Source organism: Lates calcarifer, linkage group LG9 (assembly GCF_001640805.2).
Source record: "Lates calcarifer isolate ASB-BC8 linkage group LG9, TLL_Latcal_v3, whole genome shotgun sequence".
In the NCBI taxonomy this organism is placed as follows: Eukaryota; Metazoa; Chordata; class Actinopteri; family Centropomidae; genus Lates; species Lates calcarifer.
The window spans coordinates 7,653,349-7,762,282 of NC_066841.1; the positions used below are offsets into that span (position 1 = coordinate 7,653,349).

General features: G+C 39.4%; 1 protein-coding gene and 1 long non-coding RNA gene across 2 annotated transcripts; one reads left to right on the top strand and one right to left on the bottom strand.

Annotated features, from left to right (window-relative positions):
• Positions 1-4,382: 4,382 nt before the first annotated feature.
• Positions 4,383-73,107, bottom strand: LOC108879285 (matrix metalloproteinase-17). The gene is made up of 11 exons (XM_018670523.2): positions 72,876-73,107; positions 72,522-72,772; positions 36,685-36,817; positions 35,498-35,633; positions 23,815-24,101; positions 16,879-17,055; positions 16,027-16,129; positions 13,886-13,968; positions 13,084-13,236; positions 12,671-12,928; positions 4,383-6,923 (listed from the first exon to the last, which is right to left on the bottom strand). The coding sequence occupies exons 2-11, from the start codon at positions 72,654-72,656 to the stop codon at positions 6,598-6,600; spliced, it is 1,791 nt and encodes a 596-aa protein (XP_018526039.1). The 5' UTR covers positions 72,657-72,772; positions 72,876-73,107; the 3' UTR covers positions 4,383-6,597.
• A 16,810-nt stretch (positions 73,108-89,917) lies between these two features.
• LOC108879286 (uncharacterized) lies at positions 89,918-91,714 on the top strand. Its single transcript, XR_001960319.2, has 3 exons — positions 89,918-90,017; positions 90,927-91,125; positions 91,361-91,714. It is a non-coding gene; the product is annotated as an uncharacterized LOC108879286 (long non-coding RNA).
• Positions 91,715-108,934: the final 17,220 nt, after the last annotated feature.

A 108,934-nucleotide genomic window follows, 5' to 3' on the forward strand; every position in this document is an offset into this window, starting at 1 on the left:
GCTACCACATTGTCAAATATCGAGAAACATTTTTTCACACTTTGGCACACAGTTAAGGGACCAGTAAAATTTCTTTGAAACATCCCACTCTCTGCACACTTTCAGTCTCACTGGTAATCTGATCTCAAACGGCCACTGTTGCTGCACCCTAGCAGTTAGAAAGTTCAATGACAGTCAGCTATTGTATGATACTGGTGCAGTATTGTCCAGCAGTACTGCTTCATGCTGTCATGAATGATTCATGGTAGCTTGCCTGAGACAAGAATCAGGCTACACTGGCAGCACTGTGCAAGTCTGCGTAATGATGCACCGCTGTCAACAGGCTAAGGCTGCTGCTCTGCATGTGTTGATGTATATAAAAAAATATTGATACAATTTATACTCTACTGCTTCTCAGCAGTAGAGTAAGTGTTTGAATGTGTCTGAAAGTTTGACTATACAGGACAGTTGGTGTATTTTGCTGTAAGCAGTCCACCAGCCACTGTCGCAGGTGTCCACTCTGCAGGGGTTTGCTCTGCTTTTGAATATTTTAGCTGCTCTGTGGTTCCTACAGAATGATCGATTGGTTCTTCCTGGCCCACATTAAGTCTCTGCTGGTGACAGTTAGTGCAAAGACCTTGAGGTGCTTACTCTGGTTAGAGAAGAGACTCCATAGCCAGCAGTGTCCTAATATACTTGCAAACTGCATACGACCTTAATGTAAGTTGACTGCTAAATTACTATACTATTGTAACACAGACTGTATTAAACATCTACACCTTCTGTAGCTCTAATTAAACTGACATTCATATACACTAACACACATGTATCCACACTTACTACACCCATACACACACTCATACACACACACACACACACACACACACAGGGGTACAACAACTCATCACGTCCAAGCAAGGGCATAACGACCTGTTTTATCGGTGCACACTGTGTGTGTGTGTAATGCATTTTAACAGTGGTCAACCACACTAATGATAACTCAAGGACAACTATGCATGTGAAAAAAAACATGACTTTAGTTATAGATAGAAAATAATACTATAGTAATGCTAAAATGTATTATGTTATAATATATCAATATATTCATATTGAATGAAATGATGAAAGTCATTATGTGTACATGTACATTTACTGTTCAACATGACATTGTATTACTCTCTGGAAAACTAGTCCACAAGAAATATTTAGCGTTAACATTGTCTTTTATTACATTTGAATGACGGTCAGTACAATTCTTTACAACCAGGAGTAACAAGTGTGTGTGAATATGTGTATGCACGCATATTTGTAAGGATAGTGTAGACTTCTTTATCCTTTCTTACCTTTCTTTCATTTCTACTTTTTTTTTTTTTTAGCTTACTACATATGTCTTAAAAAAACATGTATCTTTATAGCTATATTTTTGTGTTTCTCCTCATTTAAAACCACTTTACCTCATACCTCATGCATTGTAAACCATGTTTAATATGAGAGAACACACCTCCTTGATTGAGGGCTTGAAGGCAGCAGTCTCCTCCAAGGTCACCCTTCACTTAGCCAACACTGAGTATTGTGGCATTGTGCCCTGCTTTATCTCTTCAGCTGCCTAACATCAAGGCATATACTATCCACTTGGTGAAAAAGTTGCACAGCTGAATGGTTGACAGCTTTTTCATGTAGATGGATAGCTACAAATATTGCCATGAAGGTCATTGCTTTTTCAAACCCATCTCTGCACTGAAATGAACTTTTAAGACTTGATCAGCATAATAGTTTTGTCTGCATACTGCATTGCTATGCTTAAGTGCGTGATCCCCACGAATAGGTCATGCCAGATAATTAAACTGAGAAGCTCAGGGAAATTCAATACACTCTATTACAACTGAGGGAGCCTTGGACTCAGGGGAGACTTTGGTATTCATAGACTGGATGTAAAGCTTTTCTAAAGCATCAAGTGGCTCCAACTCCCCCTGGAAACACAAGTCATTAAATGCACCACTGTTGACTTCAGTTGTCTTACATCCCAGAGCAGCACAATATAATAGTAGCTGCTTGAAATGACACCCTGATAAATGCTGTCACAACTGATGATCATTCTCCACAACCCATGACCAACTGTATTCTCTGTGTCTAAGCTAACAGGTAGCTTTTATTTCTTTTAAACCAGTCTCAATATCCAGCTACTTCAGGATGAAGTTGGGGCTTTGGTCAGATCAGTTTAGGATCTTTTATCTCACCATGATTATGACCAATTTAATGTATGTTCAATCTACAAAGAGCTTAATGGAGAGCTGGAGATATGATCAGAAAAAAAATGCTGTCATCTATTATAATGTCAAACAAGCAACTGGCATGTACATGCTTACACAGCTTTAATTTATTTACAGACCACGCAGTACACCTTGTTTGCTGTGAGTGCATTAATGAGTCACATTCAACTCGCTGCTGTTTTATCTTGACTGGATGAAGGGCCTTAGGGGCCTTTTACAGTTATTGCCTGATAAAATGTGTCAGTTTGTTCACCAGATGAGGGCCAGACTGACGGTCCAGGGAGATCAGGAGTGTGTGTCCTCTCATCCACTGCCCTGTATTTCTTTCTTCTTTTTTCTTTTTTTTTAAACCCTGTATCTCACCTTGCCTGTTTGTCACAATAATGTCAACCCGAGTATTCTCTCTGCTCTTCTTGTCGGCAAAACCGTGGCAGAATAATGATGAAATTACTGATATTAGGTGTTAAGACAAAAACAAAACTTTGTGGATTGAGCACCCACATTTTCATACATCGCTTGTCCCCTGTGTCTACTTTTGCTGCACCAGTCCACACACTTTCCACCAAGGTGAAGTCTGTCACCTTGTCACACCAGGTGTCAAGAGTGGAGGCAGTGGTTCTTCTGAAACTTTGGACTGTATAGAAACTAACCGGCACACCTCTTTCCTTCCTGCCGTACCCTCCACCCCCCACCCTGACTTTGTGTGGCCAAGAGTCAAATTCAATATGACCTTTTGTGGAATGTGACAGAGGAGAGCTGCCAGAGCCCGGTCTGACAAGTCTGCCGAATGATTCTCTCACCATTCAAGCTTGAAACAGCTCCTTCTGCTGACCCTCCCCTCTACCTCACCGCCATGCATCAACTGGGAACTGGGCTCTTGACAGCATCACTTTTCCACAGTGCGGCGACTCTGTGGGAACAGTTGTACTTTGGTGCACGGACACACACAATTACATATACAAACTGTTTAACAGAGGACTCCACAGGTCAGCTCTTCTGCACAGGCTGTTGGTACTGCATTTTGTCTCACTGTAGTGGGCAAAGTTTGTGAGGCTGTTAACCAAGAGTCCTCCTAAGTAAGATAAAAACTGTTGTTGAGTGTTCACTGTTTGAACACTCATTGATTCTAACATATATATATATATATTTTAAAAATCTACCAGTTATTTACTTTCCTACAGATGTTAGCCATAGCAGTCCAAATGTCTTTACGTCTGTTTGTGTGCTTATTCGTCTTTCATTTCTTTTTCTGTATGCCCCTCTGCTAAAACCCAAACTTCATCATCAGAGCTGTATCAGTGGTTTTATTGAAGGTTCCATCCAGATGTTCACTGCAAAACATGATGATTATGACTCATTTCCACAAAACAGTACCAGCATAAAAGGGAGAAATGTAATTTCTGATATAGTGTCTGTATGTGTTATGTGTATGTTTTTGTACAGCTATTAATTGGGATTATACTATAGGCTGCTCAAACATGAAAGAGTCACAGTACAGGGGCCTCAGGGAGACAGAGAAGAGAGAAGAACAGAACAGAGAAGTCTTAATTTTAATGCAAACCTTGCTGGCTGGAAATTTTTCCGACAGTTGTGAGACAGCCACGCCAATCAAGACCATGCTAGGTTGTGATGTATTAATTAAATACAGTAAATGCAGAAGTGCTGATAAAAATAAAAGGATTTTTGAAAAAGTAATAACTTTAAATTGAACAGTTCTATTAAAAAATACAATTTGCATAATGCTCATTATACTTCCTTTATCAAATAACTAAAGTACATACACACTGTTATCAGTGTGGTGTGTTTCAAACAGCAGCTCAAATAGGATCAGTCAGACTATCTGCTGAATAGTGACCCGACCCGTCGCATTCATGCCGGGGAGCAGGTGCTCTCCTGGTGGCCACTGCACCACACCAGTTAATTAACACCACTCAAGTGTATCAAGAGGAGGGAAGAAAAATTGCTGCTCTTAGTGGTGTCACACCTCGACCTGCACGGCATGACAACAGGGAGATGCTGGGAGAATAACAATGAATTCATTTCGAAGTAACATGATAATAAATTATAAGAATATATATATATACTCCTATGCCAGCAAATCTGTTCAAAAGGCCACTCAGAGTGTGAGTGTGTGGTGGTGATTGACGTGATGTGGTTTGCGTGACAGTGACCATTACGAGAGAAAACATGCGTAAGAACATCAGAGAGATGGAGAGCATCTCCCAGTTGGTGTCTGCAAGCTGTCGTGTTACCTTCATCTGTCTTCAAGCCCTGACTCCTTCTCACTGACACTAAATAATTACACACTCGGCCCACACAGCTGCGAGACTTACTCAAAATGATCTGTCTCAATACAAATTCGTGTGACCACCTTTAGTCGATAAAGTCATTCAGATTCTTTTATTTTTCTACAAAAATATTTTACATTAAAAAACACAGCTTGAAATATACACAGTCCACTTGGTTTCACGGTAACCATGGAACATCTCAACTCAAATATATCTGTGTCTATATTTAAACTGTAGGTAAATATATCAGCAAGAATAAATCAGGTTGCTGTATTCGTGAGGCCTGCGAAGGACGTCACCAGTAGGAACTTGTATTGATGAATAAAAGGCTCAGTGAACTATAATCTGATCAAAGCAATATGGAATCACAATCTATCCATATTTATTACAAAAACACAAGAAAACCAATTCTGCCTCTGATAATGGCAGGAAATGCTTCTGTACCAGGTGGGGTGGAAATGATGAATTCATGGAGATATATGAGCCGCAGTTCCTCAGAAAAGCGTGGGAGTACAGGTAAGGTATTTAAGCGAGGATAATGACATTAAGCAACATTAAGAAAATCTGCTGGGAAATCATTTTGTTTGTTTCACTTCCCACTTCCCAGTGTGCCCTTTTCTCTAGGTAGCTGTACTGGATGTAGTTCACTTGTCTACCTGTTTGCAGCCATGGATGCCATTCATCTACCTGTCGACATCCCAGCATGCCATTCATGTGTCTTCCTCTCAAAATCCCATGGGGCCATTCATCTGTAAACCTAACTATCTATCCACACTACATCCCTGGATACTTTTCACCTGTCTGCTCTGATACATACCAGGATGTCAGTCACCTGTCTGACTGCAGTATCTATATTTCCAAATGTCACTCTTTGCCTTGGTTTAAGCCTTTCAGGCAGCTCTTCCTGTCAGACTGAGTTTATGTCCTCTCTCTTTCTTTTGGATTGGTGGACCCCAAACGTGGCCATAACGGTAATCATAACTGTAGCCAACCAATTTCATTGGAGGAGAATGCTGGGAGGCAGTAAGCAGCTTGACAGGAAGTTCTGCTTGCCAGGCACTATTTAAAGCAATAGTTTGATATTTTGGGGATTACTCTTATTTATGCTCTTGCCCAAAAGCTATATGAAATATGTGTCAAAAAGTAAGACCCAGTGGCTGGTTAACTTGGCTTACCATAGAGCCTGGAAACAGGGAGAAACAGCCTGGGTCTGTCTGAAGGTAACAAAATCTGCCAACCAGCACATAACTACCCGTAAAACCAAAATAACAGCATGCCATCTTACACTTCTGTTTTTGCACAGATTAAACAAGATAAAATGTGATAATTAGTCAGCTTTTGATGTGCTGATAGGTGGAATGAGTTATTGTATCTTCTGACAGGGTGGTTTCCCCCTTGTTTACGGTCTTTATGCTAAGCTAAGCTAGCAAGCTCCAAGCTGTTGCTTCGTATTTAGCATACAGACATGAGAGTTGTAGCGATCTTCTCATCTGAGTCTCAGAACTTTTTTCCCCCAAAACAGGGAACTATTCCTTTAAGGTAAAAACATACCTTTTTACCAATCTCTTATCTGCTTACATCCCACAATGCCATTCATTATTGCTGTAAACTTGTTGTACATGAAAAAAGTAATTATCATCTGTGGTGTTAGAATACTGTTGTGTCTTCTGTGAACACATTTTTCATCAGTCTCACTCGTCAGTTAGCTTTCCTTGCAGAGGCAGTTTAGTCATTCAAGCAACTAAAGAATAGAACTTGTGATTCTGTGTAACTCAATTTGTAAAGTACGGTACTAGCATTGTCACTGTCAGTGGATTGACGTCTACTAGGGATACCCTAGTATAATAACATGATAAATGTATGCACTACCCATACTGCAAGGCGCTTTAGATGACCATCAAATGGCATGTGAAATAAATAACAGCAAATTAATAGCAAAAACATACCAATTGATACTTGTATAAACAAAATTTTTCAGTTTGTATTTAGCATCCACTGGCCCTCCCCTAGTGAGTCTCTCTCTCTCACCCAGCTCAGGAACTTTGTCCCATGCTTTGGCATCATAGCAGTTCAGAGCGGAGGGCCAGCGAGAGCGTCCAGAGTGGCGGCAGCAGCCAGAGGGGAGATGGGGAGGGGCGGGCGCCCAAAGGCGAGGCGGTGTCAGAGGTGCAGGAGCACACCTCGTATCCATTCTCTGCGTGGTCCGGGTGACGGTGCACGTTGACTCTCGTCTCCGTGCTCTTGGGCTCCGCATCCGGAGAGTCCGACTGCATCTCGGTGCACAGCAGCCAGTCCTTGGCAATGAGGCGGGGGTATCCGGCCTCCGCCTCCATGTCGCTGCCTGGCACTCGCCAGTACTCCTTCCCCTTAAAGAAGTAGGACGAGCCTACACGAGAGAAGGGATGATAGAGGGTTGTTATTAGTGTGTGCTATGAGATAGAGACAGAACAACATGGATCAGAAAACAATATATTACTAGAGTGTATACCTCAGCCATACTCTACCTCTTATAATAGAAAAATAAAAGGAAAAAGGAAGGAGAGGGAAATAGTCTGATAACCTAGATGATTTATTTGTCATATCCATTTCTTTGACTGGACCCACACCAAAATTAAATGGGTTCTTCTGTAGCTCATGTCCCATCCCTCCACCAGGTTTGGTGTGAATCGGTTTAGTACTTAATCCTGCTGACAAATACACAATTGAATGAGCGAACTAACAAAGAAACACAAGTGAAAACATAACCTCCTTGGCAAACGTATTAACACTAAACCTCACATTACTTGGAAAGTCGATCTTTGGTGTTAAAATACAGGCAACAGAAACACATGAGGCAGGCTTATTTGTTTGAGAGAGACAAATGTATAACTAGCTATATGGATGCTCTTTTGCTCCTTCCTTTAACCTAGTTTCTGCTCTCCCTCCAGCATTGTTCGTATGCCAATTCTCTCCTCTCCTCATCTTCCCCATTCCACCTTTTAAAACTGTGACTTCTCTGCACCGTCTGTCTCTCCTTCACACTCTTCTCACTCACTCTTCACCATTAGTTGTCACCACATCGTCTTCACCTCTCTCTCTTTCTTTTCACAATTTTCTCGTCATCCCAGCCTTTTGGAAGCAGCCTTAAAGCATATTATGCTCTGATGTGACTCCAGTTCCCTGGTCCAGAGGTGGACATATATGTGAATTTATGTGTTGTTTACATACAGTATATGCATGCATTTTTGTGTGTCTTTCCGTGGAAATGGGGATTTTGTTGGGAATGTCCCCCCCTTTTTTTGCATTTGGCTCGTTCCTACTCACACACACATCAAAGCTTGGAGCAGGACCTGTGAAGCTGGCGAAAGCTCAGACACAACACGGACCTCTAAACACCTAAGAGGGGAAAAAAGGCTCCACACATTCATCTGGGAGTTGCCGCAGGAGGGGAGAGAGGTGATGTTGCTTGCTCCCATTGTGAGCTGCCTGAAATAAGGACTGAGTACCTCCTGCTAATTAGTTGTTTTTGTGCCAGTTTCCAACATCTACAAGTGCTCTATCAAAGCTTAATCTGGACAACTGGTGGAAGCATTTCTTAAAGGGAATTTGGTGGTAAAGGCTGCTGAGACAATGCAAAAAAAAGTAAACATTATTAATCCCTATGGGAAAATCATGCCCTCAACATTTCATAATTACTTAGGAACAGCGAACATGCTAATATAATAAATTGTGTCATTTTCTTAAACAAAATGATTACAATATATGATATTATCTCTTTAATTGTTCAATCATAAAATTGGTTGAATATATTACCTCTTAAAGTTAAGATTTATGTCACAGTATATCTCTTTTTAATACTTTCAGCCCAAGGCCGGAATTTTTTTTTTTTTTTTTTTTTTTTTGCAATTTTCTATATATAAAAGCCTTCAAAAGTTTTGATAGGGTAAGAGTCAAAACAATGACTACTCCCTAAGTAGTACTAAATCATCATAACCAATTAATAGCATCAACAACTATTTGTATGAGAGCTGCTGCCACCACTATGACCCATTACATTCTCTTTCCTTATTAAGAAGAATGTGCACATCACTTGGATGACCATATCAGCATGGATCGTTCACTGTGTTGAACCCCAAAAATTGCCCCCAACGTACCATTGCAGTATGAGTGTGTGTGATACAGTGTTGTATATGTGTATAGAGGCGCTGTGTGAATGGATGAATCGGTCTCGTAGTGTAAAACGCTTTGAGTGGTGGTTAAGACTAGAAAAGTGCTATATAAATGTAGTCGTTTACAAAGGGTTTACAACTAAGCGGGATCGCTCATCTCACTGTGAAGGACCAGAGCTTTTGATATGTTGATTGCCAGTGAGATACAGCATTGGATTTAAGGGCTAGCCTCAGTTTAACGCTGGAAACTAACCTTGGCATTCCACTGGGGCTGCACTGGATTTATTAAGAACAAAAGAAAAAAAAAATCGTTTAGATATTTAAATATATAATTAAAATATATATATATATAGTTAAATATTGTACACCTGAGGAAGGAGCAAACATAGACCTTTTGGCCTGTTTGAAAGGGTTGGTTTACACAAAACCCAATAAAATATGGGACTAAATGGATTTTTCTCAAAGCACTGAAAAAAAATGTCCATGCTGTGAAAATGGCCTTCATTACATTTATTATTCCTGACTTTCAGAGACCAGGATAACAGCATCCTTATTGATTTATTTCCTATTTTGGGACTCATTAAGTCTTATACTATTGTCTTCCACGTCCTCCTATGCTGCACAGTGATTAGTTATGAAACAGACTCTTGCTTGCATCCTGTTTAGTCAGAGAGTCTAAATCTTTGAGAGCTTATTAATTAACTTTTCAAGTTCAACTGAGAGAAGCATCAAAACAAATAAGCTGCAGACAAGAAATGTACAGATTATGTTTATAATCAAAATACACTTAAAAGGAAAACGTGTCCACACAGAGACAAGATGCATCAAACTGTGTTAACTGGCAAACATAGCAAAAACAGAACTATTTGGTGAAAGTCTGACAGAATTTACACCACCTTAACAAACATTCAACCTCTTGTGCAAAGCCGTGTTGATAGAGTATAGCTTTAAGTAGTACATTTTGATGAATTTATCTTATTATCACAATTTATTTTCCAGTGCATACCAATAATGGCTCCTCATAATTGGTAATGTCATGCTAATGCCACACATAATTACACAGGGCCAGCTGTGAGCTCTCTCACACACATAACATTTTCACGCTCACATACAGTGCCTGCGTGGGTTTTTATAGAAGGTACTAGACATTTTATAGAACGTAAAAACAGCAGAATGTTTTACGGGCACAGATGCACATAGTCTCTAAAGATTACTGACATGGCAGATTCAGGCGTGACATGCTCCTGTAATGATCACATTACCTCACCTCCACCTATAAAGCCTCGTCACATTCAGAGAACAGGGAGGTGTAAAAAAAACAGAGGGGGAGGTTAGGACACAGGTTTGGGGTGGGGGGGACATACACATTGACACACACACACGCACACACATACTAATTTGGTAATATAAGATAAATATGCATTCGAACTAAGCATTACATTGGTGTATCAACTGTTCATTAAAATTGTTGTGCGTAAATATCACCTTGGGCTTTCTTAAATTAAGGGCCCAATTATTATTGACTAAACTATTTCTCTCAGTTGGACACTGTGGCAAATGTCTGATAGGATTATGTGCCCATGGAGGAAATTACAAAACTTAACCAGTAATGAAAGGTAACCAGTCTTCAAAAAAAACAAAACAACAACAAACACCCCCCCACCCCCCCAAGATGCATTCATTGCTTCCATTGCTTCAGCTCTGCTGAGTGTTGTTAATTAGAAACACTCAATAAAAGAAGGTGAAACATGGGTCACAGCTCTGAGATCTGAAATTAATATCCTGCTGATTCACTCTGTGTCTGACAGAGTTGTTTACAGATGCACAAAATGTATCATTTATGTTGCATAGACTCTAAAAAAAAAAAAAAAAACACACAATATCGTTTGCTATGGAAAGTTTGTACTTACTGTGTATAACTATAAGGTAGAACTGCACTGATTGCCGATCAAAGATCATAATTGACTAATTTACATTTGAAAAAGGTCATCTGTGACTAGTGATGTCTTTTTCAGGTTACCGTCAGTTGCTGTTTAGTGGTCGACCATATGTCATAAGAAGCATAAGCCAATTTGAGGCCGTTAGCAGGGAACAAGACTTGTGTCGTCCATCTGGCACTGACACTTCTTCCCCGATGTGTTTCAGAAATTACATACAGACTATAATTATAATCTGGAACCTGTTTAATTATATATGAACAGAAGGCAGTGCCCATGCTGCCACACTGAATCGCCACCAAACGTCTACTTTATCAGGCTGAAATGTTTTGAAAGCAAAGTCATTCGCTGTCTCTAGTTGGCCCCATTTCTAACACATCATTCATTTTGAATCGACATTGTCATTTGTGCATGTGAAAGTTCCATGTCAAACTGCAGGTATAATCTTAAAGCAGTATTTTCCAATTTTGGGAACAAGCTATAAAAGCAACATTAACATATCATCTTATTAATCAAAACAATGAGCTGAAAGAGGCTAAAAAGCTCTATAGAGCTGAGGGGAACTGCAGAGTTGGGTGATAATTATTTTTAAGTTTTTCATTACACGCAAAATCTTTCACATTACAGGTTTACAAGTAATTATTTTATCCATTATTAATATAAAAATATTGAATGGTGCAGCTTTAAATCTGGCAAATACATTTACTCAGATAATAGGTACGAGTCAAATCAAGGCAAGAAAAGTAAAAATAAACCAATAAAGAACATAAACTCAAACATGAAAATGAAATAAGTTACTGGTCTGAATGGCTCACAATAGTACCCATTCATATATGTGCATGGATCAGTTAATGCAATGTGGTGCATATGGTGTGTGTGTGTCTACTGGCATGTGTATGAGAGAGAAAGCCACTGCGAAAGGGTGGAGAATGGCTGAGAAGGTTGATAGCTGTGGGGAAAGTAACTGATGCTGAGACAGATAGTGTGAATCTGTATGTCACAGAGCAGTCTGTAATATGCATGGCTGCATCACCAGGAGTAAAAAAAATGGCAGTTTCTTTCACTGCCTTTTTTCTTGCTCTGGTGTCATTCAGGTCTTTTACAGAGGACAACTGAAAACAGACTGACTGCTGGACTGTTCAAATGACAAACTTCAGTTCTTTCTTAGAGCAAGGCAGACCGGATCAGGATCGACTGTGAGACATTGATTGTGCTGAGGTTAATGTGGGAGGAACATTCTGTGTTGGACCTCCTTGATTAGATTAGTGATCTTGTTGTGTTGTCTAGAGTGTTCTCTGCTCCCCATCAATCTGACCGACCCAGCTGAGCTCACAGTGGCAGCATGGATTGATAAGGGGAGACTGGCTTGTGGATTCATAACATCCAACACAGCTCTCCACCATGTTTGCAGTGTAAAGGTCAAGGCTGTTGTGGGCAAAGCTGAGATGCCAGTCTTACAACTTCTTTCTGGTTGACTGACTCAGTGTCTGTAATCTAAAAAGTATGCTGCCTGGAAATTTGACCCAACAGGTCCCTAAAGGCAAACATACTGCTGTACATTTCATTTTCCAGAACCACAGCTCACTTTTTATGGGTCATGGATTAGTTATTGTGTATGAATGCCATATGCCATACATATTTGCCAAGAGCCTATATATATGTGTGTGGCTGTGAGTTTTTGTTTTTGTGTGGCTACACAGCATGTATGAGTTAATGCAGTTAGTTTATAATGTTTATTTGCATGATAAAATACTTTATTGATGCTGTTATTTGTTAAACACAACAGTTTGTTTGAGTATGTGTTTCAGATAAAAGCTGCCTCCAACTCCAAGTTAATATCACCTGCATGACGCAATTTTTCCTGAGTTTTCACAGTTCCCGTAAGAACCACATAAGACTTTATAAATCTGTCTTCACATTTTTACAACATTTCCAGTGATGAGGAAATTTCAGTTTATGGCTCGGTTTAGATTTTGGTTTGGTTTAAAACTAATGTCTAATGTCTAAGTGAAGAAGAATGAAGGAGGTTTGCTTTTAAGGCTACTCACCATCAGACCACCTCATGGCATCATCCAGGTGTGGTGGCAGCCCCTTCCAAAGTGTGCTGTCTTTAGGGTAGCCCAAGTCCATACGCCTCTGGTGGTCATCATAGCGCCAGTAGTGGCTGTCCTTGAAGAAGTAGGTTTTGTCATTGTGGAGCCAAACAAAGGCTGCATCTATGCCTTCCAATGGTAGGCCAAAGTCACTGATTGGACGAGGGTAACCCTCTTCCACGTTGTTGTCTTTAAATACCCAGTACTTTAGACCTGAGGGGTAAACACAGATATAATAATTAAAGGGAAAAATAAAGCCTTTATAGTTTGGAATACATCCACCTATTATATTTCTAAATATAAAAATATGTCATGCCTAGTCAGTCAACTAAATCCACACAAACTTGGAATCAGATGGAGATATTTACCTTTAAAAAACACAATTTTGTGGTCCCCTGGTCTCTCATAAACAGCATCCACACTGTCCAGATTGGGAGGAAGGCCCCTCCAGAAACGATGGATCTGAGCCGGGCGAAGAGACACCAGGTGCTTCTCTCGAGTTAGTCTCCAGAAGTACTTCCCTGTGACAAACAGGAACAAGTCAGAACATGAAACTTCTTCACACTGTCATTTAAAAATTCTATTACAAGAAAAGCCATGTTTGCTGTGTTTGCAATAATAATATCACAAGTCCTAACTCTCCCTCACAACTGGCCTTTAGAAAAACTAAAGCTCAAAGTAATTTATAATTCATATTTAAAATTTACTTGTGAACAAGAGTATTTGGCAATAAGGTAGTTGGACTTGTGCTTAAGAGGAGGAGATACATTTTCAATCTTACTTTATTTAACAACTTTTGGTAACTGAAAGCTCTCTTGCTTTGTAAATATACCAGCCAGACTGGCCAATGAGCCAAAAAGCGCCATTTCAAACTTAGCAGATAATATATATAGCACAAGACAGCCTGGCAACTGAAGGAACATTTTGTTTAGACTGCAGAATATGCAATGGTGTGTGAGGCCGTGATATGAGCCCTAGGAGCCACACATGACTTGGTTTTCTATTGATCGCTGGAGCAACCACTCTGTCCTGTGCCCAGCCCCTGTCCTTTACTCTTTCACTTTATCTCTTCTCCATTCGCCTCTTTTTCTTCCCTCTCTCTCACTGTCACTCTCTATCTGTCTGTCCGTCCATCTCCTTTTTTCACTTTCTCCTTTCAGGCTTGAATACCTTTGAAAAAGAAGGCCTCCCCTCGTATTTGGGCCACAGCATCAAAGTGACTGGTGCATCTGTCTGGGGCATCTCGCGCCAGCCTGAGGGAGGAAAGTTGGAGGAAGGAGGAAAGAAAAGTTGAAGAGAGCAGAACAGAGAAAGAGGAAGGCAGAAACTTTTTATTGGTTCAAAAACCAAGGAAGATATTAAATTCAAATTCATATTCTGAGCATGGAGTGTGTGAGGATAAATACATATATACAATACATACCTCACTTACACTGCTCACCAAAAACCCCCTGTAGTTAATTCCATTTGCATACCAAAAAAACAACAACTATGTGATAATTGCACTCACCTACTGAGAGAGTCTGAATGTGTGGATGCATGTGCATGTGTTTCCTTCAATTAAATAGACTAAATGTTAGGTGAAATGCTCTCAAGCTGACAGAGTGAGGTCCCCCAGCGCATTTATCCCCAGGGCTAATAAGTGATTTAAAGCACTGACGTGGTCGGCCTGCCAATGATGAAGCCATTAGCACCACAGGGCTACCACTGTGAGTGGGAGGCTGCCAGCCCTTGTATTATCAACAAAGATCTCCATTCAGAGCTCAATTAACACGACACCGCTGCCTAGTGGTCAGTATTATGCGACCTTTGTCGAGCATAATCCAGCTTTTCCACACACCATGAGTAGGAAAAAATGAGTAGTGAGGGTGCTGAAAAGCTGCTGTATACTCCTTGCATTTTGGTGAGAGTGTATGCATGGAGGTCAGTGAGCAATGGGCGTTGTTGTTGATGTAGTCTGAAGCACAGTTTGATCACTCACGTGCAAAGCAACTAGTCATTGCTTATGTTAAATCCATGAGATTAGCACCATGGTAATTTGATAAAAACTACAAAGGAGTGGTTGTTTACTGTTTAAATAATTATGTGTAATTATGTGTGGCATAGACAAGGGATGATAGTTTTTCTTTTTTTTGTCCTGTGAGTTTAACAATATTTAGATATATATTTGATATGAGCCTCTAGTAAGATAATTCTTGGTGGCTGCTACTGTGAGGAATTGTGTGAAATAGCAAATGAAAGACTCCTGAATTGAGGCCATCCCTCAAAAACTTCACTTGTGGTTCATGGGCTGGGTTGGGTCTGTTGGACTTTCATCTGGTGGGAGATATCCTCGCAACTACTTAAAAGACTGTAACAAATTTTGTTTTGATATTCATTGTCCTCTGAGGATAAAGCCTAATGATTCTGACATCTTTATCTTTCCTGTAGTGCCACCCTTATGTCAGATTGTCAGTGGGACCATTTTTTATTGGTCCACAGAGGATGAACCCTGTGGTTATCAGTCTTCAATCACCTCTCTGGTGCTAAAATATCCACCTATATATATCCACTCATCATATTTATGCTGTCTTGACTATTTTTGATCATTCTGACTATTACATTATCTCCTCTAATGCCCACCTGAGGCTGAATGATAAGCCCAGATGTTCATGAAATTTTTAGTCGTGGTGGCCAGAGGATACAACCTAGTTATTGTGGTAATCCATCTGCTTTTAGCCCCAGCATGTTGCCATGACACTGAACACACACATGCTCACGAACTGTGTATGTGTGTGTGTGTGTGTGTGTGTGTGTGTGTGTGGAACCCTATAAAGACAATCTTTATATTAGATTTTAGAAAGATTGTAGAGTACTTCAACTGATTTGATATCACAGAAATTATGATATGATTAATATATATATATTCAAAATTATGAAAGCAATTTACAAATTTTTGATCATTATATCCACTTCTATGTCATTACTGGCTGAACAATACACACTTGAAAATCAGTTCAAATGAACACATTTGGAACATGATGGGTTTTGTTGATGAAGGGGTACTTAAGTAAGTGACAGGGCTATAGGAGTATGTTTAGCAAAAAAGGTTGGGAACTACTATGCTAAAGGCTCCACACAGCAGAATTGGGTCCATTAGATGGTCTTTATCTTTGCCTGTCTGTGGTCATCTATAGCGGACATTTATTGTAGCCTCTGCGCTAATATCTCTGCAAAGGCAAGCGGGCAGAGACAACTGAGGGAGTCACGTAATTTCATGTGTTTGACTACCAGAGCAGTTGCACAAAAGGGACACCAAATCTTTTACTTACAAGAGAGTTGATCTGTTTTCAGGGAGGTCCAGAAGCACGGGAGGCTCAGCTGTCTGGGAAGGGTTGCCTGGTCGATTGGTGTGGGATACTGAGTCTCTGACACCTGTGTTTAAAGATCAAATGATCAATCAAAAGACAAGACAGTTAATTGTATAATTCATTTATCAAGAAAACATAGTGTGCAATTTTAAGACATAAACCTGTGCTATAACAAACTTGTGTTGGGATTTTTGGGGTATTTTTTTCTGTGTTTTTTGATCATTCCAATTAGACATTCTGCTGATTTAGATTTTTTTTAGCTCAGTTATGGCGAGATAATATATCTCATTTGGCCTGGAAACACCCTGGGATCCCCCAAGAGGAGCTGGCAAACATAGCTGGGGAAAGGGATGTCTGGACTGCCTTGCTTAGCCTGCTGCCACTGTGACTGACTCTGGATGAAGGGCAGAAAATGGATGGACAGATGGAGCTCAATTGCCTCCTCTTTGGCATTATAATCTGCATTCCTCTTATGGTACAACAGTATAGCAGTTTTGTCTTGTTGTCTATGTTTAATTTAGTTCAATTCATCTCCCTCCCTCGCAGTCCTGTCCCTGAGCATTCTTCCCTGCACTCCATTCTTGCCTTCATGATCATTAGTCTCTCCCCCGCACACTGCTACTCTCTATACCAGGCAATGGTGTGATAAGGTCATATGCCATAAAGAGGTCCAATTAACTCAGTCTGTGTTTTCATTAATCAATAACCTTGCTCTGAAGAGCTCATCAATTGCTCTCTCTCTCTGTCCCACACACACACACACACACACACACACACACACCACACAGAGCAGAGGATGGATGTCCCTCATACCGTAGAGCTGCCAGACGCGGACCTTGTCTTCATAGGGTAGGTCGTATTTCAGAGGGTCTCCTACAGGACCCTGGTAGTACGGTCTCATGATGGACTCCATGGCTGAGGTGTGGACCAGGCCGATGGCATGACCGAACTCATGGACCGCAACTGCGAACAGGTCCATGCCATGAGAGTCTGACGAATATTGAAAGAGAGAGAAGTCATCATCATGATATCTAAAACTATGTCTTTGTTTGAGGAAATAGATACATGGAAATAACTCAAAATGGATCATGAATGCGGTTACTCTTAACTCAAGGTTAACCTGTATTTTTAAAAGGACCACTAGAGATTTGTTGCCTTTTGTTGGGGATTTATCACATTTTTAATATATGGCAGTTTGTATTAACAATGTTTTTTTTTTCCTGTTTGTACAATCAATGTGGCATTAGTTGATATCTAATAGAAGCTAAGTGCCAGTGTCTTTAAAAATAAACACAAATTAATAAAAAGTTCTGTTATATTCTTGTGTTTGTCATGTGTCTATTCGTGTAAAAACATAATTTCTAAACTGGAAACTTGGAACTAGAATGAAACATGAAGAAACACACCCTCCACATTAAACTGGAGCAGTCAATTCAATCAAAGAAGCAGCTACAAAATGTTGCACACAGCATATTTTTCTTCCCTAACTGACCAGCTTGGTAGAAAATCACTTCATTCAAAATGTTAGACACAGCTCCACTTCCCTCACTCTTAACATTTCAAAATGAACTCACGTCCTTTTGGGCAGGAAGAGGAAACAACAAGGTTTTCACTTCTAAATATTAATATTATTTAACACTTTTAGTTGAACTCTTACTCTCTGACCTTCATCTTTGAGAGAGATCACCCTGCAGCTTAAAGTTTGTGACTTGTGTAGAAACAGCACGACCCCCGTTCACATGTTTATCCCTTTTATGAGTGAACTCTATAAACTGTAAGTTAAGAGGCATGTTGCACAGCTCTGGTGGCTTTGAGTGCTGTTAGGTGTGTGGTGTAGTGAGATAACTGTGGTAATACAGCCCAATTCCCCCGGCTGCCAATCAAAACTTGAGCACGGAAAGACACCTAAAGAGGCTGCAGGCTATTAAAGCACATTCCCATCGATGTCTTCTAAAACCGAAAAGGAAAAGCCTCCTTGTCTGGCTCTGCAAAGCAAGACAAAACCTTGGGCTTGGAGATTTATATTTGCAAAAAAAATGCGAGCGCTGGCGTGTCAAGCCAAGCTAGCTTAGAGCTCCTTGGTGGCTGGGCTCAAGTCCGCATTCAGTTAACCTCATGTTGGCCCCGACTTGGGAAAATCTCAGTGCTGTGCTCTGTCAAAAGACAAAGGACAATTGGATACAAGCACTTGTGCTTACAACACCTGGGATACTCAGAAGCCAAATGCCAAGTCTAATCTACAGGAGCACACGGTGCAGGGAAGAAAGGTGGATCAAAGGAGGGATCGAGGGGGAGAGAACAAGGATTCAGAACAAAGTAGGCACCATGTCATTGTATTTACAGTCCATCTGAGGCAGACAGAAAAAAATCCTAATGCCTGCGGACAAAGTCAGAGCTGAGAGATTTGGGTGGATGAACGAGATTCATAGAGTTAGACACCCATGGCAGAATGATAGAGAGCAGGAAGGAGAGAAAGAGAGGAAGACACAAAGAAAGCTTTAGTGTCAACAGACAGAGGCAAAATGATATCACTGTATTGTAGAGGGCATGATCAGTGACATATATACAACCAAAAGAACTGTTTTCAGGGTATCATAAGATATTGTATTAAAAAAAATCTCATTATTTGAAACACAGTAAATATAAAACATCAAGAGGTACTTCTACCTTGGATATAGCATGTATCCAGAATGCTACAAACATAGCCTGTGGCATTTGGTTAAAAGTTTAATAAGGACGATATACCATATGGTAAATGGAAAGGAGCAGGGGCACAACTACCCAGGAGCTATTCTTTTCATTTCATGTGAATTTCTGTAGTATTGTGACCTTGCATTACCTTGTGCTGTGGTGACTCTGGAATCAGTATTTTTAATCAGAATATTTGAGGTTTGTAATTGTTTAAAGCAGGTAAAACCATGGTGACAGTGCCGGGATGAAACAAAACATTCACGTCATTTCTTTCTGGAGCATGTGGGTGAAATTAACAGAGGATGATGATCCAGCAATTCCAGCAGCTCCCCCATTTGCGTGTTTATATCGCAGGCCTGGAAATATGCTGGATTGTATAATTAATAAGATGAAACAAAAAATTATATGAGTAAAGCTGTTTGCAAACACAGTCACAGGAAAGTGAAATACTGTGCACTCCCAATTTTGCAGTGACACAAGATGGAAGCTTCAAATGACAGCCAATATTTTGGAAGTCACTGAATCTACGACAAACGTTGATTTTGAGAGTTTAACATAGTGCAAATGGCCAAGGATAAACATTACAGGGTCTTAACTTTTATGGAAGAACTGTGCAAGCAAAAGAACATATGTATTGATTGAACATAATCTTGTGAGACTGAAATCATTTCATGAACTGCCTAAAAATCAATTCTGGTGATAACTGCACTCAAAGCTGACCTACATATTTTGTGCCTGCTTTTTCTTTTTTTTCTTTTTCCTTTTTGCTTTTACCCAAAGTGTGAAGATGCCATTACCCATATATACTAGATTTTTGAAAAATATAGTGAAGCCTTACTCACAGTTATGTGAAGCTGATCATGTCATTAATTCCTGAAGAGGAATGAACCTTTTTTCATGCAGAAATATGTGGGGAAAAAGGGTGTCCAGAGAAATAAAAAGTAGACTTCTGCACTTTTATCAAAGTTTACCGAACTCCATCTAGGCTGCCAAGTGCTAAAACTGAAATCAGATTCTTAAACCCCTGTCCTTTGGTTATGAAGGTATGGTACCTTAAAGCAACACTATTTAACTTTTGCTGAGCAACAGCAACCTTTGCTCCTGTTGGGCTCAGAGTATGAGCGGTTAAGCGTACTGGAAGCAGTGTACCCCTAGAAGCTAACAGAAACTGAACTGAAACATGGCAGAGCAGTTCATATTCCTCATGATCCCCAGCTCCTAGAGCTGGAAGTGCTGTTGCTGTAACAAACATGCCAAACTCTTGATATTTTAAAAGTTAATTTGCTAAATATCGGAGATGACTCCAGTTTTTAATGACCAACTCCAAGTCCAAGTCTTTTTAACTGATCTACAGTTCAGCATTACTCCTGAGCTTGGTGGGCCTTATTCAAGCAGTTTGAGTCACTTACCATCACTCAGTTATGCACTTCTTAGTGTAGAACATATTCAATCAATCCATGTTACTTAATGCAAGAACAGACCTTCAGGACATGGAGTAGGAGTGACAGGGGCGTCATCCCTCCTATTACAAGTAACTTTCCTTTTTCACCTGGTCCATATGTGTTTGGAGACAACGTCCCTCTCTGTGATTTTGGCCTGCCCAAGGCAAAGTAGATACAAAGAGCTATTATGTCATGTCAAAAATTAATTGAAAGGAATGGAAGTCTGCATAAGCTCCTTTTGTGAATATTTAGTGTGTTAAATTGGGCAAGTTGGCAGCTCTAGAAAAATTATCCTTCAAGCTATTGAGTGGGCTGGATGGCTGCTATACAAAACAGGAGATGCGGGACTGTCACATCAATGGTCCAAATTTAATTAATACATTTTCAGTTTGTGACAATGAAAAACAATCAACACACAGGCACATCTGGCTCAAAACAATCAACGAGCAAACACAGAGGAAGAAGAAAAGAATGCAGCCTGTTGTTTTTCCTGACCAACAGACTCTGGAAACATGCCTGTAAGGTACACTATGTTCTGATAAAGAAAAATGTTGCAGCCAATAAAAAATGAAGACAAAATAATGCTTCTTTAGTGAAAAACACTTTTCGAGGATTTTTTAGAATTCAGTATGAATCACTTTTGCCTCTTGTTACAGTATTACAAAAGTAACCAGAATTAAAACTAAGACTGCATTATTAGTGCTGTGAAATGACATAAATGTCAGGCTGAAACATTTAAAATACCACATTGCTTTGTAGTTACACAGTTAATTGCTTTTATCCCCAGCTATTATCCTTTCCAGAGCATTAGAAGAAAAGAGAAGATTTGAAATTACTAAGGACCTTACTGGCCTAGAGCTAAGTCCCAAATTGCTTAAGGCATATGAGTAGACAGTCTCAAACTACAGGAGTGTGAGAGAGATCGCAAGGGCAAAGTCAAAACTTTCAAGGAGAGGATCGATATCTTGTTTTTATAGCGTAGGAACAATGTTGTCTCTACTATGCTATCTATATCTAAAAATCACATAAACCCTAATTCTGTGCTAAAAGAATGTTACAAAATCAAAGTCAGGAGTAAAGGAGTGTAGGGTTGTTTTTATCGCCATTGACTGGCCATGAGAAACACACAGGGATCTGGTGCCTTTACAGAGAACAGCCAAAGAGAAAAAGGCAGATGCCTGATTTACAACTGAAAAAGTCTGATGTGATTTTTTTTTTTTGGTGCACATCCCACCCTTCATCGGGATGAGTGAAAGAAGTAGCCTTGAAAGCAGAAACATCTAAAAGTGAGATGATTTACTGCCAGCATCTTTTCACTCTCGCTCAAAGTGCTGTGTTTTTTACACTATGGCTGTCTTCCAACAGACTGTCACCGCTGTTGAGTAATTTATGACTAGAAACATGTTTTGTTTGTTTGATTTGTCTCATCATCTGTCTGTGTTGGAAATCAGATTGTTTGAAGAGAGACATTGATTGACATCAAAAGAATAAGAGAACACCTTTGACCCCAACCTCCTTCATTGCTCTGCTTCCAATAACCAAACTTCCATCTATGTAGATGGCTACTACAACATCATGCTATCATGTCCTGCCACTGCTGCAACCCGCTGGGAGGTCTAATTGAAGCAGATTGAGCTGCTGTAACATATGGTCCACAGCTTTAATAGTGCAAAAGCAAAGAATGGAAATTAATACAGGTCCTGGCTACATCCTAGACTCACCAGCTGGTACATTCAGTATCATCCACACCCCTGCTACAGCTAAGCTTTAAGTACCATTTCTAGGGAGTAAGACTGCATGGTGAGCCTGTGAGGCCAGAGGAGCCTATCTCTCAGTGATTTTAGTCACAATCATGTCAGGAGTATGTGGCATGAAGAATCTTGTCTTTATTTGGCTAAAATCAAATGATCATTGTACCATTTGCAGATATGAGCACATTTTTCTTAACATGGAATTATTTAAATGTTTTGGGAAATACACTAAATAGCGTTCTTGCTTAGTGTTAGATGAGAAGATTGACACCAAACACATGTCTGTGTGCCAAATATGAGGCTAAAGACAATAGCCAGCCAACTTAGCTTAGCATAAAAACTGGAAACAGAAGCAACATCTAGCTTAGTTCTGTCCGAAGATAATATATTCTACCTACCAGCACATCTTTGTTTAACCCATACAAAAAGCCTGCTTTTGTTGCCTTTGGCTGTTGGCCAGGCTATACGTTCCCTCTGTCTCCAGTCTTTGTGCTAAGCTAAGTTAGTAAGCTGCTGGTGATAGCTTTATATTTACCTTACAGACATGAGAGTGGTATGAATCCTACATCCTGCTCATACTGCTCTCTCTAAGAAAACTAATAAACTTTCTTTAATTAAAAATAGCAGTGCTACAGTCTAGAGTGTAGAGATGTTACTATAGAGTAAAATTATTCCATCACTGAATTAAAAAAATGACTTTATTAGATATTAGCAGCGAAATAAACGTGTGATTCATTAATAAGCAAAAACAACATTTTAATGTTGCATCTAATTTTAATAATTTTAATAGTTTAATGTGAACCATACATAAATATTTTACAAGATATGAACATTTTGTGTAAGAGTCTGTGGCTAACTAGTGACCAAAAAAGAATATTTCTCTCTAAAATGTAGAGGGATGGGAGTAAAAAGTAGTATTAAATGAAAATATTCAAGTTGAGTACAAGTACTCAAACTGCACTTCAGTACAATACTTGACTAGATGAACTTTCCACCAATGTTCCAAGTTGCAGACTGATATTTCTGCACAAAACAGTATGTACACAACTTTTATCGATTGCCATTGGAGTCGCTTTAGTTGACATCACAGATTATAGTGTTGCTTTGAGATCTTGTTGAAGCATATTCCTTTCAGCTTTTCATTGCCATAGATCAAAGGAAACACTCTGCTATCAGATACAAATAAAAATACTTCAATCTCTCTAAATACTGTGCTTTAACCAATCATTCATCTGTTAAAAAATTTAAAAGACTCAATTGTTGTGAAAACTCTATGGCATAAGATAGCAATCAAGTGGGATCAATATCGTAAAATTCAATATCTTTTCTTAATTGCTAAAAAAAAACAAGACTTCATGTGTATCAGTGGCATATTAGTTTGGAGTGTTTGTTTGTGGCAGTTGGAAGAAATGAAAGGGCGCCTTTTATGCCACCTAATAAGCTTGTGATAATTACCATTGCTTTAGTCACCACTCTGAGCCCTGTATCTGAGGCCATTGTATGTTATATTGATAGTTCTAACACATTAAATATTAATTACAGAATCTGGAACATGAACAAAGGGTGGAAGCACAGCTTAGCTCCAAAACAAAGTCAGCGTTCTAGTTTTGGATATAGAAACCTTGGCAAGCAAGCGAAACAGTGTTCTGACTCGTTTTCATTTTCTAGACACTGACTGTTTAAATCTCCTCCTTTTATAGTACTCTGGGAGTCTTTGAGAAATGTTTTGGTAAGATGTTTCCCAGAATATCACTCCATATCCTTTCTCCCTCGCCATCCTTCTAACTTCGACTTATCTTTCACTAACGCATGAATATTCAAGTGCTTGCATACAGCACCTGACATTTACAAGTCAAGCTTCTCACCTGGTGATCTGAAGGTCCATGCCTCATCATCATCAAAGTGCGTGTCCCCTGCAGTGAACCTCTCTCCGGGGAAAAATGCGTGCGCCACGGTGCCTCCCGGCCCGTCAAAGGGATATCCATCATTGTGGTCGGCCTTAGTGAAGTCGATTTGAATGTCTGCGTCGCTGCCGGCCACCTCGTGAAAGTTGAGTGGTGCAATGTCGCTCCAGACCTTCAAGGCGTAGTACATCAGGGCTCGAACGGTGTCCCTGCCCAGTAAGGCCGAATCCTTGGGGAACGTCCTCACTCTGAGAGAAGAAAAGGGAAAGCAAAGGATTATCAGGTGGCAGATTTCAGTCTCAGGTGTGTTGTGTTTACCTCTCCTTACAAGTATTATTACATGTATCCTGAGTAAAATTCATAGAGATATCCTCTGTACCTAAACACTTAAAGTAATATACCAATCCCAATCCTTTTTAGTTACATTATAAAACCCAAGTTTTACTGGAAAAATAAAATATAATAAATAAAAGCATCCAGAATTCTTCCATGTGATCTTCAAACTGCCAGTGTTAACCAAGCCACCAAAGAACTTGTCTCCTTTCATATCTCACCTTTCAGGATTTCTAGAAACATTTTTTGATTATTCTGTTGAAGCTCTGGGCTCCTTGTGGTACAGTACAGTATAAAAAGGGACAGAGTTAAAAAAAAATAGCCATTTTTTGCTGCCAATAAAAGTAAATCTACTTTTACTTCAGAGATTTCTATATTTCATCTATCATCAGTAGAAAGTGAAGTATTAGATGTCCAAAAGAAAGGGATCAATCCATTCTAATATATCAAAGTTAATATGCACTAACCTGACTGAACCATTTTATCAACTTATCAAGTGACAAAACATCTACTTTATATGCAGCTGATGTATAATGGACAACAATGCTCTATGTAATTCATTGAGCTCCAGTCAAAAGATAAATAAATACAGATAACCTATCAAACAATGTTATGAGCTGTGTTTAGACCTCATAGGAGGTTTGCTCACCCTTTTCCATCCTGATAACCTGCTGACGTTTTTAAAGATATCAAAGTGTCTCACTGATAACTTCACTGTGAAGTTTCAGACCTTTCATCCCCACATGAGCCAGAGCAGCAGCTGCTTCTCCGATTCAGCCTGTAGCTCAGGGTGACTGGACCTTTACTGTCAAAGTCAAACTTCTGAGCACCTGCCAGAGGAGCTCACACCAGCGAGATCTCTTTAATCTTTTTAATCGCTTCTCAAGGAACACTTGTACTGGTAAGCAAGTTCTGTCCTGTTTTAATTCTGTTTCAGTTTTTGCCCTTGCTGCTTATTATTCACCCACTTTTCATTGGTCATTTATATTATTTGTTTTGTATTTTGTTACAGTACATGTTCAATTCAATACCACCACACAGATAAACAGATAGATAACTCATATCTTTATACTCGCTCTGCTTTTCCTTCATCTATTCCCCTCTCTCAACCTTTGTTTCCTTTCTTCTTCCTGTTATTCTTCTCTCCTTCACAGAATTTGGGTTTACCCTTTCTCCTCTTTAGTTAATCCCTTTTTTATTTCCCTATTTCACCCTGTAAAGCACAAGGTGTGTGTGTGTGTGTACAGCATATGACTGATTTTCTTTCAGGCACCAGAAGAGCTGAAAAGGTTTTTGCTTTTGCAGGCTTTCGTGTTCTTGTCCCTTTTCTGTGTTAAAACCACCTCTACCTCAGAGACGATGGATCCAAATATAGCATTATTTTTGAATTTTATGCAAAACCCTCTAATCATACAGAGCCATTATTGGATCTTACGCTTATTGCCATGACTGTTCCTATTCTGTACAAATGAAAGCATTTAAGAATAGTCTAATGAAGAACCTTTCATGTTAATGAACGTATAGAAAACAGTAATGGAGTTGTGCATGTCCAGCCCTGTACTATAAAAACTAAAGTCACCTCACATCAGTTCTTTCCAGTAGAATCCTTTCAAGGTTATCTCCCTAACATCCATAGTTTAAGCCTACATTAACTGATATTTTCACCAGCTCGTCATTGCACTCAACACTTGAGCTGCCTGTCATTCCGCTGTTATGTCTCTGACACACCCAGTGATGCGAATGAGTTGATTAGAGCAGCTAATTAATTGATTAATTAGCAAATATGTCTATGTCAACATGTTGTCACAAAACACATGGGCGGTATTAGCAACATTAGCTGAAAGTAATAAGGAGGCAGAAGTTTGAAAATGGGTTTTTTCTCATTAATATGCAAATGTATGCTACAACTCACCTTAATGTCTAATCAGATCACCTATACTAAGGGGTGACCTGTGGTGTACAGTAAATATGAATTTTCCTTGTGTTGATTCGCTCACAAAAATGTGCCTCTGCATTCCACTTATTCATACTGTCTGAGCGCATGACCCTCACTGCTAACCACAGTTAGCCAAGGTCACTGCGAATGGTTCAACCTCCACAGACAATTCACCTGCTTATTAGTTCTAATTCAGACAGATGAGGGTGGGCGACTGTGTATATCTGTGTATCTGTGTATTTGTGTATTTGTGTGTGTGTGTGTGAGAGAGAATGTTGATGAGAGAGAAAGATGGAGAGGCAGAGTGCATGGTTTTGTCAGTGTGTAAGTATGTACGTCTATCCAAATGTGTATGTCAGCCTCTGTGTGTGTGTGTGTGTGTGTGTGTGTCAGCCTGTGAGTGTGCGTGTGAGTATGTAATTGTAGGTAAGTCCGCCAAGGTCAGACCATTCCTGCCCTGCATCTCATATGAACTCAACAGTCCCAGGGAACTGCTGGTGTTTACACAGGGAGAGTATAAGTGCATGAAAAATGAAGCAGGTGTCATTTTGCTGTGGTGCCTCCTTTAAATCTGATTAACTTCACAGACTGTGGCAGGGATCCTGTCAGTTTGTCAATCTTGCACCTTGATTTTAACAACCTTATTGATTATGTTTTAATCAAGAGACCACCTGCAGTCTCACCTCATGTTTATTAAACAGCTCGTCCTCATCAAGTCCACGCTAGTATGTTTCTTTTAAATAATCTTCTTGTTCTCCTGTCATTTTTTTCTCCACATAGACTATGAAGAAAAATTGTGTCCATGACAATATCAGAGATAATTTAATTCTGTTATTTTGTTGACAGAGATGAATTGAAAGAAATGAAACATGTAAAATATACTGGGCATTGGTTCAATATTATATCTAATAAAAAAAAACCTCAGTTGGCCAGTTGTTCAGTAAAATTAGTAATTTTTTTATTTATGTATTCTTATTTTAATTATTGAGTGTCTGGGTCAAAACATTTTTAATTGTACAATAAAACATTTTGAAGAGGTAAAAATAAAAGTTATTCCCAGAGTTTTTGCATTTTTAAGTATTCCACAGGTGAACTGAGCAGATATATTTACCTTATATTAACCTGAATTTATTATTTTACTTGAGATAGCTGTGAACAAGACATACAGCAAATACAACACTAACTAATTTATCTCAACAATTTCTACAAGATAATAAATTCTTGTGTCAATAAATCAATTCCAGTTTTACATACAGTACATACAGCTAAACTTTTCAATGTCTAATAAAGTGAAACCTATGAGGTCGGTCTGTCCACTGCTACACTCGTGTGCTCCTCTCACTGCAACATTTTTTAAATGCAACCTTTTAAAAATCAAGCGAGTAAATAGCTTGATATTTTGAAAAAATTATTAGCTTTCTTTTCTGACTGAGTCTCCTTGGCTGCCTAAGAACTTTACAGTGATGAAAAGACTCCAGGAAGTTTTTTTTTGTATAGAATAAACAATCAAGATATAATGTGTCAGCTTTAGAGGTGCTGGAGGGCTGAGTTTCTTTTGATCTGTTTCCCTTTGCTGCCAGTTCTTATGCTAAGCTAAGCTAACTGTCTGCTGGTTCTCGCTTCATATTTAGCCTAAAGACACAAAAGTGATTCTATTGATTCATTTAACTTGCAGCAAGAAAACTGAATTACCAAATTTCCAAAAGGTTAAACTATTCTTTTTAGCCACCAATGGCGTGCTTACCCTTTTGCTGCATGCCTGTTGCCACACTGTTCACTAGAAAGCTATGCTAACACTTACACCCTAGCACCAACCTGTAAACAGTTTGTGCTCCAATGGGTGGAGTAATTATCATCAATCCCCACTACCTGCTGTGCTGAGCTTGTTACCATGTGGGTAATGACCAGATCAAAGCCTTAATGCCAAACATCAATGCTGTATATATTTGATGGTCATATAATAATCAATTTCAAGCTAATTGGCTCATTGAATATTTATTAATAATATTATATTTTCCCTGCAACAAATTTTGGCTTCAACTTTTATTCATGGAACTATTGTCACCTCAGTGGGAACAAAGAAAGAAAGATGTGTTGATGATGGTTGTGGTCAAGTTTCTGAATGCAGTCACAGGTCATATTGTTGCATGGTTTTCTCAGCTCAGCTCAAAAAGAGTAAATTTGGCTGCATGATCACAGCGTAAATGTTCATTTTCTAGAAATTTCATGACTGTGACCGATGAGCAGTTGGAGAGTGATAAGCACAAGAGCCAGCAGAGTTTGGAGGGGGAAAAAAGTGCAGATCTAAGTGTTTTTGGCTGCAGCATAAAGCAGGAGTCATCAGCGGTTCAGTGGCTGAGAGGCTGTTTAGCAGCAACAGAGCTCCTGAGTTTGCATCATTGACTCACAAATAAATATATGAGAACAGAGCGTACTGTCAGACGTTTGCACATCAATCAAATATAATACCTACATAAAGAACTGCTTACATCAAAGAATGCCCTGACACCAGTGAGCAGGCAGACCTGGACAGACTGTGAATCTGTCTCCATGGTGCTTAACAGACAGAAGATGGAAGGAGAGGAAATGGCATGGATAAGAAAGAGAGGAGAGAGAAAGGAGCATTGTTACAGGCTGATGGAACTGGGAATGTAGAAGAGATGAAATATACCATGTTAAAGTGCTATCATTCTACATTTTTTAAAATGAAAACCTGACTATTTACTGTGCTTAATTGTCCATTGTCAAAAATCTTTTTTGGATATTTTTAGTGAAGCTATTTTTATTTTTTACTCTTTTTCCTTAAGTAGCTGAATACTCTTGAGAGAACAAGTTGATATGAGTTTTGTCATTTTAGTAACACACTATATTCTGGATTTAATATCACTTTAAGGAATAAATGTATCGATCCACATAAAAAGATTTTTTTCATAAATGCTGTGCCAACTGGGCTAATCAGAATGTAGATAATAACTTGCTTTTATTTTGCTTTTAAAGCAGGGTATGCTTGTTGCTGAGAATTTGGATTTGTTAAGGTTTTGGTCTCTCTTAATTTCCCCTGTCTGAAAAGGAAATCTTCATTCACTAGTTTGTGAGGAAAGAAAAGCTACTGAATGGACATTAACACAGCTTTTGGAGACAGCTCAAATGTGTTTGCCTTTAAATCAATAAGAGGAGGAGGAAGATTTCTGCAATGACTTTTTATGTGTGATGCATTATTTGGGCAAATTAACATCTGACCACCTTCACACAGAGTGGACCTACAAGAAAGTCCATGCTGCTGAAAGCAATGGTTCATGGAAGGGCAGGAAGAATGGTACATTAAGTCTTACATGCCCTTGTATTATAATAGTAAACAGTGAACTCTCTCAATAGGCTGCATTTCTATTGGACTTGAACAGAGTGAGATGAATTTCCCAAGAGTCCAGATAATGCCAGGAAAATAACTAAATTACCGCAAGTTAATGTGATAAACCTTCTAGTTATCATGTTAATCAAATGGCTGTGGGGAGTTGGGATCTTTTTCACAGCTGTAGAGAGGCTGTGCACTTATATAAAGTTTTACATCTTATCTGACAAGTGTAAAACGTCCTAATGTGAAATAACCTGTGTGAAACCATTACTTTGTGAGGTCTTTTGCCAAACTTAGTCATAAATATGTAATAAGGAGGTAATTAGTTTTGCCATTACAGACTCCATTACGCAATATTGTCTAATGGTAATCCTGGTCGGTGAAAACCGTCCAATTACAATATATTGCTTTTTTATATTGGGATACTGCTTCAATACACACATATAAGGCCATGTCTATGGAGGTGTGTTCCATCTCAAGTAACTTTTAGCTGGCATAAAAGTATTTGAGCACAACTCAGTGCCTCTCTACTTCATCTTTTGCAGATGAATTTAAATGTTCTGTGAGTCATCAGCAGCACAGGGACCCTGAAGCTGAATAAAGGTGCAATTGACAATAGAAGGTGTGAGATATTTGCTGATGCTTTTGAGTGTTTAAGTGGTGATTTTCCACCTCAGAAATAAGTTAAGCACAATAAATTACAGTAAAATACCTATTGTAAAGATGTGAGCAAGCAACCATACAATACCTGGATAAAAAAAATGCTTTCATTAAATTATACCCAAACACTCCTCGGGCAGCAAGTATATATCGAATATCAATGCTTTCTATGTTACTTTATTGATAAACCACACCATATGGAAACCTCTCAAAATGTGACTGAATATGAAATCGACAAATAATCCACAAATGTGTATAATAAAAGCACAATAAATTCACCATCTGTTTCTTGGCAGGAGTTCCAGGCTGAAAAATTCTACAAAAGACACAAAGTTCACACACTTCAGTTTCCAGTAATTCTTGGCCGCTTTGCGCTGTACAAATGCGAGAGCTGTGAGTAGAAAGGTGGCTTCACTGCACTGAAAAGACAGGCTGCCTTACTTCATAGAGCTGAGTGGGGCCAAGCTGAAGGCAGCATAAGGCATAATGATTGGCAGTAGAGCAGGTTGGCAGTAGTAGGATGGAGGGAGGGATGGAGGGAGGGAGAAAGAGAACGAGTGATGAGAAAAAAAGAAAAATGTTCCAGTCATAAAACAGCAAGTCCTCACAGCAGTGCGCTTGCTGGTCCCCCTGAAGCAGATGTTGACTCCGTACAGTCAACAGTTTGTGTGCGGTGTGATGCTGGACTGCTGCCACCTGGTTTTCCAGGTCGGCTCCCACCTTATGAGAGCCCCCATGCAATCACATCCTGACCCCAAAAGAATTTTCTCTATCTCTGGCTGAAAGCCTCCAGTGGGTGGATGTGAGGGATTATTTCAACAAGGCAGTGCCACAGGGACAAAGTCACCAGGTAATTTGTTATCAATAAGCCAAACCCATCCTGCCCTCAGGGACAAGTGATTCATCCCTCTGAACTCATCCCTCTTGCAAGTCTGAGTTGTTACTTCTGCAGCTGAAAACCAGTGTGGAGCAGAAAAGTCTCCCCAATCCCTTTGCTGAAGAAGCTTACTCTTCCCAGTTAATCCTGGCTGGATCAACCTGCCCAGTACCCCTGGGAATTAGGTTTATATTAGATGTTTCTGCACCTAACGATTTCTGTTCAAGGATAAGATTCAGTGCTAATGGAGAAAGTAATGTGCTATTTATGTAACCAAGTGCAAAGTTAGGATGTGAAGGCCAGGGTGACTTTTGTGTTGTTGGCCTATCACAAATAGTATTTATTTATTTTACTGTAACCACAATCTTTCCCAAACTGTAATGTTCTAGTTGCTTCACCTTAACGCCATAGTTTCTTCACCATTAGCGCAATTTTCCCAACCAATCTCAACCTTAACCATACTGTATCTGCCACTTACTTATAACAAGACTAAGAGGCTGCAACTATGTTAGCAGTAAAGTGTTGGACACATTCCAAATTTGACTTTCGCCATAAATGTCTGAAACTACTTTCATGGCAATCCATTCAATAGTTGTTGAGGTACAAATGATGATATCATTGTGGCATTAGAGGAACTGTCATGGGACCTCCAAAATCAGCAGGCTTCACCCTATTGGTGTCTATACAAAATTTCATCACAATCCATCTAATGCTTATCCGACCAACGGAATGACATAAGTACGTCCTACATTTTGCAGATTTGTCCAACATCAGTGTTCTATTTAGTGATAGGTTTGGGAGGAAACACTCATCTTTCCTGATGAATAACAATGATAACTTTAGTAACAACAGACTTCATAGCACATTTGTAGTTGGGGCGTGGTTTTCTTGCTGGGTCTGGTAAAAACAGAAGCTACTTTCAGGGTTTTGGTCACTCAGAATGTTTCTACTACACTGATTTTCATTTCTTTGGATTAGTAAAGGAAAAAAAAGAGCCATATATCTTTTTAAGTCTTTCGTTAAGTCTGTCTTTTAGAAAAGAGCACAACTCAACATTATACAACTCATATTCATCCTGCTGCCTCATCATCTTCACCGTCTTTTCTCAGTCTGAGCTCTGCTTTATTATCTGTTCTGCGCTTACAATAACTACTGCAGCCCCCCTCACTCCCTCTTGCTCCCACAGCCTTCTCATCAGCTGAGAGTTCCTGCTTATCGACCTGTTTTTCTTCAATTCTCCAGTGCCCTGACGTCCTGCTTTCCCTTTGCATCTCGCTTCATTTTGCTTTCCTTCTGTCCTACCTTGGATCTATTAGCCTCCTCAGTTCATCATTCTTGTTGCTTTGGCCCATCTGGCCTGTGTGTCCCACTCTCCTTAGCTCCAGGTTGGTCTGGCTGAAATAAAAAGTCTTTCCTTGGGTATATAAACACTTGTTTGACCAGTCCTTGTCTACCAAACTGATTACTGCTACCTTTGATTTGGTAGCAGTTACATTACATTAGTACATATAGGTATATATTGCAACTTACTGATGAAGACTGTAGCAAGCACAGAATGCTCATCTGGGCTGTCTCCCAAATGGAGACCCTTTCAGCAACAAACTGGCAAACTCAACTTACTTAGCTTTTGATCTTGTTCTAAAGCTTCATGACACAGGTTTTTATGTCTGACAAGAGGTCATTTCATCTGTGTAAACCAGACAAAAACACCCCTTACCCATACAAGCAGCTTGTCACGTTTTTAGTTTGCAATACCAGCACCTTCTTCAATCCAGCTGAAACACTGTGAATATACTTGCAAACCAAACTTCACATCACATATTCTGAAAGCATAGCCAAGATTTTCACAGCCTACCTGTCTGTTGCAGTGTTCCTGCTGTCAGATACACACAGCAGCTCGTGGCAAAGCAACACCTCACTAAACTGAGATGCCGTGCTGACCTGTCAGTTGTAAACACTCTGCTCCTCATCTGAGTTAAAGTAATTTATCCACTTAAAGTAGTGAAAAGTGGCTCAACACTAGAGCATGTGTTAAGACAATGATAATAAAACTAAATCAGAAAGATGACAGTATGGTCATGCTGAGCAGAGCTGTGGTGTCCAATAACACAGATCAACTCTGCTGTAGGTCTGTTGTTTTTTTTTTTTTTTATGCCATTTTCGTGTTAGTGTAATTAAATGCAATGCATTTTACAGCTGTTAGTTGTCCTGAGGTATAGTCAATGGATGGGCAAGTGAGCAACTGAGCAACAGGCAAGACTTGTACAGGCATTTGTAGCTAAAATACTTCATATTTGAGCATGTTATCATGCTAAAATTTGCTAATTAGCACTAAACACAACATACAGTGGAGACGGATGGGAATGTCATTAGTTTGGCAGATATTAAACTGTAAACCAAAGTATTAGACAAATTAAAATTTTGACCTGTTGATGGGGCTTGATGGAAGGTGAAGGGACCAACAAACTTATGACAATTCATCTTGAGTGGAATGTGAATGTTGGAGCCATATTTTATGGTAATCTACTCAACACAGGAAAAAAAGGACATGATTCTATTTTCTGGCCACAAACAGCAGTGTGTCTCAAACAAACAGCGACTCAAAGTTTCAGGGTGTGCAGTAAGGCACTTACTAGTGGTGACTGTATTGTACAGTACATCATTTCAACTGGTAATAAGATAATAATTGGTCAAACACTCCATCAGACATATTAGTTCAAGTGTGACTCATCTCATCAGCAACAATACGGCTGGCTGAAATCTGGGAGGGGTCACTGCCCAAGAATGGGCAAAGAGAGCAGTGAGGAGATTTTATCACAAGTTGTAGGCTGTCATGACTTTAGTCTGAGAAGCACTGACCCTTTACAAACATCTCTCACCAGCTGGGAGAGAGAGAGAACACGGAGAGGAATACAAGCTATCGTGTGAGGGGACAGTGTGGGTATATTTTTTATTGTATTATGTACATATGCTCTTTGTGGACGTGCATATGTTTGTATCTACTGCATTAATGTGTCGGCCGCTGTTTTCAGCAGGGTACACACAAAATAGACAAACTAGCCAACACAGCAGCTTAGATCATCAGCTTGTTGAATCACTCCTGATAGCGCGTGAATCAGCATAGGGCAACCATATGTTTCACTGCCTCCTCCACTGCTGTCAAGCACTAAGCTGTATCCCTGACAGATGGTCGAGCTGCACTTAACATGACCATATTATTTTATCCTGTACTGTATAAACTGCAGAATGACTGTGATGAATCCTTTGCTCTACAGGAATCATACAGATGACTTTGGTCTCTGAGTACATGAACCAAGAGATGCAATTACTGTATGTGTGTAAAAACCTCTCTGTTCCATCCATTACTCTTACTCTATACAGCAACAGGAATTTCTTTCTTTGTATAATCTCTGAGCGGAGGGAAGCTCTTGCTGTTTCGCTGCATGCCGCTGGTCTCTCTAACCAGCATGCCACTTAAACACAAAGCTCTTCCTCTGAGCCAAAATTGATCCAGAAACCAAAAGATGTCTGCCTTGAGCAAGAGTTGCCTAATATAATCTATCAAGGGGTGCATACAATGGAGAAAACATTTTTACAGTGCAATGGTTCGAAATGGTCTGCTTTAGACTGTGATAACCTGGGCTCATTAGAAACAGATTGAACCATTGTAGTATAGTATGTATTTATAAAATAGCATGTAGGTTATTGTATCCTGAATTGTAGTGTTTTGTTCCCTCCAGCCTTTAAGTAAGAAGGACGAATTGGACACACTTTCAGCAGTGATACACTGCTTATACACTCTGGGAGTCAAAAAAAAAAGCATGATCTCTCAAAACTTTCAAGAAATATTTCCCTTTGAAATGTTGTAGAAGTACAGAATAGCATCAAATGGGATTACTCAAGTAAAGTACAAATACCTCAAAACTCTGCTCCACTGTACAAGGGTTTACATTTTTAAGCAAACAAATGACTGTTTCCATCAAGGCTATGACTCTGACACAGATGGTGAGCTGATATTTTTGCTATGAGCTGATGTTCTAATCTGTGTTTCTATAGTGTATCATGAATACTAAGTTGTCCATATGTAAGAGAGAAGGGTGTTAACCTTCAGAGTGCTGTGAAGGTAAATTATTAAATCATTTCCTTAGTTTCTATTGACAGGAAATTGAAGTACCTTTACACATTAAGTAATTAAGTACAATACTCGACTACTGACTGACAGCTTATAATGTGGTTGCCAGGCAACAGCAAGATGCCTCTCACTGCCAAAAAACACACCTATGTGATTGAGATAATATCTCATTCTGACTCGATTGACTCAGTGGTCTCAGCTATGTGCACCCTTCAGCAGTCAGCATTACTATGGATGTAAATGGTGAATGATTTTGGTTCAGTGTGGTTCAATGCGTTTGACAATGACAAATATGATTCTGGATATTCAGATCATTTGATCATTCTTTCCTCATGATGTCTAATTGTCCCCTACCTCCAGGATAGATGCCTCTTATTCCATTTGTTCTGAGGGTTCAAGCTTCGTTTCCTGCGGCCCATTGTCCCCTCAGCCTCAGACACATCTGGCAGAGAACATCTGGGTGTTTTCATTAGACCTAGTGTGTCTTGGTCTAAAGAGGAGAGGAAGAGAGGAGAGGTAAATGTGACATAAACTAATGGATATATTAGACTTAGACTTAGACTTAGACAGATTAAGTAGAACTAATATTACTATAACACAATGATTACAATTTTTTTCAACTTTATTTCTAAGACAGCTGGAAAATGCAGTTAAAGTGGAGGTATGAAGTGGAAAGCATCCCATCTACCACCACAGTTCACAACTGGTTTGAAAATAGCTGCCTCATGAGCTGTAACTCATATTGTATGTCCTCATATGCATACATATGTGCATGTACAGTAGGTTATGAGAGGCCATTTGGCCCATAAATCATACATGCTTCCCAAGATACCCTCTTACATGCACAATCACACTCTCACACACCACCATTCAGGCTGTAAATTATACTTACATACACACACCGCTGCACTGTTTTAAAATCAATCACACACCATATCATCCTTTGTCTCCTCTATGGTCGTGTATGTGAGACAGATTAGTGAGAAAGAATGATATTGTTTGTGGAGGATGATTGCGGTGTGAATGTGTGAGTGAGATTTTCAATACCTATGTGTGAGAAATGATGGGTGTACTATGTGAGAAAAATACTAGAAGGAATACTCAATCAATATACTGTAATTATATATTATACATACCACTATTATCAGTCACATAGTGTGCAGCACTATCATTCTACCATGTATATGACAGCAAGTATGATTAATGCTTACAATGTGTCTAACGGTGTGCAGACATCTTTGCAATCTAATGCATTCCAATACAAAAGAAGTGAAATAAGTATGACCTTTCTCATGTTCAGTGGTTGTTGTGTCAGATTGATATTGCTTCAACTCAGTGGCAGGTTCTAAAGCTATACTTTGTATTTTTGTTGGCTGGATTGCATTATATTGCATTGTATTGTAAGGTATGTCTTGTATTTTTTTCTGCAAATCTTAACATTAAAATACAACTCTCTCTCTCACAATCACATACTCAAGTCAAGCATTAAACACACACGCAGGGCTTCCATCAAGTCACATTACCAGCTCTGTCACACATACCCAAGACTCCGGTCTCCTTCAGCCCTCCAAACTTCTGCATGGCTTTGATGGCCTTGGTCAGAGCCTCCTTGGTCTGAAGCTGACCAGTCACTGGGTCAGGGGGCGGGAGGTAGCCAAACCTGCTCAGCCAGTCCTGGAGGGGAAACAGTAGACACAGAGTTCAAGAGTCATCCCAGGCATTTCAAAGACTCCAAGTATCTGCTGCTGCTGAGAAGGTCTGACACCTGTTCCTGTTTACTGTCTGATTTAAGCTATAGGTCATTTTGTTATTTACACCCGTGCTTTCCCTACTGTGATATGCTAAAACGTCTCCAGTGAAGAATGGCTATTCGTCTGTTTCAGCCCAATATTACAGTTGGGTTGGTTTTGCTTGATGTAGCAACTTGCATGTTGGTCAACTTGCAATCTGTGGAATTTTATATTTTGAATGACTGTCCCCAGTATTAGCGCATACAAAAATGATATTTGCAAATTGTAAGTGTTTAAGAGTCTGTCCTTTGCTTGCTTATATCAAAATTGAGGATATTTATTTACAGAAGCTGCTTCAATTTAATAGTGAAAACTATTAGTTTCCTGAAAGATTCATTTTCATCTCCAGTCAATTATCATCTGTTCCAGTTACAGCCAAATCCACTCCCTTTATTCTCATAATTGATTCTGGCTGTATCTGTTTATAGTGGCCTTTCGCTCTTGCTGTTTCTCTTTTTTGCTGTCTCTTGTTCTGTCTGTCCTCTATCCATCTCAGCTCCACACCTCCATGATCTGATAGCCAGTCTGCAGTCTTTTTTAATGGGTCTTTGATCAGCGCTCATCAGAGTTGAGTGGCACAGATCGATAGCAAGGCAACCATTCTCTACTGACAACACTGGAAAAATTTCATTAACTAAATAATTGACTTTAGTTCTTACAAAGCTGTCTGTTGACTGATATTTGCCCCCTCATCCTTGGCTTTGCTTAACAAACAGGGAAAATCTAACAAGAAAAATCTTCTAATTTTTGTTTTTGCTCTATTTATCTGAATCACAATGCATGGAAACACATTGACCAATGTGTTTCCTGTGAATTACATTTCTGATGTCTACAAAATAACAACTCAGTGTTTATCCACACTACCTTATATTTTAATGTCCTGATAAATGTCAGGAGGACGGGCCACTTCTCTTTCACTAATAAAACTGAAGTAACAGTCTGTGTGATGATGTGCTTTTAGTATCTGCACTCCTGCCAGGTGGGTTAAACCCAGCTTAGATATAAAAGGTGTATGAGGGCAGGTTTATGATTGGGATGTTTTGTAAGTGTTTTACCACATATCAGGTGGTTAAAAGGTTAGAAAGATGAGGGGAAAAAAGAAAATTAATGATGGAAAAATGCAGCAGCTGTAGAAAAACCGGAAGATAAAAAGAAAAAAGCTGATTCAAAATTCTGAACAGCATCAAAGCATCAAAGGTTTGACCTGATGGAGTTGACATGTGGTACACTGTATACGGTCTGGGACAAAAGCACCGGGATCCAGGGGCAGGGTATGCTGAGAAGGAGGATCTAGCTAAGCACTTTCAGGTTCAAAAGCCACCCAGCCCACATTTCAGTGACAGAATGACATGTCAGCGTACTGAACGCTCTGGAAGAATGTGCAAAAACAAAATCATACTGTATCAGGCAATATTGATCCCTGTTGTTAAATTTCCATGTCAGTTTTTGAGTCAGTCACAGTACAGGGTCAGCTACAGAATAACAGCCCTGTAGCTGCTATAGATTCAGCTTCTTGCTCACAGACCAGCTTGCTAATACTTGAACTTAGTCCCTTTGATGATTTCACTTCACCACCCCGCTACTGCTAAACAGAACATATTTTGATGTATGTATATCTGGATGTAGTCCAGAAAAGAAAGATCTGAGTGTTACATCAGCTAATACCAGAGTCTGCATACCAGGAGAAATGTCTCTACGCTTTACACAAATGAAGAGAGAGAGAGAGAGAGAGAAAAAAGAAATATCGCAAATATAGCCACACTAGGCTTGTATGCATTAGTGGATACCTTGACTACAACTGAGCATCTTCTGCACATAGGTTGATGTTGCAATCGATAAGAAAGCATCAATCCAGTGTGTCTAGCAGTGCTGTCTTTGTTGGATGTCAAACAACAAAAGGCAAGGCAATATAGCGCATTTCAAACACACTGGCAACCCAGTGTGCTTTACATAAGGCACGGAAATGCATTAGTACATTTACAGAAGAGGAAACTAATCAGATAAAGTAAGTAGAAATTAAATCAGATGAAACAAGATTACTGCTGCTTATGAATAAACAAATCAATACATTAAAGATAGCCATAAAACTTCAGGTCATATGTTGCTATTAGGTTTTGTAAAATCTTTATGTGAAAACAACAGAGAAGCATACACTGATCAGCTACAACATTACAACCACCTGCCTAATACTGTGTAGGTGCTCTCATGCTGCCAAAACAGCTCTGACCCTTGACCCTGACCCTTCTGTCAGACTGGAATTTGGGGAGTTTGGAGGCCAGGTTAATGCCTTTGTCATGTTCCATTGTTCTACAGTGTTAAAGTGTGTGGTGCATGTCAAGGTAGCATCCAGATGAATGCCAGGGCACAAGGTTTCCCAACAGAACACTGTGCTGTAACGACATAATGAATGTTATTCATTTCACCAGTCTGTGGTTTTAGAGTTGTGGCTGATCAGCATATATAGTATACAGTATGTAACAAGCCACATTTCATCAGTCAGCAGCATGTGTAAACCACTGTGAGTTTCTTAAGATCAAGTGTTTGGCACTGTAAGCAACTGCTGATGCTCAGATGCCTCGCAACTTAATGCTCAGTAGTAAAATGTATTAACTAAAGGCCACATTAGATTACGCTAAGCTCTCAAAGAAAAAGGAAAAAAAAGGTAGTGTGAAAGAGGGCAAACACTGTGCTTTTATGCAGAGAAAGAAAATGCTGTATATGATGAAAGAACTGAAGCTGCCCGTGTGAGTTTATTCTCTTTAAATCTGTGATTAACTGCAGCGCGAGGGGGCTGACGCAGATGGCCGAGACTCTGGTCTTCTTTAATCATCCATTATTAAGAGACACAGAAAACGGCGGCACAGAATGATGTCTAACACTCTAGCATTCCCATTTTCTTGTATGTCAAATGAGAAACGTATTCAGTTAAACACCACCCTGCCAAGCTTGCTGCCACTTTGGTGAGCTCTTTGTCTGAACAATAAAATCTCTCTTTGTAGTACACTGTCATGTTTCGGTAGGTCTGCTGCGGTCGGCATAAAAGTGTAGATTGTTTACATTGCTTGTTCATGAGCTGTGGAGCAGAACTAAGGAACAACTGAGCTGACAAACAAGTAAACAACTGCCTGAAAAACTTAAAGGCTCTTGTGTTACATTATTCAAAAGACTTTAAGAAAAATGTAGAGGTAAACAAAAGAATAATTGCTCTTGACACATTATCACTTGGTACAAGAAATGTATAAAGACTGCTCAATCTTACACGTTGTTTTCTTTTTCGCTAAATTAAACAGAAAAAAGCTATGTTATTTCAAGACACAGTTTTTTGATTTGTTTGATACTGTTTTCCATAGTTATTCATTTCACTCTCCCTCAGACTGGCAGACATGCATGTTTACATTGTCTCTGAAAAACTGTCTCTGTTTACAGCATAGGTATCATTGTGGGTCCCAAGTTGCTAATAAACTAATGTATTTTGGCCTAGATGCCTTATGGACTTTCCACAAGGGTTTAACTCTTCATTGGAGGAGTTTTCCTTATGAATTAAAGAATTAGACAACAACCACGCAAACGGCTCTGTGAGGCTGTGTTGAGGCACTGCCGTGCTTCGAGCTAAATGCTACTGTGAGCATGCTAACTTGCTCATAATAACAAACCTAAAATGATGATAATTATCTGGGTTACGGGGTTGGTTTAGCATGTTAGCATACTGACATTTGACATTTAGCACTAAATTATTTCAGCCTGGACCACACAGACCTGCTAACCCAAAAATTGCCCTTATAAGACATAAGTTACAAGTAGTAATTCCTATTATCAGCACTCCAGTAACACGTAATTTCATTCAGTGCCAGTGTAAGACCCAGTGTGACCTTTATTTAACAAGGCAAGAAAATGCAGTAGGAGTGTGGAGGTCGAGACAAAAAAGGCAAGAAGTTTTGCAGAACTGGCCAATATCAATGTTCTGTTGTTCTTTCAATGAGGCTGTTTATTGAAAAGCCGTATGTCATTGTGTTGTGTGTTTGTGGACACACAGCAAGGTCACTGTTCTGAACTGTCAAAAACCCCAAACTTTGCCATCTATCTAACTGTCAGGGCTGCCTGCTGTTCAGAAAGGTGACTGTACAGTTACTGAGTATCAGCACGTATGTGTAAGAGTTTGTGTGTGTGAAAGCAAAGTCAGAACTTAACCCTACAAAAGACCTCTCTCAACAGTGGACAAAACAAAGAGGTGAGAGAAGAAGGGGGTAAACACAAAAAGAGAGAAAAGCACTGAGCTAGAATAGATGGAGACTTTTGATGAGAAGGTCTTCTTAAGTCTTAAGATCTACTCATCCTCAAGGGAGCCTTCTGTTGTACAGCCTTGTAAACATCAAACCAAACCACTGGCTATGATTTCACACACCACAAGAGAGAGAGGGAGAGTGTGTAAATGTGAGTCATGCATGAGCTGCATGAGTAACATCGCCCCTCAAAAAAAGAAGAAACAGATGCACATACACACATAAGCGGCATCCAGTGCTTCCTACTGGCTTTAATCCAGCTGACCCTCCTAAAAACGGATGTATGGTCTTTCAAGGTGGGACAACAGGTCAGTGTGAGACAGGTAGCCACATCTTCTCATGCATTTTAATACCAGCCGTAGGCGTTTAAGTCATAAAAGGGGGGTGTTTTTTGGTAGTCTATCACCACAGTGGTTTTATACGTTTCTGTGGGCATTCACTACTTTTTTTCATCATAAAACCATGTTTCCTATTCAACTGACAACTGAATTCCAGCTGACCACAACTGCTGTTTTTCAGAAAGGGCCAGACACCCAACCTTTTAACAGCCACTTTCCAAGCCAAAAAATGGAGTGTACTAAAAAGGCAGATTTAATCTTTTAAGGTTAGATACGCAAAAAGTATCTTAAATATAAATAGATCAATGTGGAATTTATTGAGAAACAACTGAAAACTGAGAGAGCATTTAGATTTATAAGAAGGTGATTTTATAGTTCATTCTAGAGTTTGATAAACACAAAAAGTAATTTGTCTCTATTTTAGAGAGTTGAATCAAAGTGCTGAGGGAATAATGGGTATTGATCAATAACGTTAAAGCTTTACCATTTATAGTGCCTGCACCAATAAAGACTAGCTTTTTTAAAAGGAAAGAAAAGAGTCTTGAGAAGCACACATGGACCCATCATCTTAACAGGATGTTTTAATTGATAAACAGATAGATTCTTAGAAGTAGGTAGAAGGGATCATCGTGCAAAAGGAGAGTGACAGCCCACGTGCTGGCTGAGGATGTGTGCGTAAATGACATCTTTTCTTTGATCAGCAAATGAGAAAAGCAGTATGGATCCAACTCATTTCCTCACTTTTTAAAGCTGTGGATGGCAATGTCAGTCTTTTGTTCCACCACCACCTAGTTGTTGAGACTGAAATATCTCAACAACTATCCAATGCCATGAAATTTAGAGACTGCACAAAATGAATGACATTCCCATGAACCTCAGCTGTTCTAAGCTTATTAGCACACTTGAATTACTAGGACAAACATACTAAATCATTTTACTTCTACCTCTGCCCTCCATCTATTTCATCTTCAGCTCCTTGCCTCATCCCATACTATCTTTCTCTCCCCCTCACACACTCACTTGGTCTTGCTCCTGCACATTTGGTCAGTCAGTGAACATGATTTGAATCACTCTGACGAAACAGAGGTATGAGAGAAAGAGGAAAGAAACAGAGTGGAAAAAGGGGTGGATTGAAGAGAAAAGAGTAAGTTAGTGAGGGCAGCTGAGAGACGGGAACGTAAGGCTGATTTTGTCAGCTGCCCCTCCTTATCGCTCACAGGTCAAGGAGCCAGATGGACAAAAGGGAGAGTGGATCTTGGACAAGAACAAAGACAGGGAGGGAGTCTCAGACAGAGAGAAGTTTTAGGGCTGGATGTGATGTAGCACAATGATAGCAGACCTAGGGACGCACTATACATCTTGAGCTGGATAGGAGCATTACCTGCACCATAACAGGTACAGTATGCAGAACTTGGTTGAATTTACATCACAATCAGGATAACATTAGCATTATATACATATACATGTTTAAATATTGTAAAGTCACTCATTGCACTCATTGTGTAATGTGTTTTGAATGAGTGTTTGTCTGACATATTGCTGTTTTATGTAGGATTTATATCTGCCTACTAATAAGACTTTGATCTCCCACAGTTGTTTTAATTTAGAAATGAAGCAATGTGTAGGAGCTTGACATCAGGGTAAAGTAAAGATGAAGGAATGTGGAACACATAAATGCAGAGATGTTTTAAAATGTATCTTCAAATAGAAACATTTTAAATGCATTTTTTCCCTGTTGTCACCACATCTGTTCCTTTATCCACACAGCTCTTCATACAGCTCAATTATTTATCTTGTATAGTAGCTTTACAGATTTCCTATTTGCAAGCATCGTCGTATTTGGTAATTTATGTGCCACTGTCTGCAACACATCAAACCACTTAGTTCTCGGATTAGTGCAACAGTTATGCAATGATACACAGAATTCAAAAGGTTTAATAAAAGCAATGAATGCAAACAGCTAGGGTGAAAAAAAATTAGCAAAGTGTTCACTGCTAATGATAGTGATTATGTAATGTCATTATATTTTCCCATCTCTGGGCATTATGCACTGCCTTTCATGGGGTGGCTGTAAAACACACTGCTCCAATATTGAAGGGAGCTACACTATATATGTTATACACTACAGCAGAGAGTTAGACCATCTATTATACTGCAACGCCACTGTAGACAGCACAGACTACCTGAGCATGCAGCCACACTTACAAATGCAACGACACTAACAGGCCATGGCTATGCAGCATGTAATTGCTTATTTATCATGCTCTGAGCAAATTTGTTCTTGAGAGGACAGTTGACTGCATCTTTACAATTATTGCCACTGTATTTTGGGTACAGTGTCAATGTCTGTAAAAAGATACTGGCCAAGGATTTTGTAGACACTGTTTTGCCGTAGCATGAATAGCTAAAATTTCTGGGAACAACTGCATTAGGAGATACTGTCACTTAAGCTATCTCCTTAGAAACATTACTGGAACTCATGTGGTCGTCAGTCCAGGTCTCATCCTTTTAAACATCTCTGAAAATGCAGAGTAAGTCACCAGTGTCTTTTGATACAGCTCCAAAGCTCTCCCCAGTAAACAACAAATCCAGTTTGTATTTTATCCACACTTCTTTATAAAAGGAGTTGACAATCAATCCAAGCAACATTTGCATTTTTGCTATAATTTAATAGTTCACACACACATACACAAACGCACATTTTCTATTCTATTCTATGCTTCTCAGCCTCTCTCATACACTCATACAAATTGTCAATGGGTACTAAAGTGGGTATTAAATCATCGCAGGTTTTGTTTGTTCTATTTTATGCCACATTATCTGTGAAATAAAATTTGTTTACTCTGAAACGCTAGCGCCCTGGTCACTGTAATCCTATTATACAGTAAGGACTACAGCAGGTAAATGGCTACAGTAGATTTTTCTTGTTCTGTTTTACCTCTCCATCTCTCTCTACTTTTCTTTTTCTACCTCTGTTTTCTCATTTTCACTTCTGCTCCTCTCCATGGATTCAACCTTTCTCCCTATCTGTTCAGGCAATGCTTCCAGTATATTGGCATGTTGTGATGAAAATAGAGTGATACTCCCCATAGAGATGAAAGAATGGAGAGAGAATAGAAAAAAGAGAAGGGGATGAGAGCAGTGCAGATTAAAAACAGAGCATTCTGTATTTAACTCCACTACATCTCCTCATCCTCCTATTAAGTCATTCGAACATCATACAACACATCCTGTCAGACGGCAGGAACTCTCTTCTCGATTCTGGAAAGGTCAAAGTTCACCTCAGCCTCTATATAAAGCTCAATCTGTTTCGTCCCTCCTGCTTGTGAGCTCCTGTTGACAAAACCTCCCTCTGTATTTCCCCGATGAACAGCTGCTGAGTCGCTTCAAATTTGGTCTTATTGACAAGAAATGAGTCACCGGGAGACATTTAACCTGAGCGACCTCAATGTCTCTCAAAGTTCAATGAACTAGCAGTGGCCACTTCAGTGTTTACACTGTTCCTTAATGCCTCAGGGACAAGGGCAGACCTTTCTTTCCTGTCTCCTACAAGGTTACAGAGCAGTGAAGTGCTGATAGAAAGCAGACAGAAAAGGGTTCATATCACATAGCACTTGACAGAAAGTACTTCTTATGAAGTTTTGCTGGAAGTTTTCATCTGCTATATTTATGAAAATTCATCTAGGAAACTCTCTAAAGATCCAACTAAGGACTGAAAAAAAAAGTTAATAGTGTAGGAGTAACCTTTAAGAACAGTCTCAAGTGATCAAATGATATATCATATGTATGCTCAGAGAGGAAGAGCCAATTAGACACAAGGATTTAACCTATTTCTATTCATCTTTCTTTCAAAGAAAAAATCCTTACATTTTTTGGGGGTTTATCCTGCAAAAGCACTCAGTGTTTTATTAATTTTGTGTGAAATTTCAAGTCTCCAGTTGAAATTAAAGATGCCCTGTGGAGTTTTCTCACAACGCTTGCATTCTTGAGGTCTTGCAAACTTGTTGAGTGAGCTTCTTTCGAAATGAAATATTTACAAAGTTCATTTTTAAAAAACATTTTAAATCACACCCCGCCTCTCGTCCAATGACAGCTGGGATAAGCTCCAGCCCCCCGTGACCCTTAACGTATAAGCAGTATAGATGATGGATGGATGGATGGATTTTAAATCGCCCATAAATTTACTGTGTTTGTTGAGGCGTTACTGCCACCAACTGTCCATTGATGGCACAGTGTGAAACCGATTTTAGGATCAGTCAAACATGGAAACCCGCTCCACCAGTGATCAAAAACTCCACAGGGTGCCTTTAACACATGCTATACACAAAATAAAGATGATAAAAAATTGCCTACTTGAAACAAAGAAAAAATAAAACTGGAGCAAAGCTGCAGGAAAAGTTTGCTGCTGGTTGACAAAAAGAGGAATCTACCATTACAGTGACAAGTGCAGACAAAAAAATATGCAGGGAAAGCAACCTAAATCAGTGATTATTTATTCTTGTCATTTTTACTCCAAATAAATGCACAAAAATAGCAAAGTAACATCCTATCCACAGTACCAACAGCTTGAAATAGAAAGCACCAGCTGCAACTTGTAAGATAAATCTACAAAATTCTGAATTATACATACTGCTTCAGATGCTGCAGATGTTTTGCTCATCTTGACGAATGCTCTTATTGCAGTAATTCCAAGACATGTCCCTGAAGGAGTGTGTTCACCTTGTCTATGTAACTACAGCCAATTAAGACACAAACTAACTTAAGAGATGGCTGGAGCTCTCCTAAATTATTAAATTATATTTTTGTGAGTCAACATAAACATGATTAAAGGTTTATATTTTACATATTTTTTATGTTTATCTTTTACTTAAATTCAGAATTTCTTACAGTAACTCCTATATTGTATGTGATATGGTATTATTCTAAAATGGCACACAATAAGACATCAAAATATTGACTGTTGTCTTCAAAAAACATCTCTTAGTCCACCAAAAAGTCTATAAAAGAAAATCCTGCCCCCTCTGTGTCACATCAATCAACACAAAATCTTTGCTCTCAGCCAGACGATTTCTCTAAACCGTTTCTTGCCATAACACCCTGGGAGTGTATGCAATAGCTGCAGCAATGCTATCATTCTCCAAAGCAGTTGGAGCAGCTTTCCATTTTATATCACCAGCTTATTCTGAGAAATCGTTGACTTAAAGCATTACACTGGGATGATATAACAGGCAAGCAACGACAGCTTGTGTGTTTGACTAAGGAGCTCATAAAAACCCGAAACCAGCGGCTGACTTTTAAGGCAAACACTGTTTCCCGAAGAAATGAGGGATTTAGTCTCACCTGTGCAAACAGAGGAGGTGGAAGAAACAGGATATAAGAAATAGCGGGAGAGAGAAACTGCAGGTGACATACAGGGACGGCTGCACAGCCTTCGAAACATGCTCGATCACAAAACACTGCTCCCAGGCAGCAGAAAGTGAGAATTAAACTGAGCTTAGATATTATCTGTTTTCTGTGCCGCATTCCCCACACCTGTCATCTCACTTCTTACAAACAAATAGGACTTTTGACTAGAGAGCCAGACTCTCTAGCCAGAGAAAGATGAACTGGACTCTCTGCCAACTCGAGAGCCAGACCACATCTGTGATTTAACACCCGGCAGATGACTGGACTGATCCCACGACAAGGATCAGGATGCTTACAGGCTGAACTGAAGGACTCTTCTATGTGGTGTAAACATGATCTCTTTCTCAGCACAGGATAGTCACTGACTGCAAATAGAAAGCCATCCAATTTCCAATAACCTGCATTGTGCAGTAGAAATTACCACTTAACAGACTTAGATTTAGCATGGTTTGTTATTCTAAAGACACAATTAAATGGAAATTTGAGTTTTTTTGGGTTTTTTTTGGCTTCAATGAGACACGTTTCCCAGGTGAAATGGAATATGCCACCACCGGATTTGGAGAGGGATTTGATCAAATTGTTCAGAGATTCACTCAACAGAGGGCATGAGTAAGCGAGCACAAATCTTGTCAAGCACAAAGATTTGCCAACTGATACACACACACACACCTCCAGCCCATACAGCTCCTCTTGCTGATGCCTAAAAACTCACACAGTCAAGAAGTGCAGTTTTATATGATGGGGCAGGTTGGCTGGTCACCCCAAATCGCTTTTAATTACATACATTTATATACATACCCCTGAGTGCTGTATGAGTCGCCATAAATGGGGACATAGATTTTGATATATAGTACCCAAAAATGCTTTTTTTTAAATGATAATGAATAGCTTCCTCAGCAATATTTTTTTCTCCGTAGCAGCAAGAGTGTGTAGGTCAACATTAAAAGCAACATACACTCAAAATTCAAAATCAAAAAAAAAAAAAAAAAACATTATCACCATCTTGTAATCATAGCTTTGGGCCATAGCTTTGAGTTTATCCACAGGCGGTAAGCCAAAAGGATCATGGATACGAGTCACCACCAGTCAACTTGCAATACGATTTTTATCCACTACATGTTGTGTATTTTTAACCACTTCTTGAATGAATCAGGCTGCAAATGGGCTTGGCTGCGATTCAGGGTGAGACAGACTGGATATTTGTGTGCATACAACATATGGTACCACAGTGCATTTTCTGTAGCAAATATACTGAATTGTTGTGACTGTACAAAACATCTTCTTGGATCATTTGGATGTTGTCCTTGAGGGTAGCCAAGGCACAGGCTTTTCACTGCGTTAATATGCACTGCTTTAATTCCAATACAGATGATAATAACTTGCCTAAACTTGAACTTAACCTCCCCCCTCTCCATTTCTCTCTACTCTGATTTCTCTGCTCAAAATGGAGGTAATTTTATTTCATGGCCAAGTCTAGAAAAAGTAAAGGTTGAAAAATCACAAAGGCCCTTGTGTCTTTAAGTGCAGAGCAGAGGTACACTTAATTACAATACTTCACTTTATGCCCCATAATCATCTTTATAGTCATATTTTTTCCTCTATGCTACCAGCATTCTTGATTGTCACATTACAATGTGCTGAATGTATGTTTTTATGTAAGAATAGCTTAAATCCAAATCCCCAAAAAACTCATGAATTCCTAAAATGTAAATGAATATCCTCTCCGGAAGGCTCCCAGATGCCTTGTGTGTAGCTGGTTAGAGATTGTGATGCAGTGTGAAACAGTAGTGTCATGTCATGTGCACGCTACACTAACAGGCATATGTTGACCCCTGGGTCAGGCTTAATCTGAGATGTTCCTACAGTATGGGCCTCTGTTTGAGTGTGTAGCAAGTATGATGTCAGAGGGGGTAAGAGTGACAAGTCAAATGGAAACTTGGGCAGAGGCGCATCATTTCTCTCTTCATCTAATGGTATGTGTGCTTTAGAGGATAGAAAACCTGCACAAAGAGAATCAGTGAGGATGGTTGGAGGGACTGTACTACAGAGACTGTTCACATCTTTGAACTGGACGAACATTATTGAGGCGCTTGCATTGATTTGAATTTTTCTGCCATTACTCACCAGTTTTCTTTTTACATACTACAATGTTAAGCTCCAATAATCAATATTTCTATATTAACACTGTATCAAATGTCATTTTAGCTCATAAAAAACAAATAAACTCAACAATGTTGGCAACTAGCTGGTAATCATAGAGAGCCAAAGCACCTAGTAAGAAGTGCCAGATATTTTCTAAACAGTTGGTGGAGCCAGAGAAGGAATATTGAGCAGAGGGAGCAAATATCTGATTTACATTCATCATGTTGCCAGAACCATGACTCCAAATGAATGCTAATGTAGGTTTTTGTCTGCTGGATGTGCAAATGGCCAATTGTTTGCTGACACTTTCACCACAACTTTATAAAGCAATGACATTGTGGCTGCGTGTTCAGCGTGCCATGGAGTTCCTCTGCCTCAAAAGGGCCAAAAGTAAATCAATTACTGCAACTTTAACTACTATTTACATTCAGAATTTCCCTTTATTTCCTTCACTGTCTTCCTAATGCTGTCCTTATGAGCTTATGAGCCAACTGTCCTCACCATGGGGCCCTGCCCAAGACTCAAACTGAACAGTGAGATGGAAGAGGAAAGGTGTGAAGGTGAAAGGGAGATTCAGGGGATTTAAACACCACCTTCCATTCATTGTCTTGGGCAATACACATAAGGTTAAGAAAGATAGTGAGCAAGATTGATGAGCCCCCTGCCTTGGTCAGAACACAATGGGAATATTAGCAATGCAGTTTTATCTGCTTTAGAGAAAAAGGCTCCGGGAGAATATAACACACTTCAGAAGTGAACTGGCGATTTTTCATAAGGTATGAGAAGACAGGGGGAAAGAGTGATATGAATAAAATACCTCACTTTTTTTTTTTTTTGAAATTCAGCAACTTTCTGCAAGATCACAGACACAACTGCCTTCTAGGGTAAGGTTTTCAAGTCTATGAACCAAATGTGATGGCATGCAGTTAAATGAGACCTTTAACTTCTAACTGAGACAGGGAGACAAAACAGCAAATTTACTTGCTATAGATTCAAATGAGGTATCAAGTTATTTCCTTTCTTTCCACATCGTTATAGTGGTTGCAGAAATAATGAAATTGCTCATTAATACAGCTTCTTGTTCTAAGTTTTTTTTTTTTCTTTTTCAAATTGTAAATTCACAGTGTACATTTATTATAACAGTGAAAAAGAAAATAACCGGACCTCAACCCCGGGCTCTTTTTTTTTGGTTGCAAAAATCTGCACTGTTACAGATATAATATCAACTATTTTAAGGTATTAAGACAGCATGGGGTTAGTATGGCTGCATGTAATGAAAAAACAAAATGAAATAGAAAAACAAAAGGGCATTCGTCATGAGCAGCTTCCCAGAAATATTGCCTTTTCTATTTGTTTTTGTTTTGTTTTGTTTTGGACTTTGACTTCGGCAAAATATATCCTTGCTTTGGAGGGCTTACGTTAAGGTGGTCTGCCATGTTGGGTCACGTTAACAGCTGTGCTGCTGAGGTAAAACGTGTTACCAAACCAGAAATGTCATATATAGTCACAGCTATAGGCAGTGTTCACATAGGACACTTTGTGCAAAACTTGAAATCAGTGGATACATTTTATCTGTTCTCTGTCAAAACTTTGTTCATTTTCAACTTTTTTTTGAAAGAGTGGGTCACATTATTTTTGTGTGCTGCACTCTGACAGTCCATGTCACCCATCAGAATGTAGATCTCTTTGAAATACACAGGAAATTGTCAGTTACTGACATTTGAAATGGTGATGTAAGTGCTGCCTTGGAGACGCATTAAACTCTACATTAAAATTGGAGCAGGCAACAAAAAGTGTTAATGCCTGTCTAGACGTTATCTGTCTTTTTGCACCCTTCCATCATTCCTCTGCTCAAGAATAGTGAGTCTCCCTCTCTCTTGAGGTTTCGCAGGCACATTTTAGGAAAGTGTATGACTGATGTACCAGATTAAAATAGAATTACAAACATTTTTGAAAGAACACTTGGCTGCTGATGACAGTGAAGTGGTTCTCCACCCATCCATATTCAAACTTATTACCCAAATGTAATATTTTCGACTCAGGTTTTTCTTGAAATACGATACAATTAGAATGAAAATTAAAGATGTGTAGAAAGCTGCACTCACATATTTTTTTCATTTTGAGTTCTCAAGCCTGACATTCCTTCATATTTGTCAGGAAGAAAAGCCAGATGTGCAAAAGCCCTTTTAGTTAAAATCCTTAAACATTTGCCTTTGGCTTGATCACACAATGATTCTGATTTTACCAAACTTTACCAAACTTCCTAAAATTCCTCTTACTTTTGTTTCTGAGGGAAGTGTTGCGGGAATCAAAAAATTGCGTGGACCCTCAAATGTGTGCACACACCTGGTGTAGCGAATGACAAAGGGCAAGTGTTACAAAAGTGGATGGCCATTCATTCATTCATTATCTATATCGCTTATCCGTTGAGGATCACGGGGGGGCTGGAGCCTATCCCAGCTGACATTGGGCAAGAGATGGGGTACACCCCTGTGTGGATCCCCAACTCATACAGGGTGTAACAGGGCCAACAGCCCTTATCATAACATTATGGGCAATGGACTTTGTGGAGAAGCCAGAGTACCCAGAGAGAACCCACGCAGGCACAGGGAGAACATGCAAACTCCACACAGAAAAGCCCCGGGTGAACTGGGGCTTGAACCGCAAACCTTCTTGCTGTGAGGTGACAGTGCTAACCCCTGCACCACTGTGTGTCCATTCAACTTAATAATAATTATTCTAATAAGGCACATGCAGCTCTTGAAAAGTCAAGCTGACCTCCATATCTTAGATTATAGTTTAGTTCTCTCTCAAAGGAAGACCTCTCTCAAAAGCTTTCCAGAAATAAAAGACAGCGTGGTGAGGAAGTTGATATGCAGGAATGTGGTTTTGGCAAAGCCGGGTACAGTAGATAAGATGAAATAAGAAACAGTTTGATAGGGAACAGAGGGGGGAAACGGAATAAAAAGAAATGACACAGGCTATGGGCTACAGATTGAGGGCAAATCACTTCTAGCTTTGAAAAGGACAGACACAATGGAGGAATTATGGGTAACGGACTGCAACGTCATGCATTCATTCAGGAAAGGATTTGAACTCTGGCCTGAATTCAACATCATCGTCATTTCACATAAATATTAAGTCAATTTATAATGTGCACGATAATCATCAAAGTTTGAGACCAAAGCAAGTTTTAGCACAGACTTCATACTTTATTGACTTTTTAAGCCAGCTAAGGCCCAGTGAGATTCATGCTTCATGAAGGAGGCATTCAGCATCCACATAGAGCCCAGCAATCCTCCTTCCCAGGACTGAAATATTGGAGTCATTACATGCATTCATCATCATTATCTTATTTATCTTTTGCTCATAGGTAAGAAAAAAAATTAAGGATCCTCACATTTCACAAGTTTCACCAAGTTTCCATCATGCTGGACTCTGTGCCATATTTAAGTAAACTTTTTTAGAGGCTACTTTACATTATTAAATAACTACTGCTACTTTATCAACAACACTCATCTACTCAACTCGAAAAATAATAAACTCATTTCAAAAGGGCATGTAAAGTACAAGACAAGTGGGCAAGCCAAAATCCTCTCCGAGGCTTCAAAGTTTTAATTTCTTCACGCAGTCACTTTCTCATAGTTTTTTTTCATCATTTCGTAGTCTTGTTGTTGTGTAATGCAATAAGTTCAGTCCCGGGGGCCAACTGGAGTTCACATCCATCAATGCAACCTCTTCAAATTCGCATCATCCATATCTCATCCATTTCTAATGCATTGACCTTCTCCTAGCCTCTCTTGGCTGCAAGATATATACATAAAAATTTAAATCACACTCATTTCTTTGTGCAGTTTCCAGCTGATGCAGCATTAACCACGTGAGGATTTAATTCCATAGTCTGTGCTTATCTAGAGCTTTTTCATTTTTTTCATTTTTTGGATCAAAACTCAAAACTTTACATGACACACAAACTTACATATGTGTGTGTGTGTGTGTGTGTGTGTGTATATATATATATATATATATATATATATATTTTTTTTTTTTTTTTTTTTTTTTTTTTTTTTACTTAGAAGGGATAGTGTTGAAGGGATAGTGGTCCAGTTTTTGTCTATTTCTGCCAAATTCTGTGTCCAGGTTTGTTGCTGCCGACATGATACTAACATCTGCGGCTATTATTTGGGCTTGCTGGGGTGTTTACTGAAGCTAATTGCAAAGTGTTGAGCACACAGTTAGAATTTCAGATGAAGTGAGAGGGGGTCTGCACATGTTTCAGACTCTTATTATTTTTATTTTTTCCCTCTCTGTTTTATTATGCATGAGGACCACTGTGTTCTTCTGCTACCGTTCTTATCAATAAAAATGTGCATGAAGACCAAACCTCATAAAATAACTAAATAAATAAATCTAACATCACCTCCCCTGTAGGCGGAGTGCAACACTATCAACCTATTACTTTCTGAATTTGCATAGAGACACTCTGATAATGTGTTTTCTGAAGCACAGAAAAAAAGAGTAGGCTGGGAGGCTAGTTTTGCTAAGTGTGCTTACCCACACGAAGAAAACATTACACTGGGGTGAATGTGCAAAGAAAACTGATAGTAAGCAGAGGACATACACAGACACACAGATACACAAACACACAAACACACGCGTGCTTATATGCTTCCAGTAGCCATAGTGCTCTCACAGACCAGTTCTGATATACTGCAGTCATTATCTAATAAAATGTAGGCATCAGAGATGATACATATAAGCTCTTATGTGCCTTTACAAGTGGACACCAGAGAGAAAATAATCACTAACACTGTAGCAGGAAAGTGCACTACTTATGCCTTCCAGTAAAATGGAAAACAGGGGAAGGATACAATAATTTGTGTATGTGTGCATGTGCATGTGTGTGTTATGATCAGACCAGCTACTACACCACTGAATAAAGACTTTACTTAGCTGGGGCCATACTGTACATTAATTACTGACAAAGTGATATGAGGCTAGCTATCATCATAGATCTTTGACATATCTTTAAATGTATTTATGCCAAGAGGTTAAAGAGGAATACAGTCTGGGCACATTTTGAAAGTGTTCTGTAACCATTTAATGGTCCAAATACACAACTAATGCAGGATTAAATATCTGAAAAATCTTAAAAACTTTTGCAGGTCCATGTGCTCTATTCTGCCACAAGAGCTGCAATTAGCAGAATTTAATCTTGACAGTATTTCCATTGATATAACTTCATTTCATCTTAGTTGGCTTGCTGAGTTCAGGGACCAAAGTGGATAAGGAGCTGTTGATGAGGTAGATATTGCTGGCTGAGATAGAACAGTATCATTTTCCTGAGGGAGACTTCAGGAACAGATGGTTTCCTGGGTGGGAAGGGTCAGCCGAGCACCTTTCTTGCTTATTTCTTGGCTCAGCCGTCACACCAATTCTCAACTGAGAGCAGTTGGTGGCCAGTTGGCCTCTCTGCCTTGTGAGCAACACTACATGCTGTCCTGGTCCTCAGTGCAAGAGCAGGTTATTAGGAGTCATGCAGTGATGGCGCATTAAGAGAGGCAGTGAGCTGGTTTCCTCTCATAACAGAGAGCTGGCAAGTGTTGATTTCCATGAATAAGACCCCCAAGGTCGCTGATTTAAAGAGAAAGATGATGTGACAGGTTTTCTCAGAAGTCAATCCTCAACTCAAGTGTTTAAGTGCATTGACCTGTAAGGTTTTTTTTTTTGTCTTGTTTTTCAGAGCATTACATTGTCAAGTGAGCCACCTCACATCTGCAAGGCCAGCAAGGTTATATCATCTGCTAACTTTTCCAGACCTGACATACAGTGTTATCAGTGTCACACAGGGGATAGCAAGAGTAAACAGCTCTGTGGTGCAGGAGAGCTGGCTGCTGCTTTTACAGCGCGATGGCATCTGAACAACATGCCCCAAAGACTGCATGAAATCGGTTTCTTCTTTTCTCCAGAAGTGAAGTGCACCACTGTCCTTTCTTCTCTTGTCTCTGTCTTAAAATTCCTCCTCACCAAATGTGCAGGGTTTAGTCATATAATATCCTTGGGACAGAATCAAGAGCCATGCAAGCTGGCACATTGAGAAGCTTGCACTGAATGAGCGAGAAGCACATGGCAACAACCACAGAAGGAAATGATGAATAAGAAGGATCACCAAAACACTGGGAGCCAAGGTTGGCACCAGAATCACTATGAGTCATGGTTTCAAATATTTATCTTCCTCTTCACCAGAAACTACTTAGTCATAAGACAATGGTAGAGACTCTTGATTAAAGGTGTTAATTTTACCATTTTCTTCACATGGCTTTGGGCTGCACAGCATTATTCAAAAATACTCATCTCAATGTTTTTCTCTTTACTCTACAAAATATCATGCTGTGTTTGTTGACCAACAGTTTGTTTGTTTTGTCTGACCAACAGTCAAAACTCAAACATATAAGAACTTGTACCTATCAAAATCACACTAAACTACTGTACATGCAGCAGACTAAAGACATCCAAGGAGTGACATATAATAATAGTTATCTGCTGGATTCAAAGTGACAATGCTGCAAGCAGATGGCACACACCCCAGCCTGCTGAAGCACTCAATCGGCTCATTAGACAAGTACTTGCACCTAATGCACTTATAATGGAACACATGGCTGATTTGTTGTAAGGATATGTTCTGCTGGATGTGCTTGCTTTAACACCCAGTTTCCACTCACAGCTGAATGCCAATGTTTTAATTACATATATCTAGCTCTCGGATATAATTCAAATATAATTCAATTTAGTGGACCCACGTAAAGAAACAAAGTATGTGTGTGTGTGTGTGTGTGTGTGTCAGAGAGAGAGAGAGAGAGAGGGAGCAAGAGTGTGACAGCGAGGATTAAAATGCGGCTGGTAAGTGAATCATTTAATCCCTGGCTTAGAGACAGCTGGTTCTACTGTGAGCTGAGACACAACTCCTGTCTGTTGAGGAGAGAAAAAGAGAGAGAGACAGAGACTGATAGTGGAAGAGAAGGAGGGAGAGATTTAAAATTGGTACCTCTCTCTCCTAGATCTTCAACACTAAGTGACCTAGACATGCCTGGTTAATGGAGGCTGCCATTTGTTCAATCCTGTTAAATATGGAGCAGTGAAAGGAGGGAGGATAGAGGGACTGAAGGACGGCTGGTAATAAAGGGAATTGATCTGAAAGGCAGCAGTGCTGAAGGTAACTGACAAAGACACCAATGTAACATAATGCATGTAATGACTCAAGCTGTGCACACTGGGCAGAGTGACCTAGTGGTTGCACAGACCTCTACATGTGACCACCGGTTTTTAACCCAACTTTCATGTAGCAGGGTGGCAGGTCATATTCACTGTCAGTATCCCTATAGTACATAGACTGCACTTACAGTACAGAGTGTTTTTCTAGCTGAGCAGGGTAAAGCACCTCACAGCACCTTTCATATAATGAAGTCACACACTGATGGTGGCCAAACAGCCCTGCAATGCGCTAGCCCGCTCCTGGGGAGCAATTTGGTTTTCAGCATCTTGCTCAAGAACACCTTGACCTGGCACTTGAGCCACACCAGCCAAAAGCCACCCAGCTAATGGAGATTTTATCCATTTTTCCACTGGTTTCTGAAGCCAACAGAAGAGGTTAATTATCGGAGGTTGTCACTACAGCTCAACTTGTTGGAGGGTTAGAGAAAAATCCAAAAAGATTTTTTTCAAGAGAATTATACAAATCCAAACACATAAAAGCATTTTCTGATCTAATTATAATTTGGGTTAAAACATAGAGAGGGGATGTAACAAAAGTATGCAACAAAAGTCTTCCAAACAGGAATTAAACCGTGCTCAATGCATCTATGTGATGTGTACCTGTCCACCTGGAGTTCCTCCTATGTGGACTTTGTAGCTCAATAATAACGTCACCAGATTTATTTGCGTTCTATAGTCACTTAACCACATATAAATGTTGTATTGGATGATCACGCTGATCTTCGTTGCATTTCTCAGAGACCGTCCTCCCAAGAAAAATGACAAAAGAGAAACAGAAGTGTGGTCAGGCTATACCATGTAGCAGTAATGTCAAGATTACCAGTCCAACACCACACATTACATTAATGTGTTGACTGTGGGTGTAAATGTCTACCAAATGTGTAGTGTAAACAACAACTATTTAAACCTGCCATAAAGTCCTTCCTATTGCATGCCAAAAGCCATAACATGTTTCCATGAGGCACTGTTTTAGTGGGTAGTATTTTACTATTTTTACTGGAAAACCTGAGGTCTGGACTCTTTCCTCTTTTACAATCTGCATCCAATTAAACAAAGCTTTTGCCATACAAGTGCTACATGGAGATTTGTACTTTTAAAACCTGGAATCCCGTTGCTTCCGAAAAGGATGTTGCTGCACGTCCCTCTTTGCCATCTTTCACGTCATCACATCTGTGTGTGCTTTGAAGACCAAAACGGAAAAGAGTTTAAAGGTAAAAAAAAAAAAGTGCAGTCAACATAATGATATCAATACAGTTAATTAAAGCCTTTATGAATTTCATTGTAATGCAACATTAAGTATAAATTGAAGTAAAATCAATTTTGTTAGGTGTCTGAGCTTGTGTTGGTTTCTGAATTGTTCTTATGGTCCCATCAAAGGGTAAAGCACAACACTAACACTACAGGGGTGTCAGTCTTTGTACAGCTGTCAGAGTGTCATGGACTTCTGAGGAACATTGGACAAAATTATCCACCAAGTGATATATTTTAAGTTAGCTCCAGAGGGGATTCACACAGAATGCACACAGTAAAAATAAGTCAGCCTACGTTTAAAGATAAACAAACTGATGGCTTTTGGAGCCAATTAGGACATGCCCCTGTAACTGGAGTTTATTTTAACAGGCAGAAGATTCAGCGGCTCCACTCGGGGAAAAAGCCCCCAAACCTTCTTTGAAGTTCCCTGCTCTCTGTGGGCGGTAATGTGGCATGGCACCCAGCCAAAGCCCACAAACACAAGGATTGAATAACGCCTGCCCAGTGTCCCTGCTGTGGCATTCATCCCATGTGCCACAATAAAGACGAAATATGCAAAGTCACACACATACAGATATGCATATAAACACAAGTGTACACACACGCGCGCGCACTTGACTGCGTGACAGATGCGCTCAACGGTCACATATGCAATCCTCTGCCAGGAATAATCTCTAAGTTTTAAGCGTGTGTCCGAGAGGGTGAGTGGATTTTAGTATCCACCAACTTTTATGCGTGACAGTCAAAATAAATCCACTCCTATGAATTAAGACAAATCTGTTTCTTCTCTATTTAGTTTTGCTTATAGGTTTTGCATGTGAAGTCATGAGAGATGGTATCCATCGGCTCGTAGTTCAAACAAGCTGTAGGAATATATATGAGGGTATTTGTGGATCTTGTATGTAATTTATAGGCCAGAGGGTTTAGCTATGAGGCCACTGCATGACAACACACACTGAGAACTGGTAGCAACTGGTATGAGACACACAGATGCACACTGTCCACATCTCTTCCCATGATGGATTTTGGTGGCCCTGTTCTGGTCTGTTAATTTATTTACTATAACAGCAATAATTTGCTGATCCACCACAAAGCTTGTCTGGTATATAATGGAACTAGCATAATGCTACATGCCTCAAAGTAATCTACCTGGAATAGCATAATCATATACTGAATAGTCCAGTGAATTAAACTGGCAAAAGTTTAACAAATCCCATTTTATATTTTTTTATTTAATTTTTTGCGACACAAAAGAGATATTGTCACTCTGAATGCAGCCGAACATTCTGTATGTGTGTATGGTGTCTGTCTTTGTGATACCTCATGCGTGCTGCTGTGACAACAAAGGCAAAATACCTTCTTACCTGTCAAACACACTTCTCATCCCTACGAGGCTTCAAACTTCAGTTAGTTCATTTTCACACACAAGCAGTTTCGCCCTCCAGCATGCAAAAACGTCGCCACCTGCTGTAGTCTAGCCCCCCTTCTCCAAAAAAGGTCATCAAACAAAGAACAAAAAAGAAGTCAGGATTTTATTTAGAAACCCCCACAGCTCCCAGCTGTGAGAAGTACATCACACACTGTCTGGTGATGAGCAGTTACTGTGACACTGAAAAAGGGGAGCTGGCTTAGATTATCCGAGAAAAGAGGAGTAGTACCAGAAGGGAAAAAGAGATGGGATGTTGGTGCGTCAGTGCATGTGTGTGTGTGTGTGTGTGTGTGCGCTGCACCTGCAGAAAGACATGATCTGCCTGGATATGTGCTGTTTCATTAGGGAAGAGAAGCTGAGGGGAACTGTGCTGGACCTACAGCAATAAAACGGCCCTGCTGTGGATCTGCTGACTCCTCCACAGCCACACACTGAAACCTGCAGTAGTGAGTTCATATGGCAACAAAGCCTAACTTCAAGGATGAAACATGGAGAGTTGAATTGGACAAAATGAGGCGCAGAGGGAGTTTGCTTGGTTTGTAATTTGACACGACTGTAGCCTGGAAATGGGGTCAGAGTTCATACTGCAGCAGTACTTCTGGCCTGGGAATGAAATGGGGTGCTGTGACTTGGCCACACCTCCACACTGAGACAGCCAGCTTGTCCATGTGTGTGACCGTATGAACCAATTTACTTCATTGCCTATCTGTTACTCTACTACGTCTTCATTCCTACTGCATATCTTTCTCCACACTGCTCGTCAAGGGGATGGTGCTGTGTGTGTGTGTGTGTGTGTGCGTTTTCACTTCACCTCTTAGGGATACAGCTGTGTATGGTAATAAGATGCTTTACGGGCAGAGCACAGCCCTGCCGCATAGCTAAGTGTGAAACTGTATATCAGAACAATTCTAGCCAGCAGTGGGAGAGAAATCCAAGTAGAGTTCATGTTACACTTATCACAGTCTGGTGGTCGGGGAAAAAAATATTTGACAGAGAAAGAAAACTAGCATGGGGAGATGTGACTTTATGCAATACCTGTCTGGGTTAAATCCAATTTTCTGGCATTGAAAATCATGATGTTTATCAACAATTATGACCAAAAGCCAAGTAAAAATGTAAAAACAGAATTTCATGCAGAAATAACAAAAAAAAAAAAAAAATCAATCATTACACAAATCATGATCCATATTGTATTGGCACTTTCACAATCAATTATCTTGGAGGGACATCCCCACCCTCCCTTTCAGTTGTGTGAATGCCACAAAACACCTGTTCCACAATAAGGCTGCCAAACTATAACAGAAAAAAGAAGAACAGAACAGAAACAGAAAGGTTTGCTATAGTCACCTTAGGCAAGAATTCCTTATCTAACCAAATCTGCTTGACAATAGAACAGGATAAACAAAGGTACAGATTCAGACTGAGCCTGTATTCATAAGACACAGACAGGGAGAACCAGATAAAGGACAGAGAGCCCTACAGTCCTGGAATATAATGACTATGTTTTTTATCATGCTGCCACAATCTGATTAGACCACTTGATAGGAGTGGGGAGAAATCTAGAAGTCTAAGAAGTATAAGAGAGTTTGTGGAGCTACAGGATTACTGTTTACCTCAGCAGTACTTCAAACAATAGAGCAGATTAAAGCCAGGGCGGTTATGAGGAATATCTGGATGCTTCTGCAGAGTGATAAAAAGTGATAAAAATGCACCTTCACTCTAATTTTACATGCATTACAAATGCATTAAAAATTGCAGCGCACTTCAGTGACTCCACTTTGATACGGACAAGTGCTTCTAGCATATCCAGAAGTACAGGGTACATAATGTTGTCTTTGAAATGATTGGCCAATTAAGCAAATAGCTAAGGGAAAATAAATTGACTTTTTCTTTTTTAAATCAGTAACTTATTTCAAGTAATTTATCAAATATGTCCATCATTTATCATTTTCAGCCACTCCTGGAAATCACTTGCAGCTTCCCTTTCATCTTAAAACATGAAAACTGGATTTACTTGAGTTTTATTACTTCAAGTCAAACAAAATAAGTGACACAGCGATGTGTCAACTTCTGCTTACATATGTTGGTCTTTGTCACATCCTCTGTTTCGCTATGGACACTCTGCCTTGCTCAAGCTGAACACAGAGCACTACAGGCCACGATGTACTATCTACTCTGAGTCTCGCTTCAGTTCTGTGCCTATGTTAATGACTGTGAGTGTCAAGGCAACCTTGGCTTACAAAAAGGTTGTCAGATCTGAGGATTTGTTTTTGCACCTACAAGTTTAAAAAATGTCAGCACCTAAACTAAAATCAATACATGCTCATAGCCTGTTAAATGCTGATATATTTTCAATTCCTGTGAAAATACAGTGAACACCAAAGCATGGTGCTCTGACTCAACAACAAAAGGATACTGATGTTTTGATTTCCATACAGTAGTTTTGCTCAATGTATGATCACATGTTATACTGAAATGTCAAACTCACAAGTATTTACTTCCATTATCATTTAAACACACAGCAGAAGATAACCTGTATGTTATGGCTGCATTGAAATCATCATTTTCTTAAACAGTTTCTCCAACAGAGAATATTCATCAAGACAACAAAATGTGTGCTGCTTTGGCACTTGCTCAAGGGTTCTCTGCTTATCATCAACAACTCCTCTAGCTCCAGGTGGGAATTTGAAATGTCAATGTTGACTGTATCGCTGAAATATTTGATCTTACCATGACCCAGTTTACATACTGTATGGCTCTTATCCAGTAAATTTCTCCCCTAGAATTTGTAAATTCCAAAAGGTGTCCATTTAGATTGCTGGAATTTTTTAAAAAGACAGCTCAGACTAAGCCAGAAAGAAAAGGCTGCTGATGCTGTTCAGGAGTTGGCTTAAATCTGAACTTAGTCAAAAACACATGAAAGAAAGAAGAGCTATTTGATGAGTCCATTGTGTGAGACTAATAAGTTGGGTCCAACTATATGAAATAATACAGTGTTCATTTATTTATAAAGTTTATATCATACTCATATTCCCTTTGCACAAAATTACGTTTTTGTCAGTAAGGATAATAAAGAATTAAGTCCTTGGAAGAGCCATAGAACACTTATCAGGACCAGTTAATTAAACTTGGTTAAACGAAATAGGATCAAGGAGCAGAATGGCTGTGACTTATTAATACTACATTCATCACAATCATTTAATAACTTTGTCATACTCCCTCATACTTTCATCATGGTGTATTAAAATAATCTGACAGTCGGAGGTGAGTAGATGACTGTTTAGTCAGCAATCCATGCATGGGGAAGCGTGTTTGACTTATGACTGAAGTTTTCTGCATCAATGCACCAATCAATCAAAACAGAATCATGACGAACAATGTATGTATTCCCACTCCTACTGAGATGAGTGTTATTCCATTCCTAGTATGTGAGTATCCAGTTCAAGAACTCGAGAAGGGTCCAAATTATATTCCATTCAAACCTGTCAGGTAGGGTATCTTTGTATTGCAGTGTGGTCTTGGGTCTGTCTTTCAATAAGTCTAATACCCAAACGGATACTAGCTGAAAAAAAAAAATGATTGATTTTCTGTTGCAACATGGGGTGAAATACAGTGTAAATTGTAAAGTGTGGGAAGAAATCCCTCTCTGTTTGGGTCTGTTCAGGTGTACCTCCACTGATCAGGTCTAATTATCCTTGGATCTATTCGGGTCTGACTGTTCTCAGGTCCTTTCAGATCATATGTTTTTTTTTTGTTTGTTTGTTTTTTTTGTCATTTGAAAATGAATTTATGTACGTTGGGTTAAGGTAGGTTTTTACACTGGGTTCAAAATTCTGGACCCATGAATACCTCCTTAATACCCCCATTTTTCCACCAAATTATCTCTTGTTCTTGAACTGATACTGATTCTTGGAACCTTGGTGCTACCCAGCAAACCAGCCTGCATTCCCACCAGTTTTGAGTAGAACCATTGTAATCAAGGATGCTTCATTAAGTGAGGGCACTGCACAATGTACAGCGAAAACAAAGAGTAGTTGTAAAATAGGTGGTTCACATTGATTACCCTTGAGCGTTTGCACTGTTTTTAGAGACATTTGTCGGTAGACTACGATATGTAATTTTTTGTGCTGATTTCCTACATAGCTTCTCCATCTTCTCTTCACAACCTGTAGAATATGACACACCCAATGATGTCATTACAGTTCACAGTTTCAGGTGTACGGGCCAATTTGTTTTGGGTTGAACTGCTACGAACAGTTCAAAATGAAGTGCACCTACTAGAACAGAACTTGTTCCATATTGGTGGAGAAGGGCTATAAGAGTAAAGGCACAAGCCTGAACCCCCTGAGATCACTTCCAGTGTTGTTGTCTTATTCAAATGTCATCATCAATTTATTGGTAATAGATCAAGGTCAAACTGAATTCTATTTTGCTTGTGCAATAAGTGTATGCTGGCTACCCGCCACAAACATCTTCTGTTCTTCAGTCATGGTCTTGAACTCTGATGTCATTTCTGCTTTATTCACACAGAGTTTACAGTCTGATCACTAAATTGCTTGATCTTTTGTGGAGGATATGTAATTAGTTTAATTGTCACTTAGGGAGAAACACACTGAGAATAACTCTTTTTGTTTGTCTCCCATGGGCTGGAGAGAAAAAAACACTGCAAATACCTAATTAGCCAATGAATAATTGTTGAGCTAATAGGCACCTCAAGATACAATCTTGAATGTAACAGTCACTCTCCAAATTAATGTGGCTGTGTATTATGCTGTTGGACAAAATGATTCTGCTTTCAGTAGCAAAGACAGATTTCTTTCTTAATGCTTATTGCATCCAAGCTTTTATTGTAATTCTATAAACACACGAGTCACAGACATTGGCCAAACACTCAATGTCTCCCGGTTGTGCAGTTTGTCTCTCTGTCTGTCTCTCCCCCTTTCTTCATTTTACTCAGACATACAGACAAATGTGCCGTCATTTTGAGAGCATGCAGTGCTGAAAGTAAATTCCAAAGCACACATCAAAAGCTTATACAGTTTTTTCTTTTCCTTCCCTTTTTTGCACTAACTGTCCTTCAGTCTGATATGAAATAAACTAAAAGCCAGAAGTGCCCATCACTCCTGTGCCAATGTCAGAGATGAAAATCAGTGTGTGGCTTGCTCCAGAGAGCCTTTTTCTTTATCCCTGCAGGCATACAAACACACATACATGCTGCATTTATTACAATTCTGCTGGTTTCAGGAGGTGAACTTCAGAGGAGCTCTGTTGTTGCTTTGGGGTTTCCTTCAATTCAGTTGGTGGGCCTCTGGATTATTTTAACTTTTACATGCGAGCAGCGCAACTCCAGAAACCACCATAATTACAAGATCTGGTCAGTCCTTTGAATAGCATTGGCAACCAAAACCTTGATCTGGTATATGACTAGAAGTGGGCGGGATGCCTCGGTTAAAATAGGACAGCCACATGGAGTTGATTTGGGGTTTTCTGCATGGGGAGTCAGAAACTGAGCCAGTTTGCCTCTAACCCACGACAGCCAATGAAAGATGGGGAGGATCATATGCAGCTGAGGAAAACACTTTGGTCCAATACTTCTGTAAATTCACCTCCTCTGATATTTGGCTGGGCCAAAACCCTGTAGACAAGATTAAAACTCTTAGAAATCTTTGTCATTTATTAAGACACAAATAGGCATGCTTCTATTTTATATCTCTCACTCACTGTGAAACTAGGCACTCTTGCACAGCCCTGATTTCCATTCCAGTTAGGTATAGATGGATGTGCATGCTTCAAGCAATTGTTTGCAGATACAATACCTCTATCTGCTCCCCTGATCTCTCAGTGTATTTAATATAAAGAGTTACTGCACACTTAAACATGTTTTTATGAGCTGTAAACTAAATGATATGACTGTACTGCAATGAAACACATCAATGTCAGCGTCAATAATGACATTTCTTACTAAATTTATAAAACACTGCATTTCATGCCATCTACCAAATTATCATGAACCTTGTAAGGCCAGTATATAAAAAGAATGTTATCATGCTCTAATCAGAGGTGGGCAGCCCACCTCCCCCAACCCATACATGCGTACATATATGGTTTTACAACTTAAAACACTTAGAAATGTTAACCTTCTAACTTTTTTTGACACTCAAGAGAGTGCTCCCATCTCACTTATAATGCCTTGGCTCAGAGAGTTCCAGCTCTGGGCATTACTGGGGCTGGTGCCAATGGCTCAAATTGATATGGCTCGGGACCACCATGGTGCTTCACCGCACTAATGTCCGCTTCAGGGGGTTCTGGAGGGGAAAAGTCCTCCACCTAAAAAGAGCCCTTTCTGGCATAGGTGCCTTGCAATCCTGTGTCACTCTCAATTCTTCTCTGGCCTGGGGATGACAAAGAGCAACTCCTGCCTCACACATCCAGGACTCATCAATTCTGTGCATCATTGCCTTTTTTTTCTTTTCCAAAAGTGGCGGAGGAGGGATTGTTGTTGGCTTTTCCCATCCAAAGTTCAAATATGGTGAACATATTGGTATCATGAACACTGCAAAAAATTTGTCCAAAACTGATGCACTGACATTAACTCAGATTAGTGAATCTGTATTCTCACCACAGTGCTGTCAATCTCGGAGACCCAACTTCTTCAACTAAGATATTAGCAAGGATGTAAGGAGCCTGGCTTGTAAGGATAGCTTTAAGTTAATGGTAGAATACAGATGGGTTGTTGAGGCAGGCATGCTGTGCATTGCTGCTAGTCAGTATCAACTGCTCTGTTATTTCTTCCAGATGACTTTTGAAGATGCCCATTGAAAAATAATTTTCGAAGACTCAAAGGGGTTTCCTGAGCAGGCACAAAGACAGTCTAGACCAGAGGTATTAGCAAAACAGAGCGTAACAGTCTGACCAGTGTGATTAGCAATCCAATTAATTTGCTTTGACTATTCTCAGTCTTCAACCAGTGCTGCTGTGGCAGCTGAAGCAGCAAGGAGGGTCAGGAAGGGATAGCTCTAGCTAATGGAAAGAGAGATGTAGGAGAGGAGGAGGAGGAGGACAGCAGCCAAGGAGGGAGCGCCAGCTAGGGCAAAAGCCACAGGTGAGCACTCACTCTATTTGAAATATTAAATACATTAGTTGTTGTAGTTAAAAATATTAAAATATTTACTTTAAATATTTGCAGTAGTGCATTTTACATATGGTATGATTTAATAATTAATGTAAAATTTGCTAATGGTTCTTCAGGCCTAAAACTGCTTCAAATCTATGCTGTGAACATGTCACCAAAAGTCCTCTGAGATTTATTTTACTACTCTATTCTATTCTACTCATGAGTCAATATAACAATTGCCTACAGTCAATCAAGTTCTCTATACATGCTGTCAAACCTTATCTGGAAACTGATGCATTGTCATTGTCTGAAAAAGTCATGCAGCTGCATGGTACAGTGGTACCCAATGAGGTGTCAGGGCTCCTGAGACCCTTGTTGAATTGGTTTCTGAGGAAATCATAAACTTCCCAGTAATGCTGACAGTCCTCTCAGAAACCTGCAAGTCTCTGGAGAACTTTTAGTCTTAACAAGGATGAGGTGACAGATTAGATAGGAGCGGATTGAGGGACCGCTCTCCCTCTTCCCACGAAGCTGAGAATGTGCTATATATTACACGCTGAACATTCGCTCTCTGTCAATCTCTACAGAGAAATAATACCTCTTTCCAACATTCAAGTCCTCTCACACATGACATTGTTCCTGAAATAATCTAGTTGCCCTGAATATGAGTCCCGCAGTGCGTTTCTACAGACAGAAGGTCACACCGCTTGATGGAAGTGGGACAGTGGTGCTAAAAGTATCCTAATGATCCAGGCTGAGAGCGTAATAACAGATTTACATGGGAAACTAGCATCCATTTTTTCTTTCTGGTGTGTTTAATATTTACACCAATATTCCACCAAGACTCATCACCTACTTAACTATTACTAACAATCAACCAATCAATCCGAAGGTCTGAATCACCTGGGTTATTAGGCTCAAAGGGACTTCTGACTTCATGTTCTTTGTGGAAGAATCTTCTTCATTAAGCATATGCTGTCTTTTTTTGACCCTTTATTATTTCACTGCAGCAATCCCTCCATCGTACTCTCCCTCAACTGTCACTGCTTCCCGTTTTCTCTTTGAGCCCCCTCTATCCCTGGTCCTCTGAGTGTAATCAGAAGAGCCATGATGTGAGGTAGAAAGAAAAGCCTCCTACGTGAAGTGCAGGAAGGAAATAGGCATGGAGAGAGACTAAGAAAATGAAGGGACTGAATATAATGCTGGTGAAAATGTACACAAATCTCAGGCAAACATTGCACTAATGAGCACGGTGGTAATGTTGGCGGCCAGAGTGGTAATATGAGAAACAGATTTCCCTATTATACTTTTCAGATCAAAAATTGAATTATTAAAATGCACATTTTCCAACTTGAAATCCAAACTAAAAGCTCCTGAGCCATTGCTGGGCTGAGGATGGAGGATTAATGGTCCTGAATGCTCTTTGAGTCATTATTGTGGTTCTCTTAAGAACAAAAGCTGCATTTAAATTATTGACCTAATTACAGAACATATTATGGGTATTCATGAGCCCTATCTACATTTTCTTTTTAGCAAACTTGTAATATTTTATGATGCAAAATAACACAAAAGGATTGCATCAGAATTCATCAGGAGTCACCACAGTTTGAGAAATTTTTGGGTTTTAATAACCACAAAAAGGATCCTGGGACTCACTAGCGACAGTTTTTCTCCAAACTACTGGACTTTACTTACTTTTGTTTGCTTTTTTTGTTGTTGCTCCTTAATGCAATTACAAGACGTAATAAGAACTCATCATTTTTGCTTTGAGTGGTGGAGGTATGGGAGCAGCAGAAGGGGAGTGCCTACTGCTCCAGAGGAATTGAAGCCAGATGGAGTCCCCATTGAAGAAATTAAACGACAAAATAAAAGTGAGAAAGAGACTGGTGGGGTGTGGTTACCCTTCCAGGCACACAAATACACACACACGTGCACACACTCTTAAGGTTTTAGGATCATTACTCAAATGTGCAATGGCTATGTTTCTTTAATGAATAAAACTCCACAGGTGGCTGAATATACAGTAATTTAGGCAATTTATCAGCCGCTAATCTGGTCATCTCGCCCTTGCTTATCAAAAGGAAAGCCCTGAATGTTGAGGTGAGTGGCTCCTTTGGGAACCCTGGTGGTTCTGTTTTGGTGGAGAAAACTCTCCTCACAAGGAAAATAATATGATGAGCAGAAAATACAGGGCGAATTACATTTTAGTCGTTATGACTCAGTTCCCTCAAGTGCTGAAATTGCAAATTGGCGCTACGCAGTGGTTTATCAAGCCAGAGAGCAGCAAAGCTATAAAACGAATACTTCTGATCTGTGCTCGGGTGTGTGGTTCGGTTACTTAAGGACTCTGTGTGGCTGTTATGAAGACACACGCCATATATAAGATTCACAATCTAAACTAAATGCCAAGTGATGAAACACAGCAGCTATGAAGTGGAATGGAACTGGAAAGGAGCAATGATAGAGATCAGAGGATTGTTTAGTGGTTATGTTTTTTTTTCCATTTCATGTTTCAAGTCCATACTGAAAAGCAGTTATGATCAGACTCACACTGACAAACACCCATGCATGCACGCACACACACCCGTACATCCACTGTGGAGAAATGATGTGTACAATCATCTGATCCTATCTGCACTTTACAGCCCTTGCAGCAGCGCAGAATGATGCTCTCCGTGTGTGTCCTCTGGCTCCCCAGTGACATGAAATCAGTCATTGACCAACTAATCATCATCTGAGCTGTCTGCACTGATACTCTCCTTGTGTCTTTCATGATGAACTAGGAGCTGCAGTTAGATTATATTGCCTAAATAAATTGTCTTCACTATCAGTGATCAAACACAAAAATATCTGTTTTTACAATGAATAATTGAGCACACTGGATGTCTAAATTACATTTTCTCCATTCATCAGGTGTATCCTCTTCCAAAGAGATACTGCAGTAAGGTTTACTTCATCCATGCTTCTAACAGGGCTTTTCAGCATACAGTGCGATCGCTTATTTTAGTAGAAGAGTTACGAATATGAACTTAACTTTCTCTATCTGCTCCTCGCCTGATCTCCAGAGTGAGCGAGTCACATGTGGCCTCTGAAGAGCGGGCGGACAGGAAGACACCCGCTCCCTGGAGCTTCAGGAGTTTCTACAAAGGGAACTTATTTCTGTGCCTCCTCTTGAGGAAAGAAGAAAGAGTCTGTATTCTGACTATTTCTCAGCACCCACCAAAAAAAAAAAGAAGTGGAAATGCGGGACCTGTCCTGGACCTGTGGGCACAGTACAAAGATCATTCCACATACTTACTCATAAGAAGTGGTCAAGCTGGGTGAGTGGTACAAAATGATAAACTTGAAAGACACTTTCATGTCTTTGTGGTATCTGGGCACAGGAAGTTCCAACACTTCTGCCTTTTAGGGTGGATTTTAAGAGTACAGCAAGTTACTTTTCAGATGCTCTATTTTTCAAAGCATGTGGACACAGTGAGAAATATACTGAGGGTGCAAGAAGGATTCTTCTGTCTAGCCAACATCATCCATCGATGACCAGTACGCCACAGATAACGGTCCTTGTTACATCCTACTAGAAAATGTGAAAGCAGCAGTGCATAAAGCCCCATCCTGGTGAAACACTGATTGTTTGGAATGTTCTGAACATGCAAAGGGACAGAAGAGAAGTGGTCCCTTGCTACAATACTGTATTTTTGAAGTTCTGAAGTATGGATGTTTTTATTCTAGGTTTTCTTCCACAGTGAAAACTTGTCACAAACGCTGCTCTTTTAGAAGAAGGAAACTACTGCCACATCACAGACACTACACAAGCCTACAGCCTGTGAGTGTTTGATACTCAAAGGAGACATTTAGGCATACAAATGCCAAACTGAAAATATTCTTTTAAACATAGATGCATTGAGAGATAAACACAGAGAGAAACTGGAAGTGGCAACTTTTACTGTACAAACTGTGTGACCCACGCCAATAGACATATTTAGTGCAAGTACAATGAACAATTTTCAGGTATGTATCCATCACCAGACTGGCAGTGCTGCTTCTGTATTTACCTGAACATGAAGTGGGGCAAGGTGGCACAACAAGAGTAATGGCCCTCAGACTACAGGCTGCACGGAGGCTGCAGGACCACTTTGGACTGTGTGTTTCATACAGCTCTATCTAAAAACCCAGGAAAGCTTCCACCTCAAGTATTATTTTCTCTGCCATAGTAAATGGAGGAAAGTCGCTGCTCCTACCACAGCTTTTCATCTGGCGATACTGCTGTGTTTGTAGTGTCAGAGTTCATGCTCAGCTCCAGCAAATAAAATAAAAAAGTTTGCGCTACAGTTACTGTACTAAATTTATAATCCTAACCCAGGAAGGTAAGTCAGCAAAGGTGCATTGATGTGCTTTCATGTCTGTGTTTTAAAAAAACAGACAGCTTTGGTATTGTTTAGTAAAAGCTACAGCTAAAGAAGAAAGAAAACACATGGTTAGTGCTCAGAAGTAGCAGCAAAGTTTTAGATTGTGACAGGGAAATACAAGAAGACAAAAAGTTAAAGACCAAGAGTGGGAAGGCTGCTCTGTTAATGTAATGGTCTGTAGTTTCAAGGCTTTGGTTGTTTGTGGCCATAAGCTACACAGGAAGAAGTGTGTACAGGTCCTGAAGAAAACCCTGCTGGATGAGGCCGAACTGACCTTTTGGAAAACCAGAAAAAATTGATTCAGAGCTAAGGTGCAACAGACCATGTCCTGATGTCAGGGTTGCTGGCATCCACCTCTGCACTGGGTATTTTATACTGATGGAAAAAGTGGATAATCCAAGCTTAGTGGGCTTGTTGTGTGTGTTGTTTTAAGAGCAACTTCTCAAATTATGCAACTTCTGTACAAATTTAGTTAGCCTACATACTCAGCATTTGTTTAACTTCAAACTCTCTTTGTCTCACCCACACACAGTCTTAGTTAGATTAAAAACTATGGCCCATACAAACTCAAAATCAAAGTGTCTGGTGTGTAAGATGTGTCAGAACATAGCAAGTAAAAGAGACAGACATGGCACTTCAAGGTGGAAGAAACCTGATGCAAAGAATAAAGAAAATTAACTAAAACTAACGGATCTATTTTAGTGTTCTTGTTCTAGTCTTTGTTAGGAAAAAACTTAATCCCCAAGTGTGGTTTTCAGAAAGAAAGCAGAGAGTTGGAGTGCTGAAAGAACTCGAGACGGAGAGACAGAAGTTGGGATGAGCAGCAAGAAAAAGCGATGTTGCCCGGAGGAAGGAGACCGGAGAACAATGCAACTTCAATGGGGCTGAAATTCTGAAGATGATAATCAGCCTATACAAGCCAAAAATTAAAAATTTACAGAGAAAACACAGTCATATTCATGTGCAACATACACAACGCATTATCCCTTGATCTGGATAAGTCACAAGAATACAGACACAGTATAAGCTTATATACATTATGTCAGTTCATTTACAGCTCTTGGTTTTTGAAGATTTCTTGCTCTTTTAACCTCAGTCTTGACTGCATGACACACATGCTGTGGGTCAGTGGTGATGATGATGTACTGATACTGACCACTTCACAGCCTGTGTGGGTCTCAAAAGGCTTCCATTCATCACTCACAAAAACATGTACATAAAAATATAAGATATATGGGATGGGATGATCTGCTATATGATCAGTTAGGGCTTAGACCTTTGGTCTTAAGCAGTCACAGTTCAAACTTATTGCTAGTATCCCTCAGATGGAAAAGTTGCCTGTTTTAATAAACTGTTTTAATAAACTGACTTATTTGCTGCTCCACCACAGACTACAGAATAAGATCCACATTTTAAGACACATCAATTGTCTGAACTTGGCATGGGGTCTTTCAGAGGAATGACTGACAAAATAACCTATGATGTGTGATGGATTTAGTCTGGCACAGTGAGCTCAGTGAGTCGTCTCATTAGCACAGGATATGTGTGTCAGCATGCTGTGGAAGAGGTTGACATAATGCCAAGGCAAATCCCTTCACATGCATTTACTTACTGCAAGCCACTTCATCTTTGTTATGATTATTATTTTCTTTTACAAGTGAGGTTATTTCTCACAAACATTTTTATTTTTCATCATGCATTGTCCAATGCCTCTCTGCCTCGTTCATTGGACTGCAGAGCGGTGTTAACATTCAAAGCAAGTATTTGGAGAAGAAAGCACTTGTTCTATCCTGGACGTTTAAGAGTAGCTCCACTAGGACAGGAGAGAAAACCCAGGTGTCACCCCACTGCCCCACAGTAAGCTAGGGCACGACACGGTACTAGCAGGTAAAAAAAAAAACTTCCGAGCCCCTTGTTCATACAAGTAGGTAGAAAAGGTAGAAAACTTACCACCCCCATGTCCAGCTGCTCGGTAGTCAGAGAAGGAGCCGCTCCAGTCACAGGTAAAAACCACAGTATCTGCACCAACAGCAGCATCTCCGGAGAAATATTCCTCATCCACTTGTGAAGAACCAGAGAAATCATGATGCCCTACGACAGGCTGATCCTGCAGGGCTCAGACACCGACCCCGACAGCCGCATCCACGGGATAAATCACACGCCGACACTCCTGTGAAATTTGCCCGAATAAGTCTACCTCACTGTTGAGCGCAAACACATAAAACACATTAAAACCGGCGCCGGTAGAAACACTTAAGACCATTGGAGCAATTTATCTCCAGCAAAACTGCACTTAGAACTTACACCTGAGTGTTCATTATCAGAGATAAACTGCGTTTTCTTATCTTATATCAAGTCCATCAGAGGTAGTATCCCCGGAGCAAAGAAGCACGAGCTCCCCTCTCGGCGGTTGCGTCTCGAGCACTGGAAAATGAAAGCAGCTGCGTGCTGTTGTGTCGCGAGCAGCAGAGATCACCCTCAAGTCAGCCACAACAGCCTATTCAACTTCCGGACAGATTTCTCAAAATAAGACTGCTGGACCTACAAGATTAAAAAAAAAAAAAAAAAAAAAAAGAAAGAAAAAAATGATACGCGCGCAATATAACTTAACGTTTTAGAGTTTTAAGTCTCTAAATGTAATATTATTACAGATAAAGCTTCCCAGCGTGATTAATGACATAGATAGCCAGATATAATAACATTTTTACAATTACTAATTCTAATTGTTAAAGTCATTAAAGTATTAAAGACTGCTGAAATAATTTATGAAAAATAGCCAGTCATTGTATTTGTGTTGTGTAAGGCACATTAAACTAAGAAAGTTGCTGATTACAGTAATGAGAATATGAAATATTATTACTACTAATATATATCAAGCACATTCAGTGTTCTTTACTGTTCTCAATATAAGGTTCTGAACAACACAAACAACACTTCTGATTGTGATCACCTGTGATGGACATGAGGCTACTTTTGATATTTTATTGATATTATTATTATTAGTCAAGTTAAGTCATCAAAATGTTCAACTTGACAATGAAGAGACTGAGCAGATAGCCCTGAAGGACATAATTATTTGTTGTAATTGGTTAGACTTTTGTTCAGAACTTTCTTCCTGACTGTTTCCCCCTCATATGCTGTATTACATATGGCCAGTTTATACATTTTCTTTGTCTACAAACATAATGTAAACAAATGAAGGAACATGTAAAATATATGCAAAATAACTAATAACTAAATTTGACCCATAAGAACATGGCCAGTGCACTTTTGTGTTTGCAAAATGACTTTCCTAATATAAAATAAGATGATGATTTTCATGATGTCACACAAAATACATAAACTCCCCACGCCGATCCACTGCAAATGTTAGTGGGTGCTTTTATTTTGAAGTCGAATTGTCAAACTTCCAGTATGCTGCCTTGAGTTTTTTCTGACTTAATTTAAACAGCTGTGAGAGTTTGAATTCGGCTTGAGGCACCTTTTATTTAATCTATTTGGCCTTCAGTCATGAGTCTTGGAGAAGATAAAACAGTCAATGTCCTAAGGAAGGTGATTATAGAATGGCCATGTTGTTACAGGAGTAATGTAATGTAACATGATGCTGGAAAATAGATGACACATCAGTGATATAACCAATAACTGTGGCTACTGCTGACTAATATTGGTTTCATGATAAAAATAATTTAAAAAAAATACACCTGTTTCATCCAGAACAGTTCAGTTTTGCTGTGTTGTTGCTGGATATGACTCACTGACTGACATGATTGCTATGCCCAAGGTTATACAAACATCCTAAAATTCTCATTTAAAATAGATGAAGTAAAAAAGAAACCTAATGCTAATTAAACATCTGAAGTTAGAAGTGCTTGAACAACAAGCAATTACATTTTATTTTCCCAGTTTGAAACCTTGCACACCATGGTAGCTTAATGACAAGCAAGATTCTTCAACTTGAGAAACCAAGTTCAAGCCCCCAATATGGCAATTATCCACCCTCATGAAATGTCCTCTCCCAGACTCTGAATCCTTATTAGTTCTAGCGGCACTGACCTGAAGACAACCCTGCACCACTGCACTCAGACCTCCCTGTGGAGGGTGCACATGAAAAGAACATTTTCAGTAGGAATTTTAAACAGTAAAAACATTATTGTTAGTGCTGTTCAGAATCACCGTTAACTGCCTGCACAACATCAAGGCGAATTATCCATTTAAATCTTAAATCAAAATGCAGATGCACACACACACCTCAGTGCCCACCCACATGCAGACAACCACATGCAAGCATTTTAACTATTCTGTGTCTGCTTTGATAGACAGTCTCCTTAACCTTACTGCACTGTCACTAATAATTCACAGCTCTCCATTATTATACCACAGCCTCATGACTCGACTGCAAAGAAATGCATAACGAGTGTATGGGCACGAGCACCCACATACACAAATTAAGTTTATCCAGTTGATCCACTGCTGGGCAATCACATTTCCATTTCAAATAGTTTTCTGTGTAATACTTAATAGATATATCATTATTTTCCACAGGCAGGTCCAGACAACTGGTGCCAAATGATGTGGCTGTTTGTGACTCAGTCAAGGAGCCCCACAATGTTCTGGGAAACACTTAGGAAAGAATTGACACCCAATTAAATACACATATCAGCAAAAGCTTGCTCCTTTAAGTGAAGAAAGTGCACATTTCTCTGAAATCCAAGATTTTGTACCCCTCATCACACTGCTATTTTCATTATATTTGACAAAACACCAAAGGAAAGCACAAAATTTGCTGAGCTGCAGAGATAATCTGCATGAAAACATTACAATGAGGAAAACAATGCATAATGCAACTCTCACAGCCAATCTTTCCTCCCTCTGAGGAGAGATTAATACAATTATTAGTGTATTTTATGTTAATAATAATTTCAACATTAACCAGATAATCCAGAGACAGTTTGTGATCAATCAGTTAATCAATAAATCAATCCACAGAAAGGTCACAGATGTGTACATACATCCATTACTTATTCCAAACCCTTACAGCAGTCATTCATCACTGGTCCAGAGGAGAAAGACATGAAAAATATGTTCTTTGCTCAGTAGTATTAACTTCTGCTGTCTTATTGCTGAAGGCCTAAAACTTCTGAACTCTACTGCCTCCAGTCTTGGTCGGACTTATAGCCACAACATTATGATAATTGTAGCATCTGAATATTGTGTGGGCTCTCGGGGCATGTCTTCTGGCAATAAGAAACTTCAGTCATTCGGTTTTATATTAACAGAAGGTTAAAACATCCGTTTAATTCATCTCATTCTGCTGTGCACATATTACCTGAAGAAATTTTCGACACCTTCAGACTATTTCCCAGAGAAATGTAGCTCATTTTCTTTGGTCAGATTGTATAATTATAGGAAAACTCATTGCCCAGTGTGGACATGGACTGAATTGAAATTGTTGGCTGCTCTCGTAACACATGCAGTTTAATATTTGTTATAGCATATGATGTCAAGTTGGCTCTAGACCTCTTGCACTGCTGAGGTTAAAAACCTGTGTACAAATCATCATGTATCTCTCTATACCATCAAATCATGTCATATACTATCACTGAATAGTGATGTGAATGAACTTGTGCGGCTTACTGGGATGTTGTTTGATTATGAAGACAGTATTTGATTGTAACTGTTAATAACATAATTCATAGCTAATGCATTTTGCATTCACACTGTCAGCTCTACTTAATGGGCTTCCCCATTAGTCAAGTTAACATTGTGATGTTAAAAACCAACATAGCATTCATTAATCTCCTTGTCTTATCTATGCTGTGTGTGTAACACTTTTATTTGGGATATGGGGTTAATTTAAAACTTGTGTTTTTTTTTTAAGTTTTGGTATTATTTTGCATATAATATTTCTAAGACTTGCGAAAACTTGTATAAAACTTGTATACTAGTTGAAACTCACCACTTCTCTGATGTTGTTTGTGAGGATTAATTGAAGTAAGCTTCAGTAAAAACAGCAGAGCATCCAGCATCATCAATACCTCATTGTTTGTGAAAACAGCTATAGCTGAATGAAAATTGCCTGTAACCATCATTTATTTGTTAAAGTGGTAGAAATACACTGTGTCCAAAGCTTGTTTCTTTTCAGTATTTTTCTCCAGTCATTTGAGTTTGTGGTGCTTCTAATAGTATCCAATAGTATCAATCATCATATAAAAAAGATTAAATAAAGAAACAATAAATAGATTGCAAACAGTAATAGAAAATAAAATGACTTAAGTCAAAGGCATGTTTATAAAGGAAGGTTATATTGATTGCATTACTAACCATTACTAAGCGATACAAGGAGACATTGCAGCTATAAGGACTTGAACTAACACCAGCTCCTTTCCAACAAACACAGCTAACTGTGTTAGTTAAAACAGATGTCCAAGCTGAATGTAACAGGAATTTTACCTTGGGTCTCTATGGAACTGGGAATTTAACCCCTGTGCACCCAAAGGAAGGTATTTAAAAAGGATTAAATGGGAAAACTGATTTGGATTTAAGATCTCAGATTTGGCTGTTAGATATACAAACTGTTCCAAAGATTAGGGGCTCTAACTGCAAATGTGCTATCGCTCTTTTGGGAAATGAGAGGAGACATTGTTGGCAGATTTAAAATGTTACTACTAATAGTAGCACTTTCCATTGCTATAAAAAAAAAACAACACACGTAATACATCCAAATGCAGTTTGTACCAACAAAAGTTTTCTCAACCTGTTGTTGGCAAGGGTTTGTATTTTGTATTTTCAGTTTATCAAAAGCACAGGTAGCTGATGATTATGGAGATTGGCATGACTGAAAAACATCTTTGACCACATAGGACAGGTTGCCTAAATACAAGGAAGGCAGCTCTTGGCAAGTAAAGGAATGACGTTTGATGTTGAACTCACAACAATTCCTCTAGACTGGTGAGTAAACACCTGTTAATGCTAATGTTAGCCATGTAGTGATAGCACAATTAATAAATGGCTCCTTTAAAAATGCAGAATCAGAGAGATTGTGTGGTCATTTGTCAGTATTCTTGTCAAAAACCATACTTGCACCGCACCTATAGGTGAGTCTTTGTATCAAAATATTTTTTTCATAAACATGTAATTTTGTGTTATTTTCCATAATTAAACAACTAAAGTAATCACTTAAATTACTGCAACTGAATTTTCTTCACACACTCTCACAACTCAGAGTAGAATAGATAAAAAATTGTCTCATTGTCTCATCAATTGATCTCATCTAAGAAACAGTAAGTAGTAAACATCATGTATAAAAACACATTACAGTACAGTGTACCACAATTCAACACAATGCACAAGCATAAACACTGGTAAAATTCTAGTATGTTTTGAAAAATCTCCACTTCAGGAAATGTCATTCACTGAATTTCCATAACACTTCACCATTGACTAGAAATTCACCCCAGATCTCTGGGCATAAAATATCATGTCAGTCATATATGAGTGCCTCTAGGGTCAAAGCAAATAAAAAACAACCATTTTGTTTGTCTGTTTTTTATTTATTTATGTGGATGGGAGACAGGATTTATTAAAAGGCTTCTCCCACACCAGTCCTCAGAAACCAAGTCATATTGTCTAAACTCTTTTTCAACTTTTCTTTTCCAAAAGACTGCACTTTTTTGTCACATTTCTGAGCATATTCTATATACTCTATTCACATCCACTCTTATGTAGCGGCAAGAAAAAAATACACATTGTTTTTCAGTTGTTCAAAATGCAGTTTTTCTCCTGTCTGCCACAAAAGAAGCACAGGGCATTAGAAAAACAAAATTATATCTATTCATCCCAGCATGCATTGTGGAGAATGCAGAAAATCACCCTGGAGAGGTCATCGGTCTATTGTGGGTCAAGAGAAATTCAGTTCTGATAAATGCAAATCCAACATCTGTCACACTGGGTATGTTTAAATGAGGAAAACTCGACTCTGTCCTCGATTCTGTATTTCTGTAAAAATGGTTTCATTTTACTTTTTATCTTCAGTGCTCCTAAAGCAGTGATAGCACTGATATGTGGTAAATGCTACATGATGAAAAGCCCAGTCAATAAATCAGAATCTGTTGGCCAAGGATTGTTGTATGTGCTGAGGATCTGCTACATATTTTTACGACTTTGAGTTGTTATTGCTTGCTGTCCATAGTCAGAAAAACTACTCTATTCAAACAGAAAAGCTGACATTATGCAGGGCTAGAGAAGTGCCACTTCACTATGGAGAGTACTGTACTCCTCTTAAGGTAAGGGCCTCATTTTAAAAGCCCCTCTAGAGATGCGTTCCACCACAAGGTTGTTTTACATGTGTTATAGTGATGAGAGTGTGTAGCTATGTGTGTCTTCCAACAATAACATTTGAGCTACACTGAACTGCTGTAGCTGCCATACATCCATTACTAAAATGATAAAGCATTATCCTTATTCTTACCACTATCATAAAAGCAGTTTGGGGATTTATCTGTAGCCTTGTCTCCTGCAAATACCAGAGTATCCATTCAAGTCCTTCATGAGGGTCATTTTTACAATTGCCCCTTGTGGGATCAATAAAGTTTATGCTATATTTTATAGGGGGCAAGCCTGTTGGATTTCCCCATCACCCTGCAACAAAGACACTTTGATTAATATCTGCTACTGTTCCAAAGACAGACAGACAGACCAAATCGAAACTGGAATCAGGGTCAGAGGAACTTTATCTCTTGAAATACAGATTTTACTTTAATTATTATGGGAATTCTATTATAATTGAATTGTGTTAAAGGAAAAGTAAAATATTTTGAGGATTAGGTTAATACATCAAGAGTTAGACAAGAAGTTGGATACTACTCTCATATCTGTCCGTTAGATATGAAGCTGGAGTCTGCAGACAATTAGCTTAGCTTAGCATAAAGACTGACTGGAAAACTATTTTTGTATTAATTAATTAGTGAGCATTAGAGGTGCTGGTAGGCAATTTTTTTTAACCTTCAAACAGAACCAGGAGCACCTCTTGTCCACCTGCTTCCAGTCTTTATGTTAAGCTAAGCTAAGCTAACCATCTCCAGTGTAACTATTTTTAATGGGAAGCTAAAATGGATTTTGCTAGATTACATCACATGCTAAACTGCATATCTGTGACATCATCAGGTAAATATTTACACATAGAACAGCTAAAAAAAGACTAACAAGCTTAATCATTAGCTATAATCCCTTGTCATGCCTTATCATTTCATAAATCTACATCTAAATCTACTACTCTACTAATTTCAAAGTCTTATTATGAAGACTCACCTGTCCACACAGGGACACAGGGAGTAAACTTCTCATCTAACTCTTGGCAAGAGAGCAAATAAGCATATTTCTGTCAAACTACTTTTTTGAGTACTTAGATTAAAATCCCATATATGCATTACAATGATATATGATTTACATTATAAAGACCTTAAGACCTGCAACAAATGATACATAAAACAAAAAAGAGAATTAATCATCCACCATGTAAGCATAATGTGAAGCCAGAGAGGAAGAATTATGTGAGGTGTGTTTGTGAGAGAAACAATGCTTGTATCCACAGAACAAGATTCCCTCCTTGTCCTCTAAAGATGGTGTCTGTTACTGTCAGCGTTACAGCGGCTGAAGCAGCACACACAGCACCACACTTGCTCCCACCTTGTTACAATGACTGCTCTAATAGAAAACGTGCTCTGTGTTAAAAACTTGTTCGTCTCATCACTAGGACCTCAGCGTGAGCCATCACTGAGAGTCATCAATGATTTAGATCAACAGCACTCTCCTCGCTCCTTAACAGGATCCGCAGGTGTGCTGGCACAATCATTCATCACTAAAACATTATCAATTCTCCTCTGGTTTCCTACAGTGGGACAACAAGCATTGGCCCTTCATTCCACTCACTCTCTCTTCTTCCCTAACAATGTGTACCATCTTTTTAACAATCGAACTTACTGCCTGGTAAATTATTGTGCTTAAAAAAGTGTAATTAATGAGCTGTAATAAAAATATTTTTTCTTTCACTCTAATAGCTTTTTGGTTAGATTCTTGTCAGATTCCACAGAATACGGGACTCCAATGGACAATTTGTTTCTATTTTGCCTCTATCTGATTGTGCAGAGTACATAGAGTCAGGAAACATGGGGAGACAATGAGCAAAATGATATCTAACAAAAATGAAACTTGGATGGTGGACACCAAGGTTACACAGTATGCATCTTAGTTTGCTTGGTCATTCTAAAGGTTTGTTTAGACAGAGGGCAAAGTGGATTTTTGGTGACCACATTGGTCACTATCTTTTTTTCAAGGGGGTATATTTACATTTTTGCTATTGCTACATAGCCAAAGTTAGCATCAACAACTTTTACTTTCCAATCTGTCAGTGAGCAAAATGCTCAATCTATTTGAATCCCCTTTCCCAAGTCTCCTAAATGCAGTAGTGTTTAGGGCACCTTTTCATATTGTAGAGCTGATTTTTGTCATGTCATGTCATGTCATGTCATGTCATGTCACAGTGCTTAAAAGGAATATTAGATTGGACAGATTGTATAGGACATTAAACTAAGCACTAGTTTGCTTCTCTGTGTATATGTTTAGGTGCTGGGTGGTCTACTAAGCTTTACTTATTCAGTGTTAATAAGTGTCAATGCAGGGAGGGCTAGTTAGCATTAGTTGCTATCCCTCAGTTCGACAGCGCTGTGACTCTGACAGATAAACAGCTGCACCATAGGGGATGCAGCAAAGCAATGCATCATAGAAGCAATGGTCTAGTCACCCTGCCCGTCTTCTTCTCTATATTCTCTTTTCATCTGCTCTTCACACATCCTATTTCATTGCCCATGTCATTCCCACAATTTGTATTTGTCAGTGTATGCTGTTTGCCTTTGAAGACCTGCTGTGTCTTGCATGCAAGACAATAAAAAACATTGACAACTAGTGTTTAGCAAGTAGAGCAGTTCAAAGAAAAGATCAATCCTACCTCATTTGCATAGTCTCTGTATGTGAGGCAGTGCCAAAGTGCTACAAGGTTACAAGCTATTCTACAACCAAAGGAGTTCTGCTGCCCCTGAAAAGGACTCAGATGAGCAAGAATAATTGTTAGGAATTTCTTTAGGTGACATGGGTACAGGAGTAACCACTTAAAAGAATATTTAAGACACAGAAAAAATGGAAAGGAAAACAAAATCCTGCGTTTTAATGAGTCTTTTATTATTACAAGCACAGAACTAAATACATGGTCCCCTAAAAGGCTTGCTTATAATTTATCATGGTAGCTCACTACATGGTTCTCTACAGTAAAGTGCTTTCTCACTTTCTATGGAACAGACAGAATTAGGCCATGGAAACACCCTAAGGAGTCCAATTAAAGGCTCTAATATTAGCAAGTAACAGTAAAAACAGTGGGGTTAATAGCTATTTAGTTATCCAGCTTAATTACCAGCCTGCAGCTTACTGTGAGTCCTACAGAACCCAGGTTTGCACAGTGGCATGTTGAAAGACCTGCATTTCTATCAAGTACATTGTCTCTTATCATGGCATACAATGCAGGAGGTGCAGATTTGGTCAGATATTATAATTTCAACCCTCCAAACTTTTACTTAAATAATTTGTGGAAGGGATACAATGTGACACAATGAGAAAACAAAGTGAAGTGCTAAATGATGAGCGAATGGAGAAAGAGAATGAGACAGAGATACTTTAGAGATTGTTTTTAAGAGTCCTCATAAGGCACTGCCCATTACTTACTCAGAGGAGTTTACAATGCCAAATGTTTCAGCTTTGACAGTTTTGCAGGCTGTGTTAAAGGCTTGACACGTCCTCTGAAAGTTTAGCAAATGCTGATAAGGGAAAAGACACCGGAAAGTTCTGACTGTACTATACTGGGCCGCCAAGCGCCTTGCTACTGTATGTGTCCTCGTCCAAATCTGTGAGAGATGAGGAAATGACATCCATGAAGGATAATAGTACTGTACTTAACTAGAATAAAACGCCTCAAGAAAGGGTGCTTAAAAAGCTTGTTTCTGTGTTGTAGTCATGGAAGACTTGTCACTCTCGCCAACTCATGTCTCCTGTCCCTGTTCTACTGATGTGTGAGATACAATAATGTTAAATTGTTCTACTGAATAAAGCTTAAAGGCATTAAATAGAAATACAAGCGTGTTTGTCTCTTCAAAGTTCTTGGAAACAGGAACATCATACAGTGAAATCTTGAACAAAGTTCCTGAGTGTTAAAGCTGCTGTGACCTGCTCCCACCTGAATATCAGCTAATTACCAACTAATTGAAAGAAAGCCCGTGACTCACAATGTGGTAATCACAAGATAACATTTGCATGACAAGATCTCTCGGCTCTTGACTTCAATAACAAAGTATCAGAGAAAAGCCCAAGATATTCCACGAAGTCAAGTCTAGAAACCAGCATACACACTCTATATACACACAGCTGGACTGAAATTAAATATACAGTACATTAGCTGCATTGATATGCTGAAATATGATATTTAGTAGGCTTTAATAGTTATATACCCCCTGCAGCTAGGTAGGACCTCTTTACCTCTATGCTGAGAAAATAAATTATGCTATCATTCAATGAATATTTTCATCTTTACATTTATTCTGCAAACTTCTTCTCCTACTCCAATCTCTAGGCGCTGTGTTGGTTGAGGACTTGAAGCCTTTTCATCGAAGCTGCAACATCTTAAAATGATGAATACTTTGCACCATGGTGTATCATTCTCGGAGAAGCATCCAAAAGGGACACTGTGACCAGGGATAAACCTAGTGTACAATGCTGAGGTACACTGTGGCATTTAAATGATCCTCACCAGGTGTTAAAGAGTCCTTGAACTGCTGAAAATCTACCGCACCTGTAGCAAATCCATTTCAAATGTTACTTATGCTGAATTGCTTGGATAACACAACCCCCAAAGGCAATATTTTTGTAGTGATACTTTCTTGAAAGTAAATTCTGCTGGATTGAAGATTATTAAACCCTATGTTTTGAAAATGAGACTGCGTTGATTTTGTAATTAAATGCTGCTGTTATTTGAGTCTGAAAATATGTCAATTTCTTGTTTACAGATGTTGTTTCCTCTGTAAAAGGTTTGTCTGTCAGCAGCACAGTTCAAAAAGGTTGTCAGAATTGGTACAAGAATCATTACTCTGGAGTTTTACAGCCATTCCATGAATAAATTAACATAACATTGTAACCTTTTCCCTAATTAAATATTGATAAGAAGACATTACACATGTACAATATTTTAAAAACGGCATGCTCATTGGAGATACAAGGCACTCTCCAAGTAACACTGGATCCTATTATTGATACGATCGTCTCTTAAGAAATCTGTCCATCTGGTCTTTGAGATTCATCCCATGCACACAAGAATAACCCATCTTAACCTTTTCCCTGATTACTTATTCATATGAACACAGTTCAGATAAATTTGCCCTGCTCTGGGCTTTCTAAAATATTCCATTTCCTCTTTTGATTTCTCCCTTAAATTAACATTAATGGAAGCATCAGAGTGCAAGTAAACAGAGTACAGCGTTTCTGTGCTGCTTGAGTGCGTACCGATCTGTTCTTGGTCTTTCTGCTGTTTATCCATCACCTCAGTGTCCACTCTGTGTTCAAGCTTTAAGCCACTAACTGTATTTGTTGAGCCTTTATTATTATTATTATTATTTCTGACACAGGGATACGTGGCCGTCCACTCAGTTCCTCATTTCAAAATTCCATTTGGTTTGATAAATAAATAATGTTATTCTCCACCCCAAGTCCAGCTTATAAATTCTGCTTATTTATGTGTTGGTGTGCTTGCTCAATGGCTGTTAGTGTTTGTTTCAGGCTGCTTACGGGAGTAAATAAAGAGCAAAGAAATAATATTTCTGGCTGTTTCAGTCAATTGAAGCATGAGAGGAATCATCCTGGAGCCTAGAGAGACTGCTTTGTGGATTTAGTGGTTCAACAGCATCAACCACATCTGCAGCAAGTTTTGAAAATATTCAGATCCTTGAACCTTTTTTCATACTTTGAGGTGCTCACACAGTTGATCTTTTTTGCCTTTGTCAGAGGAGGCATGGAGGTTTGTAAGTCCAGGCTTTAACAGTCCTACACAAGGACATACTGGGACTTGTCCCTAAGCCAGTCCAGCATTGTTATTGTGGCGCTGAAGTGCACTCCACTAAGCATTTTTCAGAGTACATCCTCCTTTCCGGCTGAGGGTCTGTGAATCCATCATACTTCCAACATAGAGATTATACCATTCAGGGATGCATGATCTATGACTTTCCTTGGATGCACTACTTGTCACTGGAGCCAGAAATAATTTCCTTCATGCGCCAAGCTGCCTTGCAAGTCCCAGTTGTGCTGTCATGTGCCATTCAGAGTTCAGAACCTTACCACTCCACCATTTCTTGACTGGTGCAGTGTTTCAGAGGTTTGAGTGGTCATCGGGATCTTCTCTGACCAGCAATCTTCTTATCTTGTCAGAGCTAGAGAGACAGTTCTAGAAAGAATCCCAGAGGGCTCACACTTCTTACATATTCATGATCATTACAATAATGAAGTCCACTGTGCTCCCAACAACCTTTCATGCTGTAGCAGTTTCTTTATTCCCTTTGTTTGTGAGGATCTCTGCTTCAAGTCAGAGGTCTACAAAGAATTCTTTGTACTGCAAGACATGTTTTAGCCCTGAAATGTATTGTGAATTTTGTCTTTATTTACTTACATTATACCTTTCTAAATCATGTGCTATCAATTTAATATGTCTCTTTTGTAATGGATATGATGTGCAGATTGATTGCAAATGGTGCATTTTACTGAGTATAAAATATATCAAATTGTGTAAAAAAGTAAAGAATTTGAATAAAATCTGAGGCGATTTTATCTAAATAATCAATCACCCAGACTGAATGGCCAATTCTTTAAAAGATAACATTAGAAGAGCTGCCTTTTTAAGAGGTTCCCATTATTACCTGACTTGAGATAGAGCACATGGTGGCCCCACAATAGCGTGTGATGCTTTTGGAAAGATAAATGTACCCTTCAGAAGGGTCAGACCTTCAAAATGTCAGTTCTTAGATTTAGTAAAGCATAACCCACTGGCAATCTTTAAGCAGCTTCTCTAAGAAGCTGTTGCTCCCCATAAATCTAGAGAATGTCCTCTGTGCTTTCTTTGAGGCACAAATAACTGGAGACTATATTTACTAAGGCAAAGGTTTCTGTTGAGATATAGTTCGCAACCTTCAGCTTCTTTGCAGCAATATCATTAAAGGTGAGCTCATTCTTATCTTTCAAAAATCTCAAATAGCATTTACCTCTTAGGCTGATGGGAGAATACATAGTGATTTTTTTAAAAACAGTACTGGATGTTTCCTTTCTTAAACATGCAATGTTATCAATGTGTCTCAATGCCAGTGTCACCAAGGACAAGATCTGTATATCTAATCCACAGATAGTACATTTATGTTTCAATTGGTATTCACATTGTATGTACACCTATCATTTGCTTCAATTTAATGGCACGAATATGAGCAGTAGAGTGTACTTTGTAATTGATCTTTAAACAACAAGCACAGCCTTAAATAACCAAAGGGCTTGACTGATAGAAACCTTGAGGATGCATTAGCTGGTTAGGACTAATGTCTGCCCAGACACTAATGAGCATAAACTGCACTGCCCTGACTCAGAACTTAACTAGAAATTCTAGTTTTCTCTGTTTTTGAATATTCAAGAAGTAGAGTCTTCCAGCTGCAGGATAAACTTAAATATTTTGTTTAAATAAAGACACCTTTGCCTCAGCCCTTGGTGATTAGCACAAACGTCCACTAGTTTCTACTGATTGCAAATGCATGCACGCCGCCATGAAATCTGCTTTACAATAATCTTAAACATGATCACAAAATATGCTAGCAAATTAAATCAGTTCACCCATGCTTGAAGCAAAAATAATCCATCACACACACTCTGAGAATTCTTGTAACTATGCATAAAATGGCTCACACTGTGAAAGCAACCAACCACTCCACATTTTACCTTTCAAACCTTGACAAGTTTTACTTTGGCTACTTTTATATTTGCTGTAATCGTATCCTAAACCCAACAAAAGCAAATTTTTTCTGACTGCATGTTGAATACAAGTGCAGTGAAAGCAAATTGGGTATTGCTTTTGCCCCCAATTACACTTTACCCAATTAACTGATTTACACACACACACACACAGACACACACACACACACACACACACACACATACACACACACACGCGCACACCCAGCAGCTCTCCTGTCTGTCCCAGTGACACACCATTTAATTGTTCCATTAAACACTAGAGGGCCTACAAAAATGTAGTGATTTATTTATGGCTGAGCATCACTGAAGAACACTTAAAACCCTGCTATACAAAGTCAGGCCTATTTTGTTGAATGCACAGTTTGAGAGAAATGTTCATTTGTACATCACCAGGCAGTGAGCAGTATTTCAGCAGGGCAGCACTGAGGGAAGTATTATCCTCAGTCAATCCTAATCACATAAACTATCTGGCTGCCTGAATGTAAGAAAGGATTAATTACAGGATGAACGAGGATCCATAGACATTCCCATTTTTCAATTTAACTGGATTATCATCATCTTCTTTAGCTCCATGAAATTGCCTAAGCTGCCCAGACTCTGATACACATTTGCCCAGACACTTATGTGCCCTTCAGTGAGCAATAGAGGAGAGAGGAGAGGGGAGCCATTATCCTCCACATGAAGATCCAACATCCATATCCCCCTTCCTTCTTTCTGTCTCACTTTTAATTTTCTCCTGCCCACCTGTTTTCACTCTCTCTGTCTCTTTCTCCCATGAGTGTGTTCTCCTCCCTTGCTATTTCTCATAATTGCTCTATATTTTTCTCTTTCTCTGTTTCTCTCCCTTCCTCTGGAGTCTCTTTACTGTCCCATACAGCTGTCTGTCATTCCTCTCACCCATCTCACCCTCCCCTTGCTTCTTTCCTGTCAGAGTTTCTGTCCCCTCTCCCGTCATCCATGCCTCCACGTTCATCCAATCTCTCAAATTAATCAGGTTAATGGGGCAGCCCATCCTTTGCGCAACCAAGCAGAGCGAGTGCCACAAAGATGCATATGTACCAGGCCATGAAAAACAAATACACAAAAAACAGAGAAAAATTAAAGCACAAACATGCACCTTTGCACTTGTGTATGCAGACTGTGAGCAGCTTTGCAAATAGAAATGTTCCTGTGCTAAAGCACCCTCTCAGAAAAATTCAAACACATCTAAGTAACCAAGTAAACTAATATAACATCTCTTTGCTGAATAGTTTCTCTGATGCCAGTCAGACTGCCAGTATCCCATACAAAAGAGTCTTTGATTTATGTATCCATTGATTTGATTGGGTAACCCTTTCACAACACTTCATTAATTAGCAGCTGGATACAAGTAAATGGCAGGGCGGAGCATACCAGAAAGGACCTGTGGGGGGTTGGGGCTTTTCCTTTAATTACCCCACTAACTCTGCCATCTGAGGAGACAGGAGGGGCATCAAAGAGCATGGGTAATAAAGTCCATAATCCACACAACCAAAGCAGGAAGTAGTGAATTTCTTCATCCTTGTAACTTTTCTGCAGCTACCGTATCTCTTTATGTTGCAGAGGCTCCAGTACCTTAACCAGTTTACATGTGAAGCATAAAGCAGGTTGAATAAATCATCAAGGGTGAAAATTATAGTAAATTACCTGTGGGCCTGTAACAGCATCTCAGAGCATTTGTTGCGTGCTTGAACCTTTCTGAATAATGCCTAGTGTTACATTTAGCTTTTTCCTGTTTTGCATTTCCTATGAGTCATTACGCACTTGCAATTAATTTGGCCCACACCGAAGACATTGGAGGTAATTGAGGGCAAAACCAAAGCCCCACGGGACTGCTGAGAGCTAGACAAGATAAGAAAAAAATAGTGAAGGAAAGACTTGCCATCCGTTGATTTTCTGCCTCTTATCTGGGGTGAGGTTGTGGTGTCAGTGGGACAGGTAAGGTATTCCAGATGTCCCTCTTCCCAAGCAATGTCTCCCTGCTCCTTCTGGGGAATCTCAAAGTGTTCCCAAGCAAGATTCCATGTGGACATGCCCTGGAAGCCCAAAGCAATCCTTCCTCAATTGGCTCTTTTTGACATAAAGGAGCAGCAATCTCTAAGGGTGCACCCAGCCAGTCTACTCACTCTCAGGAGTTTATGAAGATCTTGTGGACAGGGGTCTTCCCAAGATGTTCCAAGTCCATCCCCAGTACTCATTTGGGTTTACCCATGAACTCATCTGGGGGATGATCAGATGATTTTCCTCACTTCAATGCCATGACACACAGCAGATCAGATGATACAACTATAAAGTCAATCATTAATCCTTGACCTACAATGGTTTAGTACCAAGTAGTGCCACTTATGAATCACCCTAAGCTTGTGTTTGTCACAGCTACTCCATGACTACAACGGAAATCCATTCACTTAGCACCACTCAGGTTCAAATCGGACAGGCCATTCCTCCAAATCGCCCAATCCAAATTTCATCACTGGCAACATGAGAGTGAAGTCTCCCAACAGAACATGGGGGAAGGCTGTAACAAATAACAGAGCCTTTCTCTCAGTGATACAGTCACATAGAAGCAACTCTCTTGTTCACCAGGGAGAACTCCAACACAGCAGCACCAACCCAGAAGAAAAGTGTGAAATATAATGCAAATTCCAGCATTATAACCTAAACCTAAACATCTAGACTGAAAATCATCAATGCTTATTGGATTAGGTTTCATTTATAGTTTCCATCATTTTGTGAAATGCTGCTGAAACAACATTAAATGTGTAATTGAGACATCTGAAAAGCTTGAATTTTTCAGCCTAATAGCCAGAGGCTTCAACCTTAATGACTGGACGTTGTTTAACTTTCAAATTAACTAAGTTCTGCTTCAGCCTTACTGGGACAGATGCAAAGCCTGACCACAGTCATGGAAAATGAAACAAATCCCTTAAATATCACCATACTGGCTGTCAGTCGAGTATTATTGTATCTGACCGTTTGCAGAATCTTTGACTGGTGGTTCTGCCATGATCCGCCTCAGAGCTATCCAGGTCTCCACTGTGAGTGTGTAAGAGTTCATTTCCACAGGCACCAGAATTTATATGCATGCTTCCACCTCAGCATTCCAACTGATTATGTTGTTACTGTAGCATAAAAAGCATAGCTGTTATCCAATTCTATTCTACATGTGCATTCTAATTCTCAAGTTTGTACCACTTATACTCATAGTGTCAAAAATTTGATTTTGAGGTTTTCAGGGGCCTTGGGTGTTAATTAAGACTCCTGCTGACACCCAAGACCTCTTCCAATTAAAATGCAGATTCCCAGTTCTCAGTTTGTTAAGACAGAAGTATGGTGAGTAGGATGTGATTAAGACCTTGTTTACAAGTAGTTGTTATTTTTTCTTATGATGAAGATTAATGCCAGTACTCGCACTCATTTTTAAACCTTTGAATAGCACATAATTTTATTTACTATTATTTTGTGATAATTGAATTAGTCTGTGGTGAACGATACATCATGTAGTAGATAAATATCTTATTGGTAATGAGAGTTCCAAGTTTTATTCCAATAGTCTATGAATACTCCATCAGAGTGATATCACCATTCACTGGCTGCAGCTGCTTAATCTAAATGTTACAGACCGAGCATGCCATTATATTACATTGATGTTGTTGATGAATGTACCTCATCCCCTTTATTACTATAGAAGCCTATACTTTCTATTGTCCACAAATGATAGCTTGCATCTTGCAGGAGGATACGGGATAAGCATTAGTAAAATGGCAGCTGAACAAATGAGGCCTGAAAACATGTGCTGTATGTTTACATGGCATCAATAAATTATCTGTGGCTGAATTTTCCAAGTTAACATGCTCAGAACTTAACAAATGAAAGTTCACAGTTTACAAATGCTACATACTGATCATTTGACATGCTTAAGATGTCTTCAAACTGAATGGCATCATTGCTGAAAAAACAACAAAGGCATTTTACAAACAATCCAACTCAGATTTCAAAAACTTCACACCAGAAGGATACCCTGGCATGTGACAAGTCATATGGCATGTCTCTGCAAACAGCTACATCTGCTTATATCCATCCCTCTCAGTCTCTGTATAGTATTGTGGATGAGCTTTGTGGCATCCATACTGCCTTACTGAACAAGTCAGATCACAACTAAACTTGCATCATCAGTCCCGGTATGATCACTGTCTAATGAGCCTGGAAACAGCTGCTAACACATGGTTTTTTGAATAATAGATGCGATGGGCCGGTGGCTCTACCACAAGCTGAGCATCACTGGCCATGGGTGGAATGGATCTGAGATACAATAACAACTACATGATGCATCTGCTGAGAGCTAAAGCACAGAGGAAGCCATCGTTGCTCTGCTGATGCCCGAAGAACGCACACTTATCCGGTCTTAGTCTGTGGTGATAGGGTATTAAGGTGATGTCAGGTCTGTAGCGTTTGATGCTGCCACATACCGTAAAGACACATATAGAGATCATGCTATCTTTCATGTACACGCTCACAACCTTTGATCCTTTAAGCCCTTAATCCTGAGCTGAGTTGTAGTTTGGTTCACTGGACAAGCTCCTTGATTTGTAGCATCTGAGTGCATGTGTACCCTATTACTGTGACTTTATCTGAAAATAAGCAAGTTCATGATTGCATCTGTGCTTTCCTCTCAGAGGGATCAGTTGCCCACAGGATCTATGAGGAATACATCATCCTTCATCCCATTCCCCAGTGTGGGTGCTGCTGGCAGCACAGAGTCACTCCATATTCCACTGATCTTGTCCCTGTGATTAAATGTCTTTTTGTACACTGTGTAACAGGCGTTCTTTTTCCAGCTGAGGGTAACAGCAGTAATCCCTTATGGGTGAGAAGCTGTTAAATGAAGCTCTGTCAATTATGTACCTGTGGAGCAAAAGACATTTCTTTGTAATAACTGACTCTTGTGGGGGAATTTAGTGTTCCTGTGTTTCACATAGTCATGTTCTATTGGCAGAACAGCTGTCATACCACTGTTTAATATTTCAAAGCACGTGTCAAAAAGTCATCAATGCTCTCCTGCACACTGGTTGGGCTTTTAAAATGCTTATTGTTATCAATTCATTTATTTATTTCCTGGGCAATTTGCATCACGGTGAGCAATGTAAGGTTAATAAAATGACAGAAAATAATTAAACCTTAGATTATTAGGATTTTTAACACTGTTTTGACCAGAAAAGAATATCTATATAAGAATGGACATCACATAGAAACAAATCCCAACAAGTCCTCATACCAAAACATCCCATATGACCACAAACTGTTCATATGTGCTTTCTGATCTGCCACCTCTAGTACTGAAGGACAGCTACAGCTTATTATAATTCATAGCTCAGGACACCAGTTCTATCTGTTACAATAACATATAAGCACTAGAGTAACTGCTGAGATTTCCAGATGCTGCAGCAGCGCAAAAATCGTTTCAACTGGGCAACAAACAGCAGAGGTCAGACAATCATTCAGGCTGAAACATTTTGGCCAGATTATCTATACCACCTCATTTGGAAATAAAACCATTAGTGATTATAGTAAAAGTAAAGTTGACCCAAGACATATGTCTGCAAACTACGACTGATGTTTACACTGCACAGTTTCAGTAATAATTTTCAGTTTCTCTTCCAAATAAGTCTGACTTTGGGGTTTATTTACAACCTATTTGCTCATGCCTTTAAGGTTTGGTTACCTTAAGGGAACTAAAACAACGTGATTAAAGCTGCACAAACATTATTTTAATATCAACAAATGACCATGTATATGCAACATGTTGCAGAGACAATTATCACCCCACTGCAGCTCCCCTCATCTCTATAGAACATTTTAGCACCTTTCAGCTCATTGTTTGGATTGAAGTGCAACATATTACTTGCTTGGTTTCTGTCTCACCACTCTCATAGTGTTGATGCTATTTTCAGAGGTATGCTCTACAAATCCAGTGTACCCTATGTGTACAGCAGAGAAAGCTAGCAACCACTGGCTGAAGAAAGTGGAACATCGAGCAGCTACAGAGCTAGATGTTTTCTCTCAGGAGCTGGTGGAGTGAATATTGAACTAAATAGGTAGCCAGAAACACAAGTCCAAACATCTACCTTTTTCTAGGGCTAGTCTGTCTGTTCAACAGTGATCAGGCATTAACACAGAAAAAGCAGTTCCATTTCTCTATTAATCAATCATGAATCTAAACCCAAACAAAAACTCCTTCAAACTCCACACACTGTTCTGCTCGTGGTTACAATCTAACCAAATCACCATGAATGTCAACAAGCAGCACCTCAAAATCAACAAATAGCAGCACAAACTCCCACGGCCCCACGTGAGAAACAGCCATGCCTTTATAACAACGTGTTATTAGTGAGTTCATTCATCTGTAACTCAGTGCCAGCCTCAGTAGGGATCTGGCTAAATAGAGTATATGTTTCACTTCAACAGCAGTAAACATAGAACACTCATTCACCTATTTCATTTTCTAAAATGTATCGATCCCTTGATCCCCATGAGCCCATGCAAGCAATCCATCAGAAGACACTGAGGTTATTCAGCCCAAATTACAATTGATCTTTTAAAAGTTGACTGCAAGACACCAGGGAATAAAGGACATCTTTTCCAGCTCAAGGAGAGCTGCTTAAGTGAGTAATATAGGAGGGACTTGTGCTCTATCAAGTGAGCACCTCCTCAATTAGAGTTAAGCTTAAACATCAATGGGATCAGAGGAGAGGATTTGACTGCTCTTTAGTTCCAGTGGCAACCAGCTTCTGCATGCAGCCCTGTTTCACGGAGGGGATAAGAGCTATTGTAGTAGAGGCTGTGTAAAGGTGCACTAATCTAGCTGCATTAAAACCAAGGTATTCATCTCCGCCCAAGGTTTTGCACTTAACATTCTGAAACTACTATTTAAGAGACATCAAATGATTTAATTGAGGCACAGTTCTTAGAGCAAACAGCCTCCCATTCTCACAAAACATGCATATAAATCAAGTTGAATTATGAAAACAACACCATTTTTATTCTCAGCATGGTTAAACCAATGCACCATGAAAACAGGATTGAAATGCAGATTGATTCATACAAAGACTTGATGCTTTCATTATCTTTTGATTACATTTCCATTTAGAATTGAAAAAAATGATTATTCCCTCTTGCCTGCCAGCAACCACAACAGGAGCCAGATTGGGGGTATTTCCCTCAAGCCAGGCAACATAATGCAGCCAAGGATACTGATCTCTGGTAAAAATAAATAAATAAATAAAAAATCAGTTACTTTATGAGGAATAGTCTTCTTTACAACTATTATCCTGCATATCAATAGCCTGAGAAATTGGAATTATGCCATCTCCAAAGTTTCCATTCTCTGGTTTTATCTCTGTTATTGTGTCCCATAACTTCACCTAATGTTACTTTGTTGATAACACCCTATTCTCCTTTTCATTTTCATTTACTGACTCTGACATCTGGAAATCTGGAATTACTGCATTAAATACAGTGCTGTCGATTACCCCTGTTTGAGACTGCCTCATCTAGTGCCTGTATGTCACCTTTGTGTCACTTGTAGAAGTTTGCTTTTGCGTGTGAAATGGGCTCATTTTTGCTCCTTGTGACCATTGAGGGAAAGACATTACGTGGACTTCCGTGAATAAGCGATGCAAAGGTGTGAATTATGGTTAATTATTATATTTATATCAAATAATAAATATAACATATCATCTCCATTTATGGCAGCATACAGTCATTCCCTTGAGCTTGTCTATGGTACCATCTCAGGTGTCCCCCAGGCAGTGTGTGAGAGAGTCAGTGAATTCGGGTTGGATGTTGAAATAGAAACCTATATTTGCAACTATTTTAAAGAATTACCCCTTCAATAGGAACAAATAGGTTTAAGGCTGAGTGCCACAGATAAAGTAGGGAAATAAGAAAGTTTTGAGAGGTGGGCTAATGCATTGTTGATTTGGGTCTTTTCATGCAATTTGTTGACACGAACAAAATACAGAATAGTACTAATCTTATCCTTAAAAATCTCTGTCTGAATGTCTCAACTCAGCCATTCAGCTTCCATTCCTCAAGAGCACTGCAGCATGTGAGTCTCCAATCCCCTCCCATGTTGCTACCTCATCCCATCTCCACTGGCTGTTTGTGTCAACTTTAGACCTCTGGTACTGACATGCATTCCCAAACCTGCAGGCTTTGGTGCAGTCTTAAACACTGGCATTCTGCTACTGTCACTTGTATCTCTCTTCTCTGCAATGAATTGATAAGTTGGCCCTGGCAGTTCTTCCTCCTGACACCCCCAAAGACACATGACCTTTCCTACTCATTCACAGCAGCACAGTCACTCCTAACCTTCCTTAAAAAACTGAAAAAAGTTCCACCCATTCCTTTGTCTCTACTCAATCAAAGAAACTTTTTTCAATATCTAATTGCTGTTTAAAAAAAAAAACTCTCTATGTCTCTCTGTAGCTTATTTAATTGCACCCAATAGCCCTGACATTATCTTTCTATGACTGTGACCACTGAACCAATGTAAGCTAATTAAAATGTTGGTATTCTCAGTTTAATCAGTTTAAACCAAAGCATCACTTACTTAAAACTGCTTTACCTGAGAGTGTGATAAGGGGTGCTAAAGACAGAAATGTACAAAAAATTATAGGTTATGAGTCTGTAGTGTGTAGTCTGTTGCACAGCTGCAAAGCAATTACATTCTGATATGCCCACCTGTCCATCAAGAATCCAAAATGAATTAAAACAGCTAAAAGCAATCCATCAAACCATTCTAGAAAGTATTTGTGCTAAATCCTATGAGGAATGTCATTTAAGTAATTAGTCAGCAGGGACTTAAATAATTAAGGGTTTATTTGGCAGACAAAATGCCCCATGTGAGCTTAACACAAATTAGGAACATCAAGTTCCCAAGTGCAATATTGTTCAAAATCTCCAAATATCACGGCACTGGCATCAATTATCCTATAAGAAAATGAAGATAGATGACAATTAACCATGAATTAAACAAGATCCATACCAACTGGAACACTTCTTTTAAAACTGTGGTTTCGAAAGCGAACAAAGATGACAATTGATCCTAGACTAAAGTTTTACAATTCTCTGTCTGGGTTTGTCTGGTGGATCCAGCTGACTGCACAGGCTCGATCAGGCTGGCAAAATAAAACACCCCAGGGATGGTAGAAAGGGATCAGCCAAGAGTAACAGGACAGCGGGTCATTACACACAACAATTGTCTTGTGGGCCATGGAGCTATAGCGGAGAAGAGCTATCAGTGAGGTAAATGTGTGTGAGTGTGTGTGTGTGTGTGTGTGTAGCGTGGTCACTCTGCATCATAGTAGCTTGTTTTCTTGTCATTGCCCATAAATAATAAACTCTAGTCTTGAATCAAATTGCGCTGCTAACTAAATGACTTTTTCATGTATAAATTAGACACTAACATGAGGTGCAATCAAAAAGTTCCTGTTTCTGTTGCGAAGGAACAGAGCATGGCATGGTAAGGCACTTGAAACAGGGGTAAGCTTGAGTCAATATTCCATGTTACATCTTGCGATCAACATTGGGACCTGTGTTACATGCGTTTTTGTGACCACTTGCAGGTATGCATTTGCAACTTCACCATGGAGCAAAAGAAGCACTGCATCGAAGACTGTGAGGATCACAGCCAACAAGCCTGGGATGACCCAACCTACATGCTGAGGATCATCACCAGTGACAAGAGCTGGGTCTATGTCCCAGAGACCAAACAGAAGTCTTTGCAGTGCAAGAGCTCTCAGTCTCCAAACCGAAGAAGGCGTGTTTTTGTTTTAATTACGAAAATGTATCATAATTACCATGAGTGAAAATTTGATATAGTTAAGCTCTAAGCTGTATCTGCTCCTAAACAGCGACATTACTTATGGAGTTAGAAATAAGTTGCACAATCCTAATATTTTCAAATATATCTACAAATTTTAATCAGCATCTAGATTTTACTTCAAAAGAGACACATGCATAATGTTCTTGACAGACAGTAACAGCATGCTTAAAGATCATATTTAAGTAATGAAGGGAAAATAATGTGAATCCTCGGAAGTCCACATATTCAAAAATTCAGAATGATGATGGTTTGGGTTTGTAATGATTTGAAGTGTATATGCACAGATTTTGGGGGAGAACTCAAGTGGCAATCATGATGTCCTTCTCATATCAGTGTTGACTCCCCACTCAATTCAGGCAGACATATCTCAGCCACTGAATAATAAAACACGCTACTAAAAGACACTCACCTCAGCCTGAACTCTGGAAGCATGTATGGGAAACTTCATCATCTCAGTCTAACCCACTGACCCCCAGACAGTCTGCGTCACGAGCTCATGGCCTTCAGCATGTTTAACAAGGAACATGAGCTGTTTCCTTTGGTCTGGCTCTCTAATTAAGGGCTGACACGGCTGTTAAACTCTCAGTGGTCCTGTCTGCCTGAGACCACAGCTGGTCGCATAAAGACTCTTGCTCTGGGACTGACTTTTGCTTGCCTCATTCTGTCACTGAGACCGCACAACTAAGGATTTGTCAAGAGGAACTATTACAACCATACTATTTTAATGGTGGACAACAGGGAGTATTTATACAATAATAATATAAAGTGAGCACAGTGGGGGAATGAGTCAGTACAGCTGTCATCAGATTGAACGAAAAAAAAAAAAAAAACAGAAAATCCATACTCCCTGTAGGAAACACAGAGGTACTCCGTGTCACAGCTCTGTTATTGCTTTGCTGTTATGTAGGTGGTACAGGTTACTCTGCTATAGACACACATGTGGCGAGTTGGTCAAAAGTCAGATCAAATGCACGCTACTACTATTAAGATGAAACCCAGCAGGGCCATCATGCCTGCCTGTCAGAATGAAGCTCAGATAGGTTGTGACCTCACTTTTTGTTGAACGTGGAGAGGCTGGCATGTAATATGCTCTGCCATGGAAGAAAGAAGTTCGGACACACAGAGGATGTAATTGTGTTACAAGGGGGGGAGAAAGGTCAAGTCATGCCAGTTTTATTTATATAGAGCCAAATAATAACAGAAGTAATTTTAGGGCACTTTTCTTAAAGAGCAGATCCAGACCATACTCTTTACAATATTATTGACAGAGAACCAACGTTCTCCTGTGAGAAAGCATCCGGCAGCAGAGAGAGAGAGAGAGAGAGAGAGAGAGAGAGAGAAAGAGAAACAGGCCGTCACAAGCACAAGGAGACCAGTCTGCGTCCATTTTGTCATAAAACAGAGGTTGAGACGGAATCTCACTTCCTACTATACTGCAAAAATATAAGGACTTGAGAGAGATTTCCTTTGAAAAAATAAACAATATAAATCCTGGGTTTATCTAGCTTCTCAATCCTCAGAAACTGCCCTATCTAATGTACGTGGAGAGAGGAGTCAGTGTGCAGTATTAGCTGCAAAATACGTCGAGAAACAAGCCCTGTAGTAAATGTTTCTGAGTGAATACACATGTAAAGCTATTACAGCTGACCCATGTTATTCTATCTATTAGACACAGTTCTTCCATACCTTATGGATAACTTTTCTGTCCCATATGGTCATGAGTTGAATTGAATATAAATGCTATTCAATACCTACCTTTACATTGTGTATGATTGTTGATATCAGGATCGTAGGGGCAGTATGTGGCTTGCAATCACAGATTTGAAATCCTGAGCTCTGGAGGCAGAAATACCTGCAGTGAAAGCACAAAACTACAGATGACAGATGTTAATAACATGCATTAACGGGATATGAATCCGTACAGATGAAGAAGGGAGAGGAGGAGAGAGGAGTTCAGTGCATCATGGGAAGTCCCCAGGCACTCTAAGCCTATGGCAGTATAAACAGGGGATGGTTCAAGGCAAGCCTTAGCCGGCTCCAACTATAAGCTTTATCAAAATGGAAAGTTTTGAGCCTACCTGTAAACGCGAAGAAGGTGTCAGCTTCCAGGACCCAAAGTGGAAGATGGTCCCTCAGGATGGGAGCCTGACAGATGAAGCCTCTGCCTCACTTTCTACTTTTGAAGACTCTGGGAGCAAAAAGTAACCCTGCACCACTGCTCTAGTGGGTGACAGGGGACTATGAGCTCCTTAATATACAATGGTGCCTGACCTTTAAGGGCTTTGCAGGTGAGGATGAGGATTTGAAATTCTATTCTGGATTTTATAGGAGGCAAAGAAACTGAGAAGCTAATATGGAGAAATATGAGATCTTTTCCTAGTTCTTGTCAGTACATGTGCAGCAGCATTCTGGATCAGCTAGAGAATATTTAGAGGCTTATTTGGGCAGCCTGATAATAAGGAATTGCAATAAATCAGCCTAGAGGTAACAAATGCATGGACAAGCTTTTTTGTCCGACTGAGTGTACCAGATTTTAGCAGTTTTACATTGGTGAAAAAAGCAGACTTTGAAGTCTGTCTCATGTGAGAGATAAATGACAAATCCTGCTCAATGGTAACTCTGAGATTCCTTACTGTGGTGCCAACCGCCAGGTCAACACACCTAGAGTAACCATATTCTTAGATAATTTGCTTCTGAGGTGTTTGGGGCCAAGTACAGTAGCTTCAGTTTTGTCTGAGTTTAGGTTGGTGTCTCGCTTTAATCGTTTGGCAGCCAGAAGAAAGTTTGTGGGATGCTACAATATATAAGGTCAGAGGTCAACAGGAGACATGAACACATGGCACCCATAGCCTCCTTAGTGCTCCCTCAGGAGTAATAATGTCCCTAATTAAGAGGCATTCCTCTACCACCTCTCCAACAGGTTTGAGCTGAATAGCACTCCCTGCAGAGGGAAGCAACCACTCTCCTTTTATTAGGAGATATTAGATGTGACTGGGCTGTTCCGCTGACTGGAGGCTCATTATCAAAAAAACTGCATTACCTCAGCAAGCTGTCCTTAACCACGTCTATTCATGGAGAGGGGAGAGAATTAGAAGAGGAATTAAAAAAAGTATTTGATAAAACTGAAAACAAAAAAAGGACTTGCATGTGCATTCCAAGAAAGGTAGTTAGGACGCACAGAGAAACCAATGAACAGATCAGTGAATAGGAGCGAAGGCCTTTAGTGTGAATGCAAATCAGACCAAGACCAGGATGTGCACTGTGGAAATGAACCTGCTCTCCCAGATGAATATTCTCACAGTAAATCCTCACATGCAAGCAGACACACACAGACAATGCCAAAATGGTCCCATCCAAAGCCTTCAGAGGAGAAAGACAATAAAAACTCCCAGGCTTCAGGCTCAGTGGCCCATGGTCAAGCATTCAGCCTCACTCATTAGAGGTCTATTCCAATTACAGTGGAACTGTCTGCACATCCAGCGTCACGGTTATTCAGGGGCCATTGTTTAGAAAGCACTGCCCATGTTCCAGAGTTTGGAGCCTGAGAGGATGGATATGAAGGAGTTTGTGCTTTAAGAGAACAATGGCTGCTCTGCACTGAGTGGGGTCCAGAGAAGCAGGGCTGTTTGTCTGTGAGAACATGCCAAGAGACTGCAACAGACACCAGGAGAGGATAGAAGTGGGCTAAAAACAGGAACAGAGCCGTTGTTGCTGCTGCCGCTGCTGCTGATGTCCTCGCGCTCACCCATGTGTTCCTTCTCCCTGTGTTCTCCCACAGTTTGATTGTCCGTCTCACATGAGAGGGGAGGGAGGGGATGAGAAAGACAACAAAAGCCATCCAAAAATAGGTTACATAGCAAGATCACATCTAGCTGAATTGTTAAGAAAATGCGTTTGGATAAAAGCATACCGCAGCCATCCAGAATCACATTTAGATGGATTGGGCTGCATCTTCTTTTAGAATACAAAAGAGTGAAGACACACATACAGAGAGAGTGAGGAGAGAAAACAGCAAAATACAAAATTAGGCAAAGTGCCACACAGACAAACTGTTAGAAAGGCAAAAAGAAGACTGACGTTAGAAAAGGTATTGAACATGATGAGACAAAGAAAAATTCATTCATAATACTAAAAGAGCATTTGTGACTACAACTAATGGCTACCCAAGTTCTACACTTGTGTGTACAGAGTGCACAAGTTAAGTGGTTTTAAAAGCACCAGGGAAGACATCTCCCTGCTGTGTTGCTCCGCTAAGAGGAGTGGAACAATTGAAGCATGCACTCCAAGGCACTCGGGCATTTGCAGCTGGCTGTAAAATAGATGCTGAAGAGAAAGAGTAGCTGTGCTTACAGTACCGGTCAAAAGTTTTAGAACACCTCAATTTTTCCAGTTTTTTTTTATTGAGATGTAGGCAGTTCAAGCCCAGTGAATGACCTTAAATGATACAACAGTTATCAGCACACTAAAAAAGTTTAGGTTGCTACAAACTGAAAAATCATCTACATTTAGTATAAAACAGGCCTTTTGTAGGCATTAACAAATTGGTTAATTTACAGCTTTCTTGTAGCAATGGAATTACACCTTGACAGTTAATGCAACAATTCCTACAGGTGTACCAAATTTGGTTTATTACTTACAAAGCTGTCTGGAGGTATTACCATTCTATATTGCTATCAGAATAGTGAGAAAAAGACAAGTAACAAAGGCAGAGACACTGGTTGGTCAGGGATTCATCCTACAGCAATCTACAGAAGAAAACAAACTAGTCTGTGGCTTCAAATGATAGAAGACCAGCACAGTCTCCAGACTTAAACCACATGGAGCTGATTTGGGATGAACTGGACAGAAGGTGAAAGCAAAGCAACATCCAAGTGTGATACATTTGTGGGAACTTCTGAAACAGTGTTGGGTGAACTTTCTGAATAATATTTGATTCCCATGCTGGAGAGAATGCTGTAGATGTGTATGGTTGCTGAATGAGTCAAAAATGTGCAAAAGAAATCATTTATTCCTTTTTAATCTTTAAACTATGTCAATTTCAATTAAAACTTGAAAAATAGAGGTGTTCTAAAACTTTTGACTGGTAGTCTACATGTGAATGTGCAACAGAGTATGTGTGTGTATCTATGTTTAGCACATTTATGACAGCATCTCAGCATGAGTGTCTTAAGAGTGTTGTGTTCCCCCCACGAGGATTTGATGTACAGTGACATGCAGGCAGTGAACAAAAGCCCAGCAGTGTACTGTATGACACACAGGTTCAACATGATCCCAAATTAGACTAAAATAACAATTCAAAATATGACTGTACAGTAAAAACAAGAATAACATAAAAATACCTTGGGAAAACAGTCATATTATTTCAAACTGACATACCATTGATTTATCACTATAGCATATTTACACAGAAGTCTTGTATTTCTGCAGGCAGCTGTGTCAACACCTTTTCAGCATCAGTTTGTTACGTGGGATTTCTTAGTGGTAATTTGGCAATGTGTGGAGGAGTGGGAATAGAGCCGAGGTGTTTCAGATACTGCAGGGGGCAGGTAAAGATGCCAAGCCTTGGCAAGGGTGTAAGGAAAAAGTAAGGCAGATGAGGCAGATGTCCTGGCAGCTTTACACATCCCCTTAGTTTTAACCTACAGGGAGACAAAGCAAGTCTGGATATATCCAACAAAACTAAACCTTAAACAGCAAAACATGTCTTTCATTGTTACCCTCCAAAATAAGCCTTATGGCTGCTTCAAAAACAACTCATAGGAGCATTTTGTGATGTGGTTGGGGTGTAGTTAAGTTGGTGTCAGTCACGCTTTGCTTGCCCAACCATCCACTCCAGAATCCTCCTAAAGGGTTTCATGGCAGTATGGCTTTATTATGCTGCTTGCTTTGGTCATTTTAAAGGAATAGTTCAAAATTTTGGGAAATACACTTTTCGGCTTTCCTGACAAACATTCACCAGAAGATCAATGCCACTCTCATGTCTGCACACTAAATATGAACTGAATATGAGAACTGAATATGTAATTTAAATTGAATATCAAACTAAGTAAGATACCATTATTTTACACTGTTGTGCAGTCCAATATAATAGTAATGTGATAAATACTACTTTGTGAAGCTCACAGTGTTCATGTGTGTCACAGAGGAGTTTATTTGTTTATTTGTTGCATTGTTGTACTGGATTGCATTATAATGTAAGATGTTTTCCTTACTGTGACCATCCCTTACAGTACACACACACACACACACACACACACACATATATATATATATATATATATATATATATATATATATATATATATATATATATGTATGTTCTTCCTGGAAGCCTGGTACAGCACGGGCCTCGTGATTAATGTCACTGCAGCAGTGACATCAAGACAAATGACTGGACATTTACTGGACATTACGCTGATTCTGACTAATAAGGTACAGTATATGAGCCTAATGTAACACTAATGAGGGATGTATTTTCTTTATAAATGTCTTTCTCCTATGTCTGGAAAAATATCTCTTGCATACCCCTCCTCTCCACACTCCTTTTTTTCTTACTTTCTTTACCCTACTCTTTCTGTTTTTTTATGACTAAAGAAAGAGAAATCAATGCCAAAACACAATACTATGCATTCTCAGGTGAAATTAGGTACCACTCTGGATTGCAATCAGTGGCTCTTTTCTGAAATCGGGCCGAAAATTGGTAGTGGAATACATCTTGCTCATGCTTTTACACAGTGTTGTTGAAAATTATTGTTATCTGCATGTATGTATGCCTAAATATGTGTGCATGTGTCTTGGTAACAGTTTGAGAAAGAGGGAGAGGGAGTAGGGCTTTGATTCAGAGGGATGGATGGTTTTTATCAGATACTATGATAGATTCCCACTATAGGATTAATGTTTCCTGTAGAGACTTGGGTCACTGACACGCTTTATAATCTGTCTGACTCATTATGTTGTAATGGCATTATCAGTTAATCCATCTGAAAAAACAGCAAGATTATCTGTTATACATGATTAAATAATTTATAATTTATACATGTTTGACATGAACATACAACATGTATGTATTTTGTCACACATGACTGTAATCACTATCATATGCATTTTGTGCTGCATTAGTCTTTGTAAGTATATAGCAGTTCATCATGGTTCGGGAGTCACTAATTACCTTTCAGATTAAGATTTTACATTTAAAAAAAACATACAATCAATTTATAAGGTGCATCTGCAAAGACTGACCAAGTTGTTCCCTACCTTTTTTTTTTTAGCTTGTGACCCCAAATCATAGCTCAGTTCAAAAGGAAGGTAATGGGGGTTCACTGGATGATAATCTGATTGACACTAATAGCAGTGACTTTCAAAGAAAGCACTGACAAAAGTAGTTAACATTTTATAACAAAATCGATACCCTAATTGCAGTGAGTCACAGCAAGAAAATAAGAAACCAACCAACCTCAATCCCTTTATTGTGCTATCCTCAGCATCCAAATAGCAGGCTACTATATATTCATTGACAGCTTTCAACAACAGCAACTCTCAGCAATAACAGTAGACTAGAATTTGCTTCATCTTCTCCCTACAAGCATCATTACCAACACCAAATATTCTCTATGGCAAACACTAAAATTCTTTTTGACTTCTGTGTCAGTGCCTTTCAGTGGTGAATGGGACTGAAATTCTCTTTGATGCCTCTCTACAAGTTTAAATTTTTCTGTGGGAGATGGGGATTGAGTGTTGGTCAGAAGAGGAAAACTGCCTCGCCTTCTATCTTTGAATTGTCTCACAAGTATGGCTGGTGAACAAGGAGAGTGTCTGAAAAGGATACCTTCTTTGCAGACTTAAATTAAACCACAAAAGGTCAAACACTGGGTGAACAAAATGAATCCTGTGCTGGGTTTCTCGCAGACTGTCAATAAAATGTAGACTAGAAGAAGTAAATCTCCAGTGTTCCTCCTGCTCATTGACTCTGAACACTGTCTCACCTCTCTGAAACTAGGACCTCTGCCAAACCCATTGAAATGTAAATTTGGCCCAGAAAACAAAAAGCTGTTGACCAACTCAGCCCTTTCGAAAATTCAGTTTGCTAAAAGTCCAATTTTTTATTATTCTCTTTTTTCTTTCAGACTCACACAAAGACACAGAGTAGAAATGGCTGTACAACACTGACTCCGATTTTACAAAGATCTGACTCCGCCCAGCTTTGGATGAAATGAACAACGCATTTCTATTACATAGACTACATGATTACTACATGGTTACTACAGAGTTTTCTTAGGATTAATTAAAACTCTATAAAGGATAACTGATCAAACAAGCTCACCTCAAGGGCAATTTAGTAGTTGTTCAAGAGCTTCTGACTGCATCACAGAACCTTCTAAAACCAAACTTTGAACTTCTTTAAGGACATGTAGGTCCAAGTTGGTTTAAAAGTTGAGTTTGAAGAAGTTGAAAGTTCATTCTAGCTTTTGAAAACATAGCTGACAAAGCAATCTCAGCAGAAGTCAACTCTCAGCAACTCCACAATCTCAATAACTTGTAGATGTCCTTACAGTGCTCAGAAAAATGGAACTACATCTCCAGATGAAGGTCATGCATTTCCATCAAAAGGTCAGGAGCAGCTACTAAATATACCTTGTGGTGAGATTGTGATTGTCAGCTACTGCTGCAAAGGTCAACAATGAACTTTTTAATCTCAAGGTAAAGAATGAATTGTGGTCTTCTGAATAGCAACAGTTCAACATGAATGCAAGTGAGTTGTTGCATTCTTTTTCCTATAGGTGAGGGAGGTTATACTGTAATAATGAACCTCCAGTTTTAATACTGCAGCAGCCACTGTGTTGAACTGATACTTGACACCGTTTATTAACTGTGAAGCTACAACAACCAGTGAGTTAACATAGCTTAGCTCAAAGACTATTTTGTCGAGTCTTTATGCTACCATGAGGTTGCCAGACAACAACACTTTACTTAGCTTAAGGGAAGCAAGTAGGTGGATTTTGTTACCTTTAGACAGAGCCAGGCTAGCTATTCCCTCTCGTTTCCAGGCGCTGTGCTGAGCTAAGTTATCTAGCTGCAGGCTATAACTTTATATTCACTGTACAGACATGAGAGTGGCATCGATCTCCTCATCAAATTCTGGTTTCTGTTGTAAAACAAAGCACATTAAACAATTTTAGGCATGCTCAAACAAATATACTTACATTGTACTTACATTGTATTTATGATCTATGATAGCTAAATACCTGCTTTACCAATATTGTCATGCTCTGTCCAGTGCCACTTACCTGCAATAAAAACAGTACTTCATAACTCAAGCTGGTAGCATAAACTTGGATGATGACTTGTAGTCAGAGACAGCTCCAGTTTGCATTTATCCTGCTGAGAAGACAGACAAGTGAGTTGTAATGATAACAGTTGTCACTGTGGACAAAAGCTCCTAACTGTACAGCACCAGAGGAGCCAAGATTAGATCACAGAATTCAGGACACGATTCAAGTTAGAGTAATTACGCCATACAACCGAGTGTGTCAATGATGACAGTCCTCCAAATCCTCCATTCAAAGATAAAAATGGTTTTTGACTTACATTCTTGGCACACACCTGTTTTTTCCCCTATATTGTGGTTTTCCGTCTATTTTCTGACTCTTCCATGTGAAAAAAAGATCTGTTGACTTTCAGATCCCAGGGGCTATTATCCTGTTGTCGTTGCATAGAGACAGGGATGTGATGTGACTAAATATAAATGGAATAATGACAGGTGTGTTTGTGAATATTGTACTGTTTTTCACGCTGCCGGCAGTGAAATACATAATCTATACAAATGTCTGTGGATCTACAAATCTTAGTGTGAATGATTTCTGACAAATGTTATTTTATTTCTGATGAATACAACACAAAGTGGTCAGTGCAGTGTTGTGTTCATAAACACAATTGCACGCTCAAATCCTGCATATTTTAGGCTTATTTGACAAATGCTGCGCTGTAATTCTTATCAGGAGAAGAAAAACATATTTATTTATTTTTAAACAATAATCTTCACAGAAACAGGAGGAGACAATAAAGCCACAGATCTGTGGTTCAGACTGAAGACACAGGGTGGGTAATGGACCTTTTTCTTTTCTCTCCCAAAGCAAAGCTAAACTCTGGCAGCAGCAGTGGGCCAGAAAATCTGGAAAGCAGAGTGCAATCCCCATCCATCACAACAGCCCACCATTTACTCCTGAGCACTTCTCTTGCAATAGTATCCACAGAGGTCTACAACTGGCAGCAATCAGGTGTGGTGAACATGCAGTATTGCATGATATACTCAAACTTTGCCACACAGGTTTTGAATTGAGATAGAAACTTTTATTTCTATATATAGAATATTTTTGATTGAAAGGAATGTTGCAAAGAGCTCATTTGTGGATTTTAAACACCACAGCCAAAACAACTATTTTTAGGGCCCTGCAAATTAGATCCCCTTATGCCCACCCCATTTTGTTGTGAAGTTTTATTCAATACTTCTCATACTAAAAGATAATACAGAAGATATTCTGCAAAGTAACCCAATAAACCACCTTGAGACATAATAAAAAAATATTATTAATAATATAGACAAAATATTAAAAGTCTTGTTGTTGTGTTGATGGTATAAGACATTCGCAGTGATCCTTTGTGCTAGCCAGGTATTATTTCAGCCCATTTGTCTCAGTGTCTTGTTTCTTTTTGATGCTACCATAGTCACCACAGTCAGACATGTTTTAAACTGACACATAATGACTTTGTTTTTTTTCGCAAAAAACTTTTTAATTTATTTTGACCTGTGCAAATCAAAATGAAATGAAAGTTTTTAGTGTTCAGATTCAAGCTGGAAGACATCTATCAGCCAGCTTTATCTCATCATCACACTGAGGCTCCATCTCTCTATCATTGTCCAGTGACTTCACTGGTTTCTGTGCATGGGCTGTCCTGTCATCCAATGATTGTCTTAGTTGAAAAATATTTAAAACACATTACCTGAGGTGTCTCTCGCTGCTATCATTGTGGTCACAACCCCCCGTTCCCCTGATTTCCCTGTGACTCAGGTCAATTCAGGTTAACTGGCTAGAGGTTAACAGAAACCCATACACAGCAAGAGGATTTAAAGGCAGTTAACAGACTTGATACTTGGGAATGGCCAGGAAGGCTAAAATCAGAGTAGTATTATCAGGTAGGTTGGACATCAAAATCAAATCAGGAAAAGGAATATCAGGTCTTAGACAAGTAACAGGTGGCAGCCAGGAATGGCTCAAATTGGAAAACTGATGAGGAAATAAGTGACAACTGAGTGGGCTGGTGACTAAATCAGGTCAAAAACACATTATAAGGCAGTTCATCTGAAGGCATGCTTCATATGTCATTTGTAGTTTAGACCCTGATGCCAGAACCATATAAACACTGAAGGAGGCATTAAAAACAGTAGAGGCAGTTTGTTTCCAGATCCACATGCCAATGCACAAAAAATAACTGCTACCAAGTAGAAAAATAAGTAAGAGAAAAACAGAGAGATAAACAGAGAGACAGAGGAAGGAGTGCACACAAGAGAGAGAAGGTGAGCAAGCAAACAAAGCTAAACTGAAGTTGAAAGAAGGTGGTGGGCAGAGGAATTAGGCGGGTCAGACCACAAACAACTCTAGTAATGAGTGTCCAATCACATCTGTGACATGGATGCCAAAGCGAAGCCAGCTTTAAAGTGATCTTAGTAACTTCTGATTAACACATATCTGGTGTAAAACACCAGATAGTGACTGACAGCAGCACTCTGGAGCAGTGCATCTTACAAAAACATGCTGTTATGTGTAAACCCATGTTCATGCACAGATACTGTAGACTACAAATTACCACAAGCCCTAAAGAGTTGGCAATCGACCAACATGTGCAGCACTTGTTGTGCAAGCACACACACACACATACACAAAGAGAATGTATTATACTAGCTTATGACACTGACCTTGTCTGTGTCTTCCACACAAAATGTTGACACTGTGCAGCAGGTCAACACACATTAAATGAAACAGCCCTTTCGGCTCAACCTATCATGGAATAATATCCAGGGCACCACGCTGAATGCAGGGAGAGCATTAAGGACAGTAATCATGTTAACTGGGTCTGACAGGGGGCATGAAGCAGATCGCCTCCACTGGTGAGTATGACCGGGACAAACTTACAGCCACCAACTGCAACAGCTACAAGAAGTGAAGACTGAGGGCAACTTTGTCCCAGACAAAGACATAGTGGTATAATTAAGACATTAAGACCAGTGGCGACAATGCAGAGAGGAATCTACAAAAAGTCTGTGCAAACAGAGTGGTGGTAAACAAAGCATGGGATCAGATGGGATAGA

Coding starts and splice junctions, on each gene's coding strand:
- LOC108879285 (XM_018670523.2), bottom strand. CDS start 72,656: ATGATTTCTCTGGTTCTTCACAAGTGGATGAGGAATATTTCTCCGGAG. Junction 36,818..72,521: donor AGCAGCTGGACATGGGGGTG/GTAAGTTTTCTA, acceptor TTTCCCCTCCAG/GACTGGCTGAGCAGGTTTGG. Junction 16,130..16,878: donor CCGCGTCTGGCAGCTCTACG/GTATGAGGGACA, acceptor CTTTAAACACAG/GTGTCAGAGACTCAGTATCC.